Consider the following 114,055-nt stretch of genomic DNA (forward strand, 5'->3'; position numbering starts at 1 on the left):
CCATGTGTCTCGTCTGTATACTGACAAGCTCATTACAAAAATTGGCAGATCAGAATTAATCATAGTAAAGTGAATTTATATGCACGAAATAGCTATATAAATCCAAATATATCATTACAAAATTGGCAGATAAGAATAAGTCATAGTAAAATGTATTTATATACACGAAATAGTTAAATAAATCCAAATATATCATTACAGAAATCGGCAGATCAGAATAAATCATAGTAAAATGTATTTATACACACAAAATAGTTAAATAGATCCAAATATATATGACTTATAAAATCAATTTATTTACAAATTTGACGTCAAAAAATCTTACAAAAATACCCAAAAATCGGGGAACTTCAAATATCACTCAAAATATAATTAATTTTTTTAGTCCCTGATTACATGATTAAATGATCACTATATTGATAATAAACATGTAAAATATGTGATATTACTATAAAAACTGGTATTTTATTTGGGATTGTCAGAGAATTCATGATTTTATTGTGATTCTGGTGTGTGAATCAGATTTTAGCTTTTATAAAGCAAATATCTCTGATTCAAAGATGTCCATGGAGATTTTTATTTTTGAATGGGCAAAGGAAAACCTACTAAGGGGATTGATTTGTTTGTTAAAGTTTTCCCTTGATTTATTGGTGCATGTATTTCTTTTAGATCATCATATAGATAACAATTACATAAAATTAAGGGGAATAATATAATATGCTCCCGATATCGTATGGATGAAAGTTGGCAGAAAATTCCACAGATAGAAGAATTATTCTTGTAGACCAAATCATCCCAATGTTCAAGAATGGGGAAATAGAGGTAATCAAGAAAGACACAGAAAGGGGAAAAGAAACAAGAAAGGAAAATAGGAATATCGGCTTCGACTCTGCCTCTTTCTGGATCTGGGACTCTCCCGCTCTCCAGCCCACTTTAGCAACTAAATTTTTCAACAATCCCCCTTCCCTCCTTGATGCTTTATTTATAGTCCCTCTCTTTTGATTGCCGCTACTTAGTTGACCGGCAACGCTTTGACCTTTGATACGTACGTGGCAGAGTCGTTTCAATAATCCCTTCCTGTAAATCCAAATTTTCCTCAATTTGGAAGGTTGGAAATTGCCTTGCAATGACATCAGCATCTTCCCATGTTGCTTTGAAATTTGGTAAGTTCTTCGACTTTATAAGAAGTTGCATTCCTGCTCTGGTAAAATGCCCCTTGAGCACAGATTCTGGAGAGACCTGCCATTCCCATTCATCCACAACTTTTTCTTAAATTTGAGATATGGAAAACCGAGTGAATAGAGGCAGTGTCAGGAAGGTCCAGTTTATATGCAACTGGCCCAATTCGTTTGATAATTGTGTGTGGACCAAATAATTTGGCACTAATTTTTCTGACTTGTGTATTGCCAAAGATTTCATCCTATATGGAAGAATTTTTAAGCACACTTTATCGCCCTCCTGAAATTCCAGATCTTGCCGATGCTGATCAGCTTTCCTTTTTATCATCACTTGTGCCTTGGAGAGGTGGCTTTCTAATCTGGATAGTATATTATCTCTTTCTGTGAGTAAGGAGTCCAGTGAGTCTAGTGGACAAGGTAGGGAACCGTAGCAAATAATGGGGGGTGGGTCTCTACCATAGACAGCTTTGAATGGTGTCATCTTGATAGATGTGTAAAAAGAGGTGTTATAACTATATTCTGCCCATGATAACCAGTGTGCCCATTTTTTGGGGTTTTCAGGAAAAAAGCAGCTTATGTAACATTCCAAGCTTCGGTTCAAGACTTCTGTTAGCCATCCGTTTCAGGATGGTAAGATGAACTGAGTTTCAATGATGTGCCCTAAAGTTTGTGTAATTCTTTCCAAAATTGACTAGTAAAAGTACTGCCTCTATCTGAAACTACAGAGCATGGAATACTATGTAGCCTGATAACTTCTTTGATAAAGATGACTGCAATGTTGAGTGCAGTGAAGGGGTGTCTAACACCAATTTAGTGGCAGTATTTGCTCAACCTGAAAACCACTAATAGTATAGAATTGTATCCATCCAAATTTGGCAAACCTTTAATGAAATCCATTGATATATCTTCTCATATTTGATTTGTTATAGGAAGAGGTTGTAGTAGCCCAGCAAGGGAGAGTGTGGATGACTTGTGACGTTGACAAATATGACACGCGGCAACATATTCTTGGATTTTCTTTTTCATACCTTGCCGATATAACTGTTTAGAGATACATTTTTGAGTTGTAAGTACTCCTCCGTGCCCTCCAATCTTTGCATCATGAAACTCTTGTAGGATCACCAGGATAAGAGATGAATTTGATGGTAATACTATTTTACCCTTGTATAAGAGCACATTGTTTTGTAACGTGTAGTGGGGTGTCATGGATGATCAAGGAGTACTTGCTTGATATTGGATAGTCTTGGGTCTTGGTCAATTTCTTTTTCCAACACTACTCTGTCTAGCCAATGTGTCACTGTGATGCTGTTGCACTGTAATTGTTGATCAACCTCAGATCTGGATAATGAATCTGCCACCGTGTTGTGCCTGCTGCTTTGAATCAAATTTCAAAGTTGAATCCCAATAGTTTGGATACCCATTTGTGGTAATGTTGGGGAACTTCCTTCTAGTCATTCAAAAATTTTAGACTAAACTGATCCGTATGAATAAATTTTTTTGGAAATAATAAGTAGTGCTTCCATTTATGGACTGATAAGACCATGGACATTAACTCTTGTTCATATGTTGACTTGAGCTTGGAGTGATTATTGAGTACCTTGCTGAAATATGCTATCGGATGTTTAGCTTAGATAAGTACTGCTCCCAGTCCAAACCTAGAGGCATCTGTTTCAATGATGAAAGACTTTGAGACATCAGGTAGTTTCAGTATTGGAGTTGTAGTAAGTGCTATCTTTAACTCTGAAAAGGCTTGGTCAGCTTCTGTGGTCCAAACAAAAGAATTTTTCTTCAGTAGGGATGTCAATGGGTGAGATTTGGAGGCATAATGGGCAATAAAACGTCTATAGTGGTTTGTTAAGCCCAGGAATGATCGAAGTTTCTTCAAAGATTTTGGGGGTAGCCATGCTGAAATAGTAGCAATTTTGATAGGATTGGTTGCCAATCCGAGGTTTGAAATCTTGTGGCCCAGAAACTCGATGCAATTTTGTGCAAATAGGCACTTCTTTGGATTGACTTGCAAGTTGTTGTCTCGCAAAATTTGGAAAACTTTATGTAAGTGGTCTTCATGCTCCTTTGAATTTTTGCTGTAAACAAGGATGTCATCAAAAAATACCAATACAAATTTTCTGAGATGCTTCCAGAAAATGGAATTCATAAGGACTTGGAAAGTTGCTGGAGCGTTGATTAACCCAAATGGCATAACTAGGAATTCAAAATGTCCTTGATGTGCCTTAAACACAGTTTTATGAATGTCATTATCATGCATTCTGATCTGATAATACCCTGATCTGATATGGGGTTAGGATATCTGTTAGGAATAGTTATCTTATTCAAGGCCCTGTAATCGATGCATATTCTCCAGCCCCCAACTTTTATTTTTTGACTAAGAGGCCGGCGCTAGAGAAAGGACTTGTGGAAGGTCTGACAATATGGGAGTTGATCATCTCTTGAGTTAATTTCTCCAACTCATTCTTGTGTAGGGATCGCCAAACGTCATCCGTCACGTCACGCGTCACCGTGACGGACTCGTGACGGATGACGTGACGGTGACGGTGACAAACCAGATGAGCCATGACGGTGATGGTGACGGTGACATATTGCCCTTGACAGTGACGGGGTAGTCCGGATGCATGACGTGACGAAAAGTTCGTCACGGATGATGTCCATGACGGAATTTTAATACAAAAATTTTTAAAAAAATATAATTGTATTAAAAATTTTCCCTAAAATAAGCAGGAAATATTTACTAATAATTTTAATTATTATTGATGTTGACTACATTTTGTTTACGCATGAAGTATCCTCAACTTTCAATCTTCATTATTTCCTCAATTCATTTCTCAGCATTTTCTAAATATGCATAATCCATTCATCTTTGATTTTTTTAGTCCTTCAAAACAGAGAATTTGCCAATGTAAAATTTGGGTAAGGATTTTCTCCTTTTTCATAAAAATTCCTTAATTTGTTATTGGTTTATTTCCTTCAAGCTCTGCTTCTTTTAATAATTCAAAAATCAACTTGCAAAGCTTGCTGATATTATTTCTAAAAATATTTTATCTCGGTCTCGACTTTTCCTGGATCAAGCATGAGAAGGATCTAATGAACTAGAAATCTAACATGGATCAAATGAACAAGAAATCAAACATTGAATGTTTGTCTCAGAGTCCCCTGAAATAATTGATGAAATTCAACTTTGAGCGGTTTTGACATATCTCATAGACAAAGTTGCTGAAGAATGCATTAAAGATTTCAGACAAGATTGAGGAAGAATAGATTGATCACATACCAGATTGATACCCCAAGAGATCAGCAGGCTGATCCCGCGCCCCAATCTAAGATCAAGATCAGTATCTAGCACTAGGTGGAAATCCCCGTCCGCGCGAGAGAAGAAAAATAAACTACTTTCCTAGATAGAGAGGGAGAAGGAGTGGGAATGATCGAAATAGAGAGAGGAAGAGGGAGTGATCCAGAAAGGGAGAGGGAGAAGCAGAGGGAGAAGGAGAGGGAGGGATCGAGAGAGACACAGAAAGAGAGAGACATATATATGGAGAAGGAGATGGAGCGATCTAGAGAGAAGAGGAAGAGGGAGCAATCCAGAGAGAGATAGAGAGAGGGAGGGAATGAGGAGAGGGAGTGATCCAAAGAGAGACAGAGAGAGAAAAATATATTAATTATTATTTCACATAATTTTTTAATTCACGTCAATAATGACGATGACGCCGTCACCGTGACGGTGATGTGACGGAACGAGGATGCGAGGACGAGTGACGGGTACATGACGGATTTTTTGAAAATCCTCAGACGCATAACGTAACGATGACATGACGAACATTTCATCACGTCACCGTTCGTCACAACCCCTCATCCGTCCCGTCACGTCCAGGGCGTCAAGTCCTAGACGTGCCGTTCCCTATTCTTGTGTAGCTGAGAATAACGATATGGTCTCAAGTTAATTGGCTGATTACCAGGCTTCACGTGTATTCTATAGTCTATATCCCTCTTTGGTGGTAGTTGTAAACTTGATTCAAAAACAGAAGGATGAAGACTACGAAAAATATCAGTACAAGTAGATTTTTGAATAGTAAATACCGTTGGTTGCCAGGGATCACATTCTGCGTAGAGAGCTCGAAATTCCCTTTTTTTGTTAATTATGTCTTGAGCACTAGGGTGTATTGGCGTTAAAGCTGATAAAAAGTAAGTGTCCGTCTTGAGCTGATAAACCATTCATTGCCATAAGATCTTCAGGGTCCTCAAATTCTAATTGCTTAAAAACCACTCAAGCATCCTCAACCACTAAGCACCTAGTACCACTCCAATAGTTAGGTAATGGATATAAGTCTTGAACAATGTCTATAACCTGCTGTTAGGCCCCTAACTAGGCGGCATTCCCTGCCTAGAGGCCTGCGATCTTATTGGGAGGGCGTGTCCATGTAAATTCGGCTCACGACATTAAAGGACTGAGTCATTATGGGTAGCGATGCCCAAATACCTGATCTTTCAGGCCATTGCCACTGTCAGTGGTGATTCACGACAAACTGCGCACGTGCCCGTCCACGCCCAAGGTGGGATGGATCGAGTACGGTACGTGCGTTCTGGGCGCGCCCACTGATCGGTGTGTGCGCACGCACGCCAAGCACCGCGCGCTAACGCCAAGCGGCAGCGCGCGCATTGCATGTGTGGGGCACAAGGCCGGGAGACATCCAGCCAGGAGACTAAGGCATGTGGCGCACTGAGAGCGCCGAGATGGCACAACGGGCGCGTAGTGCTCCTACGAGTAGTGATGGGCGCGCAGCGCCCAGCTCGGGGGCATCGACTGCGGCGGCGTCGCGCAAACTGTGCGCTAGAGTGTTGACACGGGTGCTGGTGGCATGTGTGATCATCAAGGCAGGGGTGGCGTGTGTGATCGTCAAGCCCGCAGGCATGCGGCGCTCGGCCCGGCGCACTTGTGTAGCGGTAGAGCAGGCACGCGTGCACGGAGCGGCGGCCCTGAGGCGGTGTGGTGACATTACCTCGGCGCAAGGGGCCTCGTCTCATTCGTTGTATCACCCCTCATCTTCCCCCATGTAATTATCCCCAACGATGATGTACTCTTGATGATATTAATGCAATGACCCTATTCCATGACAGTGTTGAGCATCACCATCTCCTCTAACCCCTTCTATGGGATCTTAAGCAATCTGCAAAGCTTCTGATGTACAAGATCAAGGCTGCTCAGTGTTTTGCCCTGAACATTGAGGCCGGCACACACCAAATTCGAGCAAGAGACTTAGCTCGGGATTTAACCGTGTGACACCTGCATATAGATCAGTACATTTAAACATGCACCCATTGAGGATTGCATAGTTCCATTTGCCAATAATACATCAAAATGTGCTCTTGCAAAAATTTGAAGTGACGCTGAAGATATGATCTCAGGAGTAATGAAATATTGAGAAGCTCCGCTGTTTATTAAAATTCTCACTGGGAACCTAGCAACATGTCCCGTTAATTTGACAGTATGATTTGGTGACGGTCCCTGAGAAATGAATGATGTTAGCTGTGCAGAGAAGGCCAATCCTTCAGTAATCGGTGCTTCGATCTCGATGTGGGGCTCCCAGAGATCAGCGAACAAAAGTGTTCTCTAAGAATTTGGTGAAAAACCTTCAATCAGGAAGTACTCCAAGAATTTGGTGGCGCCTCCAAGAATCTAGTGCTCTCATAGCAGTTGATATGCTCTCATAGCATTGGATATCGTATTGGTGGCGTCTCCTCGATGCTTTATTTATAGTCCCTCTATTTTGACCGCCGCTACTTAGTTGACCGGCAACGCTTTGACCTTTGATACGTACGTGGCAGAGTCGTATCATAATATAAGTGATGTAGTCTTAGAACATAATCGGTGTACAAACATGACTTGATTCCATAAGCTTTCCACTGCTTGAAGCAGCCAAGTCTTGAATCCACAAAACTAGTTTCTTCTACATTTGAGTTTGCAAAGGCACTCGTGCTTTAGTCTGCAAGGGCAGTCACGCTTGAGTCCACAAGGGCAGTTGCATTCAGTACACAAACGAGAGACCCAAGGGGAGAAATATTTTTCTCATAAAAATATACTAGTTCAATAATAATCCATCAATATTAAAATGGGGCCTATAGGCCACTAAAGGTTAGGGTCATCCATAATGACAGTGCCCTTGAAAACAAAACTTAAAAATTTGGAAAACAACCCTAAAATATAAAACAGAAGATCAGAAGCGTTATAGGTCTGAGAAGAGATATTTTCCATATTTTGGGACTTGTAGACATGTCAGAAGATATTGCGAGGCTCACAAAGATTTTGAAAAGAAAAATAGAATATATGCACCTCTGAAAAGATGTAGCAGTAATATTCTGTATATTTTGACATATGAAGAATCTATCAGAGGATTATGTAAGAGGAACAGCATGTAAGAGAATTTTGTGGGTCTCCAAGAACTTTTCTAGAGATCTTGTCAGCATTTAGAAGAATCTCCATCTTGGGCAACTACTTTCTAATGGATTCAAGAAATGGGCCTCTGGACTGCATCAATGAGGTATAACACTGATATTTAAATACAGATAAAGTGTATTCCCTAATCATTCCCAGGCCATTACATTTACTCATCTCTTCATAGTCTTATCAATAGCCCAAGAAATTGTATTATTCATATATATAGGTGATATATTTCATAAAAGATAAGAAAAAATAATGCGTATTTAAAAACCTTGCATCATAAATTTAGGCTTTTGGATCTGGCATTGGACTCCTTTTATTCAGCCAAAATAGTATCTCATATATTCATAGTTCAATGGATACCTATATAAATTCTTCCTGTAGGCTTTGCCATCAAGCACTTATTTCAATATTCAAGTTTTGTACGCTCAAATATTATAATTAAACTGGATTAAATTATAAATTCATTATTTTAATGATATAATCCAAAAAAAGTCATAATTACCATATCATATTCAAAATCTATCATTATAAATCTCAGATTTATTTTCTCATCATTATAAACTCTATCATTATAATTGTGCAAAATGTAGTCAAAATAAGTTCATGAATTCTACTATATAATTCTATTTTTGCTCACATTGAATAAAACTGTATGAAGTTCATATGTCTTTAAAATAAACACTCACTTTATCAATTGCATTATATACATATCATTAACATTATCCATTATAAAATTATTATATAGATATTTCCTTTTTATAAGATATAGTTTGTATTATTTCTTGGTATCTATGAACATCAACATACAATTACAATATTAATGATTCCTAATATGAATAGATTTATGAATTAAAATACTGCATTTATCATTGTAAAATCACTTTTAATAGTTTTTACTTGTGCTTATAGAATATTATCCATTCTGGTACATAGACCAAACAATACAATGCTCACAAAAGTTCCTAGATTCATGAAGATGTAGAATTATTTTTATTTTTAATTATATGCTTCCAAAATTAGTGGTGAGGGATAATTCATTCAGTGTAATATTATTCTATCATCATCTCACATACCTGAAAATAGAACCTAATTTTATTTAATGATATAAAACTAAATTTTAATTAGTTCAACTATTAAAACTTAATCATATCTCCCATGTCCCTTCAAACTGCCTCTGAATGTAAATGTTCTACTCATATTCGGGTATAAAATCAGCATCTTCTGGGGCTAAAAAAATCAAGATAGTTTATTAGTGTACAAATTTGATTTAAGATGATTGTTGCGCAAACCAAACTGGATATCTCTATCCCTTTATTTTCTGTGTTAATTTTAATTAATTTTTCATATGAAAAAAAAATTAATATAAAAATAAAGAAGTCTACAAAACGTCAAGTGGCCTAACTTAATCCAATAGTTCTTACAAAAATGATAGAAAAGTCATGTTCAAGACAGCAGTTGGATATAGATGCCTGATGTGTGTACAATATTCAAAATATATCTTATTTTGATGAAAATGATTTTTTTTAAATGTATAGTCTATCTCATTTTAACTAAACATTTTGGTAAGTCATTTAAAACTTTATATCAGAAATTCCTACATTTATGATAATTTGAAACACTTGTCAGAAAAATCCAAAAAGAGATAATACTTTGTACAAACATTAAATAATTAGTTATTGCATTATATCCTCCAATAAAACTATAATTTCATCACGTTATAATGAAAGCATGGCAATTGATCAGGATGTTTGACTCGTGAAATTAAATCATACTGCTTAAAAATAAATTGATTAATTAGTGAGGTATTAATATCATGTGAATTGAAGCCCACTCCAAACCCCTGAGTTAGTCGTGTTATCCTCAATCTCAATAGCCCATCATGTTCATAAACATGATGATACATTGTACTACCCCTCTTAATTTTAAATAGGGTCTTAGTATATTACAGATGAAAATGGGTTTTTCAGATGTTATACTACATCAATCTGTATTATAAAATTCATTTTAGGGCTTAAACAAAAAATACTAGATTTGAAAAAAAATTCTTTCTAATAAAAATATTTCCTACAGATATCGTGCTTAATTAAAAGAGTTTTGATAATGTTTGCTCACGTGAATCAGATTATATGACATGCATCTCTCCATGTTGGAACACAATTCCAGTCTCTTACTTTCTTTAATGCCTTAATTGATTTCTTTTGCTTCTTTAATGCATGGACATGTATAAGGATGAAAATTTATGTAAAATAAGATCCATAATATTATTTTACATCCTACATCCGATTATTTACATGTGCAATTATTATGTTTTAGAAAAAATACTCAAGTAGAAATCTTAAATTAGAAATTTTAGTATAAAAGTCGAAATATGTCATGAAAAATTAATTCAATTACGTTTTTAAGTTACATATCTTATGGATGATGGCATAACATAATATAAAATCATAGTATTCTACGCATCAGATCTACATGAATTTCAATAAAAAATCATGACCATAATCACAAAGTTATATAGATATAACTAAAGTTATTATTCAAAAAAATGAAGTTACATTAACATCGGATACACTCATAAGATAAGGATGTGATATTAATGGAATTGTGCTGATGTGACTCTTAATTTTAAGTCAAACAAGTATGGTATCTTCTATATAACATCAGTTCGGAACAGGTGAACAGACATAAGACTCAAGTACTAGATAATATAAACAACTAAAAACATTATCTCTTAGAACTGCTGGCCAACTATCAGTGAATAGTAAAAGATGATAAAAAAATTTAAAAAAAACTTAATGTTTAAACACACCAACTTGACTCTACAAGATTAACATCACAAGGTACCTAAGAATGCATAGTTTCCATTTTATGCTGAGTTTTTTAGGTTGGGGTGGTATGGATAGTTGTCTAATACCCAGAAAGCTTTATTAGATCAACTCAATGAAGAGATGATATACAAAATAGATGTCCACTAAATTAACCACATATACATAACATGCCTCTCAATCATTTACATGCATTTCTCATTTTAGGATACTAAAATGATTTAGCTATGTTTAAATAGCATTGCATACACCTTTAGTTATAAATATTTTTTGTGGTTTTTAAAAATGCAAAATTGATCGATGCAAGTATTTATAACATGAACTCGACTTTTACACTGTGATTGATAATAAATGTGACAAGTTAAAGGTATATTTACATGGAATTGGGACAAGGATTTGAATTAGTTTAGATATGGGTGAGAGAAGTGAGGGCTTCTGTAACTCCTTCAGATGTCTAAAAGATGGAAATGAGATATTCACAAGGTCATATAGCTCTTGTCTAAAAGGGATCCCTCAAGGCAGTCTGTTGTCTCTCGTCTTAATTCACATTTTTCTTCTTTCAGTTCAGATGCAAGATTGATTTTGATAACTTCTTTTCTTGGAAAAATGGGGGCGGGCCCGATAGGCTTAGAATATGATAATGGGAGTTAGGCAGTAGGATTTGAGCATATGTTGTCATATTCAAATAGTTATTTAGTGGAGGAATCAACATGGATATAAATTAATCCACATTAATCCGATCTGATAGCTTGAAAAAAAATTAAGATTTCACCATAATAACCCTTGGAGTCAAGGGATGCCTTTGTTAAGTCCCTTAACCTCAGTTTCATTATTGAGTTTCATCCCCTCAGTTATTTCCATCACAATCAACTATCAAAAAAAAAAGGATTCATGGAAGAAGGGGTCACCATCTGTATGGTTAAAGGAGAGATGTATTCTTAATGGTTAACTCCCGATCGACTATCTTGGCTTTCCAAATGCTTCTGGAATGGCCCAAAAAAGGAAAAATACAGGTCCTAATTATTAACAGTGCAATCACCACCTTTCACAGGCCGTGCCATGCCCTCATAGTATATTTCAGCCATGCAGTGCACTTGAAATGATTGATCTATTCTTGCACAGCTACAAACACCACCGCTTTCTGCTATGTCATTTGATCAGTTGTTTGGCCAAATTGAGGATACCAATGAAACACTTAAAAATAATACTATTCACATCAAATAGAAATGAATATAATTCAATCAACAACCTTAGCTGAGACTTGCACATAATTCCTCTTTTCAATTTCATATATAGGGAATTATTGGTGTAGAAACAAAATATATTAAATTATGGAGAATAAAATATCCAAAAGAACGAGCATGAATAGAGCAGCTCTCCATGAAGTTGAAGCAGCATTAGGGCTCTAGAGTGTTATAGATGGAGAAACTTTGAGAGAGGAGCAGAGATGAAGCTGAAGACAATATCTTATTTCCTGGGAAAAAACCCTAGTTCTATACCTCATGGTTGGATTAATTACCCATTAGGGCGATCTGTATTTCATTAGTTATGACACAACATTCAAGAAATTAATATAGGTATTTATATATGATTACATAGGTCTTAGGGTATAGCTGTAAAATGAAAGAGAAAAATAAGTTGTATTTGCCAACAGTCCCCCTCAACCTGGAAAATGTGTATTCTTAATTTCCAGTTGGCAGATGAGTTGTTGAAGTGAAGGGATATTTAGGCCTCTTGTTAACGTATCAGCACACTGATCCTCTAACTTGATATAGATTGTTTGATCCACATTCACATACTTGGTTCTATTGTGTTTAAATGGATTATAAGTGATGTCTTTAGTGAATTTGTTGTCACAAAACAACTGAATAAGAATCTTGATTGGAATCTTCAGATCTTCAAGAATGTATTTGAGAAAAAATTAAATTGTCTTCACTGACTATATAGAATCAGACTAACTTAAATTTTATGATGAATAAAACTAGACTCAAATGGACTATTACAGTGCAAAATGTATCATCAGAAAATTTTGAGGAGGGAACAATTGCACTTGGACCAACTTGACTGGGAACCACCAAGATTCACTTGAGCCCTCTATATTTGAAGACATTGTATTTCAAAGACAATTCTTAAAATTCTCTCCTTATTTTTTGCTTGAAACATTCCCTTAAATATATATTATTGGTTAAATTTGATTAGATAATGCTTTAACCTGGTTTAAACGATCCATTGATTAAACAAACCCATGGGGCCCAACTTAAATGGTAGTGGTCCATGGACCAGACCCTCAAGCCCCCATCAGCACTGAGAAAATCAGTATCTAATAAAAAGGGCCAGAATATCTGCTCCCCATCCATCAAACTTGATGGATTTTGATATGCTTCCACTTTACGTTAGTTCCATCATATCTCCCTTAATCATAAATCAGCTCATATGCATATAGGTTCAATGTTTTCTCCTATATCTTAGCTCTCCAATCCATCCCAAAATACAAGATGGAGAGAAGCAATTTTCAAATTTATATGGGGATCAATTGATATATGTGGAAAATAACCAATAAATTGATGTGTGTGGACAATCATGGTCCTCTTCGCATGCACAGCATAACACCCATGCCTTATGTGTATGATGTGGGATTCAGACTCACTTTGTAGCTGCGACTTGCCCATGATATGTGACCCAAAACCTGTAAAGCTGTTCCTCTAGCCTTTTTTTATAGTCTAATAACCCCATATTTCCTGAAAATATACCAAATAATATTTAAATTTATATCCAAAAAAATAAATACATTTATTCAAACAATACATGTTAGGAATTCAACAAAGATTCCTTTAAATAAAGAAGAATCACAATGACTTGGGAAAATTTTGGTAATAATATTTCTGAAAATATTTCATCAAGAATATTTTATTTAATCAAATTAAACTTATATGGAAATAAAAAATTATATGATTATCCAGGATGGTAAAATTTTATCAACTAAGTGATTAAATGTTTGATTTGAATTATTATAATTTCTAATATGATGATATATCCAGTACAGATTCGTGATACATATCAAGTTATCAGTATGTTTTTTTAATTTTCAAAAAGATTTCTCCTCTACAGTTGGTCATTCTGTTATATTCATTATTACTCCATGATGTCACCCTAAAATAAAAATTTAAATAAAAAAGTCTGTACATAATATTTTTGCTTCTCACCCATTCTTCTTTTTAGGCCTTGTAGAAGCACCCACATCCTGCACTTATAAAATCTACATTGCGTTACTTCAAAGTAGAGTTAATAATTAGACTATGAAATTAGATGCAGGAAATGTTGATAATCATCTATTGATCGCCTTCCTTCAATCAGATTCTTACTTTTCAACTCATGTTCCCATAGATGAGTCAATGTAAGATCATTGTGTATTTAACCGAGCTTTCAGGTGTCCAAATGGAGGTGAATCATTATAACCAACCATCATACATTTGGTTTTCTAAACATTATCATCCACCACACTGCCTTAGGGAGGAATGTTTGACAGCCACCAGCCATATTATTTACAATCATGGTAAATTTTATTATCTTGTTTCCTTTTATTATCAGTAAAAATTTATAGTAATTAGTTTTTCCCTCCCGTACTTAAATAGTAGATGAGTTTTTTTCAAGGAATATCATTCAATTTTATGAAGTTACCAATTTGAAAAAATGGGGGAATGAGTGTTGTAATTCAATTTACATTTCTTTGACCATGCAAAGTTCTGTTTATTTCTTGGTAAATTCATTTAAGTAAATTCAAATTCTCACAAAATAAAATTTGGAATTCCTATAAATCCTGAATAAAGTATGAAATATGTGATTCATTATCCAATCAGGAAATAAGTAATTTTTTGAATATTTTACTCCAAAACATATTTTAAAAGTTTAGTTTTTTTCCCAAATTATGCAAACTAGCATTGACCTTCCCATTTTGCTGGCCAAAAGAGGTCAAATCAAACTAAGACATGATTATAAATGGAAAAAGGTGCAGAATTACCTACCATATTTAATATGCCATTGGGCATTCTTGCATCATGTGATTCACACCTTCAAGCATATCAGGTAAAGTCCTATCTATTGTTGACTGCCCCAGCAAAGAAATATTGCTACCAAAGTTACAAACAATTCTTAATTAATATAAGCTTGGATACCTCCTCATGACCATACTATTTTAATTACCAATGCCCCAACTAATCCCAATATTGAGGGCCTAACGGGAACTTCTCTAGTGGTCGCCTGATAAACCAGAAATTAGAGTTAAATAATTTGTTTAACCCTTAGGAGAATAGATCAATGGTTGAATTCATAGTGCTTTTATATTTAAAATGTGAATATCTATTTTTTTTATATATTTTAAGGTGTTAAAAATTAGTTTTAATAATCAAATATAATTAATACAACTATTCAAAATAATCAAAACAATTCTGAGACGATGTGAAAATAATCAACTTATTTAACCTAGTTCATCCATATTTAATAAAATAATTTTGTTAATTTTATAGAAAATTATTATAATTGAAATAACTTAGATAGTGCTTTGGTAGCCATGTGTTACAATGGATCGTGTCGAATGTTTGTGGTGTGTGTGAAGTGGAGTGGAGAAGGTTTACTGTTAACAAAATTTTAGAAATGGAGGTGGATTTTGTTGCGTTCTGGGCCTTAATATGGATGAAAGCTAAGAAAAATTCACATCAAAATACTTAAAATAGAATCATAATGTCATCAAAAAACATGGGCATGGATCACATCCATGATTTCTTTGATCTTCAAGTGAGCAAAGCCAAGTTGCTCATATGTGCATCCTCTAAACATATCCATGTGATCATCAGCATGTCAAATCTTCTCCCTCGCAGTGACAAGCTCTGTTCACCTTCTGTAGTCATTGTTACACTGTCCTGATTGCATCGTGAATAAAAAGGAGTTATGAGGAGAAGGGAGAAGAAGGGGAAGACCCCTAAAGAATTCTGGCTTAGCTGTACTTCATTCAAGGCCTTCCCTATTTATACTAAGTGGATAATTTTCATAAAAACTCCCAAACTTTAATTATATCGTCCAATAGTGCATTTGTGTGTGACCCTCTAGGCTAATGTATAAGTCTAGTTAACAACTCCCTAGATACAAAAACCTATATTGACCTTTGAAATTAATTAAATATATCATCATATAGATTCATTAATCATGGATCAATTTAACCCAATCGATAGGTCAAGTCTCAAGCCAGTGGGATGCCAGGCTACACATTGTGCTTAGAAGATACAAGGGAGTGTGTACTGACTCACTCATGGATCATGTCTGTCACTAGTTACCATCTTTGTATAGTCCTTCATCCACTTGAAACTTCCAAGATTACAGAGGGTATGGTCAACTATCAAACCCGAATAGGGCATCCAAGTTAGTAGCGATGCGTTTGAAAGTCATCGGAGAACTCCTCTCTAACATTACACTACCTTGGCCAAGGACTTCATCGCATCGTCGTCCTGAGCTTAATCCTCTTATATTGAGGGGAAATTATTCCATCTTGACTTCTCAATCATTTAGTGAACTTCTTGATGCACCCAAACTAAGACTTATTAGAATCCCATGATTAGTAACTCTTAGGTTATAGTCAAAGTAAGATTTTCTGTCCACAAGACGTCTTTGGTGGCTCAGGTCAAATGATCACTTATAGAACCGTGATGTGAATCAACCTGATTTACAGTTTGGTATAATACCATTTATAGATTTGTCCAGATCAATTCAGTAAACTCTTTCTACTAAATAGCACCTACTATCTATATTTAGTGTATCCTTATTAATGGCTACAGAACTGGTCATGCCCATGATATTAGTGAGGCAACATTGTGTTATTTTATCAGGATACTTTGATGTCCTTCTCCAGTATCCTTTTTCAATAGGAACATTTAGAACACATGTTTAAATTCTAGTGATCTCTGTATTATGATCTCATTATAACTCACTTAGTTGGATCATGTATTTATGGACTTCATTATAAGCATTATAGGTGAATTATAATGAATTCATTGCATTAATGAACATGGAATGAGACATGGAATGTGTGATTGGCTTGCGAGCCAAATATATTTCCATCAGATACACACCATCAAGCAGAAAAATTGATGGCAGAGTGTGCAAAGGTAAAATATAGGATATTCTCTTGGACAATAACCTAGGAAAAGAAACAAAGACATTAGACAAGACAAGATATAAAATCACATCAATGCACTAAGTAGTGCTTTTTCTTGCCTACTGTCGATCATATTTCTGCTCCTTCAATATTTCATTCTTGAAACTCAGGAATGAACCCAACTGAGATTCTAAATGTGTAAATTACTTTCTTGATCTTAATTTGATAAAAAAATTATAAGGGTGGTTTTTTTACAAAGAAAGGGATGTATTTATTTAATAGATATTCTTTATTTCGGTGCTATAAAGTATTAAAAATATATCTGTATTGGTGGATTCCTTTTTTCTAGAATGCTTAAATTTCAAAGATCTTTAGGTGATTGTTTTATGTAATGCCATCTAAATATTCTCTAGAATTTTTTTATCCCCTTTACATGACAAACTTAACTCAATAGGGTGAAGAGTGATAGTCTAAAAAATCATGTAAATCATGTCAACATGCATTAATGAAGAGATATGTTTGGCTTCATGAGTTACACGGTTGTTTTTTATTGGTTGGGGGCATGTGTCCTCAAAAGTGTTAAATATATGACAATCATTTGCATAAAAATTCATGATTTATGCCTTCCTTCCTATTGCATTATGTCATGTGGTCCATTGAAATAAATAATGAGAAAGGTATTGTGGCGCATTCATTGCATCTTCGCGTTTCTTCAGATATTACTTGTGTATGGAAGCATTTAAACAGGTGGATGCATTTAATCCAAAATAAATCTAAAATTTGTATCCACATGACAAGTGTTTAATGTGTTAGTCATCATTTACTATGATTTAAATCCATTCTTTTTCTCGATTGGCTTTGTATTTTCTCATGCAAAAGTATTATTAAAAATGATTTGGAAGGCATTGACTAATCATTGATCTCATCCACTGATTGGCTGGTACCAATCATTTGTCGCAACCAATGATTGTTGTAATTAGGATGAACCGAATTGCAAGAACCAGCATAGGGGAATAACTCAAAATAAAATGCATTAAAAACTCTGGAGAATGTTTCAATAAATCCAGAAATATGTAAAATATATAAAGTATTCTGACTTATGAATTAATTTTTAGTTGTGAATTATAAGTCAAAAATCTGAAAAATATCAAAAAATAAGGGGAAATGAGTATATCATACTGAAAATGTATCAAATTATTAAACTTAAACATATATTTATGATCATTATTCAATACATATTTATGATTTGTTTTCAGGGTGAATCTGGCGGCATTTAGAAAGAAGACAGTGCAAAGGAGGCTCAAGTGTTAAGGAAAACAGCAAGTTTTAGAGTGGGTATCCCAAATTATCATGGCACAATGATTTTTATGCCTTTGGTCACTCCATGGGGCCTACTTGGATGCAATGAGAGGTCACCCATTGCATTTTTTCCAATATAGCACTCTTATCTATTATGTTCCCTCTTGATATCCACTCTGGCAGGCGAGGGGATCTCTATCTTTATCCCTTCCTATTTATCTCTATCTAATTCTCTCAATCTCTATCTTTATATATTTTTCTCAATCTCTAACTACAACACAAACACTCTCTCTACCAAGACCTGTATATCTGTTGCTCTAGCCATATCTAGGTCTACCTATGCACCTACCACTCTTTATCTCTCTCTCTCTGTACATTCACTGCCATAATCAATTATAGGTACCCTAGACTGACTAAATGTTTCTCTCTAGATTGCTTATGGTGCGCCATTTGTCCCACATCATCCATACACTAACCCTGAAAGACACACACACACATAGAGAGAGAGAGATATATATATATTTATTTATTAGCACAGCCCCAATCAATTAAAATGCTGAGTATAACCTAAAAGGGGAGCAGTTTCTCTCTTCCTCAAAGAGTGAAGCAAGCTGTACCCACAGCTCTTCCGTGGCCTGCCCGTCTCCCTGATCATCTCCCTGATCCTCCTTGCATCTTCCCACAGACGAGCCGAAGCATACAGATTTGAAAGCACAACACAGTTAACCCATCTCCCAGGTTCCAAATGGAAGAGCCTAGCAGCCACCATCTCACCCAACCCAACTTCCCCATGAACTCCACACCCACCAAGAAGAGCTCCCCACAGAGAAGACCACCCCAAACAAGCCACCCCCATCTTCCCCACAACCTCACAAGCTTCTTCCAGCTTCCCTCCTCTAGCCAGCAAGTCAACTAAACAAGCAAAATGCTCACTTCTGGGACTTAACCCATGATCAACCACCATAGACTGGAAGAGCCTCCTCCCTTCCTCCACCAACCCAGCATGCCCACAAGCAGACATTGCAGCCAAGAAGGTGACTTCATTCGCCCCACACCCCTCTCTTTCCATCTCTTTCACCATAGCCAAGGCCTCCTCCCCCTTTCCATGGCGCCCACTCGCAGTTATCATCGATGTCCAGGAGATAACATTTCTTACCGGCATTTCCTCGAACACCCTGCGGGCTTCTTCAATCTCCCCTGACTTTGCGTACATGTCGATCAAGGAATTGCCCACTGCTGTATCATTGCGAGGCAGCTTCTTGAAGATGAAAGCGTGGATCTGTCGCCCTGAACTTAGAGAGAGAAGATCGGCGCAAGCGCTGATGGAAGCGCTGAGCAGGACGTTGTCTGCTCCCAAGCCGGCTCGGTTGATCATGGCGAAGAGCTCTACTGGGTCTTCGCCACTCGAGATCAGCGCCGTTGAAGAGATGAGATCCTTCTCCGGGAGAGAATCGTACAAAAGTCTCGCGGTTTGGGTGTTCTTGCACTTGGCGTAGGCGTCGATCACTGATCCGACAGCCAGGATGTGGTGCTGGAAGCCTGTCTTGGCGAGGATAGCGTGGATTTGATTCACCATTGATGCGTCTCTAAGTCTGCTGCAAGCTTTGGCGACGCTGGCGAAGGTGAAGTGGTCGGGATGATGACCTGCGCGCTACAGCACCAAAAATTAGCTGCTAGAAAGGGGAAGATCATGGTAAAACTAACACTAATTCTGAGGAGGAAGAAGAAGAATACCATGTCTGAGGAAGGACTTGAACAGGTGAATTGCGGGATGATCCAGGCGCCGGAAGACGTAACCGCTGATCATGGAGTTCCAAGAGGTCAAGTCCTTGTTCTTGGTCTCGTCGAACAGCCTTCTAGCATGTTCGATACGCCCCCACTTGGCGTGGAAATCCACGAGGGCGGTTTCCACAAATGGGTTTTCCGAAAAACGCGATTTTGAGATCTGGGCATGGATCTGATGGCCATTTACCGCACTCTCCATCTCTGCGCAAGCCTTGAGAACGCTGCTGTAGGCGAACTGGTTCGCCTTCCAGCCATCTCGCTTCATCAAAACGAAGGTATTGAAGGCTTCCTCTGCGAACCCGTTGCGAGAGTACGCGGAAACCATGGCGCTCCAGGTTACGATTGACCTCACGGGCATTTCATCGAACACAAGACGCGCATACGCAATATCAGATACCTTACCGTAGAAGATGACGAGCTTTGTGGCGAGATAGGGGTCGTTCTTGGCAGCGCTAATGGAGATGAGTTCGTGGACAGATCTTCCTTCTTTCTCTGCCATTAAATCCGTGCATAGCTGAAGAACGGAGGAGTAGATGAGAGGAGGAACAGAAGAAGGGTTGCAGGAAAGAAGGGCCCGAACAGCTTCTCCGAGCCTTCGCTGCCTGCACAGGCCGAGAACTGCTTCTTGGCGCTGCGCCAGGCCATGAAACACCATCCAGTTTCTGCACCTTGGCGTCGTCGTAGATTTTTAGCCAAATAATTGAAGAAGAAGAATAAATCGCCGGGCCCTCATCGCTGATGAACCTTTAAATTGGTAAGAGATTGTTAGCCATGTTTAAATGCCACTATTTATAGTGTTCCGTGCACAATCTTCACTAATATTGGTGTCACTAGGTATTTATAAATTGTATTGATAGAAACACTACACAAAATAGAGGTGGCAGTATCTGATAAGCTCGAAAATACGCGATTTTATGTCATTATTTTAGGGGTTTTTCGAACTTTATCACTAAAATTTGTTTGTCCCTTAAAGCTTAAGGGGTCGAACCCTAGGGAGGCGATCAGGAAATTCAGGCTTCCTCAATTAGGGATTAGCACTCTAGGTTTCAACAGATATGATTTTTTTAGATTTTACCAGATTTTATGATTAATTAGCAATTCTCGATAAGAATTACTAACTAATCCCCTACTAGATTGTTTATACGTCCAGTTGATTTAAGATTTTTAGGATGTTACAGTTACTAAAATGTAGATCATAAGTTGCCCTTTATTCATACTTCATTTATTTAACCCAAAGACTTAATTCAACTTGAATGATATTTTTGGGTTATTCAGTGAATTAGAACTGAATTGGAACGGATGGTGAATGCTAGTTGGGTTATCACCAGCTTTTTTTGTTAAAATCTAGTCCTATTCCTTAGCGATTTAAAATCGTAAAAATAAAATAATGTTTAATTTCCAATTCTCAATTTCGTCCAAGTAATTTGAAATTGTAAGGATGACCAGAGCTCATGACTCATGGGGACGATTCCTTGACTAGGAATGATCTAAAGCTCACACTGGTTGAAAATTTGAGCTCAACTAAGCTCTAGAATCTCACACTATTTAGTTCTTAAGTACAGTAAATCCCTAGTCATCGGATGGAACTTAGAGTTATATAATTTTTTTAGTTTTATTTTATTATTATTATTATTATATATATATATATCTAGAAGTTACCCTATATTGGCAAATCGTGAACACGATTTGCCAATTCAGGTAATTGGGATCAAATACAAGTGGAGTGATACCAAATTTTTATTCCAAACTACTAACTAAGACGACTAAAGCTTAAATGATTCAAAATAAAAGAAATTCTAAAATTAATCAGAAATTAGATCTAAATTTGAGGTGAGACATTCAACAGAAGCGAATTATCAAATCGTGAAAACTAAACACCAACTCAAGTGTAAATTGAATTTGAGTTGAGCGTAGGAGTACCCGGAAGGATTTAGGAGCTAAATTTAGAAGAATTCGCACACGAACTGCCGCACTTCCACGATTTTAGGCTTGAATTTTTGGGAAAATTAGCAGCGCCGGATCGTCGAATTTCTCTCCAATTGAAGCTTCAAATCTACTCCGAGCTGTTTCTGAGTCTTCAAGAAGGCCAGGCCTACTCTCCTTGAGCTTCCAAATCAAGAACAGCCCTTAATCTTTCGATTTTTTCCTTTTATCACTGCGGAATCGGAAGAACAGCTTCTTCTGATTTCAGTATTATTTTTATCTTTTTCGCGTCGTACGCATAGCAACGGGATTGGCTCTTTGAGCCTGTGTGTGTCTCTATTCCGTGCGCGACACGCACGGAGTTGTGACGTGTGTATCGCGCACCGAAGGCGAGAACGTGTGTTCTGATACGCCTACTCATCACTGCGTGCGGTGCACGCCATTCGTACGCCCTGCGCCATTTACCACAGGTGAGTGCCAAAACTGGCCCAACAAGGGCCAGTTTAAATAAAAATATATTTCAATTCAAAAACAAATGGAATAAATCAAAACAATTGTTTATTAATGCAAAAAATGTTTTATTACCTTCTAAAATAAGTTTTATTATTACTTTCATTTTATTTATAGAAGTTTTATTATTAATAGCATTTAAATTCTTATAATCATCATTTTAAAACCATTTAAGATGTATATATTGACCTAATTATTTATCAAACATATTGTTTAACTTGAAATTTCAGGAATTTCTTCTTTTAAACTAAAATCATGATAACATGCATTAAAAGTTGATGTTTTTAAGCATTAAAAGCCCAATAATGTGATGAAATTAGCACTTATTTAGCTCCGATTTGCATGCCATCAGTATCTTTCATTGGAATGAGATTTTTCAATACATGCCTAGGTGTCACAAGATCAAATCTGGAGGTAAGAATGATGCTTGGATCAAATCGTGCCAGACTCTACGCTCGGGCAGGAACTTTGAGCACCCTTCACCTATGTAGCAGAAGTCTCTTTGGATATCTTAAGATTGCTTAGAGGTTAACGAAAGAGGGTAGGGCAAGGCCCTTAGCATCAAATCATGATATTGTATTATAATGGGCAGATTACATGAAAGGCCATAGTCATTACAAATGGGAAAGACCAGGGAAAATACAGAAGTAACGAGACAGGGTGCAAATCATGTCGTTGGTAGTGGTGCTTGCGCGTCTTGAGGTCGCCTCCCCCCATGTGCATCTAATGGCACTGCCGCTACAAGTGTGCTCCCTGGCCGGGTGCCGCTCGCCCCTGGACCATGGCCCTCGGCGTATTTGCAAATCTGTTGTACCACACTCCCCAACATCCATCCACATCACCCATGTGCTCGGTGTCAAACCTTGACACTCCATACACCACCACCGCCCCATGCTAGCACCTCTACTGCTTTGGTTCACATTGGCGCCAATGTGCTTGGCGACCCAACATTTTAAGCTGGGGGTATTTGATAACTCAATATAAAGGTATTAAATAAGAGCTCACTAAAGCACATTTTATTCACATTTCATATTAAATCCCAAACTTGGAGCATGTGCATTTAGTGAAATATCATGTTATAACTTTCCAAATATATTCATCTTTTATATAATATAAAAGTATAGTTTTTTGTACTTAATGTGCCACTTGGCCAATTGGCCAAGTGGGCTGAACTTAACCTCTTCTTTGGAGAACTTTTGGACCTTTTTCAGGACTTGGAAAATTGCTCTTAAGAAAGGATCAAGGGACTCTTCATAAAGCCAAAGGAGATATCATTGGGATAATGTTCTTCCCTCTTGAGAGAAGACCTAAGAAGGAACTCCAACAGATCCTTCAAAAGGATTCAGATATTCTAGAAGGGGCACTAATTGTCCTATGGGCTTTGCCCAAATCTTACCTATCAAATTGATACATTATCTAAGGCATGACTTCAACTCCTTTGTAAAACTCATCCTGAATTTCATTTGGATTTTAGTGAAAGGGTGAGAGGATTCTTTTCTTGCTCTCTCTCTCTCTCTCTATAGAATTCTGAGAGTTAGTGAGGGCCAAGTGGAAGGTGAGCTGAGAAGGCCTAGGTGGGAGATAGAAGTCCTCTCTCTATTCCCTCTCCCAAGGGTTCCGTCCTCTCTCCTTCTCTTTCTACGTTGGAGCTGCCAAAGGATCCAAGAAGTGATAAGTGTACAGGGTTTATGGAAGTGGAAGGAGAGACCTACCAGCCAGGTAAACCCATTCTTCCTTTAATAATTTTGATTTCTTGTTGTAGAAATCAAGATTAGGGGTTCTTTCTCTCTCTAGACCACCTGCCCTATGGAAATTGGGTGTTCTTGGCCCAATAACACATCCAATTCCATTCACAACACTTGGCAGATCCCACAAGTGTGTGGTGAAACAGAACCGTGCAAATTTTGATCGAAATTACATTTTTTACCAACATTTGTTCAATAAGAATGTCTATTTTATTATGAATTTATTTATAATTTACATTCTAATGAATTAAATTGGATAAATATCTATAAAAATACCTAAAAATCACTAAAATGTGTTCTAAACTTACCTAAATTTCTTTGCTCTCATTAAAAATCATTTAAATAGGAAAATTTATAATTCACTATCATTTACACTTCATTTAATCAAAATAAATTTTAATAGAACTCCTAAAATTCTCACACACCTTTCTTTAGCATAAATCCACTCAAACTTGGTACTTTTGCTCTTTGTGATAAATCTAGGAAGCTTCATTGATGAATTTAGGGACCCTCATTGCCCTTTAAATGAGGAATATAACTTCATTGATAAATCTAGGGAACTACTAAATATCAACCTAGGTTCGTGATATTTAGTATCAATAACCTAGACACCTAGTTCTCAGATTATAATACTCTAAAGAGTCTTAGTTCAGTTGCATCAAGAAGTTCGACGATTGAGTGGTCAAGATGGCATTGTCCACCCTCAGTATAATAGTAGACAAATCAAGGAAGACAATGTGATGAAGTATTTGGCTAAAGCTGTGAAATATTAGAGAATATTTTTTCGATGATTTCCTAATGCATCACTGATATCATAAGTATATATGTTTGCATAGGTATTAATATGGGCACTAAGGATAGATAGTAGGTGCTTTGTAGTGGAACGAGTTCACTCAATTGATCCATATGAATCTATAAATATTACAATACTAAATTGTGAATCGGGTTGATTTATGTCCGCGTTTGTGTAAGTGGCCCTTACACTTGAGACACCAAAGATATCTCGTGAATGGACAGTTGTACTTTGACTATGACCTACGAGTTCCTAATAACTCAATTTCAAGCATTCTCAATTAGATGAATCAAGATGTTCATGAAGATGATTTAATACTCAATATCAAATCATATGCCCTCAATATACAAGGATAGAGCTCAAGGAAGATGATGCAATGAAGTCCTTTGCCATGGGAGTAAAATATTAGAGAACAGTTCTTTGATGATTTTTAAATGCATCAATACTAACTCGGATCACCAATTAGGATATTATAGTTCACTATATTCTTCGTCATCCTAGGAGCATAAAGTGGATGAGAGATTAAGTACGCGGTAACTAATGACGTACAAGTTCTATGAGTGAGTCAATACACAATCCTTGGTACCATGTAGAGCACTAGGTGTAGCTTGGCACCCCACAGGTTGGACACTCACCGATCGGTTGGGTAAAATTGATCTGACATTAATTAATCTATATGACGATATAGTTAATTAATTTTTAAGGCTAATAAAGGTTATTGGGCTGTTGGAGTTATTAACTAGAGTGATACATGGGCCTAGAGGGTCACACGCAAATGGTCTTTTGGACATCAAAAGATATACTTAATTTCTGGGGATTTTATTAAAAATACACACCTAGTATAAATAAGGGAAGGCCTTTAATGAAATTCACTTGAGAGGGAATTGTTCAGGGCTCGTCCCCTTCTTCTCCCTTCTCCCCACAGCTCTAGTCCATTCTCGATGTGATCAGAATGGTGTAACGATGATGACAAAGCATGAACATTGCTCATTATGGGGAGGAGATTCAATGTGCCATGGACCATGTAGATAAGTGTAGAGGCTGCACAGATGAGCAGCTTGATAGGACTCACTTAAGGATCTAATAAATCCTAGATGTAATCCATGCCCAGGTGATTCTATTCATGTTTTTGTTGATACTATTTTAATTATGTTCTAGTCTTTCACTGCCAATGGTTTTAACTTTTCTTCTAGACCAAGGCCCTAAGGATCTGATAGTTGAGTGAGTAGAGAAGCGAGCGGAAGAAGAAGGGGGGGACGCCTAGATTTGGACGGATGCACCTAAAATGGACGCCCCCCTTATCTATGCTTATTATGTTTTTTTCATGAAACATTCAGTGCTTATAAATTATATCTTCCAATGTCCTTTAATCTTTTGTGTGTGACCCTCTAGGCCCATATACTGACCGGCATAAAGATGTAATTGTATCAACATTTAGATTAATGAATCAAACTATCTATTAACCTAATTGATATGTTAAGTTTCTAGTCAATGGGATGCCAACCTACACCTTATGCTCTACAAGATATAGAGTAGAGTTTGAACTCACTCGCAAAACATTTATTGTTGTTGATTATTGTATATGTATGATCCTTACTCCACACAAGACTTTAGAATGACTTATCAAATGGTTACTCTATAGAAGATTCTAGAATGTTTGTGTAATCACTGTCTTTGGTTGTTGTATAATTAGATGTCAAACCCTAAATCATGACATCTAATATGTAGTGATAGATATGTGTTTTATGATTTATATTAATATTTATATCATGAATATGCGCACAAATTATCACTTAGTCATTTTGAAAATAAAATTGTTCTCATTTTTTTAATTAGTCTTAACTAATGAGGTTTAAAAATTTATGAACTAACCCCACTTTATTCCATTGCATCAAGTGGTTTATTTTTCTCATGATTTCCTTGGAGCTTCATTAATAATAGGATTGAGGTAATTTTAATATTAATGGTGGAGAAGAGATCTGGATGAAGAAATCAAAAGATACGCAGCGAAAGACTTTTGTAAAAGCGTAATGGCATCGATAAAACCATTGAAACAAAGCACCTTGACGTGAATCGCATCCATAATTTCTTGGGTCCTAGGGTGAGACGAGTCGAGCTGCTCAAGTGTGAATCCTCTAGAAGTATCCATGGGATCCTCCACATGTCAAATCTCCTCCTCCTCATTTACGAGCCCCTTTCAATCTCCGTCGCCGTCGTTGCACTGTCCTGATCGCAACGGGATTGGAGAGGAGGTTTGGGGAGAAGGGAGAATAAGGGGAAGGGCCCCTGAACAATTCTGGCCTGGGTGAATTTTTTTCAGGCCCTTCCCCTATTTATACTAAGTTGGTATTTTTCATAAAAACCCCCAAAACTTAAGTACATCTTACGACGTCCAAAAGATCATTTGTATGTGACCCTCTAGGCCCATGTATTGGTCTAGTTAACGACTCTAATGGCCCAATAACCTTCATTGGCCTTCCAAATTAATTAACTATATCATCATATAGATTAATTAACATCAGATCAATTTAACCCAATAGATAGGTTGAGACTCCAGCCAAGCTACACCGCGTGCTCTAGAAGATACAAAGAAGTGTGTATCAACTCACTCATGGAACATGTTCGTCACTGGGTACCGCGTACGTGTAGTCCCTCATCCACTTGATGTTCCTAGGATGACTTAGGGTATGGTCAGCTGTCAAACCCTAATCGGGCATCCAAGTTAGTACTGATGCATTTGAAAATCGTCCGAGAACTCTCCTTTGATATTTCTCTACATTGGCCAAGGACTTCATCACATCATCTTCCTTGAGTTTTCACCTCTTATACCAAAGTTAGATGAACTCATCTTGACCACTCAATCATCTTTGAGAACGTCTTGATGCACCTGAACTAAGACTATTTAAAATCCCATGATTAGGGACACGAAGGTCATAGTCAAAGTACAACTGTCCGTCCACAAGACATCGTTGGTGTCTCAAGTCTAAGGACCACTTATACAACAGTAACCTGAATCAACCTGTTTGACTGTTTGGTATAATACCACTAAGGGATTCGTACGGATTAATTCATTGAACTCTTTCCACTAAAGAGCACTCACTATCTATCCTTAGTGTCTCCACACTGATGGCTACGAGATCGGCCATACTCGTCATATGAGCGAGGCTAGATAGTATTATTCTATCCAGAAACTTTAATGTCCTTCTCGCGTAGCCTTCAAACGGTAACATTTAGAACACATCCTTAAAGACTAGTGATCTTTGTGTTACGATCTCATCATAATTCACTAAGTTCAATCATATATTCACGGACTTCATCATAAGCATCACACATGCACAATAATGAATATGTTTAATTAATGAATACAGAACGAGATGTGGAATGTGTGATTGGCTTGTCGACCACATATATTTCCATCAGTCATTGCATGTATTCATGTACTTTATTGCAAATATCACAAGAGAATAATAATGAATAAATATCATTCCAATTAACTTAAATAAGCCATAGAAGTTTGATTGGCTTGATGGCCACATAATAACCACCACAAACAAACTAGTTGATGTCACAGCTTGTATCACCCCTTGACCATCTTAAAGCTTAAAGTTTACATGTCACATATTGTACAATAACATTGAGATGTAGAGATATATACTAGCATAGAAACTCCAAAAAATATTGTTGTTTCTACTCAAGATATTATAATATATAACAATTTCATAGAATAATTGAGGCGACAATAACGACCCATTAGATGAAATGATAAACAAGGAAAACAGATATGTTAGAATGTAAATGAAATTTACATTAACAAATGATTTAAAGTTTATTCAACTTGATATTAATAGCGGTGATCAATTTTGAAGCATATAAGTAAAACCTTAGTAATGTGATAAAAAAACTAAATACAATTTTTATATCTAGAAATGATCATCATTATGACGTAAGTTTAACTATTGACTTTGATCTCAGTCCCTCAATGATTAAGTACCAGTACTGGGCACCTAGACATCATTCAAAAGTCATGATTTATGTTTCATAAACAACTATGAAATGTCCATTGCGAAGTTTTGTTATAAATATGGGTGCTGGTACCCATAAAAATGAAAGAAATGATGTACAAATGTGGTGTGGATGAATGCAAAATTAATGTGAGAGTATCTAGGTCTCTGAATATAAGAAGCCACATATAAGGCTATTTAGATTAGTTGATCTAAGACTGTAGCACATGCCTACTGCTGAATTGCTCATCACAACTGGTATTAATGTAAAAAATTATAGGTAACTAATATGTTCAGAATTAGTTATGAATCAGTATGTTATCTGGGAGGAGATTGTCTGATTAGACACTTGGTGATCACTTTTTTTGCGTAGTTATTCATTTAAGTATTTGAATGTCACATAAACTTTCTCTTTCATCCTTGCATTGAAATATATTTCATTTTAACTTATCACACAAGTACATATCCACCCTATTATGAGTTGTAGGCATCATTTGACCTGGATAATCACTTCACCTAAGTCCTATTTTAGTTTTTAATGTTACATAAGATCCTGAAACAAGCTACATCAAAAAAGTATTCCGTACCATACTAAACAATATCATAAAATAATTCACCTTCCCAATTTTCCCATTTCTCATTCACCACGAATACATTTATCATTTTATATGCTCACCTATGAATTTGTAAACACTTAAAAGTGTGTTGAAAAAAAGTATAAATATATTTAAAATATGGAAAACGATAAAACGATGTACTTGAGATATGGGAGAATACATCTCATTAGAGGAGTTATAAAAATTAACCATTTTATTAAGTACATTATTTAAAGCTCATTTTACTTTAAAAAATAATAAAGTGTCTAGACCTTTATGCCACCCTGGTGAGATGAGTTAAAAATATTATAATTGATAGTAATAATGAAATTATGTTGTAGTTTTGTCATATATTAAATAAATTTTTTATTTTATAGATTAAAAGCATGTAGAATTGATACTCTAAAATGTATTTCAATAAATATGATATCTTTCAAAATAATCCTAATAAATGTATAATTACATTTTTGACAATCTTGACGCTCTGACTATAAACCCAAACGGGTTGTGAATTTTCTATGGAGGTAGACCATATGAAAGATGCAATAAATTAAGTTTCATTTTTATCACTTGAAATACATTAATTTTTAATGCATTTATTGCATAAAAATCATGATTCCTTGATATTCATTTATTAGACCAAATATGAAACTGACAGTTAATTATCAGAGAAATTGACAGTTAGTTTCATATAATTTATTTTGGTTCCAGATTGAGGAAATTGACAATTTTTTAAATTTTATTCTATGTTGTTTCCAACACAAAAAAGAAACTAATTGTGTTATACGTCAAACCGCATTTATAGAAAACAGATTATCCAAAATGTCATTTAAGGAACCATGCAATATGTTTTCTCCATTATTATTAGCTTGATGCGGTCACGGAAAGAAGTAGAGCATGTGATTGATGGTCAATGTCACTTTTGTCTTTGTTGATGAAATTATTAAAAATAACATAGTAACATTCTTTAATGCAATATCTTGCAGTCATCATTTATTTGCTAACATAATATGAAGCATGTCCCTTCGAAACAAAAAACTCACATGAAAGCCATAAGTTGGTCGTTCTTTGGAATAGATTATCTGATCAACTTCAATTACCAACAAATTTTGAACCATAACACTCACTACATGAAAAAGAAGCACCAACTTTGGCAAAGCTAAAAAATAAACTTAGAACCTTCTTCCTTAAGTCCAAATGAAGATGTTAGTGATCTGAAACTTACCCAACCCCTAAAATAGATTATCGCTACTTCCTGACTAGAATGAATGTGTAGTTCATGGTAAAACAAGTATAAAATCATAAATATCACTACTGCAATCCCTTATCAAGTCTAATGTTAACCATTAAAATTCAGTATCAATTTCATAGAAACTAATCTTCAAATTCCTCCAAATGAATGCCTCGGTCATGTTCTGAAATTTGATGGGTTTGATCCAGTTTTTCTAGCGCTTAAAACCCTGCCCTCCTCTCTTCAGATAAACCCTTCTCTTCAGAGGTTCTCCTAAAGCTTCCGAGACACAGAAAGTGGCGGGGGAGCGACGCGGAAATCGCCCAAGATGAAACGAAGAAGGGTTCTTTTCACCGCTCAAAGGAGAAAATTTCCATTGAGAATGGCGATCAGGTGGACAAACACAAGATTTACAATCTTCCTCCTCGGTGAGTGCAGGAGTCGCGCTGTTTCATGGGCGTTTCATCTGCTCCAGGAAAGAGCTTCATTCTCGAAGAACGATCCTGAATCGTTCTTCTGCCATGGTATCCACCTCCCAACCATTTCCCATTCCAATTTTACAAAACTTGATACTCTAATCCTTCATTGCACCGAAGACAAAATTAGATTCTTTCTATTGTCTCCTTGAAACAGGGAAATAAACGGAATATTGGGTTTAATCCTCTTGTTCCTCCTTTCTCAAGAAATGCTGAAGAACATATCTTTGAACATTAGAACCGCTTCCCGGACAGTGGTATTTCAGAACCCACGAAGAGGAGTGATTGCTCGCCATGCTTCTCCCTCTGCCACCGCTTTGAGTGAACAATACAGTATACATGGCTCAAGTGAGAGGTATGTATGATCTGTGCTTACCCCTTGAATCATATATCGATTCAAAGATGTGACTGAGATTAATTTTTTTTGCGTCTATAATCTAGTGAGAAGAGTTCAAGAAACATCGATCTTCAGCATAAGATGCAGGAATCTGCCAGATGTGGTGATCTTAAAGCAGCGCTGGGATTTCTAAGTCTCATCACACCGCTGTGTATTCTACACTACAATGCCCTTCTTCACGGATACATAAAATCTGGGCAAGCTTCTGTTGAACGTCTAATCAGCTTATTTGACAAGCTTGGAACATACGGGTTGCATTCAAATGTCTGGACTTATAACATAATCTTGAACGGACTCCACAGATTGGGCCACGTTGAGAGCTCTCTCTGGTTTCTACATGAGATGTGCCGGCAGCAGTATGTTCCTTCATTCCGTTCTTTTTCCAGGATAATGAAGAGGTCATTAGTGTTAAACTCCCTGAACACCTCTCTGGGTTTGTTAGATATGATGCTGAGATTCAGCTACTTGCCCCCTAAATCTGTTTTTTTAGCCCTAATATCATCTCTGAGCAAAGCTGGTAGGTTTACAGAGGCCTTATCCATTTTCAAGCTTCTCTCAGATGAAGGGTATTTTCCAAGTCCTTCATGCTATAATCCCATACTCTTCTCCTTGAGCAAGTCAGGCGGGTTATTCTCTGCCCTTTCCATGTTCTGTTTCTTAAAGAAGAAAGGGTGGATACCAAATGTGTATACATACACAGCTCTGGTTCTTGGGTTTTGCTGTAAAAATCTATGGAAAGATGCATGTCATGCACTGAAGATGATGATAAAAGATGGGTGTGAGCCCAGTACTGTTACTTATACTGTGATAGCAAAGTCCCTGTGTGATGGTGGACGAGCCGACGAGGCGAGGCGGTTGCTGTATATTATGGATGAGAGACGATGCGATGCCGATTTGATGATCTACAACGTTATCATCCGTGGGTTCTGTTGCAAAAACAAGCTTTCTGAAGTCTGCCAGCTGCTGAGAAATGCTAGTGAGAGAGGGCTCTCTCCTGACTACTTCTCTCTATCTGCCTTGTCTGGGGGGCTAGTAAAAGCAGGGAAAGTGGTTCAGGCTCAAGCTTTTCTTCTTGATGCCTTTGGTAGAGGTTTCAATGGGGATACTGTCACTTGGAACATCTATTTCAATTGTTTATGCCGCGAAAGCAGATCAAAGGAAGCCGTTGTCTTGCTAAGGGATAAAGTGTTTCAGGGCTTTACCCCAAGTGTTGTGACTTATAACACAATATTGAGTGGGTACTGCAGGGAGAAGAACATCAATGGAGCTCTTCTTTTATGGGATTCCTTCATAAGTTGTGTTAAGGATGGGCCTGAATTGGGCTGCTTTAATACCTTACTGGCTGCGGCCTGCAAGCAGAGAGATTCCTCAATGATTACGGAGATTTTATATAGGATAGATTCTTATGGAATTGAACTCGACGGGGCGAGTGTTTACTGGCTAAATCGTTTCCTTAGCAAGGCGCTTAATGTTGAAAATTGCAGTTTGGTCTTAAGTTATATGTACAGCAGTCGAGGTTGTAACAGAGACACCTACAAGTTCTTGCTGGGAACCCATCTCTCGAGACCGAAATTTTGAAACAGGGAGAGGCAGGCACTGGCAGTGATGAGAACCCGTAAGATTCACAATTGGGTTACTTCCTGTATTTGATTAACATTTTTCGCTTTTATCAAAAGTTTCCAAAAACAATTCTTTTTTAACTTGGTGTGGCCGTCAAAGGGCCGAAGCATATTTAAAAATACCAGGAAACATTTTTAGCATTTATCAAAAGTTACCATAAACCATTCTTTATTACTTGGTGTGGCCGTCAAAGGGACCAGTATGTCGAACCATTTTTTGCCGATTTAAAAATTCTAGGAAGCATGAATAAAATATTAACGATGCAAGGCTTTAATTAGAGTAGGTTTGCGTTGAAAGCCATCCGTTTCCTTCTAGTGGGGTCCCTTTTATCTCTTGGACTGCGGATGTTATGAGCATTTATTCTATGTTCCTATTTACGGAATTCCTCAGAAGGCTGTAGATCACCAACCATGCGTGGGTGACTCAACAAGAATTTAATGAATTTATGAAGAGTGGGAGGAGAATGAGGAGTGCCCATTCAGCAAGGTATACGGGGCGGCAAGAAAGCCTGCTCCTTTCCATGGTCACCAGCCTGTACGACAAATATTGGCCCACAGATTAGCACAAGGAATGCCAGCCGGCCCATCTGAAGAAGAAGACGACCCCTTGTGACTGGGGCCTGGCGTATTTGGTGAGAAGTCTCTCTCTATCTCTCTCTACACCCTCTGAAGAGAATAGAAGCCTTCTTGAATAAAATCTCCCGTTCAACTGCCGGGTTTTTTCTACCCCATTTGAAAGTTTTTTTTTTTTTCCTGTGCCTGGCGTATTTGGTGTGAAGTCTTTCTCTTTCTGCACCCTTTGAAGAGAAGCGTTCGGGGATAAAATCTCCCATTTAATTCCGTTTTTTTGGCCCGTCTGAAAGCTATTTTTTCCCTGTGACGGGGCCTGGAATATTTGGTGAGAGGTCTTTCTCTCTCTCTCTCTATACCCTTTGAAGAGAAGCGTTCCCAGATAAAATCTCCCGTTTAACTCTCGGTTTTTCTTCCCCATCTGAAAGCTGTTTCTTTCCCTGAGATCGAGCCTGGCATATTTGGTGAGAAGTCGGATAAAATCTCACATTTAACTCCTTTTTTTTTCTTTTTGCCCATCTGAAAGCTGTTTTTTCCCTGTAATCGGTGCATATTTGGCGAGAAGTCTTTTTCTCTCTACAACCTTTAAAGAGAAGCCTTCCCGGATGAAACCCCTCACTTAACTCCCGTTCTTTTGTCCCATCTGAAAGCCTGTTTTTTCCCCAAAGATCGGTCCCGATGTATTTGATGACGAATATCTCTCTCTCTCTACACCATTCCCACAAAATCCCCCATTTAACTGCAATTTTTTATTCTTTTTCCAATCGCAGGATTTAATGAGATGATAAGAGGGCGCGTGTCCCCGCTCTCTTCCCAAAGCGGAAGCGCCCGCCATTATTACCGCTGTCGAAGGCAGTAGCTTTCCTTCTGCCCACCACGAGATTGAAGGGGAGAGAAGAGAAAATCGCTAGAAAAACAGCAACCCAATAAAAACCCATTTGCTATTTTGCTGTCTCCGTCTCCAATTCCCAAAAGGGTAAGCTAAAGAAGGATTCTTTTCGCCCTACCTTCTTCTTCTTCTTCTTCTTCTCTATCATGGCGGCGGTGCTTCTCTCTCCTCCCCATGCCGAAGGTGGGCACCAGCTATCGCCGCCGGCGAGGAAAGGGCGACGGAGGAAGGAGGAAGAACAGTTGTCTCTGTTGACTTTGCTCGTGACGGTGGTGAGAAAGTCTCTCGTGGCTTGCCGGGTCGACGACGGAGATGAAGTTCAGTCCATGGAGATCAGCCGGCCAATCAACGTCCGCCACGTCGTTCACGTCACCTTCGATCGCTTCCATGGGTTCCTCGGATTGCCTGTGGAGCTCGAGCCGGAGGTCCCCCGGCGGCCTCCCAGCGCCAGGTTTGCTTTCTCTCTCTCTCTAGAAGCTTTCTTCTCCGTGTGGAAATCTTCAGTTCTGTGCTTTCTCTCTCTAGAAGTTTTCTTCTTCGTGTGGAAATCTTCAGTTCTGTGCTTTCTCTCTCTAGAAGTTTTCTTCTTCGTGTGGAAATCTTCAGTTCTGTGCTTTCTCTCTCTAGAAGTTTTCTTCTTCGTGTGGAAATCTTCAGTTCTGTGCTTTCTCTCTCTTGAAGCTTTCTTCTTCGTGTGGAAATCTTCAGTTCTGTGCTTTCTCTCTCTAGAAGTTTTCTTCTTCGTGTGGAAATCTTCAGTTCTGTGCTTTCTCTCTCTTGAAGCTTTCTTCTTCGTGTGGAAATCTTCAGTTCTGTGCTTTCTCTCTTTAGAAGTTTTCTTGTTCTCTTTAGAAGTTTTCTTGTTCTCTTTAGAAGTTTTCTTGTTGATGTGGATTCAGCAATGGGTAAATCTTCAGTTCTGTGTTTTCTCTCTCTTGAAGTTTTCTTCTTGCTGTGGGTTGAGCAATGGGAATTCTTCAGTTCTGTGTTTTCTCTCTCTAGAAGTTGTCGTCTTGATGTGGATTCAGCGTTGGGGAAATCTTCAGTTCTGCGTTTTCTCTCTGTAGAAAGTGAAAATCTTCTTTGGGTTGTAGAAACCCTATTCTTCACTCTATATTTAGGCAAAATCTCCATCATTTGTGGATTTCGGAGTCGGATTTTCCTGGGTTTTTCTTCTTCTTTCTCTCTCTAGATATCGTAGTCGAGGTTTATGCATTGCTGGGTCTCTACTGTTGCCTAGAAATTTGCATTCTTTCACCGTGATCATGGATAGAGTTTCTAGTGTATGCTATCTTCATACTCCATCTGACCCAGATTTTCTTGGGGGTTTTCTTCCACGTCCTCTTCCTTTCTCGCTCTAGATGTCTAGTGTGATTCGTGCTATGCTGGGGTATTTTCCTGTTGTCCAGAGGTTTGTCTTCTTCCCCATGATCTGGGGATAGAGTTTGAACGGTCTGCCTCTTTTCTCTATCTCTCTCCGCAACATACTTATTAGTCCTTCTATTGACCCATGGGTAGAGTTTCTAGGGTTTTATATTCAAAACCTCAATCTTCTTAGAAAGATTCTCCCCCAGATTTACATTTTTGATTTGTACTTCGGCGTCCTTTCTCTCTCTAGGTTCATAGTCAGCTGGGCCCTCTCTTTTCTCTCTCTCTCTGTGCACAAAACTGGTGTGATTTTTTCTCATGATCCTTGGATAAAGTTTCTAGGGTTTGATAGTCAAAAACCTCCATCTTTTCAGTAGGGTTCTCCCCAGATTTCCCTATTATTTTGTACCTGCGCATTTTTTCTCTCTCTAGATATCATCCCTAAGGCTCATATTCAGCTGGGTTCCTCCTTTCTCTTTCTCTCTCTCTCTCTTCACAAAATTGGTGTAATCTTTCTCACGTCCCATGGGTAGAGTTTCTTGGGTTTGATAGACAAAACCTCCATCTTTTCAGTGGTTTTTTTTTCTGCTTACAACTTCTTTCTCTCTCTAGATACCATGTCTAAGGTTCATCTTCAGCTGAGTTCTCTCCTTTTTCTTATAACCCATGGGTAGAGTTTCAAGGTTCTGGCTACCTTCTCTCTCTACAACAAACTTGTCTCTTCTTCACGATCCATGGTAGAGATTCAAGGCTCAGCTCCCTTTCCTTCTTCCCTCTCTCTTTACAGTTCCACCAATACTCCTTGAGATTCAGCTCCATTCCTTTTGTGTTTGCTTCTCTCTCTAGAATCTGCTGTGAATAATCTCTTTAAAAATTGATCCAGCGCAAGCGTCTTCGGAGTCTCGACCGAGTCAATGCAGTGCTCCTACGATTCGAGAGGGAACAGCGTGCCCACCATCCTGCTCCTCATGCAGCGCCGGCTTTACGAGCAGGGTGGCCTCCTGGTGCGTTGACTTTACTTACCTCTATCATTTCTGCTAGAGTTGACTTTTTGGCTCATCTCTCTAGGGAGAGGGCATCTTCAGAGTCAACGCCGAGAACACCCAGGAGGAGAGAGTCCGGGAGGAGCTCAACAGTGGCGTCATCCCGGAGGACGTCGACGTTCACTGCCTTGCCGGCCTCATCAAGGTATAAACCCTAAACCCCAAACCCTAAACCTGTTGAAAGGTTTACTTGATGGAATCTGGGTTTTTTGCAGGCTTGGTTCAGGGAGCTGCCATCTGGGGTACTTGACCCGTTGACCCCGGAGCAAGTCATGGAGTCTCAGACTGAAGAAGAGTGTGCTCAGGTGGTCAAACTCTTGCCGCCGACGGAGTCTGCGCTGCTCGACTGGGCGGTCAACCTCATGGCTGATGTGGCACAGCATGAGCAGTACAACAAGATGAATGCCCGGAACATCGCCATGGTCTTTGCCCCCAACATGACACAGGTGGCCTATCTCTCTCTCCGTTGACTTTGCGTTGACCTTTCTGGAAACTGATCAGAGGGGTAATTTTTGTTACTGTTGGGGTAGCAGATGGCTGATCCATTGACAGCACTGATGTATGCGGTCCAAGTGATGAACCTGCTGAAAGCTCTCATCTTGAGGACTCTCAAGGAGAGGCAAGAGGCAGTTCCGGCCGCCACTGTCTCGGCTTTGACTTGCCCGAGTAGGCGATCAGACGACGAAGACGATGGCCCTGCCAAGCTAGCCATTGACCCTGCACAGCCCGGCTTGAACCCGGATCAATCAGAGCCCGTCTTGGTGGAAAAGAAAATCAAGAAGAACAAGAACAAGGCCGGTTCTTCCAGCAGACTGATGAATCCGAAGAAAGTCGCCGGGAAGTCAACAGGGGCCTCTCTCTCCAGGAAGAAGTCAAAGCCTGCGACGAGCATAGTGAGCCGGATAAACCCTAGAATGGAACGAGCAGAGGCGTGGCGATGAACCCCTCGACTGGAATGTTTTAGTGTAAATATAAGCTCCATGAAAACTCCAGAAAAAGAAAAAAAATATGTCAAACCTCCGAGCGTTGACCCTTGATCTTCTCGTAATGGCTAAGTTAAGAGCATCATATTTTCTTGCCATCGTAGGTTAGCAGGACCTTATACAAATCCGGGCGGCGGTCTCTGAAAATGCCCCAGCTATGGCGTTGACCCTTGATCTTCTCCAGGTCAAATTCAGCAGTCAAAACAGCCTCTTCCTTGTCGTCAGCCTGTGCCAGGATCTCTCCTTGGGGGCCTGTTAAAGATGACATTAGCCACCGTAAGATTTGCCAAAATGTCATCAAACTTATAGATTTAATGTTTAAATTCACCAGCTATGAATGAGTTGCCGTAGAAGGTAATTGTACTGTCTCCGTGCTCTGTTTGAATCGTCTCTTTTCCCACGCGGTTTGAGGCAACCAAAGGAACCTAGATTGGTAAAAGTCAATACCCGAGTAGCCTAATTTTAAAATTTCTTAATAAAGAGATAAATACCAGATTGGCGCCTGCGTGGCCCTGCATTACTCGCGTCCAGTGATCTCTGGAATCGAGATTTTGATCCTGCGGTTCGGATCCAATCGCCGTGGGATAGAAAAGAATCTCAGCGCCTTGAAGAACCATAGCCCGGGCGGCTTCAGGGAACCATTGGTCCCAACAGATGGCTATAGCCCAATTAGCAGAAAATCAGAAAAAAAAAAAAGAGAAATCTTTAGTCATGAGAATAATCTTTCAAAGTCGAACTCACCGATTCCGATCTTGGCAAACTTGGTGTCGAAGACCTTAAATCCGGTATCACCCGGATTAAAGTAGAATTTCTCTTGGTACCCTGACGATAATTAGGTATTATATACACCATGGGTTTGATTTTATTCAAAAGGAATGTATGAATATCTTACCTGGGCCATCTGGAATATGGGATTTCCGGTATAATCCAAGATCGGCGCCGTCAGCATCTATTACGGCCACTGAATTGTAGTGCGCGTTGTTGGCTTCTTCAAAGAAACTGACAGGTATGACCACGCCAAGCTCTTTAGCGAGCACCTGCATCCTGGAAAAAAAAACATGAAAATTTTATTTAGGAAATGATCAAGGAGGAAGCTTGATTTTGTACATTATAGTTATCAAGCACCTAATTATCGTGGGGTGGTCTTTATACGGGCTCGCCCTTCGAAAGAAATCCTCCCTCTGGGCTTGACAAAAATAGTAGCCTTCGAAGAGTTCCTAATGCAGCCACAACAGATGAAGACGGATGAGAAAATAATGCATTTTTTTGCAAATAAAGCATTTTTTTGAAGTTGGAATAAGAGTTAATCAACCAACAAATATTAGCGCGAACATATTTAAATTATAGAACCATGCAAGAGTCTTGATTCCTGTCTAATAGAGTATAAATCTCATAAATGGTAAGCACACAGCGATTGTTTTAATAAGTAATCGGAAAGGAGAGAGGAGGGGAATTCAAAAGAATGATTTTATCTTTTTGAATAAAATTTACCTGAAGCAGCACAATATTTGCACCTTTCGCATGTGCTGCACGAACCATCCTGGTTACAAACAAAGGACATGCATTAATTGAGAACCGGGAAACACTCTCCAAAAAGAGAGAGACATTAAATTTTAATTATTGAGAAGATTATTGTACAGAATTCATAATCGATGGGAGGAGAGAGAGAGAGAGAGAGAGAGAGAGAGAGAGAGAGAACCGACCTCTCAGCAGTGTCGACATTCTCCAGGGCAGAATCAGAACAGGAGAATTGGAGAGCTGCAACGGTGACCTTCCTCTGTCCCGGTGCTCCCCTCATGACTGCGTCAATTTACAAAAAAAGAGTTCCTAAAAAGAGATTTCTATTATCCATATCAAGAAGAAAGAATCTGAAATAGAATCCGAGAAAAATATGAAAGCAGAGTAAAGAAATGTTCGCATCTGATGATAAAATGAGGGAAAAGAGATTCAAGTAGAACCGTGACGTGAAATCAAAACGCGAAGACCGAGCTAACATAACCTCGCAATCAAGATTAATGTTTGCTTTCCGATGTGAAAGAATTATTAATGAAGTGGTCATCTCCATGCCTACCACCAGAGAGAATGAACTTCAAGTCCTCATTTACCAATATCGAATAGAGCTTGGCCTCCACTGGAGTTCCTTTCGGATGGAAAATCTGGATATCAAGTTTCGTTTTTTTCGTTAAAAATTGGATAATTCATGGCATTCCAACGACACAGAAATGGTAAGGTTCTGAATAGAAAATTCACCCGAAGCCAACTTCGATCGAAAACTACAAAACCCATTTCTCCGATTTCACAAACCCTATATTGGATGGAAAAATCGCGCTCACTGGTCCAGTCTTAGAAGCAGCAAAATGGAGGAAAAAAATCCAGCGATCAAATTAACATTGCTGTTGAGACGAGAGATCAAGAAAACAAACCAAATTCTCCGCAGTGTCGACGATCTCGAAGGCGAAATCGGAGCAGGAGAATTCGAGAGCTACAACGATGGCCTTGCTTTGCTGCCAAACTCATCCATCAGCACAGCTTTTTTCTTTTTCTAGCCACCCAATGACGGATCTAAAGTCGGAATTTTCTCAAACCGAAACACTATCCGATAACAGTTTTGGAAACCTATGACGGTTATGTCCCGAACTCTAAATGAGAACGACTAGACATGGTCGTTCTGTTCTGTTCGTTTGAAACGAACAAAAATTTCGCACAAAAGAACCACACAGGGCCTTGTTCTTTGTTCTGTTCTTTTTCTTTTTCAAAAACGAACAAAATTCACACATTGGCACAAATTCGCACAAAATTAGACTAAAATTCGCACAAAGCGAACAAAAGAACCGCACAAGGGTCTGTGCGATGTTCTGTTCACATTCATTTTTTTTCTATTCGGAAAACCGAACAGAACGAAAAATTCGCACAAATTCGCACCAAAGAACAGAACGACCATGTCTAATAACGACTTGACGAGATCAGACCACCAATAACGGTTCTGTCCATACCTGAATTATATCTGATAACTATATCGGATACCAGTAATGGTTCTGTCCATACCCAGTGTCTGATACAGAACGGAGATGACCTGATATTGTAACTAATGTTCGGGACGGATGACGATATAAGACGGATGGAACGAGTTTCGACACCAATTTTGGTGTGAATTTCGACACCAAGTATGTGAAAAGTAGATCACATCGGAATTAGACTTGGGCAGAAGTTTGCACCACACAAAATCACACAACCAGGGGAATATTATGACGTTAAATTTATATTTCAAATTTTAACAATTCATATGGACTTGGCCAGTCCGTCCCCCTAGGTTATTTTCAATGTTGTCAAGAATAAAATATAGCTTATCTATAATCTATAGGAACATAAGGGGTGGGTAACAATTCATGTCATGCGTATTCTTCATGTGATTAAACATGGACCCATAAAAGCAGTTTTCTGGGAAACTTCTTGGGCGCAGGCAATTCTTATGTTTCTGGTTGAATGTCATCATCTCAGCCATTGTTGGTTTTGATTGTTTTGTCCCGGAGTGTCCTTTGCACATCAAGATACGATCCAAAAAAACTTCTATGCAAAAACTTCTTTGCATCCCTCAATCACTGTTGATGTCTCCATAAATATATGTTGTGTTATTATCGCAGGGTCGTGCCTCATTTATCAGCATGCATGCAGTTGTGATTTTCCAAAGGTGTACTTGCTCAAAACTTCTTTAACACCTAAGTTGAGTATGCAGTGCTTGTTACCCCACTATAGGTGGTCCTTGTTACAAGTAGACGCATCAGATTAAGCATAAGAAAAGAGAGGGAGTAAGTGAAAAAGAGAAGAAGTGGGACATTGAAAGAATAAATGAAGTAGAGAAAAGAATAGTTCTCACTGGATTCGAAAAATAAGTACACCACTCAAGGAAGCATTAAAAAATTCATTTGGAAATAAAAAATAAGTCACATATTGTCTGAATTTTTTGTTATTTTTCTTCTAAAAATTTGCATATAATCACATAATCGCACCATATATGTCTATCTGGAGTGTGTGGAGCAATTTCCCGATGATGTGCATAATATGTGGCTCTAAACATCGCACCTCAATGCACAACACAAAAATTTGTACAACTGCTCAAATTCATTATGTCTATCAGCCATCGATCACAGTGTCTGCAGTTTCACTTTGTCCCCATACATATGAAGACCTGATGATGAAATGATAGAGTAATGGATGATTGTGAGTGTAGAGTAACTTAGTGTCACCTGATGACAAAAAATAATAAAATAAGAGGAAATGGATGGAGGAACATTCCAAATATTCAAAACAAATTAGTGGCACCCAATGACGAAATAGAATAACAGGTGATGAAAAAATGAAGGATAACTGTAAATCTAAGGTAAATCAGCAGAACACAATAATAGAACAAAATGCAAGAGACTATCCAATGATGATGGTATGGGTTGGAATGTGTTGGGTTATAGGGCATTGATTGAGAAAAAAACTCAAATCATTCATGCAGTGGAAGATGAATAACATTATTCTAATGAACATTTAAAATTGTATGATTAAATCACTTATGCATTTATCAGATCTGTGATTTCTTCTTTTGTCCAGTGAGACATTTTGAGTTATTCATATGTTCAACATCTAAACTTATCCACGCAATGCGCAGCATTTTTTAATCTTCTCCTCTATCTTGGTAACCCCTTTATTGCTCCATCATCGTCATCACGAGATTCTAAACATATCGAGGAGAGGATCCAACGGGAGAAGGGATAATAATGGTGGAAACCTATAAAACTACAGTTTCAGCGAATTGTATTCATGCTCTTCCACAATTGATATTGGGCGTCAATTTTTCATAAAAAAATTATAAACTTAAATCATACATTTTTATATCCAAAATGATGGAAATATATGCGATGGCAAGCCAATGAGAAACTCAAATTTTGTGTAAAATTACGTCGTTGTGAATTTGAGTTTATGATTAAATTTTTTAAAACTTTTACTCATAAAATAATTTGATTAGTTAGTGATGAGCAAGGGTTGTCTCCCAGGGAACATAGATTAGGGTTTAGATACTTTTTAAATGTTTATTCAATAGGGATGAGAGGAGATACTTGTAAAATAAGGGATAGTGATGTGATGAATGCAAGGTAGTGAGAGGGTGATAATAAATATTTAAGAATGATGATATGAAGAACGATATGAGGAATGGTTAGGAAGAGGTGGATAGATCAAAATGTAAAGTGATGAAGACGTGAAGTGATGATGGATGTAGAAGATGAAGGATGATGAAATGGGTGAATGGAGGTGAGTGGATGTTGATAGATGATTTTGGAATAGAATGGTGGAAGAAGAAATGATAATGATCCAACCAATGTATGTGATGGAAAACTGGGTCAATGGTTGTGACTTGTGAGATGGAGAAGAGGGTGATGGACTAGACAATTTAGGGTTTTTTATGAGACGAAGTATACAAGATATGGATAGGAGATGGCTGTGGTAGGTGAGATCATGGAATATGGTGATGAAATGAGATGATGATAAAAATAAAGATGTAGATCTAAGTAAAGGGATGTGAAGGAGAGAAACCAATGTAAGGCAAGAGGCTAAACTTAGAGCACTATGTTCTTATGGGATCAAGGCACTTTTCTGATGTAGATCAGCCTCTGTTGATCTTCCCCAATCACTCAAAACAGCAAGAAAACCTTAATGTACCTTCAAAACCCTCACTCTCTTTCAATCAGCCTCTATATGAGTAAGTGAGTACAAAGGTAGTTTTTTACAAAAATACGAGGCCCTATTTATAGATCCAACCATTTGTATGTAAAGAGGTGGGAAAATCAAGCTCTGCTCAAAATTGTAATGCAAAACTTCTTCTAGATCATCAAAGATCGCCATTCAAATTTGGATCATTCTCAGCCCACTGATTTTCTCGCTCATCTGATTTTCTCTCTCCTTTGTTTTTGAAAAGGTCAAAGAGCCATTAAATAAGTCAAAAAATAGATATTAATTCATAAAAATTATGTAAATACATTTAAATTTTAAAAATGATATCTCTTCGATTATGATGCCAAAAAATTATATTTGGGCTAAACAAACTATGTTCTTTCATAATTTGACGTCAGAGAAAACATTGAAAATACATTAAAATTCATAAAATTAAAAATATCATTCTAAAAATAAATTTAATCATTTTAGACTTTGATAACATGCACATATAATCAATGTAATGGAAATAAACATGTCAATATGGTCATTATAAACCACTAAAATGCATTTGATCACAATACTCCCATACAAAATTTCATAAGTGCTCCCCCATAAGTACTTCTTAAAGATACTATTCATCTCTAAGTTGTTGGAATGTTGTGAAGATCTTCAGGGATCTCATATTATTTTTAATATCATCATTATTAATTACTTATTATCACCCTCTCACCACCTCACATTCATCACATCACTATCCCCTATTTTATAAGCATCTCCTCTCATCCCTCTTGAATTAACATTGAAAGAGTATTTAAACCCTAATATATGTTTCCTTTGGGGACAACCCTTGCTCATCATTAACTAATAAAAAAAATTTATGAGTAAAATTTTATACATTTTTAAACTCAAATTCACAACGATGTAATTTTACCCAAATTTTGAGATCATCATATTATCAAAAGATACTTTTATCCTTTTATACTTAAATGTTATTTTTATATTTGAAACACCAAATCCTAATTATGACCATTTAGGCCCATTTACTAATCTAGTCGTAGCTTCATAACCTAGGGTAGGGTAAGGTTGGGTCAATTGTCCAACTCTAATCAATTGAACTAGTTAAATTGATGAATTAGAAAATCATTGGAGAACTATTTCTCTATTATTTACATTACCTCAACCAAGAATTTGATATTGAATTATCATCCTTTAGTATGTTGATAACATCAAAGTAAGTCAATAAAAATATATTTCATAATTTATCTTAAAACTTATATTTTGGTTTTCACTTCTATATTCTTCATTTAATGATAAAATGAGAAATTTCTTATTCATTTTCCTAATGTCTATTTTATGTATTTTTTTATATTAACCCCAGTTGACTCCTTATAGTCCAGTGGATTTCTCATATCTTCTTGGATTTTTATTTGAAATAAATGATTTGGGTTAACAAACGGTGATTTTTTTATGCAAATAGGAATAAAAAAGAAACTCAGGCCAAGCATAGATCTTAGTTTGATGTACAAGAATCCACTCTAGAAGACCAATTAAGCCTTTTTTAAGAATTTGGTCAACTAAAGGCAAGAATTGTGAAGCCAACTCATAATTTGAATTTGAAAGGGCTATTTTCAAATACAGGAAGGGATGTGAATCCAGGAGGGAAAGTAAGTAATCCTAGATCCCCAGACCCCTTGAATCAAATACAATGGTGGTAGACTTAGTTCACTTATATTGAAACTCTTCTCCCCTCTTGGATTTTTACTCCCAACTCATTCTTGGCCATCTAGTGAATGAGATTTATTTAATTCATTCTTGTTCTAGAAGAGTGTGCAAGATAGAATTCAAGTTTGATCAAGATTATCGGAGAAAAAGCACCACTTGGCCACGAGGGGAAGTGACAACAAGGCTTGTGTAGTGTTTGTTATGTATTGTACAAAATTTCTATTAACATCACACGTGGATAATAATGAACATACTTAACAAATTAGTTTAATGAGACAGAAATAAAATGGATTTGCATGCTATATACTTCTATTAAGAACACACCATTAAAATAGAAATTTAAAACATATGCACACTTTATATGGTGTAACATGTGATATAAATGTGTTATCTCCTTCCTACTTAGATTTTTATTTATATCATGGATATTGAATAATATCTTCTACAATGTAAGAGAATTGATAACATGCATTTTAATAGTTTAATCTGACCATGTTTACATATTTATTTGCATTAATTTGACTATGTATGCATGTTTTCAATTTTAAAATGATTAAAGTTATTTTTAGAATGATATTCTGAATTTTTAGAATTTTTATGAATGTTTGGAGATTTTTCTGACATTAATTTATGAAAGAATATAATTTTCTGAGACGTAAAATGTTTTTTCTGGAAATTTTTGACGTTAAATTCAAAAATATATGATTTTTCTAAATCATTATATATATTTATCTGTATTTTTATATTTATGTGATTATATGAATTTTAGAACATATTTTAGTACCTTTATTTTGAGACGTCATGTGTCCCCGTTTGATTAGTCGAATGGCGACGGATCAAGATTAAGTTTAATGATTGGCCACAGCCAATCATTAAGCTCAGTTAATGATTGGCATCATTCAATCATTCAACTAAGTCGTTATGGGATCACGATTACCGATGCCATAATTGCATTTAATGGATAATGAAATCACTTTTGACTTTTTTTGCATAGGTGATGCAGAAAAATCACAAAAGAACTTTTTTTCACAATAAATGTGCCTCGTGGTTGAGGGTGCCATGTGGTGCGATAAGAGCCGTCTATCGTGGATGATGAGGAAGAATCTCAGACACTAATCACATTAAATGCATTGATGAGACAAAATCCTAATAGAATATGTGACGGCACTGGCGAGGATGAGGAGAGATAAATATTTGAATTAAATCAACTACTAGGAATCATCCAACTTCCAGGCTTGATATCCGATGATCAAGAACTCAAATTGAGGTGAAATTTTAAGGCTAACTTTGTATTTTCATCCTATATTCATACATGTTTTTGGATCTATAAATTGAGCCCTTGATCTTTGCAAAAAATATCTTTAAGCTTACTTCCTCCTAGAGAGGCTGATTGAAACAAAGTGAAGTTTTGAAGGTCCATCAAGTGCTCCTTGGTTTCTCTAGCTGTCACACAGTCAAATCTCGAGCTAGGTTTCTTGCTCGGAATTGGCGTGTGCCGGCCTCAGTGCTTGGAGCAGAACACTGAGCATCCTTGATCTCTTGCAGCGAAAGCTTTTGCAATTGCTTAAGATCGCTTGGAAGGGGTTAGAGGAGATGTTGGTGCTAGGCACCGTCAGTGAATAGGGTCATTGCATTTATATCATAAAGAGTAAATCATAATTGGGGATAATTACATGAGGAAGACGAGGGGTGATACAACGAACGAGACGAGGCACCTTGCGCCGAGGTAGTGTCGCCACACCGCCTCAGGGTTGCTGCTCCGCGCGCGCGCGCCCGCTCTGTCGCTACACAAGTGCGCCAGGCCGGGCGCTGCGCGCCCGCGGGTTTGACGATTACACACACCACTGGCACTCGTGTCAGCACTCTAGCGCGCAGTCTGCACAACGCCGCCGCATTCAACGCCCCCGAGCTGGGCGCTGCGCGCCCAGCACTACCCGCTAGAGCGCTACGCGCCCGCTGTGCCGTCTAGGTGCTCTCAGTGCGCCACATGCCTTAGTCTCTTGGAGGGATGTCTCCCAGCCTCGCGCCCCTCACACGCAATGCGCGCGCTGCCCGCGAGGCCGTTGCGCGACACCCTGCACAACTCCGCGCGCTACACCTGCGGCACGCCGCTCGGCCTGCGCGTCCCGAACCCGCGCGCAGCGCTCAGCGCTGGCGGGTAGCGTTGGCGCCCACGCGTGGCGCATGGCAATAGCACGCGGCGCTTGGCACACGCGGCGCTTGGCGCACGCGCACACACCGTTCAGCCCGTGCGCCCAGCACGTGTGGACCGTACCTGATCCGTCCCGCCTTGGGCGCGAACGAGCACATACACAGTTTGTCGTGAATCACCATCGACTGTGGCAATGGCCTGAAAGATCAGGTATTGGACATTGCTACCCATTATGACTCAGTCCTTAAAAATGTCGTGAGCCGAAATACAATGGACACGCCCTCCCAATAAGCACGCAGGCCTCTGGACAGGGAATGCCGCCTAGTTAGGGGCCTAACACTATTATCTCTCCTCATCATTACAGGGGAGATTTGGATGATGTGCATTCCTCCAAGCAATGAGGTTTTGGTTGGGTCACCATACTCATCCCCATGGACCAACCATCGGTGTTGTATCCCGCAATGTACAAATAAGTGACTAGCTTATTGTAGAATTACCTACCATCTATGAGTACTCCAAAGAATTACAATATTGGATAGTAGCACCCTCCACCCCAATCTGAAAATCACAACTTTAAAATTAAAATTGATCACCACATAGGTAGGGGAGAGATCCCATGTGACTCGTTGGGAGTCCTCAAACTAGTATTTTTTTGTTCTATAATATTCTCTAATAGAAACTCATTGACTGTATTATGTTTCTCTTACCACTAACTTCTTTCCTTCTTGGCAGATCTGACACATTTATCATTTACTAAAATCATATCTGTACTCTTGGATCAGCATTCTTTGTCTATGAAAACAAACCAAGTCTTTCTCTCCACATGGGATCTTCAAACAACCAATTTGTGGCACTAATCCATTGGAAGAGATATGAATGTCAAATCTTCACTAATAATATGATGTACCAAAAATGTGGAGAAGAGTGTGGGAGCTCTCATGAGCTGGCAAGGAGTTCCCCACATGAATTACTCTTGGACTTCATGAAGAACACATGAGGGAATCAATTCAACTCCAACGGCTTCCATGACACTAGGACTGCATTGCATACCGTAAAAGGCCAGCACATCAACTATTATTTTTTCACCAAATAAATCAGCTTCCATGCACACCATCCAAATCATACAGGGGAGGCCACTATTTCACTCTTTCTAAGGACTTAAATATTTTAATTTTCTTATTTTAGTCCTTTAGACCACATCATATTTAATGTATTTGTCTAGGTTTCATGTAGTTAGGGGAATTTCTGTGTTTAGTTGTGTTAAGGACTTATTTAAAAACTTTTCCCACAAAGTGGTATATAATTATGGATGTAGTGTCTATGATAGTGACCATGTGACGCCATGATTAGCAATTAAAAATTCAAACATAAAATTTCATTATTAATATTTTGAATTTATCTAGAATTGAGAGTTTCCTAATTTGAGGCTTAAATTTATGTTATTGAAAGCATAGAGATGTATTTTTTCACATAATTTGTGACTCAGTGATAATCTAAAAAATAGGGTTTAAATTTTCCATTGGTATTTTAGATTTTTAATCAATGAGAATAAAAACCTGCACTCAAGTAAATCTACTTGGAGATGATTCAAATTATCTCCACAAGGAATCGTAATTAAGGATTTAATATTCTATTAGTGATTAATTAGATGAACGGAGATAAGTATAAAATATGTGGTCAAGAGACAAGGAACACTTAAGGTGAGAAGGTGATAATCACTAACGAGACTAAGATGATAATAGTAGATATTGATAATGATGATATTAGAAGAACAAGTGAGAGCAATGATGGAGTGACAATAATGAGATAAGAAAGTAAATAGACGAGAATAATGTGATAAAAATAATGATGTGTGTAAGTGATAAACCAGAAATTAGGGTTGAAAATGTCATTCAGGTTTCTGACTTATGCAATAATATTTAGAATTTTCCTTACCAGAATCAGACAAAGGTCGAATCCACACGAAATACTCAACAATTGAAGTTTAGCTTACACTTTTATTTATCTTAGCAATTAATGAAATAAATAATTCTATGAAGTTTTTTGGAATTTTATAGTTGGAAGTACTAATTAATTCTAATTAAAATACCTTGTGGAAAAGAGAGAATGATTGTATTCCTTTCATGTATTAATAAGAGAGGATTACATGCCTTAATATAGGCTAATGACGGTAGGATTAGAGAATTAATCCATGTGGGACAAAAGAGAGAGAGAGAGAGAAAATGATAGTGGATTAGGCCTAATGGGGGCCTTATTTAACACTCCCCCGTAAGCGGGAGCATACAGATCAATCGTGCCTAGCTTGGAACTAATCCCATCATAGGAGATACCCAGCAGGCTTTTGGTGAAGACGTCCGCAAGCTGCTGAGATGATGCGACAAATGGAGTCAAAATGACCCCTGCCATTACTTTGTCGCGAAATGCTAGTCCCCTTCAATATGCTTGGTCTGCTCATGGAACACTTCATTTTTTGCGATGAAGATAGCGGCTTGATTATCACAGTGCATAGGCATAGGTGTTGGAGACTCCACACCAAGTCCCTGTAACAAAAGCTGAAGCCATACCATCTCTCGAGCCAGGGAAGCCATGGCACAATATTCGGATTCCGCACTAGAGCATGCGACCACCTTGTGCTTACGAGAGCGCCATGTGACCAGATTACCATCGACATAAGTACAACAGCCAGTAGTGGATTTTCGATTCCCTGGGTCTACCGCATATGACACATCAGAATAGGCTTCAACTCAAAGATGATGATGGCCTTGATAAAGAAGTCCTCTCCCAGGCACACTTTTGATATAGGCAAGTACCCGTAAAGCTCCTGCCCAATGAACTTGATGTGGCTCCTACATAAATTGGCTAAGGACACTAACTGCATATGCAATGTCAGGGTGTGTCACTGTGAGATAAATGAGTTTCCCCACCAATCATCAATACTAGTCAGCATGAGCTAGGAGTGGCGATGAAGTATCCCAAAATGATGGATGAGCCTCCATATGAGATGATGTCGGCTTGCATCCCAGAAGTCCCATTTCTTGGAGTATGTCTAAGGCATACTTTCTTTGAGAGAGAGAGAGAGAGAGAATTTGTCACCCTGATAAGCAAACTCAATGCCGAGGAAGTATCGAGGAGTCCCCAAGTCACGCAAACTAAGATATTGCATGAGATAGGCCTTGGTGGCCTAAAAACCCTCGTTGGTGATTCCACTAATAAGCATATCATCTAGATAGAGTGCAAGTATGATAATACCTGCATTAGTGCTCTTGGTGAGCACTGTAGGATCAGCATGACACGGAGTGAAGCCAAAATTCTTGAGAAGTCGGCCAAATTTGGCAAACCATGAGCAAGGACTCTCTTAAGGTCATAGATTGCCTTTTTTTGATGGCATACTTTGGATGACTCTCCCAGAGCAACATGCCCCGGAGGTTGCTCCATGAAGACTTGATCATCAAAAATGCCATAAAGAAACGCATTAGACACATCAAACTGATGCATACTCCATGCCTGATTAACCGCCAAAGAGAGGATCACTTGGATGGAATTGAGATGAACTACAGGAGAGAAGGTTTCAGTATAGTCAATCCCATATACTTGGGTGAAGCCGCAAGGAACCAATCCAGCTCTATGTCTGGCAATTGACCCATCGAGGTTGTGTTTGACTATGAACACCCATATGCATGTTACAATATTTGCATCTCGTGGTCGACAGACTAATGTCCATGTGCCCCGTGAGACAAGTGCATTATTTCAAGATCCATGGAAGCTTTCCACGCAAGTACCTATGCTGCCTCATCATACGTCCTGGGTAATGACTCAGAGGTGACGGCCAGGGCAAAGGTGCGAAAGGAAGGAGAGAGGCGATCATAGGAAACAAAGTTAGATATAGGATATTGAGTGCACATACGTGTACCTTTGCGTAGGGAAATGGGAAGGTGAAGATCATACATGGAGGGTGGTGAAGAGGCGGTTATTGAGGCACTATTGGGGACTGGCGGATCTGCATTTGGCGTCGGTGAAGGTGAAGAAGCTAGAGAGGCAGGTGTCAAGGCACCATTGGAGATTGGCATATGCATGTGGCGCAGGTGAAGGAGGCTGAGCCGTGAAGGATCCAGTGGGAGCTGATGAATCAGATCCTGAACAGATGAGAAGAGGAGGGAAATCCATAACATCGAGTAGAGGAGAGAAGCCTGGTGGAGGTGTTACGGGGACACGAGGAGGAGTCATTTCTGGAGAGAAGGGAGACTCCTCATGGAATGTAACGTCATCTGAGATGACGTAAGTCCGGGTATGTGAAAAATAAACACAATACCCTTTTTGCAACTGAGAGTAGCCAATGAGGAACTCCTTTTGAGCACGAGGGGCTAGTTTAGAAAGAGATGGGGAGTGATCTTGGACGAAGGCACTACAACCAAACACTTTTGGAGGTAAAGAAAAAAGAGTGGCATTCAGATGAAGAAGATGAAGTGGGATGTTGCCATTGAGGATCATGGAGGGGAGGCAATTTTGGAGATATGTGGCGGTTAGAATAGCATCCGACCAGAGATATTGAGGTACATGCATTTCAATAAGAAGTGTGCGAGCTATGTCAAGTAGGGAGTGGTGTTTTTGTTCGGCGGTGTCATTTTGTTGTGAGGTGTGAGGATATGAGGTTTGATGAATTATACCACACTCACTAAAGAATGTTTGAAGTGAGTTTTGAACTATTTCCAAGGCATTATCGTTACGACAGATTTTTGGAATAGTGGAGTATTGAGTTTGTACCTCATTGAAGAACTGGATGATTGTAGAGGAAACTTCAGTGCGATCGCTGACTCTGGTATGGTCATCAATAAAGACTATGTATTACGGATGGCCAGTAATAGGAGTACGCGAAGGACCCCGAACATCACAATGGACTAGGTCAAACGGAGAAGACGTGGGCGGTTCATCACGTCGTTGATAGGAGAAACAATGATGTTTCCCTAATTTACATGACCCGCACTAAAAATGAGTGAGAGAAGGAAATATTTTCTATAATTTTTCAAAAGATGGATGTCCCAAGCGTTGATGCCACAAAAAAGAAGATAATTTTAAAGTAGGAGAAGAGAAAAGTGCCCGAGGGCTAGAAGGGATGTCATCGGAGATGAGTTCGTAGATCCCCCATCCATTCTCATGGCCCAAACTAATCCTCCTCCTGGTATGCAGATCCTGGAAGGTGTAATAAGTAGGAAAAAATGTTACAGAACATTGAAGGCTACGGGTGATGGTGCTGACCGAGAGAAGATTGGCTGGAAATTTGGGGACATGGAGGACTTAGGTGAGAGGTAAGTGTGATGAGGTTGTGGTATCGCCGAGGCCTTTAATTGGACATGTCCGGCCATCGGCAATGGTGATAGAAGGAGATAGAGAGTTATGTTTGTATGATGGAAGGATGGAGGATGTGTCGGTCATGTGTTTGGAGGCCTCTGAGTCAATAATCCACGATGAAGATGAAGAAGCAAGAAAAGTGTGTGTGCCTATTGTGGATGGGGCAGATGTCGGTGATGGATGAGAAGATCCAAGTGGGCCTATGAATTGCAAGAATTCATGCAAATCAGCTAATGTGAGTGTTACCTGAAACGCCGGTAATGGGACACTTCACGGTGAGGGTGGAATTTGATTAGCTGAAGTTTCCACCGCTGGCTGGGCAGATTGTGATTTCCCTAACTTCTTCCAACATTTGTTCGAAGGGTGACTTTGTTTATAGAAGTAGGAGCATGGGGGAAAAGAATTATGTCCCTTCCTGCAAGGTGGTCGACTACCTTCAGTCCTCACAACAGATAGTGCCGATACCACCATTGCTAACGGAGTAGGAGAGGCCCCCTATGAGATGTTTGACACTCCTGTGGTTACTCGAGCTGCTTACTTGCTATATCCCCGCGTCCTTGCACCTTCTTTCTTGCAGTGGAGAAGATTTGAGTGATGTCAGGAACATGATCTCTAGAGAGAAGAGGACCCGTGATCTATGCGGAGATATACAGATGTAGTTTGCCAAGATAGGCGCCAGCTATCAACTCGTGGTGATAACGCTCCAGCATTCGCAAGTCTGTCGTAGCTGGCTGGTAGACGGCCAATTCTTGAATTATTGCCTGGATTTTCCCAAAGTGAGCTTAGAGCGTAGATTCTCCTTGCTTACATGAGAGGAGTGCTTCAAAGATTTCCACTATGTGACCAATATTGCTTCGATTGGCGTACATATTCTCCAACTTCGTCCACAGTTGCTTAGCGGGTTGGATATGAGCTAGGGGCTCGGCGATTGGTTGTTAAGTGCTCTTGAGTAGGGTACGCCAAACAGATATCCGTCTGTCATCTTGTATCGGACAACCGATATCTGATATTCGAGAAAAATTGGGACTGTACCAGATATCGGATATTAGATATCGGACGACATCTATCTCTGAGGGGTAGATGGATATCGGTACCGGATACCGTAGGCAGAGGGACGCGACGGACACCGGATGCCAGATATCGGTTTCGATATCCGGATATCGAAATTGGTATCTAGATCTCAGTACCGGTATCGACTGACAAAAATTAAGCTATCTATCTCACTCATTGGTTTATTTAAATCTAACAACTTACGTTTTGATATGTTATCAACCTCGATTAATATATACAATGTAATATTTTTATTTTCTTCCATATGGGATAACAAGATTCGCAGTTTACATTAAAATTTGAATCCTGTTATCCCATATGGAAAATTTATAAAATCATGTGATGTATGATAACACCCTAAATTCTGTCTTTATTTCATGTTATTAACACAATTTTATGCATTTAAAGAGCTTAAAATGGGGTTGTTATCATATATTTACATGAAAATAGTGTTTTCAAGTGATTTCTGATTTTTCCCTAATTTTCTGTTAATTCTATGAATTTTAAAGGATTTATTGAAGCTCGAAATAACTATTTTTGAATGAAAATGGCAAGTTTAATATTTAATTTCGACATTTATCAGCATGGGGATGAATCATTGAATTTTCTAGAATTTTCTATAATTTTTTACGAATTTTTAGGATTTTTTTTAGATTTATTTGAAGAGGAAATGTATTTATTCTAAGGAAAAAAGGTATATTTATAAGAGAAAAAAAAGTATTTATATCATTTTCGAACTTTGAAGGGCCTTTTTACAAAACCAACCAAACACAAATTTAAACTTCCCTCTCAACCTCTCTAATTGACCTCTTTGATCCTTTTATTTGGATCAAAGAAACCAATTTAGAGCTCCCAATCTCTTCTATTCATCTCATCTCTTCTACCCCCCCTTTCTAAACTTCTCTTCTAATTAGGGTGAGTTGGTCCTCATTGAAGATCAAATTCACTCTAATTAGGGTTAAACTACCAAGAAGATCATCAAATTGAATTCCTTACTAGCTTCCCTTGGACAACAGTCGTACTTATCACTACACATCTTAAGTAGAGTTTTTATAAATTTGATTGCATAAGACAAAATTCACAACGACAAGGGCTAAAAACTGCATAATTTCTACCCCTATTTTTGGCTTATCACTGTATATATTGCACAAGGTAAATATATGAAATGAATTAATATTATATCGATAGATTTTATTTATATTATAATCGTCTTATATATAATATATATTTATGATATTAATACTTTGTCTAATAAATACAAGCCAAAATTTCTTTTATCTTCCATATGGGATAAAGTATTCAGAGTTTGTTAATCTCGAAATCCTGCTGTTATCCCATATGGGAAAAAAAAAGTTCGACTTGTATGTATTACAACGCTAATAAAAAAATTAAAAGCTCTAATTACCCTCTACCGCAAGTTGATTCGCCTAATTTCTCTTTAATAATGAATGAAATATATTTTTATAAAATATATCGGTGTTGGATATCGAAAACTGATATCCACACCCGATATCCGGTATCGTCATCCTTCCCCTTGAGATGGAGACGGATGCCGACATCGAGACGAACATCGGTATTGGATATCGGCACTGTAGTAACCAATATCCGATACCGATATCCGATATCCAGATATCAAAAAAAATGGATGCCAGAAATTCCCTTCAGTATCCGATGCATCATCCGTCCCGATACCGGCATCCGATACCGATATCGGACGGGCGAACACTACTCTTGAGTATCCATGTTAATATGGTCGAGTCGAGCTGATTCCAATCTGCATATGCCGGTGATGTTATGTTGGGAGGTTCCTCCATTAGATGATTACCCAGGTTGTGGGACGTCAGGAAATGCTCAAATCCCGATGCCCATGACCCATAATTATTTACATTGAAGATATACCCCGGCTGAGTGAGTTGCGGCATGATAAAATATCGCGGTGCACCTTGTCCGAGTGGAGAAAGAACCCTTGTCAATAGGTTTGAATCATTTAGGTGATCCATACCTCAAGACTTGGCAAAGGATCACGGCTCGGAGATGATTGCCAACTTGGAAGATCGCCGGTATTGACAACGAGGGTGCCGAAAGAAGGCCGGGAAAACACTAGGAGGGCCGGCTGACTTGGAGTGGAGTAGTGGCGTTGCAGAGTTTGGCAATATGGCAACAAGATGTGATCCTATGGAAGTGATGCAAGCGACCGGGGGTGGACTTTAGGGCCCTAACAGGAAGTTGCAGAAAAGCTGTTGTGATCAGCGGTGGCGACGGGGGTGGAGCCGCGGTGGTGGTCGCGGTGGAGCCACTGCGGCGTTCGTAGTGGGGCCACGGCAGTTCACGGCGGCTGGCGCGGGGGATCGCAACAGCGGCTGCGGTGGAGCCGCGACAGCGGCCGTGGTGGAGCTGCCACGGGGATCCGCGTCGGCGGCTGCGGTGGTTCTCGACGGCGGCCACGGTGGTTTGCGGCATCTGCCGTAGTGGATCTTGGCGTCGGCTGTAGTGGATCCGCAGCAAGGAGCTGCGGTGGGGCAGCGGCAGCGGCCGCGATGGAGCCGCAGTGGCCGCCGCAATGGAGACGCGGCAGGGGCCACGAGAGGCCATAGCGAGGCCACTGGAGACCATGGGAGGGTGCGGTAGGGCCGCAAGAGAAGCAGTGCATAGCCGAGGAGCTACCACAGGGTGATCCTACGACCGGTGAGGAGGAGGACGGTGAGGAGACACAGTCACCTGATTGAGCTGGCAAGGAGAGGTCGGGGAGGAGGACGATTGTTGAGAAGGACAGGCGACACTTGAGAGAGACGTCGGTGCTGGAAGAGCAGAGGAACCAACACTCGTTTTTACCGGAAAATTTTTAATTTTAGGATCAATCGTTACTTTGATACAATGTGGAAAAGAGAGAATGATTGTATTCTTTTTTTATATTAATAAGAGAGGATTACAAGCCTTGATATAGGCTAATGACGGTAGGACTAGAGAATTAAGCCATGTGGGACAAGAGAGAGAGAGAGAGAGAATGATAGTGGATTAGGCGTAATGGGCGTGAGTGGAGTGTAGCAGAGGAAAGAGTTATAGCCATTGATAGCGACGGAGATGATGTCGGATACACACCGATGAGCGGTGGACGGGGGGCAATTGATGATGACAAGTAGTGGAGTTGGAGGTGGTGTGCGTGATGGTATAAACCTAGGTTATCAATAATGATAACCTAGGAAAAAGGATGAAGATGTAAGCAAAAAAGATGAAGATCGCACTAACCTTTTTGTCACGTTCCCAACAGGCTGAGTGGTGCTTTTTCTTTACATATCTTGATCTGAAAAATCACTCTCACTCCTAGAATGCAAGAAGATATCTTGATCTGACAAATTAATGATAAAATATAAGGGTGCTTTTTTTAGAACAATAGGATTTTCTATTTCAAAATCCAAGATGAATAGAGGGAATAGATATCATCGTTCAAATGTGGAGCAATCTCAGTCGTCTAATTTTATCTCTCCTCCAATCTTCTCGTGGATTGCCAGCATGGCACGTACTTCTAGAAGTGGAAAATTCAACAATGTCATTTAAAATATTTATACAAATGCAAAAATTATTCTTTTTTTCTATTAATTATTTTCTTCAAAAACTTGATGTTAGAAATTTCTGGTAGAAAATACATAAAAGTTTAAATTCATTCTAAAAATGTAATAAAACATTTTAAACTTTAATAAAATGAATTTATGATCATTTAAATGATAATAAACACATAAAATTACTATGAAAATTAGAATGATATTTGTGATTATCAGTAAGGGGGATGATAGTTGAGATAACAAAGAGAGGGTGGTGTGAAACCCATGATTCAAATGTGTAAAGACATGATGAGATAGTACAAGGGGATGATGGGATAGATGAACACTAATTTTAATCATGAAAATAAAAAATGTAAGGTTTAATGGTAAAGTTTATCTACGACTAGGAGAAGACCTGGGTTTGATTCCCACTGTCCTCCCATGGGGAAGTAATTTTCTATGATAACTAATTTATTATAGTTTACTGTAGATCCTTACATGGGGAAGAAATGATGCTTACCATGGATCCTCACATTTTGCGAAGATCACAGTGATCTACAAGTGCGTGTAAGGTCCCCCACTTTTCTATTGCCTCTTCTCACATAGTTAGGACACCGATAACGAGCTTGATGGATCTCAGAAACTCGCTTTCTTTAAATCAGCCCAATAATATTACAAGAAAGTTTAAGGATGATTTTTACAAAGTTCCAAGCCTCAATTTATAGATCAAATGGCATGTATAGAAAGAGGAGGTAAAGATGAAACTCAATCGACCTTTTGTATTGTTAGATATCAAGTGATAATACTATGATAACTATATTAATATCATGAAATTAATACGCTATTTATACTTGGATGATTCTTTATGATTTTATCAATTTTGAAATAGTTACATTTATTTATATCCAGTTTTTCTTACTAGTCTAAAATTTTGAGTACTTTCATATATTTTATGACATCATATTCATAATGAAAATATTTTTAATTCAAAAAGAGATATATCTATATATTAATTTTTTGACATTAAATTCAAAGTGATATTTTTATTTTAAAATAATAGTTTTAAAATTGTCCAAGAAATAAAATATATTTTATGGGTTTAATTCCAAAAACTAGTTTTAATATCTTAATGAAATAATATCTTAATTGGCTTTATTAATGCATTTTATGATTTTTTTCTAGATTTCCATGATTATCATGGCATGCCTGCGATCTAGAGAGAAAATCAGATGGGAGAGAGAAATCAAAGGGCCAATAATGATCAACTTCAAATGATCCAAAATACATTTCATGCTTACTTTTATTAGCATGGATTCATTTTTCATTACCCTTTCCATCTGTGTGGTTGGATCTATAACATATATACATTTAGCTCCTTGATTCATGTAAATAATGTATTATAATCAATCCTACTGTAGTATGACTTGTGAAAGAAAGTGATATCATGATTCATCAAGTTTTCTCAGTGTTATATGGCGATTGAAATTAGAAAGAGAAAGAGAAGTGGAGTGGCTCTCTTGTTGTCCCAAATTGCCTTGATCCTAGAAGAATACAAGGATCTATAATGAGTCTTATTGTGCTAACTTCATTTTCCTCTTAAAATTGTCAACCATCCATATCCAATTTATATGTCAGTGTCATTCATCACACCCATTTATTCCATTCATTGCATCATATGAGTGAGATTATATTGTGGTATTATATATAGATATTTTGGTGTCCTTCTTGAGTATCCCTTGAACACATGCCCAAAGTAGTAATATCCATATCATGATCTCATGGTTATTCACTAAGTCAGATTGTACATTCATGGATATTAATATACGCATCATGTGTGGTGTATTATAATGAATACATTGTATTAATGAACCTTAAATGATATATATAGAGTGTATGATTGACTTGTAGGGATTAGCTAAGTTGTGGGAGCCCTGCTCCCCCTCCCGCTCCCTCACCATCTTTCTATCCTCTCTAGGGCTTTTTGGCCCCTCTTCCCCCCCTCCTTGCTTCAACTTCCCACCTTGCTCGGTTACTTCAGCTCCCTATTGACCATCCTCGTAGGAAGATCCCACTTGATGTTGTTGATATTGAAAGTATTTAGGACTTGAATATCTAGTATGCATGTCAATTTTTTGTGTTTGGATATAGTGGAGTATCGATCAGCTGAACTTGATCATGAAAGTGTCGTCGACTTTGGGCAGGGATTGGTGGCAGGCTGGTTGTTGGGGTTGGATGGCATGATGACGAAACAATTGGGTTTATAGGTTGAACATAGCTCGTTGGAGAGGACCATATGGAGATCATCATAGCTAAAGAAAAATTGACCATAAGGGGACACCCACTTGATGAAGAAAATCTCTTCTTAGATGGCGGGCTGTAAGAACCCATGGCAAGTTATTCCTATATCTGATATTTCTTCATTTTATATTCCCGTCAACAGTTCACCATAACGAAAGAGAAATATGGAGGGAAATGACTAGAAAGGGAGATAGAGAGAGAAAGGAAAAGAAGGGAATGTGAAGTCACATTCATTACCAACAATTCTAAATCTAGTTATGTTGATGGTCGCCATAACCATCAACACGAATTTTTCTACTTTTACTTTGACATTGACTAGTCAATCTAGCTGAACTAGGGTCAGATCGAGCCCAAAGAAGACTTGATGGAACCGGAAATGGTAACAGGTCTTTACTATAAACCAGGACGGAATAGGGACCATCAAACCCCATTGGATTGAGTTTGACATTTAAGATTAAGGATCATCTATCACGCGGCTTAACTTGTGGGGCTGAATTAGCAGTTTAGTAATGCTTCAGCTTGATAATCCCAAATAACATGTTAACTTTCTTAGTAATTTCATGTATTATATGTATTTTTTCTCATTGAAACAATCATAAAGTCCAAGTTATTAAAAATTAAAAATGATTTATTACATTTTTAGTGAAGTTCCAATTTTCTATATTCTACGGTATTTTGTATAATTTTTAACATAAATTTATTACATAAAATATTTTTATAGGTAAGAAAAAGTATCTAATGGTTTATTATATTTTTAGAATTTTGTTCTGATTTTTATGGGTTTTCTGGTATTTTAGTGTATTTTTATGACATTAAATTGATAAAAGAACATAACTTTATAATTCAGATCATGCAAATTTGAATTTATATAATTATTTTGAATGAAGTTTTGACCTTTTCAACTCCTGAAGTTGTGTAACATGCTGGCAATCTGCAACACTAAATGGAGAAGAGCAAAAATCAGATGGCTCATATTGCTCCAAATTGAAACGATGCCATCTAACAATTGAGTCAGAGTTTTGGGCTGAAATTTTGAGGGCAGTTCAACCTTTCACTCCTATATCTATTTATTATATTTAATATATAAATATAAAACCCTCTCATTTTAAAAATTCACCCTTAGATTTCATTTCTAATTACGATTAACAGAGTGATTTGCTTATTTAAAATCTCGTTTGGGTATGTTCTTGTACTCCAATAGCAAATTATTGAAGGAGTCAGGTTTAGATCAAGACACATGAAGAAAAAGCACCACTCGCCCCATTGGGTACCTGACAACAAGGTTACTGTGATCTTCATCTTTTTCTAACTCACATCTTTATCCTTTTTTCCTAGGTCATCATCAATGATAGCCTAGGTTTCCACTATCATGCACACAACCTTCAACTAGTGTGTATCATCCTCCATCTCCATTGCACCTGTGACAGTAAAATCATCATCATTTTCTCCCGCTTCGTCGTTCATCGATGTTTATCTGCCATCAATTCGCACGATATCTCTTTCATCTGCTCAACTCCTCTCACATGCATCCCTGTCTACGGTCACCCAATGCTCTCATAGCATTGACTAAGGTATTTTAAATTAGACTTAATAAGTATTTTTCTATCAAAGATATTAAAATTCTCAAAATTATTTTATAAAATTTGAATAAATTAGGATAAATTGGATTAATATTTCTCAGACATTTATATAATTGTTTTGAATAACTTTTCCCAAGTTTGATTTCTTTTATTTAAATTTAATTCTTAAATTTGATATAAAATTTAGAAAATAGAAATTGAAGATTAAATTTGCTTATTCAATACCTGTTCCCTGTGGATTATGTTGGGTTCTGGAGGTATTGACATGGATGGAGAAATCAAAACGATATGCAGCGGAAGACTTACGTGAAATCATATGGCATCGATAAAAACCATAAAACGAAGTACCTTTGCAAAGATCACATCCGTGATGTCTTGGATCTCGGAGCGAGACGACTTGAGTTGCTCAACTATGCAGCCTCTAGATGTATCCACGCGGTCCTCGGCACACCAGATCTCCTACTTCTCGTTGACGAGCCCTGTTCAACCTCCATCGATGTCGTTATGCCGTCCCGATCACATCGGGAGTGGAGAGGGGGTGTGGGGAGAATGGAGAAGAATGGGAAAAAGCCCTTGAACAATTCTGGCCTTGGTGAATTTCTTTCAGGGCCTTCCCCTATTTATACTTAGTGGGTTTTTTCATAAAACCCCAAAACTTAAGTATATCATCCGACGTCCAAAAGACCATTTGCGTGTGACCCTCTAGGCCCATGTATCAGTCTAGTTAATGACTCTAGTGGCCCAATAACCTTTATTGGCCTTCCAAATTGAATAACTATATCATCATATAGATTAAATAATGTTGGATTGATTTAACCCAATAGATATGTTTAGTCTCCAACATGTGGGGTGCCAAGCTATACCTCGTGCTTTAGAAGATACAAATGAGTGTGTAATGACTCACTCATAGAACCTGTTCATCATTGGTTATCGTGTACATGTAGTCCCTCATCCACTTGATGCTCCTAGGATGACTTAGGATATGGTCAACTGTCAAACCCTAATCGGTCATCCGAGTTAGTACTGACGCATTTGGAAATCATTAGAGAACTCTCCTTCGATATTTATCTTCATTGGCCAAAGATTTCATCACATCGACTTCCTTGAGTTGTCACCTATTATACAAAAGGTGGACGATTTCATCTTGACCACTCAATTGTCTTCGACAACTTCTTGATGCACTTGAACTAAGATTATTTAGAATCCCATGATTAGGGTTACATAGGTCATAGTCAAAGTACAATTGTCCGTCCACAAGATGTCTTTGGTGTCTCAGATCTAAGGACCACTTACACAACCGTGACGTGAATCAACCTGATTGATAGTTCGATATAATACCATTTAGGGATTCGTACGGATCAGTTCAGTGAAATCTTTCCACTAAAGAGCACCCACTATCAATCCTTAGTGTCTCCGCACTAATGGCTATGGTAATGGTCATACTCATCATATGAGCGAGTCTAGATAGTGTTGTTCTATCTGGATACTTCGATGTCTTTCTCATGTATCTGTTGAATAGGATGTTTAGAACACGTGCTTTAAGACTAGGGATCTTTGTATTACGATCTAATCATAATTCACTAAGTCTGAACATGTATTAATGGAGTTCATTATAAGCATCACACATGTATTATAATGAGTATGTTCTATTAATGAACATGGAAGGAGACATGGAATGTGTGATTAGCTTGACGGCCACATATATTTCCATCAGATTCTGTACTTACGCACTATATGCTTATAAGAAAATTATAAATATTGTTGTCTAAATCAGAAGCCTTAAAAACATATTCAACCCTAATTTATGGTTCATCACAGCTTTGACCTTCTTAAACAAGTCAATTACCCTTCACAATTGCAAGAAAGGTTTTTGAGTATATTAGAGTTTGAGGGCGAAGTAGCGGGGTGAACACCTTGAGACATGAAATTGCATACTATATTGACATGAGAATTTATGGAGTCACCCACGACAAGCTACACACAAGCAGATAGTATAGCACGTGGTTGTTACATCAGCTATGGCTTAAAGGCACCACACATGACCCACATGGTCGTCTCTCCCAACAAAAAGCTAGAATGTCAATTTCATCACCCTACTCCCACAATGTGTGTGGGCGCACACGAATGATTATGCCTGATGCAGCACACACGTACAAGTCTTTGACAAATGATGCACCTCAATGCTTTCAATGGATTTGACTCCCTATGCAGAGCATCTGGAGGCTGTGGTAATGAGAATGAGGTCTCCATACCCCCATGTCAGCACCACCCATGGCCAGTCAACATTTTACACAAAACCGACATCTACTCTATGCAAGTCTGGCCCAAGGACTAGGACGGGCATCACTGCATTTGCGCTGCAAGTAGGGCATGCACGGTGTTCGCGCATGTTTGTCGTTAGTTTGTGGCACATCCGTTGTTACTTGGCCCAACCTTGCATCCACTGCCCGTCACACATGCGACAAGATGTTGGTTGTCATTGCCACTAAGAGCACACAGAGCATTGCCTCTCTTGCAGACCAGTTGCAAGAAGGATGTTGGGAGAGCTCCTAGTCGGCGGCATGCCGCCATGCACAACTCAGCCAATGCGCATGCCAGCGGAAGCTCCAGGGTCCCACAGGATAAGTGCAACACTGGTGTAGGGATTGGGCACATAGCCGCCATAACAGAAACCCAAACAGATTGGAGGCCTCGCCGGCAGTCTGCTATTTTAGGTCAGATTGACTGATGGGGCTGGTTTTGGTTCGGGAGTCAACCCGGAACAGGACCAGATATGATCTCTAAAATGTTTGTTTATGCTTAGGTTTAGTAAAAATACTAAAATTAAAGTACGTGTTACATTCATGCACTTCACCCTGCTCAGCCGATTGTCGCCTCCCCTTCTTGATCCCCAATTCTCCGTCTTCCACTCAGTGTCCCCCCCATTGGAAGAGTTGATTCATGTGGGTTTTCTTGCCCTGGATTTATGAACCGGTTCAACCAGGAACCGGTTCGATCGGGCCGGTTTTCCCATCCAGAATTCGAACCGGCAATAATCTTTTTTCCCTGATTTACCCAAAACACCCCTGTAAGCAGAACGGACTACGGGGCTCCACGTGTCCAAACACCCGCACGTGTTAACCAGCGGTGACGTCACCGAACGAAAAAGTAGATTATGGACCAAAAGCGGTAGTGTTACCGCATACGGTCACCTCCTATCTAGAAGGACATTTCGGGTATTACACCATGGCTCGTATTTCGAGGATTTGATGTTTAGAATGAAGAACACGCATGTTACTTAACGTCAAAGATCTCTCCTTTCTTCTTCTAATTCCTCCCCTTGTTCTTCGGAGATTGTTGGGGAGGTTGTTCTTTCGATCTCGATTCTATCTGTCGACGTTGGATCTTCGTCGGATTGCGTTGATTCTCCGTCGATTCTATTTGGCCGAGCGGTGAGCCCCATTTCTCCAGTACAGAATGGTATCCGCAAATCGGGAAATGGTGGTCTACTGCTTCGACACGCTTATCGCTCATTACAACAGCGAGGATGCGCCTCCCCCGGACTTCGATGATGGCCATCAGTAAGATTTCCGATTTCTTTTGGCGGGATTTGGTCAGTTTTTTATTGCTTACATCATGATCTGCTTGAAGATTCTATTTTGCTAGTTTCCGATTGAAAATATCGCAGTTTTTCCTTGAGCTTTCTATTCCGATTCAATTATCCTTCTTCGTTCTCCTTTCCGATGTCTCTTTACATCATCTAATTTAACTTCCTTATCCATTTGTTTGTCCCATTTAATTACGTAGAGTTGAGTGTCGTATCTACTTTATTACGCTTATCAATCATGTTAAAATATCAAATTTTAAATGTGTTGAGATGATTTGGAGAAGAAGAGATTTTGGGTTGGAAATTTATCATAGCTTTTCACCAGAATCTTAATCCTGGCATAACCCTTTGTACAGTCCACTGTTTGTTACATGGAAGAAGTCTATCAACGGCGGAGAGCCTCGCCTTCGTGGATGCATTGGAACTTTAGAAGCGAGGGCATTGACCATTGGATTCAGGGACTATGCCTTGACCAGGTAAAATTAATTAAAGAAATTCAAATCTTATGTATATCATCATGTTCATCATCTTCTGTGTGAGTTAGAAGCGTGAACACATGTTGCTCACTTCGTGAAGTAGATAGAGGCCATAACCAACCAGCCTGAGGCTGAAGCCCGAAATGATTGGGGATGAGTTGCCTGTATGCAGCCCTATCTGAGGCCTGATTACCCACTCGGCTAAGGTTATCCTCGCCACATTTTCTTTCTTTTTTCCTCTGTGTGATGGAGAATGTGCAGATGGAGAAGCGTCTCTGATGGAAGAAAGACTGAGATTTTGTTGACCTTAATCTTAATGGAATGGATGATCTATGGGCCAGATTACACCTGCTTATTGATCTTTTCCCACCCGCTGGGTTAAAGTTTACACCAAATCTTCCGAGAATTACTCCTGAATTTGTCTTTTTTGGTGACTATGCTGCTCATATTATTTTGTGCAGATACTGGTTGAAGATTCTCTCTCTCTCTTGCTATCAATCTATCTGTCTCTCTCGAAATATATCTATCTCCATCTATCTCTCGTTCTCTCTCTCCGTTTTTATATATATGTCTCTCTCTCTCTCTCTCTCTCTCTCTCTCTCTCTCTCTCTCTCTCTCTCTCTCTCTCTCTCTCTCTCTCTCTCTCTCGCTCTCTCTCTCTCGTTTTCTTGCCCTCGCTATATCTCTAGCTGTCTTTTTTCTACGGTTCTCACTCTATCTATATCTGTCTCTCGTTCTCTCTCTCTATCTTTATCTGTCTCTCGTTCTCTGGCTCTCTCTATCTCTATCTATCTCTCTGTCCGTTTTTGTCTATCTATGTATATGTCTCTCTCTCTGGACATATATATTTATCTGTCTCTCTTTCTGTACATATATATATTTATCTGTTTCTCTCTCTATATACATTTATCTTTCTCTCTATCTATTGGTCTCTGTGTCTCTCTCTCTATTGATCTATCTGTCTGTCTGTCTCTCTATCTATCTGTCTGTCTCTCTCTCTATCTGTCTATTTATTTATCTCTCTCTGCCTTTCTCTCTCTTTATGTATCTATCTGCCTGTCTCTGTCTGCATCTATCTCTATCTGTCTATGTATATATATCTCTCTCTGCCTCTCTTTCTCTCTCTCTCTCTCTTTCTATTTATATATTTACCTTGCCCAACTTTTATGCAGATCTTTATGGCATCTATACCAATCTACATGCCAGATATACCAATTATAGAATAATTTGGAGTTCAGATAAAATGTGTCTAATTGCCCTCAATTATAATACTCCTCTGGCAGTGCTCTGAAGGACAGGCGTTTTCCTCCGATTCAAGCCAAAGAACTACCTCACTTGGAATGTACAGTTTCAATTCTTACTAATTATGAAGTTGCAATCCACTACCTTGATTGGGAAGTAAGCTTCTCTAATTATGTGTTTTCCATTTATTACATCGAATGCCAGAAGTTTTCCTTCATATTCCATCTTCAATCTCAATGTGGACACTTCATCTGCAGATTGGAAAGCACGGTGTGATTATCGAATTTACTGACCCCACTTATAATTCAAGACGCAGCGCAACATACTTGCCGGAGGTGGCAGCTCATGAAGGTTTCTCTCTATCTCTCTTCCCTTCCCTCCCTCTCCCTCTCTCTTTCTCTCTCTAGCTACCTCTCTCTCTTTCCCTCTCTCGGCCTACTTTGTCTGCCTCTATCTTTCTAAGTAACTCTCTCAATCTATCTAAGATTCTCCTCTCTCTCACTCTTTCTTTGTATGTCTATCTGACCCTGTCCTTCTCAGTCTCATTATCCTACTCTCTCTCTCGCTCTTTCCCCTCTCTCCCTCTGTTTGTCTATCTGACTCTGTCCTCAGTCTCACTGTCGTACTCTCTCTCTCTCCTCTGTCTCTCTCTTTATCGTGCTCTCGATCTCCCTCTGCCAGTCTATCTGATTCTCTCTTTGTTTGTTTCGCTATCTGACTCATTCTCTCCCTAACCATTTATCTAGCTATCTATCTACTCATCTCAATCTAACTCCCCGTTATGTATATAACACACCCACACAATCTAACACACTCACGCACACTCTCACACTCTATATATGCATCTTCCTGTCCAACATATATGCCCACACACTCTCAATCTACTTATCTAACCATACACACATGCACTCCCCCTCTTTGTCTATCTAATTCACACACACACTCTCTCTGTCTATCTATTAACACACTCTCTATCCTTCTATATGTCTACTTAGTCTCTCTCTCTCTCTCAAAGTTTTCGATAGCAGGAAGTCAGAATTTGGGTACATTGTCAAAGACATCACCACACTGTCACAGCTAGAGATATAGCAACTTTTTCTTAGTAATGGGTTAATCATTATCAGCAAATATTTTGGTTATATCTCTGTTGCAGGGTGGACTAAAGTGGAAACAATCGATTCTCTAATGCGCAAAGCTGGCTACAGTGGATCTATTACAGAGACTCTTCGCCGCCGTGTCCAGTTAACTCGCTACCAGAGCACACTCTGCTCCATGCACTTCAGCGACTATGTTGCCCACGTCAAGAAGATTAGAGGCTCCCCACCGGCGATCAACGGCACGAGGCACATCATTCTCTGACTGTACTGTCCTCTCAACTTATGTCTATCGTTAATTATGAATATCTGTCCACATACATTGGCCCTGATTGGTTTGATGCGTTTGGGAAGGGGATGGGTAAAGTGGATGTATGGTAGTATTTCATGAATGGGAAAGCTGGACTATTCCTCTAAACATGTGCTATCCCTATTTATATAAATCTTCCTTGATCCATTGACCATTATGCATGATGCCATGGGGGGGTGGATGGATCATGTTGAATGGGTGATGTCATTGCATGGTTGCCAAAGCTGGAGACGTCACTGGCCATTTGTGGCCATCCTTATTTCTGTTATCTCTCTACATTATTCTACCATCATTTGTATGATGCTATTTTGTCAAGATAGGGCAATGTGGGATTAATGATGGAACACTACATAGATCATAGATAAGGATGGCCTATCCTGTGGCCATCAATGTGGAGACACTAAGGACAAATAGTGGGTCATTGCATGGGCGACAATGCCGGAGACGTCCATTGGTGGTTTGTGGCCATCCTTATTTATGCATATCTCTCCACATTCACCTGACATCGTTCTTTTCATATGATTGCATTGAGGCAGGGAATGTGGGATTAATGATGGAATGCAACATAAGTGATAGATGGGATGCTGAAATGGTCGTCTAAGCATATACTTGCATAGGCACCGTACAGCACAGTCACCACCTGTATGCTACTTGTAACCAGTCTCCCACTCATTGCTAGTTTCCACATTGACAGCTAGTATGCTGCGCATCGTTAGTTTGAAATAGTGCCACAAATGAACTCAATTTGGAGGTGATTAATTGTTGAAAGCCCCCATTGGATGTTCTAAAAATATTGTAATGTGATATTAACTCTTTAAATATAAATAGTTAGGATGAGCATGGGTCGACTCTATGGAGGAATATAAATTAAAAGATGATAAGGTATAGTTGATACGATAAAATATAGAAATATGTGAGAAGAGGGGAGATGAGAATATGATAAGAAAGAATAATAGAGTTGATGTGGATACATAAATGCAGGATAAGGTATAGATATAGTTGAAGATGTAAGAATAAAGAGGGGATGAGAATGTGGATAGATAGATAAGTGTGTAAAAGAATTTGAAACTGATTTTTGAACTAGGGAATGGAAAATTGATGATAGGAATTGTGGAAAGGGTGAATGCATGGATTAATTAGTTTAAATATGAAGAATTAAATGATTTAATTCAAGGGGAGTTGAGATGACGATAGTAATGTGGACAAAGAGTTGACATTGGATCCTTATCTGCCATTAGGATCATGTGACTTTCTTTGAAGATGGACTATGTTTCTCTGTTGAATTTAGGCTTAACCCAGGGACACCTATAAATTTTGATAGATTCGCCACATATGCCTATGCGCTTCAAGAAACATAAGCAGTTACTCTATTGATGGATTGTGGCATTGTGAATTGTGGCACCATAATGAAGCATTTTCTCAATCATTAACAACAGGCATTAGTCACAGTCTAAAAGATGGAAACACCACTTGTAGGAAGACACCATGATTTGCACTAGGTTGATAAAATACTTTCCTGCCTAAAATTTTAATTTTTTTTACGAACCTGATGTTGGAAATTTTCATAAAAATGCCTAAAATATATACATATATCATTATAAATATATATTTAAAAAATTAATACTGATGGCATGCAGATCTGTTCATTTTAATGTTAATAAAAATGGAAAATCAATGGTATTAACGCGCATCTCCATCAAACTCATTGAGTATCAACATCTTCACGGTGATTACCTGCCAAAATTTTCAATAAAAAATAATTAACTGCCTAACTTGGATTGACTCAAGAAAAGAAACTTTTAGATAATGGACATATAATTTTTCTGCATGTGTGATGAAATGTGAAAACATGCAAATTATTGGGTTGATACATTGATATTTAGATATTTTATGGATGAAACTAATTGTACATGTGTGTTATCAAGCATAAAGATAGAATCTATTTTTAGAGTGATATCCTGATTCTTGTGAATTTAATGTTCTTTTAGGACTTTTACAACATTATATTCTTAAATGATTTATTTTTATTAAGCTGGAATATGTTTTCTGAAGTTCTGCACAGTATATTTGGGAAGATATTAAATTCCTCAAACAGAATCTGTATCTTATATATTTAAGACTTATATTTAATTTAAATATAAATTAATTAATATTTTCATTCTTAAAACTGTACCCTGGTATATGTCACCATTCAATTAGATCGAATACCAACCAATCATTACTATGGGCGGTGATTAGTGCAGCTGATCATTGCAAAAGGCACCATTATTGCATTGCAAATTGCAATTCCATGATGCCAATTATTGACTGGCCCCTTCTCATTTTTTTGATTGCGGGAGATGAAAAAGACAATATTAAAATTGCAAAAGTCATTCATTTGTGTGTTAATCAAAGTTGAAAAGCCATTAAAAAGATGGTGCTCTTACTTAGTGATACATCATTGGCGTAAAATGAAGGAAACACGTTGACATGGCCCCAGAACTTGTTCCATTTCTTGCAAAAGATGAAGAGAACATGCCAATCATTAAAAGGGAATTATCAAGATTCCGCCATAAGTGTTAGGCGACGGATGACAAAATAGAACAGACTGAATGGTGATTTAGTATGTCATGGGTAGGGAAGGACATGGTCTCATTGAAGTTCAGTCAGATTGGACCAAACCAAAGCGGTCCATTGGTTAGCCTTTTCAGGGCTGACTGAACATTTGGTCCGGTTTTGGTTCGCAAATCAAACCTGATGGAAGACCATCCATGTAAATAAATATATAATATTATATTATAATAACTCTCTCCCTCTCTCCTTCTCATTCTCTCCCCCTCTCTCTATCCCCCCTCTCTCCCTCTAGCAGTCCCTCCCTCTCTCATTGTCTCCTCTCCTTCTCTCGAACTCTCCCTTGTGCTCTCTCTCTCTCCCTCTCTCGCCCTCTCTCCTGCTTTCACACTCTCTCCCTCTCACCTTCTCCCTGCCCCTCCCTTTCATACACTCTCCCTCTTGCCTTCTCCCTCCCTTGCGTTCTCTCTCCCTCATTCTCTCACCCTCTATCCTTCTCTTCCGCTCTCGCTCACCCTCTCTGATAATACATATTTTTAGTAGGTTACCTCTGATCATATTTACATGTGTATTTGCATTAAATCGATTATATATGCGTGTTATCAAGCTTAAAATGATTAAATCCATTTTTAGACTGATGTCCTGAATTATGTGAAATTTTATGACATATTCTAAAAGAAAATAATTTTATGAGTCAAAATATGATTTTTTTTCTAAATTTTACAACTTATATTCATAAATATATGATTTTTCTAAGTCGAAATATATATTTGTTTATATTTTTCGGGTTCATATTTAATTTGTAATAATTTTTATAGATTTTTTGGGTTTTTATTTCCACAATGTGACGTGCGAATCGAACAGTGACCAGCCAATGATTAAGGTTAATCGTTATTCTTTAACTTTTGACTGGTCAAAAGTTGCAACGCCGATGATGTGTCACGGACACATGGTGGCATGTGTATGTTAAGGAGATAACAATGCACCAGTCTGAAGAGGCGTACAACGTTCGACTGCTGATAACGGTCGACTGCTGCTATTTCTCAACAGAGGATCAACAACGGTCAATCGCACAACAATCATATTAAGGCCTATAAATAACTGTGTAATACATTAGATCAATGAGGCTTTTCTTTCTATTGTGTCTCCCAGGGCGGATCCGTCCGTCGCCCTGTCCATCCTCTTACCCCCGTCTATCTCTTTTTCTCTCTGTTGTTTCAGCCTAAAAGGCTTGTTGATGAAGATCGTGAGATGCCCCTTCTCTCTTCTTCTTCTCTACTTCTATCTTCTTGGTTACGGGGCATCTCATGTGGGGCATCTCATGTTTCTTAACAGTGTACATGTGGCACACACATGTACACGTAACAGCGATGCATCATTTAATTATTGGAGGAGAAGAGAGAAGACGCTGATGAGCCAAACACTGACACGCTGTCACTGCACACGTCCTCTTATATTTAAATATTATTATTTGAAATATTGTTATTCCTTCTATTTTTCTTTTTTCCAAAATGAGACTCATGGCACAAAGGGAATGCGACTCATGAAGAGGATGAATCTGAGCCAATCATAACATTAAATGTCACGATGAGACAAAACCCTAACAGAACGACATGACGGCACTGACGGGGATGAGGAGAGAAATCTTTTGATTAAATCAACGACTAGGAATCATCCAACTTCTAGGCTCGATATTTGATGATCCAGAATTCTGATTGAGCTGAAAATTTAAGAGTATCTTTGTCTTTGTATCCTCTATCCATCCTTACAGTTGGATTTATATTGAGCTCACAATCTGTCTAAACAATAGATTTAAGCTCACTATCACCTAAATAGTCATGTTGAAACAAAGTGAAGTTTTATAGGTCCATCAAATGTGCTCTTGGTGTTCTGAGTGCTTGGAGAGGATTAACAAAGAAGTGGGGAGGCTGATCTGCATTAGGAAGATGCCTTCATCCCAGATGAACATATGGATCTAAGGTTAGCCTCTTGCGTTACAAATTTTCATTCTTCAACACATTTAGGTAGAACATCTATCACTCTTATCCATCATCAACATCCATCCTCATCCAAAATCATCAATATCTATCAGCTTCTACCATCCACCTCACGTGTCACCTATGTCATCATGATCTCGTCATGTGTATCAGTCTCCATTCATCTATGAAAACCGAAACCACTATTTTTCCCCTTTTGCACTCATCACTCTACTCCCCATTTCACTACCTTCATCACCATGTACCGGACCATGATCTTCATCCCGTCTCACCTTCACACTCTCTTATATTTTATTAAACCCTGAATTATAAAATCCTAAATGAGATAGTCCTTATCATTATCATTTTGTATAATCACTTTTTGTGACTTTCTCTTCATCCTTCTCTATTGTTTTCACTCGCTCGATCATGATCACTGCTTGTGCATTTCTCATCTCACTCTTCTCAAATAGGAGTAATCCCAAAATCTGATCACTACCTTTTACGCTATACATATCCCTTCTCGTCATCTCAAATTCATTCAATAGAGAGAGATTTTTTCTTTAGATCCATTCATGTGGAGACGACCCTTGCTCATCGCTATCTAGATAAATTATTCATGAGTAAAGATTTATAATCATTACTGATTAAACTCAAATTCACAACGATGTAATTTTACCTTAATTTTAAATATATATCACTTTCTCCTGCTATGCCTTTCTCAGTCTCTCCCTCTCTCTTGCCCTCTCTCCAGCTTTCCCACTCTCAATCTCTCCCTCTCCCTCTCTCTCTCGCATCCTCTCTACTGCTCTCGCTCTCTCCCTCTCTCTCTCTCACGTGCTCCCCTGCTCTCACTCTCTCCCTCTCTCTCTCTCTCACGTGCTCCCCTGCTCTCACTCTCTCCCTCTCTCTCTCGTGCTCCCCTGCTCTCGCTCTTTCCCTATCTCCCTCTCTCCCTCTTGTATTTTCTTAGTCTTGCACGATCTCAGTCTCCCTCTCCCCTCTCTTTCTTCCACACTCCCTCTCTCTCACAGTTTCACTTTCTCCCACACTCCCTCCCTCTCACTGTCTCACTTTCTCCCTTTCTCCCTCATGTATTCTCTCTGTCTTGCACTATCTCAGTCTCACTCTTCCTCTCTCATTCTCACTCACACACACTCTCTCCCTCTAACTCTCCCTCTCTCTTTCTCCCACGCTCTCCTTCATTCCCTCTTTCACTCTCTCATTATCACCCTCTCACTCTCACCCTCCAACTCTCATTCACACAATCTCTCCCTCTCTCTTTCTCCCACGCTCTCCTTCATTCCCTCTTTCACTCTCTCATTATCTCCCTCTCACTCTCACCCTCCAACTCTCATTCTCACACTCTCTCCCTCTCTCATTATCTCCCTCTCCCTCTCACTCTCACCCTCCAACTCTCATTCTCACACTCTCTCCTTCTCTCATTCTCTCACTCTTTCACTCCCTCATTCTCTCACTCTCTCGTTCTCAACTCTTTCACTCTTTCACTCTCTTATTCTCACATTCTCTCCCTCTCATTCTCACACTCTTCGCTCTCTCATTCTCTTACTCTCTCCCTCTCTCATTCTCTCACTCTCCCCCATTCTCACTCTTTTTCTCTCTCATTCTCTCATCCTCTAACTCTCTCCCTCTCTCCCTCTCTCATTCTTGCACTCGTTCACTCGCTAATTATATTCCTCTCACTCTTTTTCTCTCATTATCAAACATTACTTGCGACCTGATGTGACATTCAGTTGAAATCTAATTAGATGCATTGAGACGACCAAGTAAACCTGACATTGACTTTCACATTGACTAGTCAACATAACTGTACTGGATCGAGACCGGGCTGAACTTACGGTCTAGGTTCAGCTTTTTAGTAAAACTGGACTGAGACCGGACCGCGTCTTTCCTTAGTCACGGGTTCTGTTTCTCTCTGAGGGACGATCAGATCGCGATGGCGAAACAGTCAGACCTCACGACAGCAGGACGGATTATAGACCGTAATCCGTCAAGGATAGTAAACTGGACCAGTTCAATTCTAGATAAAGAAACGGCCAGCTCGAACCGGTTCGTCGTGGACTGGGGATGACATGGCAGAAAGGTTTTTATTGTCTTTTTTTTCACCTTATCTCTCAATTCGTATTTGTTGTTATTCTATCTCCTCCAGTCCACAACGGTTGGACAGATTATAGACCATCCTCTGTCAAGGACAGTAGACCGGATCGGTTCGAATTCTAGATAAAGAATCAGCCGGCTCGAACCGGTTCGTCGTGGACTGGGGATGACATGGCAGAAAGGTTTTTATCGTCTTTTTTCACCTTATCTCTCAATTCGTATTTGTTGTTCTTCAATCTCCTCCAGTCTACAACGGTTGGACGGATTATAGACAATTTATAAGCCACAAATAGGGGTAAATTTTATGCAATTTTAAACCCTTGTCGATGCCAATTTTAGCTTATACAATAAAATTTATAAAAACTCTACTTAAGATGTGTAGTGATAAGTACGAGTGTCGTCCAAGGGAAGCTAGTAAGGATTCTAATTGATATTCTTCTTGAATAATTTGAACCTAATTGGGGTTAATTTAATCTTCAACAGAGATTAAATCACCCTAATTAGATGAGAAATTTGGAAATGGGGGGTAGAATAGATGAGAGAAGTAGAAGAAATAAGGGCTCTAAATTGAATTAATCGATACAATTGAAAGGATCAAAGAAGTCAATTAGAGAGATTAAGAAGAATATTTAGATGTGTTTTGGTTGATTCTGTAGATTTGATAATTCAGGAACAACTACTCGATTGAATAATGGAATGGGAAATTCAATCTCCAAGAAAGTTAACCCTTTTTATGTTTTTTTTATAGTTTTCTTGAAATGCACTTGAATAGCCAGGTAAATCTCTAAATTTATCCTCTCAATCCTAGTCAGGGCTTGTACATGCTGCTCAAGCCAAGCGATTTAGAAGTTCAGAAAAAAATTAAGAAGAACGATTACGAGATTTAACTAACAACATCCAAAATACAGTAAAAAAATCAAATACAATGAAGGAAAAAGTACCAAATCGGTTGATCCAAGCTGGAGCTTCTCTCTGTCTTGCAGTTGTGATAGAACACCATCAAGAATGAGCTCCCCCTCTCAAAATTTAGCTTTTATACTTAGGTTACATGGTAAAAATCATTATTTTACCCCCGCTTAGTAATTAAAGTTTATCTATCAATGTAGGCTGGATCTGAATGATCCAACCGTACGATAGAAAGAGGGGATCAAGACGAACAGATCCATAAAAAATCATCTCAATCAGACATCAGGATCAAAAGTTATTAATAAATGAATTTTAAACCAATTTAATCCATTGGATTTAAATTGATTTATTTATTCATTTCTTTTTTTAACACGTCATGACGTGTCGCTCTCTCATTGGCTGGCGCATTTTGAACTCTCTTTTTTGCAGAAAAGTCCTTAAAAAGCCTGGAATTGCTGCTGGATGCCGCCCAAAAGTAATTGTGTATATACCCCTTGCGCACTCTCTCTTATCTGGTTTCTCCTAAAAACGTTAAAAAATATTAAATAATTGCAATAAAACCCTATAACATTTTAAATCATATCTTTACGCCTGCAACCACGACCGAGAGCTGTTTTGAGGGTATCATTGCAACGAAACTTTACATAAAGGCCCTTCAAAGTTTGAAAATAATGTGAATACTCTTTTTTTCTTATAAATATATCTTTTTTCTTTAAAAAAATACATTTCTTCTTCAAATAAATCTCAGAAAAATCCTAAAAAATCCTAAAAAGTCCTAGAAAATTCTAGAAAATTTCCTGATTCATCCCCGTACTGATAAATCTCGAAATTAAATATTAAACTTGCCGTTTTCATTCAAAAGTAATTATTTCAAGCTCAAATAAGTCCCTTAAAATTCATAGAATTAACAGAAAATTAGGAAAAAATCAGAAATCACTTGAAAACAGTACTTTCATGTAAATCGATGATAACAACCCTATTTTAAGCTCTTTAACTGCATAAAATTGTGCTAATAGCATGAAATAAAGACTGAATTTAGGGTGTTATCAACCATACTCCGTCAAGGACAGTAAACCGGACCGGTTCAAATTCTAGATAAAGAACCGGCCGGCTCGAACCGGTTCGTCGCTGACCGGGGATGACGTGGCAGAAAGGTTTTATCGTCTTTTTTTCACCTTATCTCTCAATTCGTATTTGTTGTTCTTCAATCTCCTCCAGTCCACGACGGTTGGACGGATTATAGACCGTCATCCGTCAAGGACAGTTAACCGGACCAGTTCAAATTCTAGATAAAGATCCGGCCGGCTCGAACCAGTTCGTCGTGGACCGGGGATGACGTGGCAGAAAGGTTTTATCGTCTTTTTTTCACCTTATCTCTCAATTCGTATTTGTTGTTCTTCAGTCTCGCTCAGTTCTTCAATCTCCTCCAGTTCGATCGCTCAAGCCATCGCGATGGAGGCGATTCTCGTCTCGTCCTCCGTCTCGGCCGCCTCTTCCTCTCGAAGGAATCATCTCCTTTCTTCAGGAAGCTTTGGAGATCGAAGAAACGCTTGCGCTGCAAGGTTTTCCGGCTCCAAGCTCCAATTCGGTTCTTCTGTTTCCTTGGGGAATCAGTTCTCGGTTAGTCTGCATCAATGATCGTTTTTACTTATTTAGGAGTAATTTCTGTCGTCTTCTTTAGGAATCTGTTGGTTCTGTTGATAATTTGTGAATTTTTTGGTTCAGAGGACGACGTGGGGCTGGGTGCAATCCAAGTCCAAGAACGCTGGTAATGGGAAAAGGAATGGGCTTAGCTTGAGGGCGGAGATGTTTGGGCAGCTTACAGGCGGCCTTGAAGCTGCTTGGACCAAGCTTAGGGGCGTAGGTAAGATTTTTCTCATCAATCAAACATTTTCAATCGGCAATCGTTGTTCTACTGTTTTCTTCTTCGTTTTATACTTCTTATGTATGGTTTTTCAGATGTTTTGACCAAGGAGAACATAGCTGAGCCCATGCGTGATATCAGAAGAGCTCTCCTCGAGGCTGATGTGAGTTTTTAGTAATAATTTTGATGATTTTTTGCTCGGACCCTCTCCAGATTCCTGATTAACTCTCTTCTCTCCAGGTAAGTCTACCTGTTGTTCGGAGATTTGTTCAGTCAGTCACCGAGCAAGCTGTTGGTGTCGACCTGATTAAAGGAGTACAACCCGATCAGCAGCTGGTCAAGGTGGGTCAAACGCTTTAATCTCGCTACTGTGAAATTATCATCAGAATTCTGGGTACTCGCAAACTTGAATGATGAACGAGATAGAATCTGATATTAAATTTGATTTTTTCTGCTTCCTCTTTCAGGAAACCTGACTAGAAATTTATATCATTTTAATCTACACAGCGATGATGAGTAGAATCTTGGGACTTACATTAAGGATTGACTATCGACATCCGTTATCCATTATTGAAATGCCACCGATAATGATAACGTATATCAGTACTGTACTGGATAACGGATATCAGTTGCTTAGCATGACCATATCAATAAGCATATACCAAAAACAATAACATCAGAAAATTAATCAACTTATCATCATCCTTACATAACATGTGAGCCCAAATGCATACAGAACGTGTGATTTTGGTCTATAGCTTTTGATTGATTTCTGAAAAGATTGGTGGATAAAAAAGTTTGATTTTGTTTCTATGATTTTTGTTGAACTCATTTTATAGGTGGTGCACGATGAGCTTGTTCAACTTATGGGTGGCGATGTATCTGACCTAGTGTTTTCAAAGACCGGCCCCACGGTGATTCTATTGGCTGGGCTTCAAGGAGTTGGGAAGACGACCGTTTGTGCAAAGCTTGCGTTCTACCTTAAGAAGCTGGTGGTGTCGCAACCGAAGAAATTAAATTTTTTATGATCTCTATGACAATTCTTTTCTACCAATACTAACCTGTGCAACACAGAATTCAGGGGAAGAGTTGCATGATGGTTGCCGCTGATGTTTACAGACCAGCTGCCATTGATCAGCTTAAGATTTTGGGTGAACAGGTATTCCTACTTACAATCCCCGTCTTGTCTAGGGTTATTTTCGTCTTTTCAGCTACTAGGGGGTATTTTTGTAGGTTTTTTAAGGTTGGCTTTCCCTTTGAAGAGATGTAGCCTTCCTTGTTGGAGGGGAGCAGAGAAGTATTATTGAAATTTTTGGTTCCCTATCTCTCACATTTGGGAGCCCACCCCAAGGGATCCCTATTTTAAGTTAAAATAGGGATTCCTCAGCTGTTAAAATGATATAGCTGTCCGTAGACATGGTTGTTCGGTTCTTTTTGTGCGAATTGTTCATTCTGTTCGGTTTTCCGAACAGAACAATATCAAATTCGAACAGATCATCGCACAGACCCGTGTGCAGTTCTATTGTTCGCTTTGTGCGAATTTTGTTCTAACTTTGTTCGAATGTGCAAATTTTGTTCGTTTTTTTACAAAAAAAGAACAGAACAAAGAACAAGGCCGTTTGCGGTTCTTTTGTGCGAATTTTTTGTTCTGTCGAAGAATTTAAGCATATAATATCACAACCATTCTAGAAGAAAATCATCTTTGAGAAAATGCTGGCTTATACCTTTTTAATGGTTTTCCACCAAGGTTCCTCACCCAAACTCAATCTTTGAAGAGCCATGGAGCGTCTTTTCTTCTTATTTAGCTTGATGGGTTATGATTTTCTGAGCTAAACATGAAGGGCAATCACTTATAACTTTTTTCTTCTAATGTGTCCAGATGAGATTATAGTTTTCTTCATGAAACATGCTTCATTAGAGTTTTCTGCTGATACTTGATTTTGGCACCCAACAGGTAGGCGTCCCGGTTTATGCCCCAGGAAGTGACATAAACCCGGCCTTGATTGCAAAACAAGGACTTGAAGAGGCCAAGAAAACAAGGAAAGATGTGGTCATTGTAGATACTGCCGGAAGACTTCAGGTTTCCCTGATAACTTCGATTCCATTCGTCAATTTTATTTTTTAATTCTTGGGTTTTCTTAATCTGACCTTTTTTTCGTTCTGATGTGATAATCTGTCTAAGATTTCAGTGTCCAGATCACTGATCATTAGGGTTATCATCGTCTGTTCGTTATCTAGTCATCACCTTGTCATCATTCCATCGTTCAGCTCATACCAAAAACTGACGATGATGATGAAATAGAACTTTAGGATCTTGGGTGATCCTTCTTTAATAATCCTCACTCAAAAACTTCAGTTTTCACGCGAAGGTAAACGCACTGGGAGGCCTTTCAATATCTTCTTTCTAAGCAGCAGAAAGATGCTAGAGAGGAAAAAGAAACCAGATTCTTTTGATAGCAAACTGGGCACTACATTACTCGCTTTGAACAGGATGATCAACATCTCCAAATTTTCTATGTCCAGAATCAAGTTGCAACTTTACTTGTTCAGCTGTTCTAAAGCTGTAGGCCCTAATATTTTGGTTTTTGGTTCTTTCAAAAAAAAAAAAAATTTGGTTTTTGGTTTTGTAAGAGTTATGAATTGAAAGATGATATTCATCTTAAAGAAAAGACTGAATGCAATTATCCCCCGCTTTGCTGTATCACCCCACGAATCGGTGACCTTTCCAGTCTCAGCCAATCCAAACATTGATAAATTAATTAGCGGGAATTGATATAATAATTATCTTCAGGATCTTTTTTGATCCATGAACAACAACTTAACTAATCTGCCTTTCTTAAAGAAAGAGTATTTGCTCACTGTATCTTGAACTCGTTTGCAGATTGACAAAGCTATGATGGATGAGCTGAAGGAAACGAAAAAGGCACTGAACCCTACGGAAGTTTTGCTTGTGGTTGATGCGATGACTGGTCAAGAAGCTGCAGGTCGTACATTAAAAGTTTTAACCATCTCTAATGAAATTTATAGCTTCGAACTCATAGTAGTCCGCAGATAAAAAGTTGCACCATTCGTTCAGTTAATTTTACCTTCTAATATGCTTCTAATTATTATTCATTCAGCTTTGGTTACAACATTCAACCTCGAAATCGGGATTACGGGTGCGATATTGACCAAACTCGATGGTGATTCCAGAGGTGGGGCGGCTCTAAGCATCAAAGAGGTATAATATTGCTGCTGACTAAGCTGGAACTCATGATTATAAGTAAATTTACAAGAAAGATATTTATCCTCTCACGATTCATCAAAAAAATCCAATAAAAGAAAGAAAAATTTATTGGATGGGAATGAATAAAGAGAGGATATATCGTCCCATATCAAATCTGGAACCTTGGTTCTTCCAAGAATTTGGACTACTTTATGATGCATATAAACTTAATCATGAATTATACCAATCCAATTTCTTCTTTGAAACATACATAGAAATACCGAATTATGATCATGAAATGCCATCATCATGCATTAATCCCTGCATTTTCTAGTAATGTTTTTTACTCTGGTAGGTTTCCGGTAAGCCGATTAAGCTTGTGGGCCGAGGAGAACGCGTGGAAGATCTCGAGCCATTTTACCCTGATCGCATGGCTGGGCGGATTCTGGGGATGGGTGATGTTCTTACATTCGTTGAGAAAGCCCAAGAAGTGGTAAGTGTCTGCCATCTTTTCATATGCAATAGAGAGTGGGAGATTCAGTGAGATAGATCGATGGACGGGTAGATATAAATAAATAGATAGATGAAGACAAAAAGAAATGTTCTCGAAAGACGAATGGATGTAAATAATTTGGCAGATTAATGGATAGACGAATAGATAGATGAATAGATGGATGGGTTCCTCAAAAGAAAAAATGGATCAATGGATGTATGGATGCATGGATGGATTTAAAGAAAGAGATGGATGGATATAAAAAGAGATAGGATAGAAGAGATAGTTTAATTAGATGGATAGGTGTAAAAACAGATAGATGGGTGAATGGATGTCAATAAATATATCGATTGATAAATAAAGAGAGAGGAAGTTAGAGAGATCTCAAATTATTGTTGCAGATTGCTGACGAATTGTTCATCTTATGCTGTCAGATGAAACAAGAGGAAGCTGAAGATCTGCAAAAGAAGATAATGAGTGCAAAATTCGACTTCAATGACTTCTTGAAGCAAACACGTGCCGTTGCTCAAATGGGTTCCATGAGCCGTGTGATTGGAATGATTCCTGGAATGGGAAAGGTGATTGATATTCCATCTGCCCAAGTCTTTCTTCAACTTTCTTTTTCTTTTTCATTTGATACTATGTTTAAGCCTAACCAAAGCTTGCCCCAAACTTTAATATATTCCTTTCTGCATGGTTTAAAGGGCTGAATCCACAGGGAGCAGCAGCCCTATAGACCTTACGTGTACTTAACGATCATATCTATTCATAGCATCAGGAGGGTCACCAATTCGGGTGATCTTCCTTAATTTCTTTCAAAAAATTAAAATAAACTAAATATTTCCTCGGTGCTACTTGCAGGTGACGCCGTCTCAAATCCGCGAGGCTGAGAGAAACCTGAGGGAAATGGAAGTCATGATCGACGCGATGACTCCAGGTTTGGGTTATTCTCCTTCAATGTTTATTCCATTTTAACAGAGCATTGCGTATAATGATAATTCATCTTGTCCGAAAGAGGAGAGAGAGAAGCCTGAGCTATTGGCAGAATCACCAGCTAGACGGAAAAGAGTTGCTACAGTTTCTGGGAAAAACGAGAAGCAGGTAAATAGAGAAAAAATCGAAAAAATAAAGTCAACGGTGACCGAGTCTGACCACCGTTGACCCTGCAGGTCACCCAACTCGTGGCCCAGCTGTTCCAAATGCGGGTCCGAATGAAGAACTTGATGGGCGCCATGGAAGGCGGCGCCATCCCCACCTTGAACAATCTAGAAGAAGCCCTCAAGACAGAACAGAAGGTTTGACCCTTCTCATTCTCTCTCTATATCTCTCTCTCTCTCTACCCATCTCTCGCTTGATTCTAGTTCTCTGATTGATAAAGAGATCTAATTGTGATCAATTTGTCGAACCCATCAGGCACCGCCTGGGACTGCAAGAAGACTGAGGAGATCAGAGTCCAGGAAGCAATTCGCCGATTCGAGCGCTTCGAGGCCCGGTCCTCGTGGGTTTGGGGCAAAGAACTGAAGAACATGACAGATTATTTTGTTTTCTGCCTGCCTCTACTTCTTTCATGAGGTCAGTTACTGTGAAACTCCACCCATTGGTTTCTTAAATCTCATCTGGAGTTGAACTGAAATGGAGGAATTTTCTGTTCCAATCCATGCAAGTGGCATCGAAATTTGTCCAAGCTATTTAATTTGAATGGAATTATAGGTTCTGGAAATAAAGGAAATCCAGCCGTCTACTGTTTTATGGATTATTTCAGTTACTTCAAATTTCATTCAAGAATTGAATAAATCTCTTAAAACTATGCAAGAATGCTCAATAGAATACAAAAGCTCCGATAAATAGCCATTTCAGTGACCTTCTCTTGCTGTTATATTTAGAATGAACAGTGATGAAGAAAGTTTCTGTTAAAATCCATGCAAGAGGGAATCCATGGGCATTGAATCCTGCATTTTGAGAAAGAAAGGAACATGAAGTAGTTTGGCACCTTTGTCACTCTTTCTCTAGTCATGGGCCTCCACTGTTTTCTTGTCTTTGGTGCCCAAATACCACCATCCATATCCGGCAAGCGCAGTGACCGTGCCGGCGAGCACGGCATAGTTTCTGTTCTTGTCAGAGGAAATGCGAGGGTCGGCCGTGGGCGGTGCCGTCACGCCGGCAGAGGCATCGGCGGCTGCTGATGTCACCGTCTCCGTCAACGCGGCTGGACCTTCTATCTTGACGCCCTGAGAAAATCAACACCTCTATGAAGAAAGGAACCTTGTACCATTTTTCTAACTATTTTTAGAACCAGGGGCATTATGTTATTCCATATTTATTAAATGGATGCAGAAAAATAATATGAAACAATGACTCTCATTGGAACTCTATCTTTAGAACCAGGCGCATTATGTTATTCCATATTTATTAAATGGATGCATAAAAATAAAATGAAACAATGGCTCTCATTGGAACTCTATTCTGGAGCTCTCATTGGAACTCTATTTTTAGAACCAGGCGCATTATGTTATTCCATATTTATTAAATGGATGCATAAAAATAAAATGAAACAATGGCTCTCATTGGAACTCTATTCTGGAGTATTTCAGCGCAAGAAACGTTGAAAAGGATACTAGAGCACTTCGTTTGTGAATGTAGCAATGAAACTGTTTTCTTAGCTCGATTTGATTTTTAGTGATTGACCAAATAATTTTTTAATGTTCTTTGTTTTTTTTCTTTTTTATTACATAACATTCTTTACTTTGTTACGTTCTTTTATGGTCTAGAAGCGAATAAAACATAAAGCCATACCTTGCGAGCCAGCTTTTCTAGCTTCTCTTGTTCCACTTTCTGCGAGAGAATGAAACACGTTAGACTGAGCATCACTAGTTTGGAAGAGAATTTGAAAACAAAGAGGGGAAAAGTTTAAAATCAAATGTCATCTTTCTCATTCAATTCTCAATGTCCCAGCAAATTATAGCCCTGTTTGGCCCGTTGAGTCACAAACTATATAAATATCAAGAATAGACCAGTTTTTTAGCAACCAGCTTTTCATCACATGAAAAGTTTAATTCTTGTTCCAGACCTGTAGCAGATAAGCAACTTTAATTCTTATAAATGATTACGTTAAAATATTCTAATCTATCGTGAATAATACTTATTTTCATCAAACAGGATCAGGAGTTTTTTTTCATGTAGGTATGCAACATTTAATAGTCCCACTATTATTACTAAAGCTGGGATACTCTTTATCAGACGGTCCCAATCTAGAGTGGAACAAAAATCACGATCGATAACAGCATTCAGTTTTAAAATTTGAAATGGTGTAAACTGATATCTTGTTTACCTAATCAAATCGCCAGAAGGATGCAAGTATTTTTCCAAGCCTCAGACCTCTCGGTGTTAGAACTCGAGTAAAAAACAACGAAAAACGAAAAAATCAAGGCGTACAGTCCGCTGCAAGCGACTACGAGCGAATCATCCTCTCGAATTATAATTCAAAGAAAACCGAACAAAATAATTACCCCGCGGTATCATCGATGAAACCGAATTTCCGCTTGAAATCCACAGAATAAAAAAAAAACCGAAAATAACAGGAATAAGATGCACACGCAAGAAAAGATGGAGATCGATGATCAAACTCCATCCCAACGACAATCAACAAACTAGAAATGTTTCAGAATGACGATAACATGAAGAAACAGACCTTGATGTACACATTTTCCGCAGCTTTCTCCTCCTCGGCCAGGATCTTGCCTCCACTCGACAGCCGCCGGATGATGAACCGGCCCGCCGCCCTCGCCGCTTCCATGAACACCTCTCTCTCTACTCGCTCTCTCTCTTTCTCTCTCTACTCTCTCTCTATCACTACGATCGGAGCTCAGAGGAGGACGATAGGATGTCTCTCAGATCCTTAATTTTTCCTTAATACCCAAACTACCCTCCAACTTCCTCCGGAGAGTCCACCGATTGGACGGCTGCGATTGACTATGGGAGATCCGAACAACGGTCATCCGGGAGTTGTGGACGGGTCGAGACGCAACGAAAAGCCCTATCACGGAAGGCTACTCCGTCATCCGTTACAAAAACGTGGACTCTTCTGGACTGTTGGATCGTACTTGTTCTGGCTTGATCTGACGGCGAGGATTAATCCTTTTCTCAAGGCAGAGAAAGTAGAAAACCCTAGCGGCCGCCCCCTTTTTATTTCTCTTCGTTGAGTATTCGAGCGTAGTCGCGGCCGCCTCCTCGGAGCTAGGGTTTGATTTTCTTGAGGAATCGCCCTTGCGTAGTCGTCATGGTACTCAGATCATTACCGATGTTCTAATGTTTTAGAAGTAATTTGATGTTGTTTTTTTAAATTTTTCTGTGATTGATGTTCTTGTTCGGTTTGTGTAGGCCCCGAAGAAGGAGAAGGCGCCTCCCCCGTCTTCCAAGCCGGCCAAGTCCGGCGGTGGCGGAAAACAGAAGAAGAAGGTCTTGTTTTTGCGTTTCTTGTGATTTGATTGTTGCGTATCCGTTCTGTTCCTCAATTTGGATGGGATTTGGGGTTTCAGAAGTGGAGCAAGGGAAAGCAAAAGGAGAAGGTGAACAACGCTGTGCTGTTCGACCAGGCTACCTACGACAAGATGCTCACTGAAGTTCCCAAGTTCAAGCAGATCACGCCGTCTGTTCTGTCCGAGAGGCTGAGGGTTTGTTCCGCAACTCTTTCTGTTAACTCTTTATTGCGAAAGTTTGAACCTTGATCGGCTCCATTGGCGTTGAAAATCAATAATCAAACTTTAATATGACGATTTTCGTTCGTAACGCGATTAAGGCTGACTGTTCATCCTCATTTTCTTACTTTGCAAATATGGGGATCAGCCTTCCTGTCCGCTGTGTTCTTGAAACCTGTATAATTTAACTTGTTTCAATCTCACAATTTCAGAACGTCAAGAAGAATTTCTAATATCTAGCTCTTTGAAAGGATTTGTCTTCATATTATGATGTTATCTTTAAGATAATGATTGATTAATCAATTATTTTTCTTTCCCATCAGTTTTTTGAAATATTTTCTGAAAATTCTTCAAGCTTGCCGGATTTCCTTGCATTTTCGATCCACAATTCCACCCGCGTATTGCCGCATTACAGGCTTAAGATGGGATTTATCTTGCCTCCGAGGGTTTACTGATACGCTGCATGTTTTTGATCGCGTAAAATTATGCATTCGGATTTTTGTCTCAATCCGGATAGGAATTTATTTAATTTGTGAGGAAATTCTAATCACGATTAGCGGTTGAAGATAGTTGTGACATATTGATGTGACATTTGATTAAAATTTGAATCTTGATGATATCAGATTAGCGGATCATTGGCAAGGCGCGCAATCAAGGATTTGATGGCGAGGGGATCGATCAGGCTGGTGGCTGCCCACGCCGCGCAGCAGATCTACACCAGAGCCACAAACACTTGACTAGTAATCGACTCTCTTCTTTCCTTAGATTTCTTTCAATCGTGATGTCTACGATGAACTTATATTTTATCCATCTCCCTTCACTTTGTCGAACATCATGTTCTTGGTGTTAAGAAATTTTGCGTATTCCTTTATTTAAAGGTGAGAGTTCATGTTTACACTAACGAGCGAATGAAATTTATTTGAGATTTGCTATTATGGCAATCGTGTCAGTAATGTCTATTATAATAATTTGAAACCGACGATTCAATTATGTATCCATATGGAAATTGAAATGTATTATTTTGGCTTTGAAATAATCTCAAATGAACTTCCCCATAATCTTTTGCAATATGACTCAACCCTGATGTGTGGAACATACGACGAAAACTTATGAATTTTAATATAGCAAGTTTTTTGCCCAGACATAACATTCCACTCTAGCGATCCAAAAATCCTGATGGGTGATATTCAACTGTTGGAGAAAGATCAACATCATTTAATTACTTGAATATTAAACAAAAGATCGATTTAACTTAGCAAATAACCAGTGACTGCTTATAGAATCCAGAACTGTGCCTCAGAGGCATTAGTTCCCATTATTTATAATGGTTGAGGAGAAATCTTTAAAAAGGTCCACAGAATAGTGTATATCATCAACATGGAAGAACTAATTTTCATTAGCTTGTTCTCATAATAATGAATGCAATGGAGCCCAGTAAATTCAAGACTGTCTTAATCTTGCACATTGAATGGAGGTGTAATCTTGTACACGTCACACTGATTTAAATGGAAAATAGAGCAAGGGACAAGATAGGGATGAGGTATGAGATGTGTTATGATGATGATGAATGATGAATGGAGGTGAAGAAATTCTATGGATCTAACTAGTGGATGTAGAGATGGTCATGAAGGGGTAGTTAGATGACAGGTGTGAATTTGTGCAAAACACTTGCACATTGCACAAATTTGCACATATGATTGCGCAATCAGAGAGGGAGGGGAGAGAGAGAGAGAGAGGGAGAAAGAGTGAGAGAGAGAATAGCTAGAAAGAGAGAGAAAAACAATAGAGAGGGAGAGGGAGAAGATTGACAGAGAGTGAGAAAGACGATGAGAGATAATAGTGAGAGAGAGAGAGAGATACAACAGTGATTGAAAGAGAGAAAGAGAGGGAGAGAGGAACGAGAGAGGGAGAGACGAGCGCGAGAGGGGAAGGAGAGAAAAGGAACGAGAGATGGAGAGAAAGGAGCATGAGAGAGGAAGATGGAGAGAGAGGAACAAGAGAGAGAGAGAGAGAAGAGTGCGAGAGAGGAAGAGGGAGTGGGAGTCGCCGCATTTGAAATCTTTCTAAAAAAATCGCACATTCGCACTGCACATGCCCATGCAGAGTACTGTGCAAATGTCCGATGTGCAGTCTGGAAAATCGAGCCAGACCGCACATCGCACTACTTTTGGACCAGTCGCACGAAAGGACCATCCCTAAGTAGATGTGTAGAAAAATATTCTCAATGTAAGGCAAGAGCTAACAACACATCCTGACATTCCGTCAGGATCAAGGTAATTTCCGAATGCAGATCACCCTCCCCACTTCTCTGGTGGCATTCTTTAAACACCCAGGACACCAAGAAAACTTGATGGATCTTCAAAAACCTCACTCTCTTTCAACCAACCTCTCAAATAGAAAGTGAGTTTGATGATGTTTTTAAAAAAGATCCAGGACTCAATTTACATGCATAACCATATGAATGTACAGAGGAGAGAGGGATCGAAGCTGCCCTCAAAGTTTCAGCTCTATTGGCTCTCTTGATCGTTGGATATCAAGCATCGAAGTTGGAGGATTCCCCCCCTCCTCCTTGATTTGAACTGAAGATGCTCTTTCCTTGTCCTCGTCATTGTGGCTATGTCGCTTTTAGTCATTTCGTCGTTATCTCACATTATTTGGGAATGATTGGCTCAAATGCTCACGTGTCATCCTCCATCAACATCATATGTCATGCCACGTGTCCCTACATGAAAAAGACAAAAAATACAGGAATAATGGTAATTGTGAATAATAATAATAATAAAATAAAATGTGTGTGACTTGGTGGTGTGTTAGTGCATGCCATATCTGCAGTTTCGACTTTGGCTTTCACTAAAAGACCAACATGTGGGTGGCACATATGCGCGTTATTCCCACATGTAGATGTGGCTTTGCTTGTGTGCTACTACATGTGTGTGCCAGAATCGCTGACCAGTCAAAGGAATATAAAGGAAAAAGGTAATTATTATTTCATTCCTCTCTCTTGATTTCCAAAACTGTATTTATCTCAAAATTAGTCACACCTTTTTTTGATTGGGCCACGCCATCACAATGACTACTCAGCACGGAAAAAATAAAAACTATTAGCAATCATTCGCTGTTATGGCATCACAATTTACAATACCATAATGGCACTGTTGGCAATCATTAGTGACATAATCACCATGGAAAAAATGATTCATTGCTTGTCGACGATTCAGAAAACACCAAGTGGCATTATTTAATATTAGCCCCAGAAATCATTACTTATTCATATAAAATGAAATATAAGTCTAAAAATACAAAAGGATATATCAAATTGTTGACTGAAAATAAATGGCATATCTTCGTGAAATAAATGTCATGAAATACATAAAAAAATCAAATGTGACAGAAAAATATTTTATTTGAGAATATAATCTCAGAAAAATCTAAAAAATACTTAATATCACAAAATGCAAAACAGCATAATAAAAATATGTTTAATCATTTTTGGTTTAATAACATACAAATGTAATCAATTTAATGCAAATAAGCATGAAATATCATAATAATAACCTATAAAAATGTGTGTTATCACCACCCAATAATTAATGGTGCCTACAATGGATCTCCTATCCACCATAGAGCCCCATAATCTACATATGTGTATATCTCTGTATCTATGCCCCAATAAATAAGGGTAGATACAATGGATCTCCTATCCACCATAGACCCCCTAATCCACATCCGTGTATATCTCTGTATCTATGCCCTTATGTCAATGAAGGAAAATTCCATGGCACACTCTTCCTTTCATGCAAGCTCATACCTAAGGTGTGGCCTATAAATGGGACTCTCTAGAATTTCATAATGTCAAAGTCTTCATAAATTTGATTCTCTTGGATAGCACCAATAGAGGCACTTATATTCATGTCATCTGCATAGACCAATAGAGCCAAAATTTTCCTCAAGTTTGAATTCTTTAAATTATTAAACTGTACCCTGGGTGATTACTTCAGCTCTTAAAAGGCCTTCAACTTTCAGACCTAATGCCATGCATCTCTATGAAAATATCCACTGGGTACCTGTGATTGTTTATTTATTAATCTATATATCCTCATATAACTTACCAGGAAAAGTGAATAATTAACATCATGTAATGATGTCCATTCTAGACTAATGGCTAGGACAATAAGAGTTCATATTATATTAAGCTTTGACACCTTTAAAAAGTTTCCCCATGTTCATCTTAAAAGACTATGCATACACCTTGGTTACCAGTTGGGTATTGTATCGTTCTACGGTACCTTCTGCTCTATACTTCACACAAGGATTGGCAAAAATCTATTAGATCCCATTTTTTGAAAAGTGCATCCATCTCGGCATCCATCATCATTCTCTATCTCATATCTCTGACAGCTTATTACAAAGGAGTTAGGTATCATAGTCAATCGCTTGAGGCCATAAATAATTGATACTCAGGCATCAGATGATCATACACAACAAAATTTAGGTGGAAGATCATGTAATTTTAATGCTTCAAACTTTTAATCATAAGAAATAAACAGAAAATTTTAAGATTGGATATTTTATATATTTGAGTACATCGTCTCTTGCTTTTTTCTTAACAAAATTGGAAACCCAATACTATTATATCCTTCAATTTTAGCTAGGCGACTTATCACATCATTTTGTTCTTCATCGATGATATCATCAACTTCCTTATCTAGGACATCAATATGTGTTTGATCATTATTAGTTGGAAATCTCGGACTTTTCTTCGTGAAACTTGATGGACAGGAGGGGAAAGTATAATATCTCATCTTCCGATGGCTCTAAGGATCTAGGTGATTGTGCATGCAAAAGTGATGGACTAAATTTGGGATCAATGGATGTCATTTAAGACCTCTTATTTGTAGAAAAATAATTAAAATTATACTTAAAATCACGTAGAGAGTAAAAGATGAATTTCTAAGGAATGAGTATTGAATAAGTGTGTCTTAATATTAATTTATATTTTTTGGTTTTATACTGTATAGGAACTAAGTCAGAGTAATTATAAGGTGATGAAAAAAATAATTCTCCTATTTAATGTAATTTATCAAAAAATAAAATAATTATGGCATGTTAAGTTAATTTCCTAGCAATAAATAATAATCCAGTCTACTTAAAATCCTGACTCGATGCTTTGTTAGTTTGGCTTGAAAATTGATGGTGATGGGGTGAATGTTGTGGAGCAAATGAATGAGATATCACCATTGTTAGCAGTGGAGATGATATGGATATATAATAAAGTGTCATGGGCAAGTGATGAGGATTTATTATTCCTGATATGGAAGATATGGAGGCAGATGCGTGCGAATGAGCAACAGAACTGATGGCAATGCGTAAGATGATGAAAACCTAAGAAAAAAGACAAAGACATGAGTTATAAAAAGACAAAGATTACACTAACCTCATCATCACACGCCCAATAATCCATGTGGTAATTTTTCTCCACAATACTTTACCAGAATGTGCATATTCAATACTTCACTTTCGGGACTCAAGAATGGACCCAACATATATATTTCTAATAAAAGTTTAGAAAAAAATCAAGGGTGAATTTTTTACAGAGTTGGGTTCTAACTGTAGACCATAACACATGGATTGATATGGGGAGAGAAACAAAGACAACCTAAAACTTTTAGCCCAAAATGAATTCTAGATCATTAGACATTGTGATTTGAAGCTAATCATTCTCCATTGTCCAATTTGCTCTCTCCTCAGTCCATGTGGAGGATTGCCAGCATGGCACAACATTTTTGCAAGACAGAGAGAAGTGAAATATTTATATTTAAATATATTTAGAAATAAAAAAATATAACTGAAATGTCAAAAATATATATTCAATACCACAAAATTATGGGGACGTCCGCATAACATTCAAAATAATATAATAAACCTTCAAAATATATAAATAAATCCTAAATCATATATCCATATTTTAATCATTATCAAAATATATAAACATTTAATGTCGGAAATTTTAGTAAATATATCATATAACTTGAAAAAAAATCAAAATTTTCATCTAAAAATGTTATACATTATTTTAAGTTTAAATAATGCGCATTGTGATCATTTTAATGAAAGTGCAATGTGTTACGTCTTTATTATCAATTAGTTCATCTGAATGTGTTTGGTTTTTAAATAAATTTTTTTCCTGAAAGGTGAAATTGCCAGATATAAGGAATTTGTCATTCAGGGTGATAGCCAAGAATTGAACTTGGTAACTTTATGTTGAGGTTTTTGTGTTTTAATGTACATTAAATTAAAATAGTAATCATGACTTTATAAATCAATAAGTTCCTTGAAGTTAAAGGTTTTTAAAGGTTTTTCAATGCTTAAAAAAAATGTTTTAAAATATTAAGAGCTATTAATATAATTGTTAAAGAAATTGTTAAAATCTTGCGTATAATTAAAAATGCTTTTTAAATATTCTGAAAATGTTTTTAAATGTTTTTAAAATGTTTTAAATAATATAAAGGGCGTTTTAGGTTTTAAAGTGTCTTTAAAACATTGATTTATATTTTAAAATGTCAAAAAATAATAATAAAGAAATTAAAAGAATTTTTATTGAATGAGAAATGGTTTTTTAATCTTTTTTTTTTGGATTTATTTTGGGTTATAAAGGGCCCAATAAGGCCTAAACGGGCGGAGCCCATTAGCCTTAGTGGCGGACCCGACGGGCGGACTTAACCAGTTAAGTCCGCGGTCGGGTCCGCAGTAGAAAGTTTAAATAAAGAAAAAAAAACGGGGCGGGCAGGATTCGGACCCGCGACCTCCGCCCTGGCAACGTGGCGCTTGACCAGTGCGCCACGTGTGCACTTTAATATAGAAATAAAATTTCTATATTTAACTCACTTCAGACCCGATAAATCAAATTAGGAAATTCGATTTATTCCAAAGGTCGGGTCCGACGGTTGACTTTCCAAAATTCATTTGTCATTTCAAAAAAATCATATTTTTTCCGACTTTTGGAATTCCTATATTAAACCTAACTACTTTAATTAGCACTAATTACTATAATTAATTTTTTAATTAAGGAAACTTTCTATAAAACTTTGAAAGATCATAAAAAATTAATTACAGCTCCTTTTTAGCTCAATTTTTTTAAAAAAATTCTCAGAAAATTACAATCTACCCCTCTAGCCCTATAAATACCCCTTCAGAGCAAGGGTTGAGGCATCCACTTTGAAAACCATCTCTCTTGAGCTCCTCTTTGAAGAAGAAAGTGCTCCCTCTTGTGAAGTTCTTCCCCTGCAATCAGTGTGCTTGTGCTTCTCGACTCTCAAGGGAAGTTTTTCATTTTCATCATTCATTCATTTACTGAATAGGGTGATAGTTTCCTCCACAATCATTGAGTTAGTGGTGATTTTTATGAGATTTTGTGAAGGATAGTGAAGGGATTGATATTATTTTTGAAAGTGATTAAGAGGAATTGATTTGTTGATCTTGAAAGTACTTATGAGACAGGTTTTCAGAATTGATCTTGATATCACATTTGAATCTTAGTGTGTTTGATCATTCATACATCATTGAGAGCGGTGATTGACCTTTGATCAATCACGGGGAGCGGTATATCGTTTCTTCCACTAATCTGAACAGGTGTTGAAGATCGAGAAGGCAGGGAGGTGACGTTGGTGGCACCAAGGATATGACGGTGACGAGGGAAGTGGACGTACGAGGAAGAGCTCGTGACGGTCTACCCGAAGGCGATTCAGGGGTGAAGCTCGTGCACCCAAGGACGTGGTGTACCATCGGAAGACTCCTATGCAGAGGCAACTCGATGAGTTGGGTTAGGGTGCCTTACAAGGGAGGATCCTTAGTAAGGTTATCCTGAGTCCTAATTTGGACTCGAAGGGGGGCCTTGGATTGACTCGATCACTAAGTGATCGAGTCAAATCAAGTAAATCTAAGTAAATCAAGGAATCAAGTAAATCTAAGTGTTTGAGAGAAAGAAGGTGAGAGTCAAATCAAGGAATCTTAAAAGCTAATTAGGCAAACAAAAAGTAGATAAGCTAATTCACCCCCCCTCTTAGCTTCCAACACTTTATATTATGTATGAAAGTTGTGAATCCAAAGATCATGTGAAAAATAACTAAATGTGTTGAAAAAGCTTCATTGCTAGATCTATTGGGCTTTCCTTACCAAGTGATGTGAATGACTATGTGTTGGCGAGATGTACTACTTTTCAGCCAGCTTCTCACCCAAAAATAATTGGGCACTTCATTATCTATCCCCTTTTTCAGAGGAGTATACACACATGAAGGTTCATGTACAACACTACAAGTTTTAAATTGAGAATGAAGTGGCTTTCAATGATGAAATGCAAGGCATCATTAAACCACAACTTTTAACTGAAACATAAAATTGAGTCTTCATCATGCTATAAAGATATTCAATCACTTTAGCCATGTTGGATTTGGGCTTGAGAATGAACCACCTGGCTCCCATTAAAGATATAGTGGAAGATGGATCCCCTGCACAAATGTATATCAAGGAAAAGGGGAATTTACGCTCTTTCTGTAATATGATACTCATTTATGCTTAGCATAGTGACATGCATCACATATGATTCAAATATTTAAAAGCATGAGGAAAAACAGAATTCAGAAGTTCAAAAGACAAATGTCATAAAATAAGTTTAGAGGTTTTCATGTTCCCGTTGTTTACTCCATTCCTTTCTTTGCACCCAGTATCAGCCACCATGTCAGCGTATGCCTCATCATCCACATTCACCAGCACATGCCTCTTTCAATCTCTAAACCTTTTGGTTATTTGACGTCGGACGTCATCTAAGACGTCGTCCGGCCAACACCGAATATGATGGTTCGGTGCCGGTAAAGGATAATGGTATCGGTCTACGACATTGGCGTCGTCCGACCAAAAATCCTAAAGCGGAAATGAACTACGATGCGATGCACGATGCATCTAATTATGGCACGTGCAAGTGCCGACTATCGGAGAGTACCGACTCCTGGGGTCGACGGAGTCACCCGATGGAGGTGGGAGTAGACCTCTGGGTCGACGGCGTCGAACGGAGCAACTTTGCTGGGTCTGCCCACACGTGATGGGCGAGCCCGACTCGTACCAAAGTGGAAGACGCTCGAGTTTATCGCAATTATCGCTCAACCTGTCCCTCTCGCCTATATCTAACCCGAGCGCGGTGGAGGCAATGTGAAAATATACTGCAGAAAATAAGAGACGGGCGGGCAGAGGGTTGACATACCTCGTCGGTATCTGCACGCCAGAGCCTTTCTGCGTAGATGCGTCCGGAGCGATCAAAGGTGATATCGATGGGGGGAGATGTCGAAGAAGGAATTGGCGGGGCAACAGTCTTCAGATGGCAACTGTTAGCAGTTGACGGGAGTTGCAATTTTAGGAGAGCGTCGTCGATAAACCGCCTCGCAATGCTCACAGCAGGGCGGACCACCAATGTTAGGCCTGTAGCCGCCGGGTTTTGAGGGGCAGATCCACGTCAAGAACCCACCGCCTCTCAACGACCACTGGTCCGGTGCGCACACGAGCGGAGAGCCATCATTCGGCGCAAGAACCAGGCGGCACGTCCAAGTCAACTGGGTAAGGTTCAAGCGGTGAGCCCAGATCGTGGCATCCACGGAGCCACCTTGATTCTAGTGCCGCGGGCAGGTTGAGCGCAGTGGCGAGGAAGGTCAGACGTTGCACCACACTCCGTCGGAGGGTTTCGGTGCCAACGACCGAGAGAAAAAGGGGGGGGGGGAAGGATGGAAGGGCCGTTTGAGGGCGGCCAGCACGCCTCCTTCTCCACGCGCGGACTTCTCTCTTGCCGCTTGATTCCTCCCTGCCTCTTCCTTCTCCTCCTCCTCGCTAGCAAGACCTGCTTCTCTTGTTAACAACACAAATTCTTCAAATGAAACAAGTCCAAACGGTAGGGCCCCCTTCCTTTCATTTTTATAGGGAAAGACATTAATGGGCCCCTAACAACCCAAAAGGAAGGAAACATGGGGTTTTAAGTCCCATTAGGGAAAATAAAGGGGAGGGGAAAATCCTTATAGCATGGATTTTCCCTCACTACAACATGAAATTGATAGGGGAAAGAGATAAAAGAAAAGGCGAGAGAGAGATAATACTGGCGGTAAAAAACACAAGAAAATGCGGATAATAATTTGGGTGAAAACAACAAAAGAAAACGATGATATCATGCCCTTTCCCTGGGATATTTGAATCCGGGCATTCGCGCCGTCGCCTTGGCTTGATGGGCAGGTTGGACGTGAGCTGGCGATGATGTCGATGACAATGGCGATGTCTCTGAAGACGTTCCTGGGGGCTCGGGCTGTGTCGCGCCATCATTATTTAACTTATCATAATAAAAACACGCATCCAAGAGCCATACTAAAGGTAAATTTCAAATATTTAACAAACTGTCGTGGCAATAAAGGTTGTGTCCAAAGTCCACGAATTTGTTGCATATGTCTAATGATTCCCAACGTCTCCAACCACAATGAAAGGTTGATTCAGATACACATGTATCAATGACCCAATTTATGAAATTAAATTTAGGGTAATATTATTTCATTGTTGTGAGTTAATCAATAAAAAGTTATAAACCTTAAGTCATAAAACTTGACCATTTGATGACAAGCAAGGGTTGTCTCCAGAGGGAACAGACGTCGGAAAATTAATGTATTTTATATGGTGTTTAGGGGATGCAAAAATATATTTTAAGAATATGGAGAGATGAGAAGGATGATAATAAAAGATACATGGAATAATTATGTGGATATGAATGAATGGAATAAGTGGGTGCAGTGAATGGTGTGACCGATATATTAGATAATGATGAATGATGCGTATGGAAGGTGTGGTTTGTGGATGGGTATGGATGAATGTGATGGTTTTAAAATATGAGTCAAATAAGGAGATGTAGATGTAGATGTGACCATATCTTTCAAATTATCCCCTTACTACTTGAGTGTGGCATAATCTTGAAGAATGTTCTTCGTTCCATATGGGTAGTCTTAACCAAGGTCTCTCTTCGTTTTCATATTCTCTTCCTCGTGAGTCCGCAACATTGTCTTGTGTATATTTTAATGGACTTCCATGTAACGCCAAACTTGCATCTTTTGTATGATTTAATTTCCTATATTGTGCACAACACATGTTTGACCTGGATTGATGTCTTCCTCCCTAAAATACCAAGCCAGATCCATCTTCAAGTTGTTTTTTGGATACGTCCCACATATTTATTCTCGCCTCTTAATTTATTATTAATTTAGGGCTACTTTTAATTTATAACCATGTGTGTTATTTAAGGCTAAAACAATTTATTAATGGATATTATATGGCCATCAAGCCAATCACACTACCATGTTTATTTAAGTTCATTGAATAAAATATTTACGTTCATTATTATTCTGTGTGATGTTTATAATGAAGTCCATGAATACATGCAATGACTTAGTGAATTATGATGAGATCATAATACAGTGATCACTATTCTTTAAACATGTATTCTAAATATTCTTATTCGATGGATAGTCGAGATGGACATCGAATTATCCGAATAGAATAGCACTAGCTTATCCTACTTATACGATAAGTATAACTGATTCTGTGGCTATTAGTGTGGCGACACCAAGGACAGATAGTGGGTGCTGTTTAGAGAAAGAGTTCACTGAGTTGATCCGTACGATCCTTGAATGGTATTATACCTAAACGTTAATCAGGTTGATTCACGCCACAATTATATAAGTGATCTACTAACTTGAGACACCAAGGACATCTTGTGAGTGGACGACTATGTTTTGACTATGACTTACGAGCCTCTAATCATGGGATTCAAACAAGTTATAGATTGGATGTAGTAAGAAGCTTACGGAGATAATTGAGTGGTCAATATAGATCATCCGCCCTCAGTATAAGAGGAGATTGACTCAAGGAAGATGATGCAGAAAATTCCTAGACAGGGTAGTGAGGATATTGGAGAAGACGTTCTCCAATGATCCACGTTACACATCAGTACTAATCGAATGACAGAATAGGGTTTGACAATAAACCATACCCTAAGTCATTCGAGAGTCTCGTGCGGATGATGGATTATACATATATGGTAACAGATGACTATAAAGGTTCCATGAGAGAGTTCGAGACTACTCGGTATCTTCTAGAGCACGAGGTGCAGCTTGGCACCCCACGGTTGGAAACTTAACCTATCAAATGGGTTAAATCGATCCTTATTTAATTAATATATGTTAATAAGGTTGGTCAATAAATGTTATTGGGCCACTAAAGTTATTAACTAGAATGGTATATGGGCCTAGAGGGCCACATGTACAAGGTCATGAGGGCATTGGTGGATATATTTTATTTAGTAGGGTTTTTGAGAAAAACCTTAAGTGAAATATAAAGAGGGAAATGGGTCTCATTATAAGCAACCATGCAGGCCTGATTTGAGAGCCCCTCCCTTTCTCCATTCTCTTCTCCGCTCATCCAAGGGAGAGTGTCTTCATGGTGAGGAGATCTTCTAAATTTTCAAGAAGAATCGAATAAGAAGACACGGAGATCCAAGAGCCGAGTGATAGTGTGGATACTTCTAGAGGTCGGACACGTGAACGGCTTTAGAATGATCTCGAAGCGACAAAGTCAAGGGTGGAACGAGTTCCCCACAAGGTACATTTAATGTTTTATTTTAAAGATTGATTGTGAATCGATCGACACGCTTCCGCATCCATGGAAACATATTTTCCATGGACAAACCAAGGCACCGAACCCAACATTTATTATATCTCAGGTACAATTCTACTTTTTCCTTCTTGGTATTTCTCGAATTCTCTAACATGGAAGTAATAAAGGAAGTAATTTCAAAAGTTTATATATGTTTGTTTCTTATATGGTTTAGGGGTTTCTTATACTTTTAGACAAGTATACAGATTTTTTGTGATTTTCTAGTATTTATTGGTTTTTTACACATAATGTGCATTGAAATACTTTTATAAGTCAGAGTATGTATTTCTTGATTTATTTTAATATTTATAAATATTTAAATATTTTTTATTTGGTGTAGTCTACTATTTAAAATGTCATTCTTCAATTTTCTATTAGCCTAAACATTTTCCATTTTTTTCCACAATATTTACTATTTATTTTTACATTAAAAAGAGCACATCTTACTTGTAACGCACACACAAAAATGAGTTATTTATGTGAAATTTTAATATTTTATTCACTAAAACAATTACAAATTAGTGTTGTCAGTATTTAAATGATTAAATATGTTTTAAGTGATATTCTTATTTTTTTGGATTTAATGGTATCTTCAAGTATTTTCTCAACATCATATTCCTAAAGAAAATAATTTTCTGGTTCAAAGTATTCATGTTATGGATTTTTTGACCTTATATTCATAGAAATATATGATAATGGTATATACTATTAAGAGAGATATATTTTATTCAGAGAGATATATGATATATGATATTCTTATTTTTTTGGATTTAATGGTATCTTCAAAATATATGATAATTATAATTTTCTGACTTTATATTTATTTTATAGTGATTTAATCATGTATTTGACCTTAAAAATGTGCCCTGCCATGTGTCACCATTTGATTTGATCAAATCTTGACCAATCAAAGCGCTCCCATGATTCACTGCGCAAAATCGCGATCCCATAATGCATCAATTACTTTACATTTTTTATATTTTATTCGTAAGGGTGATGTGTACCAACAGAAAAAATGATCAATTTAAATAGCAAAAAATTGATTTGTATATCGAGAAGAAAAAGAATGAAAAAGAGAGACAAAAGTAAAAAATTGTTGAGGTACACATGGAGTGTGAGTTGTCAGTAATTGAGATTATTCAATAAACATATAAATAAGTACTTACTGAGTATGGATCATCTCCGCAAGGAATGATGATTAAGGATTCAATATTCTTACTATAGTGATTGTCCAGATGATAATACATAATTCTCGATATGAAGTAAAATGACGAGAAGATGCTAGGTGAGGTAGTGGTATCAAGTCAAATCTCATAGATTGTAATAATTCAAACTGGAAATGAACAAAGAAAAGAAAACATTAAAGTAGAATGACAAGAGGCGTGACATGAGTAGGGTAGAGAACGCATCAGATATGATAATGAGCGAGTAAGTGAACAATACAATGATATGGAAACAAGATGATGCAAATGTATGGATGTGATGTGATGGTGAAAGATAATGGAAATGAATTACTCTATCGATGATGTTGAGAAGATGCAACGTAAGGCGAAGACACTTACTATAGATCGTAAAGTTACGCTAGGATCACGGTGATTTAAGAGTGCTGGTAAGCTCCCCCTCTTCTATAATGCTTCTTCCCACACACCCAAAGCACCAAGAACACGATAGATCTCAAAAACTCACTATCTTTCAATCATGGCCCATGAGTAGAAAGCAAATTTAATGATGATTTTCACAATGATCCATACTCTATTTATAGGTCAGTGGACATGGATGGAAAGAGGAGGGGGAGACGAAACAACCCTAAAAATTTCAGCTCAATTGGCCATGTGGATCATCAGATATGACAATTTGAATTCGGAGCAATCATAGCCCTTGATTTTTTTCTATCTCCTTGACATTGGTGCTGCTACTTCCTCTTTTTCCATTTTTTTCAGGCTGTCAAATCATCAATACCCTATGTCACCTTGTCTTCTGCATTCGTGTGCTTCAAAGCCACCATGCGTACTTGTAGGGGAAAAGGACAAAAGACCACTTTTTGTTTCTTAATCGATTATTCAATGACAGGGCGTCGCATTGCCATGCACCATGTCATTGCATAGTCTCCTTTTTTCTCTTTTTAAGTGAATGATGTGGCATGTGTTTTTCGAGTCCCGCGTTAGCATTTTTCTTCTTCTCCTTTTTTATAATGATTTGTAGTGCGACACGTGAGAGCCACATGTACCATCAAAACTTTTGACTTTAATTTTTCCTCTTTTCCTCTATTTTCTCTTTTTTATAATATTCTTTTCTTGATTCTCGATCACATTTATTTTTTTTAATAAATGTTTTTATAATATTCTCCTTTTTAATAATGATTTAAAGTGGTACACGTGAGAGCGACATGTACCATCACAACTTTTGACTTTTATTTTTTCTCTTTTCCTCTTTTCTATAATATTCTTTTCGTGAATTATAAGTTTAAATCATGTTTTTAATTATTTTAATGAAAGTAGAGTAGTGAAAACTATTTCAAACAAATACAATGGATGAAAAATAACTAAATTCATTCAATTTTATAAAAAATATTTCAATTATTTATGATATTTTATAATAAATAATAAATAAATATATTTATTTTGCCTTGATCGGAATGTAATGGGAAGCCTCGTGAGTTGATTACATGAGATGTATTTTATTTTTGCAAATTTTCGGTGGAGATATCTATTGCAGATTTTTGGAAGGTAATTATGATTGGCAAAGATAACGAATGATGTAGGTTTACCATTTTTTAGCAACAAAGTCAGTGGTTATTGGCATAATGATGAAAACTAAGCTATCATTGATGAAAATAACCTAGGAAAAATACATAAACATGATTTCGAAGAAGATGAAGGTCAAAGTAACCTCGTCTTCATGTACCTGATGGGCAAATGGTGTTTCCTCATAAAGAGTTTTTAGTCATAATGTCACTACTTTAATCCTTCGTTATTTGGAATGCAAGTGGGGACCCAAAGGAGATTTTAAATGAGCAAACTACTATGTTAATGGTAAGTGGAAATAATCTTGAAGGAAGGGGGTTCCATTTATTCATACGAGTTGGTGGACGGATAAGAGAGTAAATGTAGAAAAACACTAAAAAATTAAGCTCAAAATTCATTATGGGTCATTATATATCTTTATTTTACGTTAGAACAATCCAAGCCATCTGATTTACACTCATTACTGTTTTTCTATATCCTTTACCTGCATGGAGGAATAGCACCATGGCACAGAATTTTACGGAGGTATAAACTAGAAAAAAATTAATTGATATGTTATGACTTTTAAATTATTTTTTACGAATATAATTGTCATAAAATTCCAGAAAAGTACCTTAAATTGAAAACATAGAACTCTCTCTAAAAATATCGTAAAGCTCTAAAATATAAATACAAATAATTTTTTAGCACAAATTATTTTCTTTATGAATTTAAATTTAGAAAATTAAAAAACAGATAATTATGAAAAACCATATAATTTTAGGGCTTATATTTGAATAATATAAATATAAAAATTTATTTTATTAAAATATTTATCTTAAAATTAATGTGAGTTAAAATATAATAAAATAGAGAAAAAACTGAATTTTGTTATAAAAATATCATCGAGCATTATAAGCTACAATAACATTAATTTATTATCATTTCAGAGAACATAAACACATAAATACATGAAATGACTATCAAAGTTAGCATCCAAACAAAAAACAAAAACTTAATAGCATACTATACACTTTTAAATAATTTAGTTCATACAATTAAATGCATTCTTTTTTATTCTCATGTTTTTTAAAGATATGTTCACGCATCCTAAGAAACAAAAATGGTTCCTCTTTCTGGAGATATTTAAATTCGTATAAAGAAAAGGGGCTATGTAACTCCTGTGGATAAAAAATGAATTCCCCTTATCTAACATAATGAAGTATCCCAAATTTATGTGTCTTTGGCCTCGTAAGTTTCTAACGGAGATTCCATAAAGAGTTTGTTAAGCTTACTCCTCACTTAGAGAGGATGACATATAATTTTGTATGATGACTCTTAAGTTGCCTTTCTATAGATCAAGGAAGCCCTGGTCAAAGCACCCATGGCGCAGGTTGCTAGTTGGGACGTTCGTTCTGTTCAAAATGTGCAATGGTTCTAATTTTGTGGTGGGATAATTTTTGTATCAAATGATATATTTGCTATGCCGATGAGAATTTGTGAGGTTCAAATGTAAATTATTCAACGACAAAGAGGGACTTATATCATGGGTATTATTATTTTGGAAATTAAACATATACCTGGGAGTGATAATGTAGTAATGATATATTATTTTTTGGAAGAATGTGACTTCTTTCATTTAAGGGTTGTCCAAGTCATTATGAGATGCAAACCCAATGAAGATCAGTCAAATATTTTAAAATCGTGCCACTCCTTCATATTGGGCTCACTTCTTTCTCCTAAGATCACGGTGCTAGATCTTGGCATGATCCTTGAATCTTATGACCCACTTACGCTCCCATTTATACTGTTTGAGTACTCTAATAATGAAAGTGCAGTACCTTGTTTTTGAAAGATCATCTCTCTATTTGCATATGGATTCTTAGAGAGTACAATGGAATTTCACTAGTTTTTTCTGAACTTAATGACTTCTCCTTGATGTGAAAAATTTAATTTAATTAAAAGCTGATCAAATTCAATTCAGTTCAATCGGCTAACTGTGCTACAACCCTATCAAATCATATTTCCACTGCTTTCAGTATAGTGTTGGATGATTATTAAATATTTATACTGGGCCCATTGAAGTATTTAATATTGGACAATAGATCCAATCCTTCAAGAGATTAGGCGAGATAGTTTTGATACAATCTGAAAAAAATTATATTAGATCTGATTAGGAAACCTGAAACTAGGCTTGTTGGATAGATGACGGTCTGTCATTCATTCCTTCAATTTTTGTCATCCGTCATCATTCAAAGCAATTGACAGATGAGGGAACAAAAATGAATTCAGTCATCAGTCATTCATTACAAATGACAGATGACGACGATGACTGATGACATCGAGGATGACAAAATTATGAAATAATATTTAAAAAATAAAAACAAAGTATGAAATTATATTTGCAGATGGAGAAGATGGGGATGACGACCATCGACCATGCGGATGTCGAGGCAGACTAAGAGGATGATATTTGTCTATGCTGTGGAGGACTTCTGAAGATGACAAAGATGAGGATCATTGACAATGACTGCCGCTGATGAGGGTAACAAAACTGTTTACAATGAGGACGATGATTGCTGACAACGTGGAAGACGATAATAGATGATGGGGACGATCATTGTAGGCACATTAGACGACTGTCACCAACAAAGATGGCTATCGTGCACAACAGGGACAACGATCGTCAACAATGCAGATGATGACCACTAACGATGGGGAAACTAGCATTTCCTACATGGATGATGACCATCAATGACATTAACTATGACCAATGAGGACACATATGATGATAGTGGTCAGGAAGGATGACGAGCATCAATGAAGAGGACAATGACCTATGATGACAGGGATGAAAATGACGATGTCATGGATTAGGATCGACAACGATGATAAGTGAAGACGATAAGACAACCACTGTTGACAATGGGGACTGTGACTATTGAAAAAGGGGACAATGGCCGCCGAAAATACGACAACCACTGCTGATGATGGTGATGATGATCATCAATGTTCGGGACGAATACCATGGATGACAGAGATGACAACCGTTGCCGACCGGGATGATGCCCATCGTTGACAAAGACAATAATTTTCATCGATGAAGGGGATGATGACTGTCATGATGGGGACAACACTGTCAGGGATGGGGATGATATTGTGTTTGACAAGGATGAGGACCGTTATGGACGGGGATGATGATTGGCCTCAACAAGGATGATGGCCATGATTGACCGGGTCAATAGTCATCATTTACATGGGTGTTGACTGTCGTAGATTGAAATAGGGATGGTCATTGACGTAGACTACCATTGTCAATGGATTGTTCGGCATCTCTCTCTCTCTCTCTCCTGCTCTCTGTATCACTCTCTCTGTCACTCCCTCTCTCTCTATCATTCTCTCTCTCTAGCACACTCTCTAACTCTCTCTGTCTCTCAGTCCCTCTCTTTTGCTCTCTTTGTCTCTTTCTCTTTCACTCTTTCTCATTATCTCTCTTTCACTCTCTCTATCTCTCTTACTATTTTTCTCACTCTTTCTTTTTTTCTCCCTCAATCACTTACTCTTGCCCTCTCTTTGCATATTTAATCTATTTTTTCATCCGTCCATCATCTGCTCCATTTTTTCATTAAAGATGAAAAATAGGATGGGACTGATGACAGAGTTGTGAGGATGACGAAACAAAAAGGAAATGCTACAGATGGATGATTAAATGGACGTCAGTTTGGTCCGGTTCTATCTGTCTTTAGTCCAACAAGCTTACCTACAAAAACCCTAATAAATTATATTACCACTGCTCTGAGTATAATATTCGAATAAAATATAAATACATAGTTCAGTTATAGAAAAATATTTATACCGAGCCCATTGAATTTACGGGCTGGATGGTGCACTTTTGATCTGACGGCTGATGTTGCACAGAAAAGACGTGTATAAATACTTTCTCGCGGCCCTAGTTGCAAACGAAGATAGAGCGTGTTATCGCAGAAATCAAAGATTTTCTAGAGTTTTCCTCTTCGAACATTCTCCTGGGATTGAGTTCTTCCATCTACTTGCCAGCGGCTGTGGTGATTACGGAAGAATTGTTCTCGGGGATTGATTGTGGCGTCTCAGGCGTTCTTCGTTTGGCTGTTGGCGATCAGGTAGATTTGTTCGTTTTTTGTGAAATACTTTGTTTTTAGCTGTAGCGATGTGCTCCAGGGCGTCTGTGGCGTGGAATTGAGTTAGATCTGGAGATCCTTTTTCGATTTTTCGCTGATTCCATGGCTGGGATAGTGGGCGCGAGCTTTCCGTCTGTGTTAGGGTTTGCGAAATTGATGTATTAGATGTTGAAGTTTGCAATCGATGCCTATTTCGACGTATTTCCAAAATCTGACGGATTGTCTGATTCGCGGACCGACTAGGTCGTATGGATTCGTTGTTATCAGTATCGGTGAACTGAGGTCGTTGGTATGTAGCGAATGTATCGATGTTTAACGAATCAAACGAGGCTTGATGTTCGTATTTTCCATCCTAATGCTCCACAGGCATCGAAAGAAACTCAAATCAAGGCATTAGCTTTATTCGAGATTGGGAAATAAGGGCGCTAACTTTATTCTCTGTGCTAGGCGTAGAGATGGCTGATTGAATATTTTATTATTTTCCATTGGATAAAAAACAATAATTAACAGGGGAAATGGATAATTATTTGTCTAACCTTTGAAGCGGTATTGTTATACTTAGTTTATCTGGAGGAAGTAATGTTTTGACATGAATATAATGTGTTTTGACGTTTAAGTAATTTTAAAATGCGTCGTTCAATTAGAAACGTAGTTAATTTTTTTTTCAAAAGAAAAGAAACGTAGTTAATTGTACACCTATATTCCTTTTTCTTCATCAATATGCCACGTCCAAAGGGAACACCATCGGTGCCTAGTTTCTTACAATCAATTTATTATCGGAAACTACATATCTTTAAGGAGTCATTATGGATCTGTCTTTTTTCTTCTTCCCAATGAAGGTTATGTCTGCTTGGTTTTCCCGTTTCCCTTTCGTTTCATGGTTCATGATGACTATATGGATTTTAATTATATATCTTTCTTCAAGATGTTCTATCATACACTCGCCAATGACACAGTACAATTGACAAACTAGTTGGTGAAGGGTAAACTTTGGAAGTCTTCTTGAAAACTAATTTTTTCTTGATCGATTCGTTCCTTAACTGATTTTTAATTTTTCGAGGGCTAATATCTCACGAAGTTCGCTTTCGAAATCATTTTGTGATCATTGGTTAATAAAAAAATTTAAGTACTTACATAATCTGTATTTGTGGTTTCATGATTATCCTGATTAGATGTGCTTCGTGAAATTGGATATTTTGAACCTATGAATCTTCGCTAAGTTTGATTAAATGTTTCCTCAGTATGATGTTTATTAATCTGAGGGAAGATACCATGGAGCTCACCATTCTTAACCCATGATTGAGTTTATTCTTTTTTATCTATATCATATGAAGTTCTTTTGCGTAATTGTTTTCTGAAATGGATGTACACTTTCCTTCCAATGTTATTTGTCGTCGTGAAAGAGCAGTGGTCCAATGCTGACTGAAAGACATTCGGACATATCTCAAAAGTTCTCCTAAGATATCTATGAATGGAGTTATATTGGGCCAATCCCAGTGCGAAGGAGGAGTACTCGTATGATGTTGAATTTTGCTGTGTTATATTTATGTCCGTTTCTGTAACATCTACAGGAAAGCTTATCCGAACAGCGTGCTAAAATCTTTTGAGGGATCGCGGAAGACTTCAGGGTTAAGACCGGTGTGGAAAGCAAGATATGGATCCTGGGCGCTATGTTCAGCAGCAAGGATGGGATAATAATAACAGCGTAATTGCAGTTTTCTCCCTAGTCACTTACCCGAGATGAAATGAAGATTATAATGGCTCTTGTGCTTCTAGCCCTAAACCGTACACCAAGAAAAGTGGTTTGGTGTTATGGATATGGACTGGATATCCGTGCTTGATACAGTAAGTACCACGTGCTGACTTAGCTTATTCTGTTGCATCTACAGGCTCTTGGTGGTTACAATGCAGTCCATGAGCCTGACTACAGGTAAGTACTTGTATTCTCATTGAATCAGTCAAATGGATCATAAATGTATGTTAATTATCTAGATAAATCGTATTCTTATGTTTTTGGAACAAGTTGAAATTATGAAATATTTTCTCCTTCTCCGCAATGCTTTTCCTTGCAAGGTTTTTAAGTACAATTTATTCATTTGTGTAGCGGAAAGATGTATAATCTCCAGGAAAGTCACTAAATTCTTAATGAATTAAAATTCTTTTTAACTTTCTCGGCCACGAACATGATCAGTCGATGATTTTTTTACTTTGGGAGGATCGGAAATGATAAATCTCAGAAACTTTCTTCATTTTTTTAGTTCCGCTTTATTAAGTCCTCTGTTTATGCTATCGTTCTTATGTTCATTGTGGACGGCGTTTACATGGTTCCCAGGCTTTCTCATCAGCTGCCCTTCGGATGAAGGCACTCTATTGTCATTTGTGTATCTAATTTGAAATTTTTAGGTCTTTCCTCCTCACCATTTATTCATTTTTCCTTTTCTGCTGTTTTCTGATAGAATTGATGGGTCATATGGTGATAGAAGGAATCCAGAAGATGACTTTTCTGGAAACTCTGCCCACCCGCGTGGTGGGTACAGCAGAGAAGTGCACTCTAGAGATCCTTACTCTTCTGAGCCTTGGCATCAAGGAAGGAGACACGAGGAAGATTATGGAGCAAATAGAGATTCTAGAAGACGTGTTGACTCTTACCCTGATTCAGATTACCACGATCTTGATAGGTTCTCAGATGCTGATGGATTTCATGGAGCTTATCGGAGTGGGGATAGTTACCGTGATCCAGACAACTATAATGATTATGGGTTTGATCGGCCCTCCAGACTTGGGGGAAGAGGACTTGATGATTACCCTGGTGACAACATCAGCCGGTACAGCTATGATTCTGAGCAGCCGGTAAATCGTGGGCCACATCAGAGCAGAGAGAATAGTCGGGATCGGGAGTCTGATTTCAGCCGGTACAGCTATGATTCTGACTACGAAAGAAGCAAGAGAGAAAATAATTGGAGGAGGCATGAGAGAGAATTGAGCCCCCGTCGAAGGCACGAACAATCGAGATCAAGGGGGCGTGACGATAGATCTAGATCTAGATCTAGATCAAGATCTAGGTCGAGATCAAGATCCCGGGATAGAAGCCACAGTAGAAGTCATAGGGAAGACAGCTATGATGACAATCGTTATGCCAGGACTGACAGGAGAAGAGATCGTGATGATCGACGCCATCATGATTCATCATCAGTGGTATCCTTTCATTATTCGAACTTCTATTTGCTGTGTATCCTTTATGATGCTCGGGTGTCTAAGATTCTTAGCATTGTCTGGGTTTCATCCTGCAGGCGCCATCTGCGACTGTTGTTGTCAAGGGATTATCCCAAAAGACTTCTGAAGAAGACTTATATCAGATACTGGTATGGATCGCACTTTCTGAAAATGCTGTTCGGATTCGTGTGAGTCATTTTCTCATGTAAATGTTGTCATAGACCGAATGGGGGCCTCTTCGGCACGTTCGCATAATAAAGGAGCGTAACTCTGGAGTATCTCGGGGTTTTGCATTCATTGACTTCCCGACCGTGGTACTCATCCCATTTCAGCTTTATTTTTCTAGAAAATTGTTCATATTCTGTCTCCTAAAATCAAATAATAAACTTTCTATCTTCCAGGACGCCGCTCAGAACATGATGGAAAACATCAAGAATGATGGTCTTGTTATTGACGGGAGGAAACTTTTCTTTGAATATAGGTACTTTGCATGTGCTATTGAGATGCTTTTTATGTTTTTCCTTTTATAAAAATCGTGGTTTATCATCAGACTATGTGCTATCATTTTGTTAGAGTATAGTTGCTCTGTCGCTGCTAATCAATAGAATATTTGTACTTTTTAAGGATATCAGTTGAGGATCCTGTCTTCTAGCTGAATTTTTTCCCCGTAATGAGTTATGTTGATTTATCGTTGATTTTGATCTATTTCTTTTCACATTCTGTTTGTGTCCTTTTTGCACTAACGTCTTCCGTAATTTCCAGACAGTGGCACCTCTGCTTCCTAACTATTAGTGAATTGCATTGAATATTGATCTGTATTTCGTCCAATGACTTTTTACGCTAAACGTCTGTCCTCTGAAAGTGTCGATATAGATGAAAATAGAGTAATGGTGAGCTCCACACATTTACATTCATCATTTAACCTGTTCACTTTTATGTAGCGCGTGGATTAAGTTATAATGACGTTCATCTTTCTTGTTTAGTATTCCAAGCTCATCTGTCTTTCCTATACTACTATTACCGGGCAAACGTTACTGCCTGACAGATGATGTGATCTTGCTAAATCGGTTTATTCCAATAGCTCCTTATATTTCTATATTGTACATTTTTCTGTTGATTTCAGTAGTAAGCCAACTGGGACCCAAGGAGCTCCCTTTGAGAATCCTCCAAAGCCTAGCCGTGGGCACAGCAGAGGTTGCGTACCATCTGACTGGGTTTGCACCATTTGCGGTTGTGTTAACTTTGCACGAAGAACATCCTGTTTTCAGGTTTGATCCTAATTTTATTCTGTCAAATATGTTGTTCATTACCCTGGAATTCCCATCGTTTATTTATTTTTATAATGACAACAATTTACTTTCAAATTTGCCTGTCAGTGTAATGAACCCAGAACAGAGGACGCTCCGTCTGCGGATCTGATGTCTTCCAATCTTACCCTGGGTGGAAAGAAAGGCGAAGCTGGTGCATTGACTTCTCATTTTTTCTGCTGGACGCAGTATGAATCGTGGTTTACAAATAGTCTTACGATGACTGCCTTTTTGTGAGCCAGGCCCCAGTCACGTGCTGGTTGTCCGGGGGTTAGATGAAAACGCCGATGAAGAAATGCTTCGTTATGAGTTCTCCAAGCACGCAGCCATTAAGGTAGGGCTGACTAGGATGGTTCGACCTGTGCATCGATCGACTGCTTTTTAAGATTAAATGTTACTTTCAGAAAAAAAAAAGATTAAATGTTTCTTTCTGTGGCGTAGGACCTTCGTCTTGTCAGGGATAAGTTCACTCATGTATCTAGGGGATTCGCGTTTGTTCACTTCCACTCGGTGGGTTTATTGTTTAATTTATACCTTTGTTCATTTTTGTATATGTCATTACTCTTCTCTTGTCTTATAATTTTGTATTATATTTGGCAGGTTGAAGATGCAACGAAGGCTCTGGAGGCAACGAATGGAACAACGTTGGAGAGAAATGGTCAAACACTGCGTGTTGCTTATGCCAAGAGTATTCACGGTCCTGCTTCTGGTTCATCTGGATCTCACTCAAGCAGCCTTGCTGCGGCCGCCATCGAAGCAGCTGCATTTTCTCAACAGGTTCTTGAGTTAATATTTATTCAGATTTGTCTAACTTTATATTTATTTTTTATTTTGCATCTCAATAATCTTCGGCTAGATTTTTGATACGGTCCATTCCTCTTAGGATTTATGGACCGGAGATATTAAGTGATATCTGACTATTAAATATCGGTATTTTCAGTACGATGCAGTTGGGTGGGCGCCAAAAGAGTACAATCCAGATGAAAAAAAAGCCACTGCTGGAAGTCAACAGAACGGAAATGGCCCAGCCGGTTCGACGGCTCCGCAGTCTGGGTTCGTTTGGGATGAAACAACTGGATATTATTATGATGCTTCTTCCGGATTCTATTACGACGGAAACACAGGTCAAAGCTAAATTCCAGCATTTTTTCTCATTTTCTTTAATCTTCTAAACTCATCGGACAATGCAGGTCTCTATTATGACGGAAACAACGGCACCTGGTATTCATTTGATCAAAAATCTCAGCAGTATTTGCCATGCGTCGATCAAAATGAAACCAAGACCGCCACGGACAGTACAAAATCGTCGAAAAAAGTTGTGATTTCAGCTCCCGCTGCGACGATCTCGTCTGGAGAGAAATCCTCTCTCGCGGACGCTGTTCAGGCGGCTGCAGCAGCAGCCTTAGCGGCTGAGAAGAAAGAGAAAGAGAAGGCAAAGGAGATCAAATTATCTTTAAAAGGCAGCATATTGGCAAACAAGAAAAAAATGAACAATGTCCTCATGATGTGGAAGCAGAGGAATGACGAGCCAGCCGAGGTGAAGAACAAGGTCAGATCGGACGGAGCATCTTCAAATCAGAAGGCGGCTCCGCCCGAGGCACCGGTTCAGCCTGGCGCATTCAGCAACAGTTCTGGCAGAACATTAATGGGTGTTATCCGGAGCTCGGGAAAGGGGGTAATCAAGCCGGACACCATCGTTTATTCTGGCGGGCAAGATGGTGCGGCCGAACTGTCTTCTGCAATCTCTATCAGACCATCTTCTTCTGCTTCTTCTTCATCTTTTAGAACAGACTCGTCGGCGCTCGGTTCTTATCCTGTGGCTCCGCCGCCCTCATCTGGGGGAAAACGGAGGTTCTCTGAGATGCCAGCTCAGCCCACCCCTTACAGGGATCGTGCGGCCGAGAGACGAAGCTTATATGGATCATCCTCATCGTCCCTCGGGGATGATTCTGCCCTTGCCGGTAAGACTTTAATCTATTTTCAATGTGGGGATCGATCATATGGTAGTTAAGTATATTTGGGAAATAGGCATTGCATTATTCGGAGGCATGATCCACATTTTTCAGGGCGTTGATTGATTCCGTGGATCGTTATTAACATGCGAGAACTGCCTTTGTTTGTCAAGATGGTGAGTTTCCTTACAATCGGAAGGGGTCCACGTCAGACACGGGGACGATGCCGTTCCCGCCGGGGGTGGGCGAGGGCTCCTTTGATCCCGGAAGCGGGGCCCCCTCCTACCAAGTCATCACCGCCGACCACGCCATCGACGAGACCAACGTCGGCAACCGCATGCTCCGCAACATGGGATGGGAAGAAGGATCTGTGAGTTCCTCTATCTCCTCCCATTGAACTTGTTATATATTTTTGTTTGACTATTTTACCGGAGTTTGTCAACACCCTTCAAATTCTTGGCTGTGTTATTGAAGAACGTTGAATAACCTTCGGAATTTCTTCTTTCGACTTCATAAAGTTTTTATCGAAAACAAGGTTTTGTGTTAACACATGGGTATAGTTCTGGATCATCCCGGGCGTGGACAAAGGACGGGACAGGACGAATTTCGTCCCATCCTACGTCTGATGTTAGCTCAGGGACGAAGGATGGGACGGTTTTTCATCCACCGAAAAAATGCCGTCCCGTCCAATAATCTCAGGACGGTTTTTCATCCCATCCAGTCCTCCTGGGACGAATTTTCGTCCCGAAATTCGTCCCAGACGAAAATTACCCATTTATATTTTTAGTATATTAATATGGAATTTTTCAAGTTTTTTAGGGAATTACTGAGGAGATAGAACGCAGGTGGACATATCTACAATTATTTCTGAGCGGCTTTAGTTTGCATGCACGTAAAAATACATGGACTTTGATGCAAATTGTCATTGCGAAGCTACGTGGCAACATCTCCACCATCGGATGTGAATCTGGCGGTTTTTCGTCCAGTTTTGTCCGTCCATCGTCTTAAGACATCCGGATGGACGGTTTTTTCGTCCCACAGGACGAAAACCGTCCCGTCCGGTGGTCCCCAGGACAAATTTTCGTCCCGAAATTCGTCCATATCCTCGGACGGGACGATTTTTTCGTCGTGGGACGAAAAAATCGTCCCGTCCACGTCCCTGCACTACACTGACATGGGCCATTGACTCTTGGTATTTACTTTTACGATGTTATGTGACTGTTGGCTTTTGGGGTTTGATTGTTTTATTGGGGCGTTGACTTTTGGTGATTGGGGCGTTGACTTTTGGGTGGATTTGGAACAGGGGCTTGGGAGGGACAGGAGCGGGATAACGGAGCCGGTGCAGGCGCAGGGAATGGAGGTGAGGGCCGGGCTGGGGGCGCAGCCGAAGAAGGCGGCCAACCCGCAGCTCGAGGCTCATCCGGGGGACAGCTACCGGACTCTCATCCAGAAGAAGGCGATCGCCAGGTTTAGAGAGATGTCCTGACCCCCCCTCTCTCTCCTCTCTCTATTTTCAATCCTACTCTTTTGTGATCTGCTACTTTCTGAAGAAGATATTTTGGTAGAATTAGAGAGATGTCATGTTGCTTTCTCTCTCCTTCTCTGTCAGCCATGTCCATCTCGGTCCACACATTTAGGTGATTGCCCAAACAGAATTCTGATTTCACTTGCTCTTTCCCTCATGGCTATGCCTAGCAGGCTACATTGTGGATGTATATAGAAAATTATTGACTCTAGGGATATGGTAATATGGAGAAGATTAACTGTCCTAATCTATAACAGTGGCAAACAAAGTAGAACCATTAGCTAGTATATATATATATATATCAAACTGTCTTAATCTATATAGTATTCTTTTGGAAGTGAACAGTGGCTACCAATGTAATTAGCACCATTAGCTAGGATATATATATGTAGAGAACTGTCTTAATATAAAGCATTCTTTTAGATGTGAACAGTGGCAAACACTGTAATTAGCACCATTAGCTAAGATATATAGAGTACTGTCTTAATCTATAGCATTCTTTTGTATGTGAACAGTGGTAAACAATGTAATTAGCACCATTAGCTACTAGCTAGGATATATATATATATAACTGTCTTAATCCATAGCATTCTTCTGGATGTGAACAGTGGCTACCAATGTAATTAGCACCATCAGCTAGGATATATATATATGTAGAGAACTGTCTTAATCTACAGCATTCTTTTGTATGCGAACACTGTAATTAGCCCCATTAGCTTCTAGCTAGGAT

The 114,055-nt window shown here is 38.5% G+C and overlaps 9 protein-coding genes across 16 annotated transcripts; 6 read left to right on the forward strand and 3 right to left on the reverse strand.

Annotated features, from left to right (window-relative positions):
- Nucleotides 1-18,400: 18,400 nt before the first annotated feature.
- On the reverse strand, nucleotides 18,401-20,425 carry LOC144705905 (pentatricopeptide repeat-containing protein At3g20730-like). Of its 2 annotated transcripts, XM_078578770.1 has the most exons (3): nucleotides 20,083-20,425; nucleotides 19,630-19,971; nucleotides 18,401-19,539 (listed from the first exon to the last, which is right to left on the reverse strand). In XM_078578770.1, exons 1-3 carry the CDS (start codon nucleotides 20,333-20,335, stop codon nucleotides 18,440-18,442), a joined length of 1,695 nt encoding a protein of 564 aa, XP_078434896.1. In that variant the 5' UTR covers nucleotides 20,336-20,425; the 3' UTR covers nucleotides 18,401-18,439. The 2 variants fall into 2 exon arrangements, with proteins under 2 accessions (XP_078434896.1, XP_078434893.1); XM_078578767.1 differs by having other exon boundaries at nucleotides 19,630-20,425.
- Nucleotides 20,426-30,724: 10,299 nt separating this feature from the next.
- Nucleotides 30,725-33,112, forward strand: LOC144706145 (uncharacterized). Of its 2 annotated transcripts, none has more exons than XM_078579044.1 (3): nucleotides 30,725-31,003; nucleotides 31,086-31,310; nucleotides 31,397-33,112. In XM_078579044.1, exons 2-3 carry the CDS (start codon nucleotides 31,165-31,167, stop codon nucleotides 32,928-32,930), a joined length of 1,680 nt encoding a protein of 559 aa, XP_078435170.1. In that variant the 5' UTR covers nucleotides 30,725-31,003; nucleotides 31,086-31,164; the 3' UTR covers nucleotides 32,931-33,112. The 2 variants fall into 2 exon arrangements, with proteins under 2 accessions (XP_078435170.1, XP_078435168.1); XM_078579042.1 differs by having other exon boundaries at nucleotides 31,113-31,310.
- Nucleotides 33,113-33,467: 355 nt separating this feature from the next.
- LOC144706146 (rho GTPase-activating protein 5-like) lies at nucleotides 33,468-37,909 on the forward strand. The gene is made up of 6 exons (XM_078579045.1): nucleotides 33,468-33,603; nucleotides 34,312-34,881; nucleotides 36,682-36,802; nucleotides 36,867-36,986; nucleotides 37,057-37,287; nucleotides 37,375-37,909. Exons 2-6 carry the CDS (start codon nucleotides 34,577-34,579, stop codon nucleotides 37,780-37,782), a joined length of 1,185 nt encoding a protein of 394 aa, XP_078435171.1. The 5' UTR covers nucleotides 33,468-33,603; nucleotides 34,312-34,576; the 3' UTR covers nucleotides 37,783-37,909.
- NLP1 (nitrilase-like protein 1) lies at nucleotides 37,759-40,388 on the reverse strand. 4 transcript variants are annotated; one of them, XM_078579047.1, is made up of 11 exons: nucleotides 40,075-40,124; nucleotides 39,896-39,980; nucleotides 39,528-39,624; nucleotides 39,316-39,364; nucleotides 38,950-39,041; nucleotides 38,717-38,868; nucleotides 38,566-38,646; nucleotides 38,316-38,482; nucleotides 38,153-38,249; nucleotides 37,859-38,076; nucleotides 37,759-37,791 (listed from the first exon to the last, which is right to left on the reverse strand). In XM_078579047.1, the coding sequence occupies exons 1-10, from the start codon at nucleotides 40,108-40,110 to the stop codon at nucleotides 37,907-37,909; spliced, it is 1,026 nt and encodes a 341-aa protein (XP_078435173.1). In that variant the 5' UTR covers nucleotides 40,111-40,124; the 3' UTR covers nucleotides 37,759-37,791; nucleotides 37,859-37,906. The 4 variants fall into 4 exon arrangements, with proteins under 4 accessions (XP_078435173.1, XP_078435175.1, XP_078435172.1 ...); XM_078579049.1 differs by lacking the exon at nucleotides 40,075-40,124 and adding an exon at nucleotides 40,248-40,325 and having other exon boundaries at nucleotides 37,774-38,076; XM_078579046.1 differs by having other exon boundaries at nucleotides 37,774-38,076.
- A 24,091-nt stretch (nucleotides 40,389-64,479) lies between these two features.
- On the forward strand, nucleotides 64,480-68,073 carry LOC144705712 (AMMECR1 family). Its single transcript, XM_078578485.1, has 5 exons — nucleotides 64,480-64,768; nucleotides 65,151-65,270; nucleotides 66,554-66,668; nucleotides 66,770-66,863; nucleotides 67,666-68,073. Exons 1-5 carry the CDS (start codon nucleotides 64,665-64,667, stop codon nucleotides 67,869-67,871), a joined length of 639 nt encoding a protein of 212 aa, XP_078434611.1. The 5' UTR covers nucleotides 64,480-64,664; the 3' UTR covers nucleotides 67,872-68,073.
- Nucleotides 68,074-76,860: 8,787 nt separating this feature from the next.
- On the forward strand, nucleotides 76,861-82,684 carry CPSRP54 (chloroplast signal recognition particle 54 kDa subunit). The gene is made up of 15 exons (XM_078578794.1): nucleotides 76,861-77,086; nucleotides 77,192-77,330; nucleotides 77,426-77,493; nucleotides 77,571-77,672; nucleotides 78,170-78,322; nucleotides 78,412-78,489; nucleotides 79,285-79,410; nucleotides 80,212-80,314; nucleotides 80,450-80,550; nucleotides 80,891-81,028; nucleotides 81,463-81,606; nucleotides 81,890-81,965; nucleotides 82,044-82,129; nucleotides 82,198-82,323; nucleotides 82,442-82,684. Exons 1-15 carry the CDS (start codon nucleotides 76,919-76,921, stop codon nucleotides 82,547-82,549), a joined length of 1,716 nt encoding a protein of 571 aa, XP_078434920.1. The 5' UTR covers nucleotides 76,861-76,918; the 3' UTR covers nucleotides 82,550-82,684.
- A 168-nt stretch (nucleotides 82,685-82,852) lies between these two features.
- LOC144705928 (uncharacterized protein At2g27730, mitochondrial-like) lies at nucleotides 82,853-84,898 on the reverse strand. The gene is made up of 3 exons (XM_078578795.1): nucleotides 84,717-84,898; nucleotides 83,822-83,860; nucleotides 82,853-83,256 (listed from the first exon to the last, which is right to left on the reverse strand). The coding sequence occupies exons 1-3, from the start codon at nucleotides 84,819-84,821 to the stop codon at nucleotides 83,035-83,037; spliced, it is 366 nt and encodes a 121-aa protein (XP_078434921.1). The 5' UTR covers nucleotides 84,822-84,898; the 3' UTR covers nucleotides 82,853-83,034.
- A 262-nt stretch (nucleotides 84,899-85,160) lies between these two features.
- On the forward strand, nucleotides 85,161-86,599 carry LOC144705929 (small ribosomal subunit protein eS25w-like). The gene is made up of 4 exons (XM_078578796.1): nucleotides 85,161-85,307; nucleotides 85,406-85,483; nucleotides 85,564-85,698; nucleotides 86,346-86,599. The coding sequence occupies exons 1-4, from the start codon at nucleotides 85,305-85,307 to the stop codon at nucleotides 86,457-86,459; spliced, it is 330 nt and encodes a 109-aa protein (XP_078434922.1). The 5' UTR covers nucleotides 85,161-85,304; the 3' UTR covers nucleotides 86,460-86,599.
- An 18,570-nt stretch (nucleotides 86,600-105,169) lies between these two features.
- SUA (suppressor of abi3-5) lies at nucleotides 105,170-113,408 on the forward strand. Of its 3 annotated transcripts, none has more exons than XM_078578669.1 (16): nucleotides 105,170-105,310; nucleotides 106,900-107,033; nucleotides 107,218-107,258; nucleotides 107,785-108,523; nucleotides 108,619-108,690; nucleotides 108,763-108,855; nucleotides 108,943-109,022; nucleotides 109,665-109,809; nucleotides 109,918-110,002; nucleotides 110,091-110,182; nucleotides 110,290-110,358; nucleotides 110,449-110,625; nucleotides 110,789-110,972; nucleotides 111,039-111,809; nucleotides 111,974-112,170; nucleotides 113,104-113,408. In XM_078578669.1, exons 2-16 carry the CDS (start codon nucleotides 106,983-106,985, stop codon nucleotides 113,284-113,286), a joined length of 2,979 nt encoding a protein of 992 aa, XP_078434795.1. In that variant the 5' UTR covers nucleotides 105,170-105,310; nucleotides 106,900-106,982; the 3' UTR covers nucleotides 113,287-113,408. The 3 variants fall into 3 exon arrangements, with proteins under 3 accessions (XP_078434795.1, XP_078434796.1, XP_078434797.1); XM_078578670.1 differs by having other exon boundaries at nucleotides 109,668-109,809; XM_078578671.1 differs by lacking the exon at nucleotides 113,104-113,408 and having other exon boundaries at nucleotides 111,915-112,057.
- Nucleotides 113,409-114,055: the final 647 nt, after the last annotated feature.

Source organism: Wolffia australiana, chromosome 7 (genome assembly GCF_029677425.1).
Source record: "Wolffia australiana isolate 7733 chromosome 7, ASM2967742v1".
Classification (NCBI taxonomy): Eukaryota; Viridiplantae; Streptophyta; class Magnoliopsida; order Alismatales; family Araceae; genus Wolffia; species Wolffia australiana.

Bases quoted from the DNA above. Each gene is read 5' to 3' on its own strand.
- LOC144705905 (XM_078578767.1), bottom strand. From the start codon at position 20,335: ATGGTGTTTCATGGCCTGGCGCAGCGCCAAGAAGCAGTTCTCGGCCTG. The intron at 19,540-19,629 runs GTATTCTTCTTC...TGTAGCGCGCAG, and splicing joins CAAGTCCTTCCTCAGACATG to GTCATCATCCCGACCACTTC.
- LOC144706145 (XM_078579044.1), top strand. From the start codon at position 31,165: ATGCTGAAGAACATATCTTTGAACATTAGAACCGCTTCCCGGACAGTG. The intron at 31,311-31,396 runs GTATGTATGATC...TCTATAATCTAG, and splicing joins ATACATGGCTCAAGTGAGAG to TGAGAAGAGTTCAAGAAACA.
- LOC144706146 (XM_078579045.1), top strand. From the start codon at position 34,577: ATGGCGGCGGTGCTTCTCTCTCCTCCCCATGCCGAAGGTGGGCACCAG. The intron at 34,882-36,681 runs GTTTGCTTTCTC...AAATTGATCCAG, and splicing joins CGGCGGCCTCCCAGCGCCAG to CGCAAGCGTCTTCGGAGTCT. The intron at 36,803-36,866 runs GTGCGTTGACTT...TCATCTCTCTAG, and splicing joins ACGAGCAGGGTGGCCTCCTG to GGAGAGGGCATCTTCAGAGT.
- NLP1 (XM_078579047.1), bottom strand. From the start codon at position 40,110: ATGGGTTTTGTAGTTTTCGATCGAAGTTGGCTTCGG. The intron at 39,981-40,074 runs GTGAATTTTCTA...CTTGATATCCAG, and splicing joins TCGATCGAAGTTGGCTTCGG to ATTTTCCATCCGAAAGGAAC. The intron at 38,647-38,716 runs GTAAGATATTCA...AATTATCGTCAG, and splicing joins CCATATTCCAGATGGCCCAG to GGTACCAAGAGAAATTCTAC.
- LOC144705712 (XM_078578485.1), top strand. From the start codon at position 64,665: ATGGTATCCGCAAATCGGGAAATGGTGGTCTACTGCTTCGACACGCTT. The intron at 66,669-66,769 runs GTAAGCTTCTCT...CTTCATCTGCAG, and splicing joins TCCACTACCTTGATTGGGAA to ATTGGAAAGCACGGTGTGAT. The intron at 66,864-67,665 runs GTTTCTCTCTAT...TCTCTGTTGCAG, and splicing joins GGAGGTGGCAGCTCATGAAG to GGTGGACTAAAGTGGAAACA.
- CPSRP54 (XM_078578794.1), top strand. From the start codon at position 76,919: ATGGAGGCGATTCTCGTCTCGTCCTCCGTCTCGGCCGCCTCTTCCTCT. The intron at 77,494-77,570 runs GTGAGTTTTTAG...TCTTCTCTCCAG, and splicing joins GAGCTCTCCTCGAGGCTGAT to GTAAGTCTACCTGTTGTTCG. The intron at 82,324-82,441 runs GTTTGACCCTTC...CGAACCCATCAG, and splicing joins CCCTCAAGACAGAACAGAAG to GCACCGCCTGGGACTGCAAG.
- LOC144705928 (XM_078578795.1), bottom strand. From the start codon at position 84,821: ATGGAAGCGGCGAGGGCGGCGGGCCGGTTCATCATCCGGCGGCTGTCG. The intron at 83,861-84,716 runs GTCTGTTTCTTC...ATTCTCTCGCAG, and splicing joins CGGAAAATGTGTACATCAAG to AAAGTGGAACAAGAGAAGCT. The intron at 83,257-83,821 runs GTATGGCTTTAT...TGATTTTCTCAG, and splicing joins TAGAAAAGCTGGCTCGCAAG to GGCGTCAAGATAGAAGGTCC.
- LOC144705929 (XM_078578796.1), top strand. The intron at 85,484-85,563 runs GTCTTGTTTTTG...TTGGGGTTTCAG, and splicing joins GCGGAAAACAGAAGAAGAAG to AAGTGGAGCAAGGGAAAGCA. The intron at 85,699-86,345 runs GTTTGTTCCGCA...TGATGATATCAG, and splicing joins TTCTGTCCGAGAGGCTGAGG to ATTAGCGGATCATTGGCAAG.
- SUA (XM_078578669.1), top strand. From the start codon at position 106,983: ATGGATCCTGGGCGCTATGTTCAGCAGCAAGGATGGGATAATAATAAC. The intron at 108,691-108,762 runs GTATGGATCGCA...ATGTTGTCATAG, and splicing joins AAGACTTATATCAGATACTG to ACCGAATGGGGGCCTCTTCG. The intron at 109,810-109,917 runs GTTTGATCCTAA...TTTGCCTGTCAG, and splicing joins GAAGAACATCCTGTTTTCAG to TGTAATGAACCCAGAACAGA.